Source organism: Drosophila rhopaloa, unplaced genomic scaffold (assembly GCF_018152115.1).
Source record: "Drosophila rhopaloa isolate 14029-0021.01 unplaced genomic scaffold, ASM1815211v1 contig_163, whole genome shotgun sequence".
NCBI lineage: Eukaryota > Metazoa > Arthropoda > Insecta > Diptera > Drosophilidae > Drosophila > Drosophila rhopaloa.
In genome coordinates, this window is record NW_025335043.1 from 10,747,508 (window position 1) to 10,889,105 (window position 141,598).

The window sequence follows — 141,598 nt, forward strand, 5'->3', positions numbered from 1 at the left end:
TAATATTGTCTAAACAGAAAGTAATTTCCAAAGCGCTAAACCTCAGGAGTTGAAACTGCTTCCTGTAGTAAACAGGACACTGCACTCAAAAAAATTAATGATATTTTTTATGAGTTCAAAAATAATGTGTCCTTAATGTTCTGAAAGGGCTACCTTTATTAAAATTTATAATTAAGCAATATGTATGCCCCTTTTCAAATGATTTGTTCTAATATATTTCAAATATTTTAATTGTAAATATATTACATATTTGAGTTATGAAATTGGATTTTATTTTGTTTTTCTAAAATACCATAATTTTTTTTAACCAAAATTCAGGAATAATTTCTTTTAAAAGCATTGACCATGCAAGGATCATAGTTAGTGATATTTTTTCTGAGTGTACATTTTCCTGACCTGACTATCGGGACCAACCGCAGTCGCAGACGAGACATGTCAACTGCTAATGTCACTTAAATGCCAGTGCCGCGTCTATCACAACCGTCGTCCCTCTCGTCCTGCTTTGGTACATGTGTGTCCTTTGGTCTCTTTTGTGTCCTTTTTGAGGAAAATGCCAGGACCACATCCGCTTAGGCGTGCTGGAAATTGGATTTTCACAGCTGCCAGACAGAAACGCATTGAATAGTCGGCGAAGGCCATTGAGGGACCCTGAGATTTAACACGCTTTAGATTTCTTCCCGCTTTGTCTCCATGGGAATTTCGCAGTGCTCGTTGTCCAGTTGATTCGTCACTGCGTCTTAAAACGCTCAATTCCCCATCCATTATTCCTTTTTGGGCAATTTCAAGCCTCATTATTAGCACTGGCTGCCCAAATAATAAACCAAAACAAATTTCACCTAATTACATTGGTGAATACGCATTTAAATTGAGTTTTCAGGGATTTGGTTTTGGACGTTTGAGAGAAATGGTATAGACTTTGTCGCTAGGGAATAATTAATAAAACTATGGAAACAAATTTATCAAAAAGACTGATGGGCAAGATTATTTTTTATATTCCCCTTACTCGGATTTATTGAAGTGAAATAAGCAAACTATTTAATGTTTTTGATTGTAAAAACCATTTCTTTGCCGATTTTGAGTTTTGCTTGAAGCAATTTTTGGTTAATAACCCACTTGTTGCTTAAGGTTAAATATTTTTCTTCCTTGGAAAATTTTCCTTTTCAAGAAATTGTTTATAGATATTAAAATATGAAACACTGCCGTATTTTTTTCTAAAGAATATAATTTATTTACAATATATTATATGGGTACGGTTGTCTATTCTCTTGGGAACAATTCAGTAAATTTCTTTACACTTTACTGAACACCTTCCATTTGCTGTGCCACATTAACCCCATTGATTCATCCAGGCACCTATCCATCCATCTGCTCATCCATCAGTCCACCGGGGTAACGATGGCCAAATCCATTCAGCTCGACCAACTTCCGTCGGCCATTTTGTCGGAGTCGGAGATCCAAAGTAATTTCCTTTGCCACTAAACTGTGCGGTTGATGACAGATAAGCTGAGTCCTGAATCCTGAAGGCCAGGCCGGAGGTCCACTTCCCTTTAACCGCAGAGTCCCATGAATAATTCGCAACTCCTCCGGAACTCGCTTCCTCTCTTTCTCGTCCCATCCATCCGTCTCTTTCTCTTTGCATATGGCCGTCTCCCTCGGCAGCTTCAAAATGGCAAATGCATTGAATGATTTATTTGGTGTGATTGCTTCACACACACGTATGTATATAGGCGATATACACCCACCGATTCCTGTTTGATTTCCCTTTGGCAGCAATCAAACAGTCGTTGCCGTTTGCGGTCAACAGAGGGCGCCAGAACTACAGTGGCGGGTGGGGAGTTGCCGGTCTCTTTGGGCTTTTGTGAATTTTAATTGCCACGTTTGCTAAAGTGTTTTGATTGCTTTGTCATTGCACTAATCAGCACTTGTTCTCACTGCCTCACTTGGGGGCATTTATTAATTATAAATTCCCTTCGATGGCTCAAAGCGTAGAGAGCAAAAAGCGACAGGGGGCGCCACTCAAACGTTCGTTCCATTGATTTCTTTCGAAGCTTCAAGAGTGAATCAAGCCCTCTCTTTCATCCCCAATATACCCCTCTCGTTCACTGGCCGCTGTAAAAAGCATTTTCAATTGAGATTTATTGTGGCGTGTATTGGTTTAGGGGGCGTGGCAGCTTCACTCGCTTTGCATTTTTCAGTTCACTACTTTACAGAGCAGTTCCGTTTCTATGCCCTTTCAGGGGGTATTATACTTACTTAAAGAAATTTATCCAGTAACTTATTTATTATCGATAAGCTATACCGGTATGTCCGTTTGTCTTTCAATTGGATTCTAAAAAGACATTTTTGGGGATCAATCTGTTCTTTATATATCACTTCCTAAAAGTTTCTGAAGATCTGGAAATTTCAATCAATCTGTGATTGCAATTTACTAAATATTTTTATAAAAATATCTGGACAAATAAAAATATGTTGCTGAATTTGAATACCAACTATATTATATATAAAAGATAATTTTTAAAACATAGTTTTTATGTTGTTTTTTATATTTACTTTGCAAGAGTATTACACTAATCGGTTTTATGAAATATCCTTACGTTCTGCTTTTTTCTTACTCAGCTCAAAACAGAAGCTCTGCTCTCGGTGCCTTTAGTTAAGTTTTTAGATTGAAATTTATTGGGGGGGGAGGTCCCCCTTTTTTTCCGCCTCTGCTGGCAAAGTCAATTCCTTTGATTTGTGGCGCTTTTGCGTGCAATTTTTTAAATTGAAAATCACTGCCTGAGCGCAATCCTTTTTACATCCTTGGTTTCAAATGAATTCGTTTCGTTTCTCTTTGCTTCGCCTTTTTTTCTTGCTGGATTTTTGTGTGAAATATGCAGCACTCGTATTTACTTTTATCGAGATTTATGCGCTACAATTGATATTGAGGTTAATAAATTGAAGGCTGTGCTGTGCCAGAAACCGAAAATCCGAATCGGAATCAGAACTCACAACTCACAACTCAAACTCAATCACTTTTCAAATTGAGCTCAAGTGCAGCCAAGGCGAAATGTATTTCGATTTTATTTTTCTAAAGTTCATTTTAGAGTAACGCAAAGGTCACTTGACTAGTTAACCCTTTGGCATGGATTTCGGGTTTCCGTTCTACTTGACCTTGACCAGCCATTGTCTGACTTTAACTGCGTTTCCCAAACGCTTTCGAAATTCCCCGGAACCGCTCGGTTTATTTTCGGGTTTTCTTTTAATGGCTAACTGATGTTTTATGGCTGTCTGTGTGTGTTTTAGGCCAAATGTGCATATTTCGTTTGCCTATTTGACAGTTAGGGGCATTGAGGTGTTAAGTAAGTTTCAATTGGCAGCTGGCCGAAAATGGAGTCGAGCCTTAAACCTGAATGGAAAGGAAATGTTGAAATTTAACTTAACCGGTTGGAGATTTTGTGGATTTAAATAGTCAACGAAGTTTTCAGAAAATTATTAGTTGTAACCCATGAGTTGGAATTTATGAAATTCTCATCATTAAATTTATAAATAACAAATTAAACTTAAAAAACTAAACTTTTTTTCAATTAAAAATCCATTGTTATTGTTTACTTTTATTTATAACTTTTTCAATGATTGCTTTCTTTATTATGATTGAATAAGGTTTTCCTCCCCCTTAAATTTAATAATATAATAATTTGTATTTATATTTATGTCCATATACATATAATAACTTCAGCAAGAGTTTTTCCGGTTTACATAATATCTACGAACTCTCAAAGAACCGTAAAAGAAACTTTCCTGGTCGGAAAACTTTAGCCAGCGCGACGCACTTTCAGAATTCTCCTCCCTGGGCACCTCATAAATATGATTTTAATCGATTTCGCCACACTCACATTTGCACCCGACAACATTCAAAAATCCATTCGAAAACAATGAACAAGCAATCAAATCGTGTTCCCCTTTTTTCCGAAGTATTCTAGCTAAACTTAACCACATACACGAACGCACAGGCAAATTGGAAACTTTGTAGTAAAAGTTTGCCATAAAAAGAAAATACTAGAAGTCGGGGAACAAATGACAAAAATTGTGCGCATATTTTGGCAGTCAAAAGAAAATTGCGAGCGCCAACTACGAAGCGGCAAACAAGTAGAGTTAATGTTGGAAAAGCAAGAGCAAAAGTCAAAGTTTGTTGTTTTGCCGGGGTTCTGTGTAGATTTTGACAGTCATATAACTCGATATGTGTCGATAAACTGTCCCTATATCTGCTCCCTATATTCAGCTCCTTTGGCTTCGAATGCACATCGCTCCAACTTTGGTTCGTTTAGTCTTTGGTTGCTTCTTATTGTTGCTATCTGATTTCAGCAACTGCATTTGGCCCCACGACCTGACCTCGCCCACTACATTCCCCCCCACTAAACTCCTTCTGCCGCCCCGATTTGTCACTAGTTTTGGTTTTGGCCAAAGTTTCTGGCTTTCAACTTTTGTTTAGTGGAGCAACAGCCAAAGCAATGAACCAACCCAAAAAGCAGTTGTCGCTCGATTTGTCTTCCGTTGCTCTCTCCACACTGAGCGGAAATGCTAAGCCTAAAATCAATGTTATAAATTATAAACATTTATTTAAATTATATTGGTTCAGAACAGTTTCATTTCACATAATCGAAAGACTTTCTCGTCTTTATGGTTTTAAAATCAAAAGTTTCTTAGATTTAGGTTTCTTAATTTTGTTTTTTTCTAAGATTGTAAATAGTTTATGTATCGAACTAATTATATTCCTAACTAGCCCTACGAATATTTGTTTAAAGGATAAAGTCTTGCAAAAGTTACCCCTTTTTTTTAGACATTTCAAAGTTTTTCTCTCTGTGTACCAACTCCTGTTCCCTGTCTCCAGCTTCTGTCGCTCTTCGATGCTTTGGCATGCTGCACATTGTTTGCCGCACTGCAATTGTTCCGCTCAGTTGATCCGGGGACCCCTTTAATCTTTCGCCCCTCCCAGCTATTTTGAATTTTTATTTTAGCAAAGTTTTTTCATTTCCCTCAAAGTAAAGAGAAATTCCTTCGTGTTCGATTAAGGTTTTCCCCACTTTGGCTTAATGAATTGGAAGCGATTCTCAGAGTTGGCAACATATGGGCCAAGTAATTTGTAGAGCAAAAGCTAAGTGAATATATTTTCATATGCGAACCATTCCGGTAATTTACAAGCTCAATTATGCGGTAGCTGAAGTCACATATACTTAGTTTTCTGTTTATGGAACCCAAAGGTTCTATATATATAAAGTCACCCTTGGCAGCCCTCCTGTCAATTTAGCTGGGTCATAAATTTCAATATTGTACTCGTTTTTTTTCGGGCGATACGAAGTCGGGGAACTCCAGGGCGATATCTATGCGGGTTATCTTCGGTGTGACGTGCGGTTATCGGAAGAATGGAATACTATCCCAACTATGCCATAATTTGCTTTAGAATGGTGTGAATTATTTGTTCGTTTCTGTCTGTTTCTCCCATTCTCCCTTTCACATTCTCGTGTGTATTTTTTATGGCCAGAATTGTTATATCTTAATTTTCTTTAATGGTTTATTATGATCCGGCTGCAGTTGGCTTTCTGTTTGCCCTGCGTGCCAAACCCGCTGCCACCTTTCCCTCCTCAATATTGATAATTTCGTCTGATTGACAATTGTTTTCATCATTTTCACATCGGTTTTTTCGTTCATTTGCGATAATGATAATACATAATATGTCTGTCCTCTGTCTGTCATAAATCGTGCTTATTTATGGGAAATGAGATTTGTAGTGGCGCATTAATTGTCCGTCCGTCTGTGTTTTTCTTTATCTCTGGCGTTGGCACGATCGGAATTCGTAGTCCAGAGGATTGAACTCATTTCCGAGCGATGACATTGATATTTGCTTTAATCTGCAATACTAACGTGCTATGTACTTACTGCCAGATAGAGCCGCTAATGAGAGATTAACAATGTTAATTAATATGTTTACTTGATTAAAATAATATGTGGGGATTCTTAAAAAAGAAATCCTCTTTAGATTTAATTAGACAACCTGGCCAATGAAAGATAACGATTGGGTTTTGGTTTTCAACCAGGTGATTTCTGGTTTTCTTCTTGTGGAATAAAATAAAATATTTAAAAAAATAATTTAGGAAACCACTCTTAAATCGTCCTTTTCTTTCTTGTAATTTCTTGTAAGTTCCAAACCAACCTTGATGTATTTTTAATTGAACATTGCTATGCCACTTCTCGATCAATTCATCTTACAACTTAGTGAGATTAATGACCTCTCAATTGATCACCAAGATTTATGAGCTTTAAATTGATCCAAGTCATTTGTAACTTGGTGTCTTAACTGTTTAAGTCCTTGGTATCAAATTGATTTGTCAGCTTGTGGACTGCGAAACTTAACTCAGCTCAACCCAAAACCCGAAAACCAACTGGGATGTCGATGCTCTGTGAGTGCTGGGAGCGATTCGATTCCAGGGAAGTGAGCTGTTATGGGATGTCTTTAATGCCCATTGACAGAGCGCCGGGTGCAGTCCGGTCCACAAAAACAACATGGACTTTTACAACAACATCAGCGACAACGCCACTGGTTGTCTAGTTAAAGCTAAAGTTAAAGCGAAATTCCCCCTGAGAAACAAACAAAAGCGCAGACGATCGATCGACAAAGTACAAACAAAAGGCATGCCACAAGGAAAAGAATTGGGGGGAGGGGGCTTAGCCAAAGGGAAAATATAGGGAGATCGGGGAATGGGGGTTGGGGGGAGAGTACCCGGTACCACCCAGGAAAATCACGATGACGAACTGATGCCTGGCCAGATACAGATACATGGCCCGCAAAAGGAAACAACGACAGAGGCAACACCTCTTGTTAGTTTTACTGATCATGATCGTGACAGGGGTAAAGAGATGTGCCGAATACACCGATCAAAATATGGGGTATGTAACTGCAGATAACTCTGCGGATTACGATTTTAAGTTTAAATTGCTTTTTGTAAGCAAACTTCTTTTCGTTCAAATTCATTTAAGCTTGGTGATTTATTTTGGATTACAATTTCAACTGAAACAAAATATTTAAGATGAGAATATAATTTACTCTAAGGTTTAAAAAATAATAAATGAAACTGAATTTATTGTGCCAGTATTGTTGTTATCTCTTAATAACAGGTGGCTTTATAAAATCTGTTATAATTAGAATATGAGCCAATCGACCAAATCAGATATAATTTTGATCAGTGTAACCATTTGGGCCCTGCCCATTGGACAAACTGATTGAGGCACGAACAGGCAAAACTCCTTCGTGGGTCAATCATCGGGTTCCTCCGACTTGAGGCTGCAGTTGGAGTTAGGGTCTGGAGTCGAGTTCATGTTTCACAGTTTGCAAATAACTCTAATCGGGCTTTTCAGCATCGGTGTGTGGGTGCCTCCCGTTTTTCCCCTTTTGCCATTTATAACTTTCCCTCCCCCTCCTGGGGATCCTGCATTTTCCTCTTCTTTTCGAATCTGAACAAGCCATGCATTGTAAGTTCATTAGCGACCCAAGTGCACGATTCTCTTGTTGTTGTTGTACCGTATGCCCGATGTTGGATGGTGGATCGGACTTCGGTGCTCCCTCCTCCATTTCTCCCGAAATGCATATAAACATGAGATTTTTCTGCACCTCCTGGACAGACTTTTATTTTTTGATACTCTTGCAGGGAGTGTTGTGATTTTGCCAAGGAAATTTGTGTTGTATCTTGTAAGATTTATTTTAATAAAATTCAGTTTTATAATCTAGTTTTATAAATATTAATAAAGTGTATTTGTAATTATGTTCAATCTGCTTTAAAAGAACTCCCTCCAACAATCACTACTTTTAAATAAAAACATGGTCTTTTTAACTAACTATAGTAACTAGGGTATTTGTTTTAATAAAAATATTAAACTTAGTAGATTGTATAATAAACATATTTATAGGACATCATGTCTAGCTTGATAAAAGTCAGACCCCATCCTAGGGTATTTAGGTTTCGGTCACAGGAGCTTATCATAACTGCTTGTTGATTTTCTTTTTGCTTTGGCATACCTGGGAGCTCCGCCTAACTAACTAGGCAAAATCACTCATACTTGCAACAACAGTGCACCACATGTGGTCGGAAGAGCAAAGAACCGGCTCGCCAGGAGCAAAATCGGTCTGGGAGAGGGGGGTGGCAAAGAGAGAGGATGGAGAAATCTTCCAGCTCCAGCGGCACCCTGCAGCTAAAAGAACGGGGTGTATTGAACCGCAGCAAAGGCAACAACACAACAATAAGAGCAAAGTCAAAGCCAAAAGTCAAAACGTGAGCCTGGAATTGCAGGCGATCTTGCGTCCCCCTCGACCCATCTCTTTTCTCTCTCGACCCCCCTTCTCTTTTCCTCTTCCTTCCCTCACTGTTTCCCAATACCTTTAAACCTGCCCAGTAAACCTGGAAGTTTTTTTTTGTGTTCTACCTTTTTATCGCTCTTTTAGCAAGCCAACCGATGACGCTAACAAGGCAAGAACAACAACAACAGTGGGGCAGAAGAATGATCGAAAGGGGTTTTCGGAAGAATCGGGAAAGGGTGGAAGAGAGAGGGGGAAGGGGAGAGAGAGCGCCAGAGAGAGAGGGAGCTCGTGGGCTGGCGGCGTTATCTGGTAACAACGTGTTACGAATTACTTTTAACAAGACCCTTAGCAGATAAAAACCAGAAAACCGGTCGAGAGAGGGGTTAAACCGGGAGAGTAAGATAGAGCGGTAGGCCGGAAGAGAGTCTTCAGAAGAGATTGGATTGGAACGTGCGCTCATTAGCGAGGTGAGCATATAAACAGGAAGGAATTGAAATTATCCCGTAAAAAAGGAAGGAGGGGGAAATAGAGCACTCCGGATACCCTAACACCACCACCGAAGAAAGTCAAAGAACTTGCTGAAATTTCAGCAGGGTGCACTGGAAAAATCAGGGAGAGAAAGAAGGAGAAAGAGAGAGTGAATGGAAAACCTGAAAATATGCCAGACAACAACAGATGCGTCTGAAAAAAATGGGTAGAAGGGGGTCGGGAGGCGTGGGGTGGTGGTGGGTTGGCATGCGAAACGCAGCACATGTGCACCGAAAAGAGGAAGAGCAATCAGGAAAAGGGAGAGAAGAGAGCTGAATGAAGGAAAAAGGAGAAAGACAAGGACGAGGAACGAAAAGGAGAGAGGAAACGTAGCTGTCAATCTAGTCAGAGATTTGTCACCCGGAGAGAGTTGACAACTTTTATACGGGGGTTGGGAAATCGCAAGTGGGTTAATAATGGGAAAACAATAGGTGGAATAAACAAAATGTATAGCAATAATAAAAATCATATTAAAAAAATATTTAAAACCAATTTAGAAGATAAATTTAAAATACAATTTACTATTTGTATTCGGCATTCTAAGTTAAAAAGTTAAAAATACTCCAAAAAGAAAACCTAATTAAAAAGCTCCCTCCTGATAATCCTATAAAACACGCAACAGGAAATCGCTGTCATAAAAACCGATTTACTTAGGCATTGTAACCGTAAAACTCACCTTAGAGATGCCAAGAAAAATCAAATGCTGGCATTAAAAGTTGAGTTCCTTCCTATATTTATTTAGCTTATGCAAAAAGTAACGAAATGCAGGGCAAGGCAAACAAAAAGAAAGCAAACCGTAAACAAAACATTTATTTAGCTGCATTTATCGCATGCTATAGGAAAGCGTTCTCTCTCCCTTTCAATCTCTCTTCCATTTCCAATCGTCCTCTCTCACTGCCCTCCCCCACAATTCTCAGCGACGTGCGGGCTCTCAACATTTTGCCTCAGTTCTCTTTCGACGATCGGAGCGTTCGGTTCAGCGGACGGATGGTTATCGCTCGAAAATAAATCCAAAATAAAGTCTCGCGAACTCTAATTGCACCTTTCAAACGGCAATTAATCAATGAAGAAAATACACAACAAATGTATATATAAATATCTTTCTTTTGTGCGCAAGTCGAAAGCAATAACAATAGCCGAAGGCAGTCGTGAATAAAAAGAAGTTTCATAAAAATAGCCACCAAGTGGCGTCCTCGAAAAAAGCGACAGAAAATACAGAAAACGAGTTATGAAAATACAAATTGTGGCCGTGCCATGTGAGAATGTGTGTTGAAAATTGTTATAAAGAAACAAGATTTGTCGCTTGTGGTCGTTGTTATTGTTGCTATTCCGATCTGTGATCGGTGATCGACAAGCGTCAACTTAAATTGGATTTTCGGCGCTCAAAGTAACAAAAACAGAAACACAATAACAAAATTTCTATGAAAAACATCCATCCTACACCTTAAAACCTGAGATAGCGACAACATTTGGCGCTACATGAAATTTTAATTAAAAAATCTGTCCAAAAATAAAGTAAAAATTACTTGCAGCGACGAAAAAAAGTTTCTATGAGAATCGGCGCAAGTATCTGTGTATCCGCCAGATACTCTCTATCCGTGTGCGCCAGCATCTCCAGGTGTCCGTGCGCCTGTGTGAGTGTTTGATGTAAGCAGACGTGAAATTGGATTAACTTTGACAGACGTACGGCAGTTTTTAATTACCACCAAAGAGTTTTTCTTTTTTGGGATTAACAGCGCAAAGTTGGACCAGCTCCCCCAGGTAAATATCATCTGGGAAACTTGGGGAGGCAGCGGATTTCCATTACACTGGAAGTCAAAGATCAGTTGCGGGAGATCCGTTTAATGGGATATGCCAGTCAGTCAAAATCCAGGGGTGAACCGATCTCCAAATGGGGGGGAAAAGTCGGGGGAAAAATACACAAGTCGAGCAAATGGAAATTATTTTTCACAAAGCTGACTGATTGGAACAGAAGCTCATCCGAACTGTGTGTGAACTTCGGTCAATACCTTTAAATATACAAATACTGTTGCTGATAGATTACTAATAATATATTAAAATTTAAAAAGCATTCGCTAATTTAGTTAGGTGCATGTTATTTTATCTTTATTCTTACAATAAACTATAGGTATAAGCAGTATATTCTTTCCTCGAAAGATAAGGTTATAAAAATAATCTTCCAATGTTTGTATCAACTAAAAATAGCTTCAGGAATATTATATCCCCAAATAAGATTGAATAGACTTAAAGCTTTATAAATCTTTGTGGGAACTTGTGCGTTGATCCCATTCAAAATAATACAAATCCCGAGGGTCAAAAACTCAGTGAATATTTAACCCCAACAACAGTTACACATGGTTATTTTTACCGTTTTATTCGTTTAACCAGACACCTTATCTCTATTCGATTTCTGTTCGGCTGGCTTTTTGTTTACTCAACAACAAAAATTGCGGCTGTTAGGTTCTTTTTTTCGACAATTTTCGTTTATTTCATTCGAATCAATATTGCCGTCAAATGAATGGAGAACCACGAACCACGAACGAAATCTTATCTTGCCAAAGGGGGAAAAGTGGGGTCTGGAATGCGTGTGTGTGTCTACATTATTTCATTATTTGTTGTCAAAGTTTTGGCTGCCGAGGCAGCGACTACCAGAAATACTACCATGCAATCGATAGAGCTGGGAAATCAGTAAAAAAAAAAAAAGAAAATAAAGAAGAGGGAGTGAAAAAACCACAGATAGAGAGAGAGCGCAGATTGCAGGTGCTGGTGCTCTACCTGGAAAAAGTTGGAGTTTGTCTCTGGTCTTCGACTTAATCTGTGATCAAGATAAGCCATTGCATGTCGATCGTTTCGTGTTCGAGATCCCAGATCCCCTAGATAGTTTTCCTTTTTCTTTCTTTCTTTGCCAGTTTTTTTTGTGTCTCTGTGTGGAAAATTATGTTCATCTGCGGTCATAAATTATGCGTAACGCGACACCTTCGTCTACAGGTTTCCAATGTGTCGTTAAATATTTTATTTCATTTTTATAGCTCTGCCATTGGGTTTTTTTTTCGCATGAAGTGAAAAGGCGGAGGACTCGGATCGTTGAGACAAGAAATGATTTCATTAAATTTTCAGTTAACAGAAGACGCTGCCAAGGTTAGACCCTCTCGTTAAAGGCAAAAGGTGTTGCCCGGCAGAGCCGGCTAAAAAATATCAATTTACATACAGAGACACAGGGACATCATGTGGTGCTCTCTGTGCCCAATTCCCGATTCTCGGTTTCTCCTCCGGGCCTGGCCCGCACTTTCGCAATTCGAAAAATTGCGCTTTGTCACACAGCAAACGACTTTCGGCCGCCTGCTGGGGCGACACTCAAATGCCAGGCCGTGCTGTTTGCTCTTCTCTGCTGGTTGCAACTGCCGAGTGTTGCCTGTTGCCGGGGCACAGTGGTCACACAGATCTTTCCAGAAAATATCCTAAGCAAATTGGGAATGTTCTGGACTTATTTAGAATAAGTACATCGAGTTGTACTGTCCTTTAAAAGAGACACTGGCAAAGAATTTCATTTAATAACAATTTGTTCGTAACTACTTTAAATGGTCAAACTAATATCCATCAAATAGGTTCAGCTTTCATGAAAAATTGGGAATTCGATGTGAGTTTTGATTATATACGACTGAACTCAGAAGTAATAAAAACAGTATTGAAATTATAAAATATATAAAAAAATATTATAAATACCTTAAAAGACTACAAGATTTATTTGTAGTAGAAATGTATTGTATTTCCATCCCGAATAGTATAGAATAGAATGGGTTGTTTTCAATAAACAATTATTTCCTTGAAATTTTAATAACCCCTTCTTGCTGGACATCCTTGACCACTGTGCCCAATGACCTCCCGCAGCTTTCCGGCATGTCTGGTTCTCGTGTTCCCCGTATCTTCTCGCTGGTTTCCTCTTCTCGCCTCCGCTCTATCTCCCGAACAGGTGATCATTTTACAAACGGTCCTGGGCTACCTGTTCCCGCTGGTCCCGTCGATCCGAGAATCCCAAAAGTCGGCCATAAATTATGTTTTGTTTGGTTTTTGTTGCGCGCTGCTTTTTTGTCTCCTTCATTGGGCTTGGCTATAAATTTCTCGTTGACTCTTTCCACTTGTCAAAGTCTTTTTCATTTTCTTGGTGTTTGACTTGGTATTTTTTTATGAGTTTTTGGGATCTCCTTTAGCTTAATTGTGATTGCGAGAGGATTATCTCGTTTTTTTTTTAGCAATTGGCTGATGCGAAAATTTATTGACACTCAGCCAGTGAGTCAGTCAGTCACTCACTCACTCAATTCAGCGGGGAGATGTCAGTTGACTTGTCACTCGCGACGGGTTTGTCAGTTTTGTATCCTGGTAAGCGTTTTTTGCTGATCAGCCATGATGGAGCTGTCAGCTTAGGCGCTAATGTGCATACTAATGTCGGATGCTTCAGGAGGTTTATGGCAAAAAGAGTGGGAATTGACGGCGAAACTATTTGGGAATGTTCTGCGATTTAAGCAGGTTTTGGCGCAACAAGTGCTTCAGATTTAAAATGAGTTGGATGGGGAGATTTTAGAAATTCCTCACTTTTCCGGTCTTTATATAAATTTTAAAGTTGCTTAGAAGATGTATTTTAAGTTCTGGTTTATTTTTAACTAAGAATATTTAATTTATTATTCTTCTGAGTGAAATGTAAATTTTAAAACATTAAAAAGACACATATTAATATCTTCCATGCTCATGAAATAGTCAAACATGATGTCTAAATGATCAGAAATGAACCTCCTGCAAACATAAATTTGTCACAATATAACACAAGCAAATGCATACAAATTATTATGGTACAAAATCAACAGCAGTGCCACAATGCTGTCATATCATTCTCAATTTATTGAGACCGCAATCATCATCTGCCACATGTGGCTTTCAGTTCCACCTTTTGCCTGTTCCACCTCCGATGGCAATTTGTCCGCGGGGCAGTGGCATTATGTGTTCCCATGATCATTTACCGATCTTGTTATAATTATAAAACCCACAATTGTCTTATTGCGGGTATCCTCTGCCAGAGTCTAATCATGTTGAGGCCCGGGCAACTCCTCCAATGGGCAACCGATAATTTACGAACAACCTGAGCAACGACCCTCGTAATTATAAAGACATATCCATCTCTCTTGCACTGCTGCTCGCTCCCTTTTTTTCTCTCAGTACACACATGGCTTGTTTAAATAACACCAACATATTGATTAATTTTCGAAGCAGGGTTGAAGACGGGACTTGACATGATTCGAAACGGGCCAGAAGCAGGTCTCGAGTCGTCCATCAAACTGGCCAAGTCAACCCAAGCCCCGTGCTGCAATTCATCAAACTGCGGGCCAGAATGTGTTGGCCTTCTTCCTTGCCTTGCTGCACAGAAAGAAAAATCTACTATATTTTTAATATTTTAATTTATAAAATACAAGCACAAACATTTTTAAAACTAATATTATTTACTTTACGTATCAGCTTTGTTTTAAGTGATAATATTAAATCATTCTGTACATCACTATTTTTTCCTTAGTGCTCTCTTTTTTTGTTTTGCCTCGTTTTGTTTGATTTATTTTGCAGCTCCCTCAATTTTCCCCGTTCAGTCATATCATTAGGCTTGAGGCTCTCTCTTTCCCCGGGTTTTTTTTTTTTTTGAAGCCCCTGCCCATTGTGGTTAGCGGAGGAAAACCGAAATCAATTTGACATGATTGCCATGGATCATAATTTTTTTTCTTTCTCTTTTATTTGGTTGGTTTCTTCGGCGCTTTCTTTGGACCCCGGGTTTTTTGGTGTGTGTTTGTTTTGAATATTTTGTTTGCCGGCTATTAGGTTTTGATTATTTACGAGCTGAACCCATGGGGCACACACACTCCACAGAGAACTGCTCATGGCTCGTTGGAATTGGCCCGGCAATTAGCCAACACAAACGCCTCCCAAGCCGAAAAACGATTATTTGTTTTTAAATGAAAAATCACCAAAAATCGCAGAAAAACTCGAAAGACAAAAGCAGATCGGCTTTCGGTTGTCTTAGATCTTGCACTTTTTTTTATTATTATTATTTTAGCATGCCAGAAACTATTTGTCTTTGGCCAATAATCAAGCTGAAATTGCCTTTTAATGGCAGTTTACTTATTTATTTGTTTATCTTTGCATATCTTAAAGGTTTGCCAACTTTGAAGGCAGTTAATACGAAAAAAAATACCTCCAGACTCCAGACCAATTTATCTTTTATAATTTTTCAATAAATTTATTGTCTTTCGTTTTCTTTTTGTTTGCGTTTTTTTGGTCGATTGTTTACGAAAAACATTTATTATGCATAGTTTGGTTAGACAGGCGAGCAAGCTATCAATTTTTCACCTTTCGTATCTGGCAGATACATCAAACAAAAAGTTGAAACTTGTTGCTTGGTTTTCGGTTTCGGTTTTCTGGCGTTGTTTGAATTTCTGGCTGTGCTGCTTGCTAACTGTGTCGCTAAATGTGCTGTGCGGTGTTGTTGGAAGAGATAAATTCCATAAAAATCAACAGCAACACACTCTAAAATCGACGACTACCTAAGCAACAATAACAATGAGAAATGACAAAGGCAAACGACGACGACGACGACGCTATCTGAGGGAGAACTGATGATGATTTATGAGCGTCAGAAATCAAGTAGAAAATTACGGTAATAGAAGAACACAAGGCAGACTGCACACAGATACACACGCACCCCGAAATAAATTCAAACTCATAGATACACCTTCCTACCTAGATTTCCAACTTTACTCGAGAGGTTAGCACCGACAACAGAAAATACAAACAAAATCGACACCGTACATTGGGCAATTTTAACTAGAATTTATTTCGGGTTTGGGCAAACAGAGCCCACATGAAGAACCGATAAAAACATGTTTTCCAACAGCATTTCATGGGGGTACCTAACTATTTTTAATATGCTAATTGCCAATGCAAATATTGAGCATGCGCCTGGTTGAAGCCATTTGCATTTTATACGAACAAAACTAAAAGTGTTGGCAATAAATCCAATTGCCCACTCACACGTGTGGGAGAATTAGAAACAGAAACACATATTTATGGCATTTTTCTTTCGTCGGGCATCAGTTTCGCTTTGAGTCTAATTCATTTAGCAAGACGACACCTTGTTAGAGCCCTGACTTATGACGGAATGTGGGGGGATATTTTCCAGCTGCCTTGTGTGTGGCTTTTAGCTGGAAATGTAGCGACTAGGTGTTAATTTTGTTTGTTATTCGAGCCAGTCGGCAGTCCCCAATCCCAAGGAACTCATAGTTCACAAGCGAACAACGAAAAACACAGTTCTAAAATGAAAATTCCAATTTAAAATGAAAATTAACAAGACATGCGGGCGAGTGTAGGTGTTGGGAAAATAACACAGGCAGGGGAACAGACGCAACAAGTGGAAAATTAAAATGGAAATTATCTTTGTGGATCATTATAAATTGGAGGTTAACAAGGGGTCGACAAAGAAGTTCTGAAATTATTTAAAATTGAAAAAATGAAGGGCTTAAAGATCCGTAAAATGTAATTAAGCCCATTTAAATTTACTTAAATAATTTAAAATGCAGATATTTATCTACAAATATATTTATTTAAAAAACAAGTGTTAAACTTCCATTTAATTGATAAAAATCATACGAAATGCATTCCAATCGAAATGACTCACAAGTTAATTAACACAGACCAAGCGAATTCCTCAGATTGAATACGATTTGCTGGTCTTCTTAGAAAGTTTCCATCAACACATCCTTTTGATCACCCATTCCCCCCAAGAATCAAACGAAAACAAGCCCAGATGAAACTTATTTAATATGCCTTATATAGAAAGCAGTTAATTAAATCGACCCTGTAGGAGGGCGGCCGTTTCTGGAGCTTCCCTTGAAATCAGTTAACAAAAGCCCAAAGATAAACAGAGCCAGTCGAGGAGGATGCAAAGCGAAAGGGGCACTGAAACCACAAAAAAAGAAACGAAGAAAGAAAGGAAAGGAGCGGGCAGACCCAAGTTGAGTTGAGTGTATAAAAATGCCCAAGTTTAAACAGAACTCAGATCGAGATCCCGAGGAAGGAAGGGCGATGGGATGGGCAGGCATCATTAATTCTCACCCAAGTGTTGCACGACGACGAATGGAGCGCTTTCCTACCGCTTCCCCGGCCCGTTGTGCATATTTCCAATTAAAGCGACTTGCAACTCTAATGAACTTGAAGATATCAATCTACGCGCTGTTAACCCTAAAAAACTGCAGACAGACGGCGACGAAGAAGTCCGGCACGAAATAAATGTCAAGCTAATTAAAAGGCAGGGAAAAATCTGAGGCTGCAATCGAGCATGCAATATTACTCATAAATTTACCCCGTCTTCTCTCTAGCAAAAGCAACTTTGTTTAGAGGCAGCAAATTAATTGAAATAGTCCCAAAAATAGAAGCCTGAACTGAAGTTTCTGTTGCATGTATCCAACAGATACGCATCTCTGGGTTGCATCTACATGCACATGTTTTCGCTCTCAGTCCATCCCAAAATGAAAAGGAAGCGCTCGGCTCGCGTTAAAACAAACAAAAACATATTTTTCTTATAAACAGAACTCTGAACAAAATAATTTTATTTTCAGCAGGCAGCATCAGGTTCTCTTGTATCTTTCTTTCACTCCACCTCTCTTGAATTTACACTCAGAGAACTTTAACGTAAGAACTCTCTTTTTAAATGTTCATGATGAAATTAAAAATATATACAAATTTTATTTTTATTCAACTTTTCAATTCATAATTTTGTATTTATTAATGATACCATAAATATTTGCAGTTTAATTTCACATGCATTTGTTATGAATCTGTTATTGAATCCTTAATTTTATGTAATGGCAAAAATAAGTAAGTTGCTTTGGATTTTCTTAGGAAAATCACTTGATACGATAACTTAGATTATATATAAATTCAGGATTCCTTGTGTAATGTATTTTTTCCTCTGTACTTGAGTATCTTTTTGGGCTCTCGCATCGAAACATAATTAATTTCTGTTTGTTTAAGGTCTGCGCCTGCGACTGACTGTTGTTTCCTGCGACGGCGATGACGATGGCGATATTTGCTTTCCTCCAAGCAGAGAGATTCGAGAACTGAGAAGGGGTGCTTCTGCTCCTTGAGATTCATTGGAATTTCAATTTTCAAAAAACGATTCTCCACACAATACATATTCATTGTCGTCGCTCGCCGTCGTGTTGGGCATTTAAATGCTCGCTCATAAATTTGTTTTCTGCTTTTTGCAATGTCATAAATTAAACATTTTCGAAACTGATACGCTTCGCCCCTCCCTGTGACTGCCTCTTTTATTTTTTTATTGATCATCAAGTTGACATTCGACGGGGTGAGGGAATGAGCGAGTCAGTGAGAATATTTTGCCATAAATTATGCGCCTAATTAATTGGCCTACAAATTCCAATTCCTCCACTCAGAATCTTTTCCAGTTAATTAGTCAGAAACAGAAAAGCGAATCAAACGAGTCTTGAGACTCTGAAGATCTTTGAGATTCTCCATGTTGTCTTAGCAGGTTGTTCTTTTATTTGTTTTTGAATTTCCAAGATTTGTTATGGAAATGTATTTGTGTGTCGCAGATTTATAACTTTGGATTCACATTCAAATAGGGCTTTTCTTGGAACTTGATTTGTTCAAGCCTTGAAATTTAACAAGGAATAATTTCTCAGATTTCTTTGGCAAAAGATTTATAAAGGCTTTATAAAGAATTCGCATTAAATGAAGTTTTGGGAAGTGTCAAAAATTGTTTTGTTCATATAAATAAATTATCTACCATAATTCTTTCTGTTCTCTAATTTCCATAAAAACTTGAATAAGTATTATTTGATTAGTAACTTTAGAATTGAAAAACCCAATAGATATAATCTTTAGACAAGTCTATAAATAGAAAACTTTCTTTAAAATTAATAAATGAAAAATGTAAAGGAAATTGTAAGCCCCAATTAATTAAGAAATAACCCAGTTAAGAAGTGTGTAAAACCCCAGCCAACCAAAGAATTCAATTACAGATAAAACACTTCATCTTCTCTCTATATTTCGCAATGATCTCGTGTCCTATCTCAATTAAGCAAGCCAGAAAAACAAAGAACGCAAAAGCCAGAGGCAGACGTTCATAATTAAAAAATTGTCATTTTGTTGTCGTTTGCTTAACTTTATCTGCAATTGGTTACAGCAGAGATTACACCTGGCAAATTGTGAGACGGAGGTGGTAAATCAAAGGCGGCAAAATGTGGGCCCACAAATACTCTGCATTGTTGTTCCTCCGACTTATCTGGGTTTTCTTGGTTCTCGGTTTGGTTAGGCAAATCTTTTCCAGCACTCCCACACGGCAGTTTTCAGCTTCAGCTTCAGATACAGATACAGATACAGAAACAGATATGGATTCAGATACGGGGGCAACCTCTTCTACGGCCTTTTATTTGTCGCTGGCTGATTAAACTTGCATTATATATACACATAAATATATGTACAAAGAGTGCCGTTAAAGCAAACAACAACAAGGCGCGTTCTTTAATAAGAAATAAGAGAAAAAAAAAAAGAAGTCGAGAGGGAGTGAAAAAAGTTAATTAAATTGTAAGCGAGTGAGTGGCTGCTTCTTTCATTGGCACACACGCAACTTCTTCATCATCCGGCGAATGTCTGCCCCCTTAATCCCGTGGCGTGATTAAAGTAGTCCACTTTTGGCTAGGCCCAGGGATAAAACTCCCCGGCCATTTTCCCAAACCCCACCCACTCGCTTTTCCCCCCCAATTTTCCGCTGGCTTTTCCTGTTTGCTTTTTGGGAGCTGCTTCTGCTCCTCTGTTTTTCTTTCATGCTTTCTCTCCTTTTGAAGTGCTGCCGCAGAGACAACTGCAATTGTTCTTTAGCCGCCCACAAATTTATTGTCCAAATATTAACATATTTGCTTGGGCTTACCCAGAACATAACTCAGGACGCAAATTGTGGCAAACTCTTTTCCTCTTCGGACAGACTGTAAATTATGTCGCCAAGTCCCTTTTTTCCACCAGATTTTCGGGCATAAATCCAGTTTTATGCTTATTGCATAATTAAGTTATTTGGCCTTTAATATTTTCTAATTATACAAGATTTATAAACATTTTTTTACGACCCCTTTTACGATTAGCAAGATTTAGCGATGCTCGAAATCTCCGCTCGGGGATTTCGTTTTATGGCAGTTGCTTATTTTAAGTTTTTATAGCTGCACCTAAAATCAGATATCAGATAACTTATCAGCCTTTTCGTACCTCTTTTTGCATCTCATTACAGCTGGGTGGAATTGTATGAAGCAGGAAATCACCCAGAAAGCAGCTAAAACAACGGAATGGAAAAAATGGTAAGTTTAAAGCAAATTTTAAAGTTTAGAAATTTTACAAATATTTTTTTGGCTATTAATATCATAAGAGAAAGTTTTATTCCTGGAGAAAATGAATAGGGATTGGAAGTCTTAATGATTTTTTACCGAGACGCTTTATTTATTTGTAACAATGGTTGCTGCCTATTTTTATATTTTACCAACTAATTTAAATAGTTTTGGATTTCATGTTTACTTGTGACAACTTTTTGTTAAGTCCCTGTTTCGATGCAAAATATTAGCTTGGCTTAGAAATTATGGACTCTCCTTCTCTGTAATTTAGTTTCCTTTACTATTTTGCATACAAGGCACCAGCTAGACGTAAATATAAATAAGAGGCCAGAAAACTTGACCTTTCCCCATCGACACTTTGCCCCTTGGCTACTTCATTGCGCTTAGTTTGCCGCACAATGGAGAGAAAAATGCCAGGGCCCTCTGTGTGACCCGGCCAGTGCAATTGACCAAGGAGCCAAGGAGCAGGAACCTCCTAGTAGTCAGCATCCAGCATCCATCGGCATCATAAACATCGTCTTCGTCTGCGGTTGTCGGTAGTTACTTTTCAACGCCAATTTTGCTCTTCAAAACGAGCCAACTCCAGGTGCACAGAGAAAAATCTGTTTTAGAAATTAACATATTTAGAATATCGTTTAAAAGGGAAATAACTTTTTTTTTACATAAATATCACAAGCTTCCTAAATACAATGTAGTGAAATATTTATTTAGCTCACATACAAGTTTACATTTAGTCTTTCATAGTTTTCCTCTGTGTAGGTCTATACTTTTGGTTTGAGCCTGGTTTTCTGGTTTCGGCTGCCGTGGGCGATGCATCTTCAGACGCGACTTGTTGCCCCATTGTTGGCTTACCCTTTTCAGCGGAGAATATGAGAATATGGTAGGGAGACCGGGAAAGAGAGAACTGAATCTTCTGGCATATCTTTTGCCACTTTAACGTTAACGAGCTGTTGACTTCTTTCTGCTTTTGCCGGCAGTTGAGTTGCCAAGTTCTTCAGCTCGGTTCCTTCGCCTCGTTCTCCGTCTTCCGTCATCATCATCTGGTTCCCTGCTTTGCCTATCCATCATTCTCTCATATTTCCTTTGCCAGCTTTAATGCAAAATATCCTGGCAAGCCTTGCAGTCTAGTTAGCATCTGTTTGTCTCTTTCTGCTGCTCTGCAGCCATCTCTTTCGCCGTCTCAACTTGTCTGGCCAACTGTCGAAGCTTTTTGTTGATATGGTTCCTTTTTTTTTTACTCCAGACACTGTTGTTTTATTTTCGTTTGTTCCGAGGCTCATTTGTTATGCGAGACATTTCGAAATGTTCTCGTAATTAAAACATGAGAATATTTCCATAAATACAAACATTGATTCAGCCAGATGGGCAAACATACTGCAATGACACATCATCATTCTCAATCCGTTCGCTCGATCTTCGTGTGCCTTTTCTGTTTTTTGTTTACACTGCTTTTGCTTAAAATTACAAATAACTAATTTAATATGCCAAACATGCAACGTCTCCCATCTCGGCATGTGGCGCTCGACTGCGCTAGAGAAAGATGGAATTATTCGGTTAATTGAATTATAATTGTAGACGGCAAGCAGGCAGCTATCTTCTCCCCAGATTTTCCCCCATCGACCACTCCCTCGCATTGATCACGTCGATCATGTCGAGCAGTCAATCAATGTTCTAAAGATATTTTCATATTCTCGTTGCCTGTTCGTGGGTAAAATGTGTATATATTCCGTGTAGCCGTAGGCAGAGTTCATTAGAAATGCCAGTGCAGTGAGGGATCTGCTGTGAGATGGGTTTCACTTGGTTAGGAATTGGATATAGAAATGTTTTTGATATTTATTGTTGGGGAATTATGGAAATGCTTATGAGTTGTAAATGCGTTTTGTGATAGTTAAATTATTTGTAATGGAAATACACTAAATTTGGTAATAAGTACATTGGAAGTATTGTAAAAGTCAATAAAAAAACAATATTAGATGTTTTTTAAATAGCATCTACACAGACTAGAGAAAAACATATATACGCTCAAGTACAAATACTCAACTGCCGGCACAAAAAGTATCTAGAAAGCAAGATAATATTCTGTAAGACATGACCAGACAATGAAGCTAACTGAATTTGTTCACGGCAACTTGAACTCTGGTTAAATCGAATCATTTGCCCAAATCAGTTTGCACCTTTCGGTATGCTCGAATTGCCCCTGGTTCGATTCTATTCGATTGAAATCAACTTTTCTGGCACGTCGGCCATGGCGTCAGTGTAAACAACAGTGGATATCCACCTAAGGCGGATCACGCATCGAGAAGAAGCAGACCATGGAGGTACAGTGGAACCACCCGTTGAGTGAAGGGGAGTGGAGGGGCTTGGAGTGGCACACATCATCCGACATCCCTTCGTGCTGTTTCCTGCCCGAAAAACACGCGCTGATTGCTTTGGCTGTTGAAATGCGCTTGAAAAAATAAACCAAGAGCCCAGGGAAAAAGGCATAAATTATTTGATGCAACAAAAAAGAAAAACCCCATCCCAAATCCACCAGCCACCTCCTAAAATTAAGGTGACCATATGTGGCCGGAGGGCACCCGACTGAGAGCAAGTGAAGCAAGAAAAACAGTTCATAAAATCAACAAACAGCAGCAGAAGCTGATGCTGAAGCTGAACAAAGATCCACAACCCGAGAAGTCGATGGCGAATAGGAATCTCGAACAACATTTGAAATGCCATGCAGGGAATTCCTGTGTGTTGCTGTTCGTGTTTCAAATAAACTTCGAAATGCATAAATAGTTTACAACAATAACAGGGAATCAGCAGCAGCAGCGTTTCCCTGAGAAGGAAAGAAAAACAGGAACAAGTGCGTTGATTGCAGCCAGCCGCCTGCACTTTACAGTGGGGGGTGGGCGGAAAATCGTGGAAAGTCAGAGGTGGGGTAGGGGGAGGGGGTAAATTGTGTGGGCCGAGTTATTTTGAAAGCAACTGCCGAGATGCCGAGTGCAGAATGGAGAATGGAGAATTCAGAATGCAGTTGCATCTGCAGCATACCAAGAGTTCATTGGTTTCCACTTCCTCTGTAGCACATCCCCTTAAAAAAATTTCCTTATTCCACTCTGCTCATTTACATTTTTTCTCTTGTTCAGCTCATTTGATTTCCTTTCATTGCGACCAGAGGGAAATCAAAGCTGACCAGAAAGCTAAGTTCGAAAGCAGTAGTAACATTCGAATAGTAATAAACTAGCCAAGAAAAAATAATACAAATATGTACCTAGCACCCTTTAAATAATTGAATTCTATACTAAAATTTTTGACAATACCATTTAGTTAATTTTGAAATACTGTATTTTAAGTAAATACATCCCCTCTTTTTCTTTACCTTTAAAATTAAAGTCCATTCCCAGAACAAAACCCAACTAAATAAGTTTTTATTTCTAGATTTCAAATCAGTTTTTCAGTTTTATATCCTCACAAAATCTTTTTCCATCAGCGTTTAAAATAAAAAATAAAAAGAGAAACAAATTCCCCCAACCAACTTTAACCACTTTGCAACTTCAATTTCTTGTTACAAGTGCAACATTTTATTAACCCTCCGGTTGTTGTCCCTACAACCCCCCACCATCACCCCACCATGGGTTCGAACAATTTCCCTACATATTTGGCGCTTTGGCATCGTAAATATTTTTATTGCATAGCCATAAAAAATAATAACACAAACAGAACGAAGGAAAAAGTGCAATAGACTATCAACAGTTTCACGCCTTCCTCGGCCTTTTGCATACTGGCATATACAAGGGAATATCGGTTGATATTTTCCGTCCGTTTTGTGTCTTTGTTTATGCCACACATGTTACGCCTACGAAAAAGTCGTATAAAACATCGGGGGAAGTAGGAAAACACACATAGGCGCTGTCGCATGTCCCGCAGGCCCATTGTCTGCCTTTGAGTCGGGCTGGAGTTGAGTTTAGTTGAGTTGAGTTGACTGTTGGCTGTTGTTCCTACATTTGCCAGCCATATGTGGCATGAAAATGCTAATGGGGAAACTTTGCTTCTACCTAGAAGCTGCACAGGAAAAAATAAACAAAATAAACCCCTCTCTCTCTCTTGAACAAAAAATACAATCTTAAAGACATTTAAATACAGAAGGTTGATCTGAAATAGTTTGATTCTTAAAGTGGAATTTAATAATAATACTCTTGTGACAAATTGTGCTATCATATATTTTCTTCAGTGCAGCAGTTTGATACCCAGGTTGTTTGTCTGTCAATCAGAAATACAAATTATGCATAGAAAAGTTGCTTGAAATTTATTTTCAATAGCTAGCATGTTCTGTATGCATGGAAATCAACAGAAAGTTGCATGATAATTTCAATATATAATATTAAAATGCGCCTATCGGAGAAAACTTGACCTCACTGGCTCTTGAAATATTCCTACATTTTTGAAACTGTCAGACCATCGCGGTTGATATGTGGAGTACAAAGTTCATCTGTCAGCTAGGAATCGTAGCTCGGATCCGTATCAAGAGTCATGTGCTGTCCACTTTCGAACTTTTTGGGGTAGCGCGGCATTTTCCCTTTGAAATGCCACAAAGTGCCAGCAACAAAAAACCGCTGATAAGCCCGCGATTTATTTATGATTTTGTTCGATTTGGGGCCTGATGCTTTCATAAATTTAAATTCTACAGTGGCCCTGGCGTTTCAATTAAGCAATTGTTGTAAATTGTTTTTCGATTTTTTCCGCTCGCTCTGTGTGTATTTTCCTCAACCGATATTGATGTTGATATTGATATTGAGTGATATATGACTGACCAAGCCTGTGACTCGATAAGATTTCTTTGGTTCTGGCCAAAAGAAATTAGTCAAAGTTGGAAGCGCTTGCATGCAAATTATTGTTATGGGCAATTTGGCCATTAGCCACAGCGCCATAAATTATAAACAAGACGCAGAGAGCAGAGATGCGAGATGCCTCATTGAAATTCCCCTAGCCGAAGGCTGAAATCCAAAAACCAAGAGCCCGGGGAAAAGTCGACTGCCTGGGGACATGTGCCTCGCATTTCAAATTTACATCCACATATACCATACCATATATCCCATGTATACGTAGATTGAATTTGGTAATTTGTGGTCTCGCATTGGTTTACGCATTTCCATTTGAATCTGAATTGGACTGCAACTTTATGAGTTGAAGAGGGTGCTAAATTAGTTGGAAAATATTTGGAAATGCATATTTTGGGCGGAGAAAACCAATATTTGTGGTCGATATTTATAGAATGTCTTTGGCCTGCGCTTAAGGTGGTAAATTAATCACATTTCCAAATGCTATTCGTTGGCCCAACAAATGCGGGGAAGATAAATTAGTGTGGTTAATATTATTTATTTGAATGGTTTATCTGATGCTGGGATTTAAATATGTCATTTATATAAATAATATTGCTGATCGAACACACAAATTTCTCCTGAGATATTTTTAGTTGAGTCAACGGGGAATTGTATATTTTTTATGGCACTCCAACGGAATCTTTTATCTATTGATTGAACTAATTTTGTCTGTTTTGGATCGAAATTTACGCAACAAATTGATTTGGGTATTTATTTAAGATTTTGACAAGAAAGCCAAGAAAAACAAACGCAGCAGCAATGCCATTAAAAGCCATTAACTGAAAACTTAAACGCATGCCAGAGACACATACCGTGATGGAGAAGGGGGTAAAAGATGGGGGGATGTGGGGGGAAAGGCGGGAAAATCGGAGAAATGGGAGGCGGGGCAAACCGGCGACGGTGGCTGCCGCGTGTTTATCGCTTGGCGTCGGGTCGCGCACGCATGCCAACAAAATAAACCAAGCTAGAAATGCCATTAAATGCGAGAGAAAAATACAAAAAAACGGGGAAAAAAAGGCAGCATATACATATAATACAAAGCAAGCCAAAAAGACGCTTAGGAATATTGGGAGAGAAATGGGGAGAAGCAGCAGCAGCGACAAACAAACATAAAAATCAATGCCAGGCGGAGGAAGAGCCACCCACCAGGATAGCGGAGCCCCCGAGGCGTATGCGTAATATTGAAAGAGCAGCGCAGAGAGCCATGAAAATAGAGTGAGAGCGGCGACAAATTTATAGCATTGAAATAGAAACCAGACATCGAGACGTCAAATTGCCCACACACACACACACACACACATACACAAATCGAGGGGCGAAATTTCAAAGTCAAAAACCATACAAACTATGGAAAAGTGCTGGCTAAAACAAATAAATAAAAATCCTTTTTGGCAGGCCGCACTCTAAAAATGGGAATTTATGAGCCATGATGTGATTCCTTGTTTGCATTGCATTAAATTGCATAAATTAATTGCTACCAATCAAGAATGTTGCTAAAATGCGTTGGCGTCGCGTAAATAAATACAATAAATGTCTGTGTATTAATTGCGGAAATTCGGTCAAAGCAAACATATAACATAAATTATGGTGATTTCATTCTTTTTTCAGTAATTTTGTTTGGTCGTAAAGATTATGTTAGCTTATGGTCCACAAAATTAAAAGGTTGGTACTTGAGATGATTCCGCATATAACACTTAAAAATTATATTGGAATTTATAAATCATAAAATGTTCAATTTAAAAGATAATTACAAATATTAAACCTAGGTATATTCAACGTTTAAATTAAAAGGCAAATTTATTGAATATAACAAGCATATATATACAACATAATTTTTTTTAATGGTTATATATGATATACATATCTATCTGGCATTATTTTTAGTGTGGTATTATTAGTAGGAAAATAAGTTTGGAGCTTAATTAAAGGTGTTTCTGTGTTACATCCACTGTACTTAGTCTGACCCTAGCTCAGCAATTAAGCACCTTCTGCAGGTGGAGGTCACCACACACGACCCCTGACCCCGATGTCATCTATGTATCTTCAACTCCCCACCTCGTAGCTCACCATTAATTATCCATGTCAGCGGCATTTTGTCACACAACAAGCGACGCTACCTATGAAACATCCTCGCATTTTCCGGGAGCATGTTGCAGATATATTTCACTTAATTTCCACACTGACATTAATTAATACTCGTGTGTGTGTGTGCGAGTGTGTGTGGATGGCACGAGGTTGTTAGTTGACAACAAAGGGCACTAAAAATGTTTGTACGCCAAATGGGGATGGAGTTTCCATCCCCGGAGAAGGAGTACAACCAGAGACATGCTAAATTGTCAACCTAGAACTTCAGACATAACATGCATCATTCATGCCGGAATGTATATGTTCTTTTGGGGGCCCTTCTTTGCCCTCTTGACGCTTTCAAATGACCATAAAAATCGTTTTTATTGCATGTGTCACAACAGCCGGGAAAACTCTTACCGTAATAGTTTTTCTGCCGCTTTTTTTTGGTTTGTTTTTTTGTGTGTCAATGTCGCCGGCAGTTGGTTATTTTTTACTGCGGTTCCCTTTAATTGCCATAAAAATGAAAGAGCCACCGGAATGTGAGCCACAGACAACCCGGCGGCAGTCGTTAAACCACCTCTCTCCGCCTGTCTTCCTGCTGTTTCAATTAGTTTTCCATCAACAAATATCAGCATATTTTATTTTTTATTAGCCGAACTGCATTTATGATTCAATTACTTTTATGGCCAAATCGGGGTGTAAAAATGCCGTCACCGGCATTAGCCATAAAACGGTCGATTATCAAATATGACCATAAATGTAAATCGTAGATAAATGGCAATAACAGTATTTTCATTTTCGAAAGTTAAAAAACCAACAAATAGCTATAAAATAAATGTCTCGGGAATGAAAGATCGTTAAATGGAAAATGAAAAAATTTGAAATTGAAACTTGAAAGCCCGAAAATGGTAACTGGTTTTTTACGTGCCAATGCAAATGGCAATAAAATAAATTTGACTACGTTTAATAAAATGTGGAAAAAAACTAATTGGACATGGGCAATTTAATTTTATTTTATGTGTAATAACTTTTTAAAATGTATAAAATTTATTAGACAAAATCCTTTGGAATTCCATTAAACTGGACAATGATTTCCGTATTCCCTATTTTCCCCAAAAGTCATTATCGTTACTCAGCACTTAATATATCTTTGTAACACCTCAGTTTGGAGAAAAAAGTCATGAACATTTTTATAGTTCCTTTCACGCCGCCGTTTTATGATGCGTTAAAGTTGCATCATAAAACCTCTTGGCTCTGTTTCCCACCCAGAAAATGGTTATATTCCAAATGTGCCACATCCTGAAGCAACAAAAATTATATTTTTTTGTTTTTGTATTCTTTGGAATATTTAATTTGTTCCCCACAAAATTCACTTTTGATGGGCGGCAGGATGTGTTTCCATTGTCGCTGAGGCAATGGGAACGGGAATGCAAGGCAATTCGTTTTTAATTGTTTTTCTTTCCCCCCGCCCCCGAAAGTCTGCAGAAGGGGAGTGGCAACAACTGTCAAAATAAAAACGCTTGCTCATGCTGCAAAATTTGAAATGGAAAATAAAATCTGCCAACAGGACAACCACCCACACATGCAGGACTTGCATGTTTTTTTTTTTAGGTTTTTGCCTTTTAGCAGGGAAGACACTTGACACTCTTTTGTATTTAGTCAGCCAGCCGACAGTTCACACCCCCTGAAAATCACCCTTCCCCTTTTGCCACTGCAGCTGCACTTTTGTCTCGTTATTAGCAAAATTTACCAGGGCGAAGGAAGCGGGGCAAAAATCGGAAATTTAATTTTATTTCCATGTTTTTGTTTCGCCTTCAACCTCGGTCTCTCTTATTTTGCACAGAAAAAAAATGGTAATGGCAAGATCTAATTTTCTTAGGAATAAAATGATTAAATTATACTATTATTCGTAGGTAATAATTATTATGAAATATTTCCTAAAAGCATTAAAGTATTCATTGTGAATATTTGTGACTTAAATTTATAGCCCCCGGAATACGACTTCTTAAAAACCTTCTTAGTAATTTCATTAGCAAAAGTCCAAAATATTTTTTCTGTGTATAGCCACCCTTCTGGCTTGCCCTTTTGGCTGTTCCACTCGCTTTCTGCGGTGTCATTTAGTCCGCAGTAAGAGTTTTAGCACAAAACACGGACAACGACAAAAAAAAAAACAAGGACAAGAAATATTCAATAATAGAAAACCCTAAACGACGAAATCAACCCCTCAAAAGAACCCTTCCCGTTCCTTTTAGTATTTCTTTAGTGGTGCAGGGTGGTTACCAAAAATATACAGCAACTGTTTGACATTTGCAAATCGTTTTGCGTGAAGTGCCCACCGGATTTCCCCGATCTCTGAGGATCTGTTATTTATGCATTTACCATAATTTATCAAAGGAGCCAAATGAAGCCTCCAGAGAAGTGGAGAAAAGCCAGTGAATAATGAGATAGAGTCACAATCAGCAGGATGGCGTCCACTTAATTAAAACATAATTGTAAAGTCAGAGGACTCACAGTGGTTAAGCACGGTAAAACTATGCAAAAAAAAAAGCATTTAATGATGGGCCACATGCGCAAACAATTTGCATTCTGCTAAAACTTTCACAAAGCAACAAAAGCAACCGAACATCAAAGGGCAAAAACGCAGGGAAGAGTGCTCCAAAACCCTTTTTAAAAAAATTTGTTGCAAAAGTGTGACAGCAAAAGCAAAAAAAAAAAAAAAAAAAAGAAAAGCAAAACACGTTTAAATGTCAATGATTTTAATGGGCGGACGCGCAACAATCTTGAGCCAGTTTTGTGTTTATTACGTTGACAAAGCTCCACGGGGAAAAGCTCATAGGAGAGTCGAGATCCCCTTTTCCCCATTTTCCGCAGTCCTTTTTGCCGTTTCCCCATTTGAACTCGCTGCGTTTGTAAGGTCATGGAACTTGTCTGCATTGACTTTGAGTGGGGTGAGGGGAGGGGAGGGAAAACCCCCTCGGTTGGAAATAAAAACTTTTTCATTTGCCGTCTCTTTCAGTAAATGTCTACCTGTCTCTCTCACTCTGACCCTACCGTGTCGACAAACTGTTTTCATTTTGCGCCGCTACGCGCTTTTTGATGCCGCCGCCAACAAGGCAAACAGTTGCTCCTGCTCCTGCTCCTGTTTTTCCTCCCCCTCCTCCCTCACCGCTTTTCACGGCGAGTTTTTCAATTGATTTTCGCGGTTTGCTTTGGCCAAGGCCACAGCTTTGGCGGTGGGGGTGTGGTGGGTGGGCTTTTGATGGGTGGTTCGAGTTGACTGTTGCACCTGCGAGCCCTTCGAGTTTGTTGCTGCTGCTTCAACGCTTCTTTGTGCCCTGCACCTGCGGCGGGAAAGGGGATTCCCCGAAAAACAGAGCGGGGAAAATACCGCCCATAGAAAGTTTAAGTGCTTTGTGGTTGGCAAGTTTTTCCTTTTTGGCTTTCCCATGTTTCGCTTCTTATTCGCCTCTTATTTTTTCAGCATTTTTCCCAACTCCAAGCAAGCGATTTGGAGCCGTTTTGTATGAAGACCTCTTTGGAGGGGTTTTTTCCCTTTGATTGATTGATTGGCCTCCATCGGGGCGATAAGTTATCGATTAGCATTCTCTTTGGCTGCCCAACAATGCTGGTTTCGGTCTTTGTTTGGATAATTGCTCATCATCATTATCTTGAGTTGAATGCCGGATTTACTTCCTCCTCTTTTGTGACGCGTTGTAAACTGTACTTGTAAGCGATATTGGCAGTTAAAAGTTTATGGCTTTGTTAAGGAAATACTCATTGTAAATTTAACGTTCTCTGGGAACTTCTTTTTGCAGCCCATCAACCAGTTATAAAATACTATGGCACTCGGCATTCTAATTTAAGTACAACACTTTTGTTTATTAATTACAAACACAACACTGCATCTGTATATTCTTTGTTAATCAGCCATTAAATGAAGTACAACACACATCTTCTTAGATTCTCGGAATATTGCAAATGAGATCATTCCTTCGAGAGTTGAGTCGTCTTGAGATTCCCACCTTCTTGGAAACCCACACCTTGTGCGGTTTGTTTGCCATGGGTGTCGACTGTACTTTGAGTAGCCAGCAACACTTGCTACTTATTTGCTCGTTGGTGTCGTCTTCCCGTCGTGTCTTTGGCTTGTTTGTTTAATTAAAACAGTCAGCTTGTCGTTGTCGTAGTCGTTGATTTTTCTGCTGCTTTTGCTGTGTTTTGTCCATGTTGCTGGCGAGCTACCAACTTTGGTAACAGCTTCCGCCCGACGACCTCTTTAGTGCATCGATGCGCAGCCATTCACCGATCACCGGGGGATCTCTCTCCGTTTTCCCCCGTACATCTCTGCATTCTCAAGTCTTTGGCAAACATGGCCAGGAAAGTCAGAGCCAGATCTCTAAGCTGGAGAGCTTGGACAAACATCGTTGAGACTGGTTGGCAGCGTGATTTTGTATTAAATTCTCCCAGCAGCGGCGGAATGATTGGCAAAAAGCCATGCATTCGGGGCGAGTAATAATTTGTTACTCTTAACGAGCTTGTAGCGTCTGAGCCGCACGCTTGTTAACAATTAAATAAACAATATGAGTCTGCACTAAATACGCTGAGAGGGAGAGAAACAACAAATCATTAAGCAAACATGGCCCAGTCGATCGGCCAAATACAAACATTTAGCTACCACTCAGAGAAGCGGAGAAACTGGGAGAATCACAGAGAATCTCAGAGAAGCGATCCATTCGTCACCGCCACTTGAGACATTTTTCTCTATTAAAAATAATATTTATGCATTCCGCTTATTTCTTTTTCTCTTTCTTTTTTTTTTTTCCTTTTTGCCTCGCTCCACTCGAGAGAAGCACGTTTGCTATTATTTCCAGGCCATTTCCCATGAACACATCCACCTATTAGTGGTAGTTCTTGGCCGGCAATCAGAACAGGGTCGGACCTAAAAGGAGCCCAAGATCCCTCGTCCACTTGAAGCTTTAATAACCAGAGCAAGTAGTGTTTTTTTTTTTCGTTTCGGGCCACAACAACACTCACCAACATTACCACCACTGGCCAAATGTGGAAGCCGTTGTGAACGTGGCTTTTCCATATCCAAACACATGTACGCATTTTCTTTTCTTTTTCATTCTCTGCCATTTTGGTCACGTTCGCTGCATTTCAATATGATTTTCCTGCGTCGGACAAACCAATTAGACTTTTCCCTCTTTCCGTTCGGTGATTGTCGCATTGTTTCGGCTTACGGCTAATTTTCACTCTCGGTAACGAAAGAAAAGCTTAGTGTCAACGGAGGAGGGCAAATGTTAATGCATTGGGTTAGGTTTTGAAACTAGGGAACTTTCGGGGGGACTTAAATTTGTTTTGGCAATTTTATTATATTTAAAAGAGATTTAATAACTCCATTTAAGAGGGCTTACTTACTGTTATTTATGTTTGGGTGACATAGCAATCGCAATTCAGTTTTGAGTTTATTTTCTAACAAATAATTTTTTAAAAAATATTTTAAGCAATATACCTCAGCCTCAACCAGCTGAAACCACTCTTCAACCTTGATTATTGACATATTCTCTGCTATTTTCCATTTCCATCAACTGCTGCTTTTGTCATTTGAGTAGGAGAACATTGCGTAAGCATCACCGCAACCGATAGACGCCTCCATATATATGGAGTATGTAGAATATATTCGCTGTAATCGATAGCCGACTAACGCCTGGCATTGTTTCTCACGATCCGATTGCCTGATGCCCACATTTCGATATTGGATTTCAACGTTTATTTTTGGCGCTACCCTCGAGTTGTAATCACAACACTTGGGCTTTTTGCCCCGCCCACGCTGTCCTAGAAACATTTTCCGTAGCGTATTTACTTAATTATTTTGAAGTGCTCGGCAAACATTTTAACACGAAAAATGTTTCAGTGAGAGCCACACTCTACAAACTTATTTTCGGGGTTGTATCGGTGGCAAACAGGGGATTGTTGGGGGGGCGAATTTGTGATGGACGCCGTCGACTAACGCACACAAATGTTATTAATTAAAATGTCATTCATTCGGAAAAACAATGAAAGGACTTTCAGCGCAAAACAAAGTAAAAGGCGGGCGGGGTGGCGGTAAAGTGGGGAATATAACTATGTTTTATTTGCAGCTGTTGTTGACAGTTTTTCCAAGAGCCCGGACTGTAAAGCTTTAAAGCTGATGCTTTTCCTTTTGGACCACACGCAGCTGAGATCCCAAACTGAAACTGAAGCTGGCCGCAAAAGCCACAAATATGTATGTCACTTGACACTTGCTAAAAACTGTATCTGTATCTCGTAGATAAATTTCGTGACTTTGAGCATACAGAAGCTGCTGGCGAGTAAATTGCCCTTCACTTCAGTCTGTCCAGCTGTCAATTTTTAGGTATCTCCAAGTATCGCTTCTGGAGCAGCAGCAGCTGCCGGTTGAGTTGACCACAAACCACTGGCATCGATATCGCCAGCTGCCATGCCATAGTTATTTATCCCCAAATAAGGTGTCACCCATATAATATTTATCATCCAGGCGGCGATGAGTGGAATCTTAACTTGATGGGTGGCTTTGCAGCCTCCATTTTGACTGCGCTTCAAGTGAGCAATTGTCTTGAATTAATTTCTGCCTCATCACATCCAATCCATCAGCGTTTCACACCCTTCTTCGGCTGGGAAAGCAAAGCAAACACTTTCATCAAGCACACACTGAGGGAAAAAGTGGTGACCAAAATAGGGGAAATAACTACTTTGGCAATCCTCTGTAGATTTAATTAAATTCAATAACTGAAGAGCAGACCAAAAACACAGTATTCGGACATATAAAATTGTATGTTTTATGATCTTAAAATTATATTTCTAGCGATATTTGAAAATGCATGAATAACGATTAAATATAATCATAGTTTTCTTAAAGAATACTAGAAGATCTTAAATCCAGAAATTTATAAAAATATTCAATAAATAGAATATAACAAAGTTCTTTTTGCTGTCTTCTGAATTAGTTCCCAATTTAGATGTAATTTTCCTAATTTGAAGTGGTATTTTTTCTATCTGCACTGGATTCATGCGTTTGCAGCCAGCAGACGCCGTCAAATTTAATAAAACTCACTGATTTTGATTGATGCGCCTCTTGGTCAGCAGCAGTTCCAGTTCCCGAATCGGATTCAGAATCAGAATCAGAATCATCAGCAGGGACAGCCCCGAAGCGTCAGCAAATATTGGCGGAAGGGTTGACACTCGATGGAGGAGTGGGAAATCGGGGTGAAGTGCTGGAGTGGCGGAGTGCTTGACATGTGACATGGACATGTCGTCCAAGTGTCGCTGAGCTCAATTGAAACAAATGAAGCGCGAAAGTTCTCCAGGGAGTGGGCCAGAAAGCGAATCAGAAACAGGAAAGAGCAGTTGCGACTTGTCGCCGCCTCATCAGTGATCCACAATAACGACTATGACCATCTCTTTTCCCCGAAGTGACGTGGGTTGGAAAATTTAGACGAGAAAATCAGTTGAATTTCGACAGTCGGCTCGTTAAAAGCTAAAAATAATTTTGAATATCAGTTCAGCATGTGCTTCCTAAAAACATGCTTTATCAGGATCTGAATTCCTTATCAAAAGAGTCACAGACATGGTGATCTAATGATCATAAATTCATGTGGTATGAAGTCGGAAATATAAGAGAAATTTATAAGTATGGCAAATAGGGAAAACCATAAATATATGGACATTACTTCTACCGTAGTTAATATTTTGCAAAGCAAATGTTATAATTTTCTGAGAAAATGGGAAATTCCTTAATAACTTAAAAATTTGCTTTTTTAAATCAATTGAATCTAAAACTAATTATGTATTTTATTTTCCTTTCATTGCAGCTAGACCACGCCGTTTGCCGAGCGTTGACGATTTGACGCTGAGCTGTGTCTGGAAGGAAACGCGACTCGCTTTTCCGGCTCTCGAGGCGCCTCCACGTGGAGTGAGGTGCAAGCGCAGAGAAGGTCAGCAAACAGAGACCCCGAGTTGGGCCAAGTCACACAAAACGAACTAAGCTAAGACGCACAAAATGAGACACAATCGACTGAGGGTCCTTGGACTCGGATTCGGACTCATCCTCATCCTCAGCCTGACGTCCTGTCGAGCGGACGGACCGCAGCACAGTCCGGATCATGGCATGGGCATGGGCGGCATGGGAATGGGCGGACACGGCCTGGACGCGAGTCCTGCGCCAGGATACGGAGTGCCGGCCATACCCAAAGATCCCAATCTGCGCTGCGAGGAGATCACCATACCCATGTGCCGGGGCATTGGCTACAACATGACATCCTTCCCCAACGAAATGAACCACGAGACCCAGGACGAGGCGGGCCTGGAGGTGCATCAGTTCTGGCCGCTGGTGGAGATCAAATGCTCGCCCGATCTGAAGTTCTTCCTGTGCAGCATGTACACGCCGATCTGTCTGGAGGATTACCACAAGCCGCTGCCCGTTTGCCGGAGTGTCTGCGAACGAGCCCGGTCGGGATGTGCACCCATCATGCAGCAGTACAGCTTCGAGTGGCCGGAGCGGATGGCCTGCGAGCACCTGCCGATCCATGGTGACCCCGACAACCTGTGCATGGAGCAACCCTCCTACACGGAGGCGGGCAGTGGCGGCAGTGGATCTGGAGGATCGGGTGGCTCTGGCGGCAGTTCCGGTTCCGGCGGCAAGCGGAAGCAGGGAGGCAGTGGCTCGGGCGGTAGCGGTGGTGCCGGCGGAAGCAGCGGCGGATCAAGCAACTCGAACAAGTGCCGCGGACGCAATTCAAAAAACTGCCAAAATCCCCAAGGAGAAAAGGCAAGCGGAAAAGAGTGCAGCTGCTCGTGCCGCTCCCCACTCATCTTCCTGGGGAAGGAGCAGCTGCTCCAGCAGCAGTCGCAGTCACCAATGATGCATCATCCACACCACTGGTACATGAACCTCACTGTCCAAAGGATCGCCGGCGTACCAAACTGCGGCATTCCGTGCAAGGGTCCGTTCTTCAGCAACGACGAAAAGGACTTCGCCGGCCTGTGGATCGCCCTGTGGTCGGGACTATGCTTCTGCAGCACGCTCATGACCCTAACCACATTCATCATCGACACGGAAAGGTTTAAGTACCCGGAGCGTCCAATTGTCTTCTTGTCCGCCTGCTATTTCATGGTGGCCGTTGGCTATTTGTCCAGGAACTTCCTGCAGAACGAGGAGATCGCCTGCGATGGCCTGCTCTTGCGGGAGAGCTCCACGGGTCCGCATTCCTGCACCCTGGTCTTCCTGCTGACCTACTTCTTTGGCATGGCCTCCTCGATTTGGTGGGTGATCCTCAGCTTCACCTGGTTCCTGGCTGCCGGATTGAAGTGGGGCAATGAGGCCATCACCAAGCACTCGCAGTACTTCCACCTGGCCGCCTGGCTAATACCCACCGTCCAGTCGGTGGCCGTGCTCCTGCTCTCGGCGGTGGATGGCGATCCCATTCTGGGCATCTGCTATGTGGGCAACCTGAATCCCGATCACCTGAAGACCTTCGTGCTGGCCCCGCTCTTCGTTTACCTGGTGATCGGCACCACCTTCCTAATGGCCGGCTTTGTGTCCCTCTTCCGCATTCGATCGGTGATCAAGCAGCAGGGTGGCGTGGGAGCCGGAGTCAAAGCGGATAAGCTGGAGAAGCTGATGATCAGGATTGGCATCTTCTCGGTGCTCTACACAGTGCCGGCCACCATAGTGATCGGCTGTTATCTGTACGAGGCGGCCTACTTCGAGGACTGGATCAAGGCCCTGGCCTGTCCGTGTGCCCAGGTGAAGGGTCCCGGCAAGAAGCCGCTCTACTCCGTGCTGATGCTCAAGTACTTCATGGCCCTGGCCGTGGGCATTACGTCGGGCGTTTGGATCTGGTCTGGAAAAACGCTGGAGAGCTGGCGTCGCTTCTGGCGGCGACTCTTTGGAGCGCCCGATCGCACGGGTGCCAATCAAGCGCTGATCAAACAGCGTCCACCGATACCGCATCCCTATGCCGGATCCGGAATGGGCATGCCGGTAGGCTCGGCGGCGGGCTCCCTGCTGGCCACGCCCTACACCCAGGCGGGTGGTGCCTCGGTGGCCTCCACCAGCCACCACCATCTGCACCACCATGTTCTCAAACAGCCGGCGGCCAGCCACGTATGACATGGAGAGTCGGGGGGAGCATCGACCATGGGCGGCGGCGGTGGCGGGGGCGGCGGTAGCACCATTGGCGGCGGCACCCTGGGCCACGGCACCGCGATGAGCAGCAGCACGGTCGGCATGGGCCCTCTCCCCGGCACCCTGATGCACGGCGCCTCTGGCGGCGGCAATCCTGGCAATGTCTACGGCAATGGGAATGGAAATAATGGTGTGGGCGGTCAGAATACCGCTCCCGGATCCGTCATCGATTCGCGGGCCGTGTCCGTGGTGGTCACGCTGCCCGGCGGACCGGGTGCCCAGCATCCGGGACAGGCGCTCAGCGACTACGGTCCCATATAGTTAATGGTACGCCCGGACACCGCGCACTGGGTTTCGACCAGCAGTTTTAGCCAGCTGTAGCCGCTCAAGCTGGTCGATTCACACGCCCGGCCTCTGTCTCACTCGCACTCCTAGGCTCTCTCCCCCACATCCATTACCCATCTCGCTCGCTCTGGGCGGCGGCTTTAGCAAAGGTTTTCCAGCAATGCCATATTAATTCGAGTAGCCGCAGTTTGTTTATTGAGTGGAAAGCGCAACAAGAGCCCCTGTTTCTGTTTCCAATTCCGATCGCTTTTTGCGGAATAGGGTTTCATGAAACTTTCTTTGAAATTACTAACTTTTTGCTCCAATTTTGAGAATTTAGAAAAACAAAATTGTGTTCTAAAATTGTAATCTAAAAATTTACAATTAAACTTTTCCAAGAAATTATGAAAGCTTGACAAGAATTTTGGATTATCATAAAATTTATATGTATTTGTATTGTGAACATTTAATTTTCTAAATACCAGATTTGTTTTTTTTTCTTTAAATTAAAATTTGTTTCTTAAAAAATATAAAATTTAAATACTTCTAAAAATCTTTAGAATTTAACAATCCTTATTCCGCCAAATTGCTTATGAGTTAGAAATCGAAACAGGGTCGTAAATAACCATTAGAGATGTGGTAAGCAACCAATCTGCATACAAGATTCTAGTCCAAAAAAACCTTTGTCTTCAAAAGCAGATGAGCCAAGAGCTTAGGCGTAGCGAAAGGGGTACTTTCCAAAAATAAATAACGATCGAATCCAGTTGAACCGCGTTTGTTCCACCTGCCATTAACTACTTTCCTATCTAAATATTCATAATGCCACCTTTTCTGTTGTTATTCCCTTCCACAAACACTTTCCTCAATGAAATAGACTGAGAAACGCAAAACCAATTAAGTATCCGCCACGTAGAGCACTCGGGGGTAAAGTAGCGAGCGGAATCTGCCCACACTGCCAAGTCAGAGCCACGAGCCATATTTCGAAATTACAACTAACTTTTAATCAAACTAACTACACTATTAACCTTAACCTAAACATAAACATTAAACATTACGAACGCATAAAAAAAAAGTAAATACAAAAAAAGAAACACTTCGAATGCCCATAGAAAGTTAGTTGCGATTTTAGGGTTGTCGCATTATCAAAGAGGAGGCAGTCAGTGTTGCCAGATACCATTTGTAAATTATTTAACCTAACCTAAGGCATTATCCAACACTAAGTTTTGTAAATATTTTCAAATCGCGCCTAGTTTGTAAACGTATCTTTGGTTCAGAGATGGGAGAAACCCTGAAACTAAAATATAAAAGTAAATATAAATATAGTAACTTGCATTTCAGCATCAAAAGCAACTCTGCATTTAAGCTCAAAAATTGAATTTAATTTTTACAAAAACCCAAAAAAGAAAAATACTACCAAAACCCTTCTCCCCTTCACCTAACAAATAAATGAGTAAATGAAAATTGCCAACTTTTGCAGCCGACGCAGGTCATTTTTTTGCATTTATAAAAGAAGCAAAAATAAAAATTGTATAAAGCTAAAACGTTTATATAAGAGTATTAAATTAAATGTAACCTTAGTTGTAAACAAAAACAAAAGAAGATGGCAAGCAAAAGCAAAACGAAATATCTATCAAGCATAAAAAACTATTGTATTTAAATTTAATATTTATATTACATGGTAAAAGCAACAATTTAACTGTTAGCATTTCAAACCAATTCACATACGAAACAAAACAAGAATGAAGGGATGAACTTTATATTATAAATTATATGATATAGCAACAACTATGTGTGTAATGTTTTTAGCAACTATAACTATTTCTATACACAAATCGAAAAACAGGCAAATGCTGTAATAAAAACAATATACAAAATATTTCATTTTTGAGTTACTTTCTTATAGTTTTAACATGATTTCCTTATGCATGACAAGTAAGTACTTTTTCCTTTACGTTGCTTTGTTTATTCTTTATGTGATTTATTATTGATTTAAAGCATTTACAAGAGAATCCCTCGAACACTTATACGTATCATTAAAACGAAGCTCTCCAAGTTAAGCAAACAGAAGCAGAAAACAAAACCAAAAAAGAGTAATCATTAATTAGCAAATTTCTCTACACGACGTACAATGTTTAATATACATATTATACATATTGAACGCAAAAAAACAAAATCCAATACAACCATTTACGCGTACTATTTGATGTTGTTAATAAGCTTAATGAAATATTGCTATCTAGTAGCGTTTAGTTTAGTTCTCTAAGAGAAAGTTGGATCCCCGAAAGGACTTTTGCATTTCTCCAACTTTAGTTCAAGGCGTACATAGCAAACGCTTTTATCTATAATTAAAAAATATTAAAGGCTAACGAGTGTAACGAATATACGTAAATGGGAAAACCAAATGAATTGAAATGGTAAAATGTAAAAATAATGAATGCAAATATAATTCAGTTTAAGCGACTCGAAACATTTTCAGTTGATTTTTTGTGATTGAAAACTTATTTACTAAATTGATGAACCGAAATTGATTGCAATTTGCGAATGTATACGATTTTTTAATTTAAAAAAAGAAAATATTTCATAATGGAGTGGATTTTAGATTGATAGGTCAGGTTAGATGAGGATTGAAAGCTGGAAGGTGATTGATGGATTAGTTGAAGTTACACGGAAACCAGAAACTTGACGTCAAGTGTAGTTGTGAATTGTATTTTGTGAAATGTAATTTAATAATAATATAAATGAAACCCGAAAGCAAATTATATATACACTACATATTTATATGAAGCGAGACGCGCAGGGCAACTGACAAGAGAATACTTTAACAAAAATTCATGCAGACATTATTTTATTTACAAACGAAATGCATTTTAAAAATATAAATCAAAACAAAAACGAAATAATGTTGTTGATTGTGAAACGATTTTTATGCACACATAAAAAAAAACAACAGCAACACAAGTCAAGAATCAAATGCGTTAACAACAACAAAATATACGAAAAAGCAGCAGCAACAACAATAATATTAAATACATTTGTAATTGAAAGAGAAAAACCATTTAAAATAAAATTTAACAACGTAAGATGTCCACTTTATTTTTATGGGAATGGGCACGAATCAATTGATTGTCCTAATGGTCAATCAAGGACAGGTCAATGGATTCCGGAAAAACAGCCCGCTGAGCTGAGCTTTGTTCACTTCAAAATAAAAGCATTTAACTAGCCCTGCATTTGAGCGTGTGGTTTTGAGCAACTAGAAACAGTCTAAAAGAAATTTACGTTAAGAAGAAAATATGCTATTGGCCTTAGAGTAGCGACTCCCTGTGGCAGAATCTGGAAGCTCTTAGCTTACTTGTGCCGCCAGATGTCGTAAGGCGCATGTAGTAACAGTGTAAAATTTGAAGTGGAATCCGAAAAATACCAAATTTAAAATACTGTCTTCGCAGTGGGGCAAATGAAATTAAAAAAATAAACAAGACTGGAAGCAAACTTATACCCCTAACATTAAATATTTTATAGTTCAATTTCGAAACTTAAAACCAAGCTAAGTCGATATTCCAAAACCATTTTTTGGATATTAGGAAAGGGGTTCTATGATTAAAAAAAATGATATATCGACTCAAAAATTCAAACCATGATGAGTATACAGATATTTAGAGAATTAAACCACAATCATTTAGAAATATGCCACATTAAAATCGGATGTCTATAAGAAAAGTTATGGGCTCAGAAGTGCAGGATTTTGGTCACTTTTCAGCAAAGCCATTTTTCGAAAATTTGGAAAGGGGTTACTCGAAAAAATGACGAAAAATCGACCCAAAAATGGAAACCAAAGTAAGTATACAGATTATTAGAAAATTAAACCACAATCATTTAAAGGCATGCCAAATTGAAATCGGATGTCTGTAAGAAAAGTTATGAGCTTAGTAGTGCAGGTTTTTGGTCACTTTTCAGCAAAGCCATTTTTTGAAAATTTGGAAAGGGGTTAGCTTATAAAAATGACGAAAAATCGACCCAAAAATACAAAGCAAGGTAAGTATACAGATTTTTAGATAATTAAACCACTATCATTTAGAAATATGCCAAATTGAAATCGGATGTCTATAAGAAAAGTTATGAGCTTAGTAGTGCAGGTTTTTGGTCACTTTTCAGCAAAGCCATTTTTTGAAAATTTGGAAAGGGGTTACTCGAAAAAATGACGAAAAATCGACCCAAAAATGGAAACCAAAGTAAGTATACAGATTATTAGAAAATTAAACCACAATCATTTAAAGGCATGCCAAATTGAAATCGGATGTCTGTAAGAAAAGTTATGAGCTTAGTAGTGCAGGTTTTTGGTCACTTTTCAGCAAAGCCATTTTTGAAAATTTGGAAAGGGGTTAGCTTATAAAAATGACGAAAAATCGACCCAAAAATACAAAGCAAGGTAAGTATACAGATTTTTAGATAATTAAACCACTATCATTTAGAAATATGCCAAATTGAAATCGGATGTCTATAAGAAAAGTTATGAGCTTAGTAGTGCAGGTTTTTGGTCACTTTTCAGCAAAGCCATTTTTTGAAAATTTGGAAAGGGGTTAGCTTATAAAAATGACGAAAAATCGACCCAAAAATACAAAGCAAGGTGAGTATACAGATTTTTAGATAATTAAACCACAATCAGTTAGAAATATGCCAAATTGAAATCGGATGTCTATAAGAAAAGTTATGGGCTTAGAAGTGCAGGTTTTTGGTCACTTTTCAGCAAAGCCATTTTTTGAAAATTTGGAAAGGGGTTAGCTCAAAAAAATGACGAAAAATCGACCCAAAAATGGAAACCAAAGTAAGTATACAGATTATTAGAGAATTAAACCACAATCATTTAAAGGCATGCCAAATTGAAATCGGATGTCTGTAAGAAAAGTAATGAGCTTAGTAGTGCAGGTTTTTGGTCACTTTTCAGCAAAGCCATTTTTTGAAAATTTGAAAAGGGGTTAGCTCAAAAAAATGACGAAAAATCGACCCAAAAATGGAAACCAAAGTAAGTATACAGATTATTAGAGAATTAAACCACAATCATTTAGAGGCATGCCAAATTGAAATCGGATGTCTGTAAGAAAAGTTATGAGCTTAGTAGTTCAGGTTTTTGGTCACTTTTCAGCAAAGCCATTTTTTGAAAATTTGGAAAGGGGTTAGCTCATAAAAATGACGAAAAATCGACCCAAAAATACAAAGCAAGGTAAGTATACAGATTTTTAGATAATTAAACCACAATCATTTAGAAATATGCCAAATTGAAATCGGATGTCTATAAGAAAAGTTATGGGCTTAGAAGTGCAGGCTTTTGGTCACTTTTCAGCAAAGCCATTTTTTGAAAATTGGGAAAGGGGTTAGCTCAAAAAAATGACGAAAAATCGACCCAAAAATGGAAACCAAAGTAAGTATACAGATTATTAGAGAATTAAACCACAATCATTTAAAGGCATGCCAAATTGAAATCGGATGTCTGTAAGAAAAGTTATGAGCTTAGTAGTGCAGGTTTTTGGTTAGTTTTCAGCAAAGCCATTTTTTGAAAATTTGGAAAGGGGTTAGCTCATAAAAATGACGAAAAATCGGCCCAAAAATACAAAACAAGGTGAGTATACAGATTTTTAGAGAATTAAACCACAATCATTTAAAGGCATGCCACTTTTAAATCGGTTGTCTGCAAGGAAAGTAATGAGACTAAGTTGCAGTTTTTTTTACATATTTCTGCACAGCTATTTTTAAGATTTAAGAACAGAATTTTGAAGATTTAAATCACAACTTTTTTAACTGTAGAGTTCGGAGTCTACACCGATGTAAACCTTTAAATTTAACCTTTGAATTGGGCTTGTAAAAGCTTTTTGTGGCAACACAGGAAATGTCCTGTACCAACCACCATCTAGGAATTTGTTAAGTTACGCCCGCCTTTTATAACACTGGTTAAAAGATAGTTGAAAAGTTTTATTTAAAAGCTGTTAAAAGCTTGCAATTTATTCAGCAACCGCGTTAAAAGCCTCTAGCAATATCCTCCAATCGTTATTATTTGAATTTAACACATTAAAAAATAGGTATTTATAAAAATGTACAGTTATTTAATTAAACCTATTTTTAACTGATAAAAGGTAAGTGTTTATCTGCACATCGTGGTATAGCCGTTCTTTGTTAAAATAAACAAAATAATTATATCTTTTGTTCCCTAACTCGATGTACACTATATAATTTCCTTTTTGCCATTCATCATCACTTTGGCTGTAAGAAAAACTGTCAAAATATGACCACAATGCAATTATTGCAATTATATTTCAATTATAGACTTTCCATTGTTGTCGGACACTCCACAAAAGACCTTAGCGGCACGTCCTTGCCATAGTATTAAGGCACGAAATTTCCAAAACTTGCGAAATATATAGGCGAGAGAGTGTGCTTACACGAATTATACTTATATCTACTTACGGACTTATTTTTAGTGCCAGCCGAGCGGAGTGCAGCCAAATAGCTGTGATGACCTTACGTGCATAAATAATTCAGCCGACTTCTGCTAGCTGGCTGCCATTTTCAAGAGCATTCACAAGGTCCCTGCTGCTGAGGAAAACTGTGTAAGGACGAAAGTTGTGCCACCCCCTACGAATTCCCACCTTAAGCTGGTCAACAGGTTGAAAATGAAACTTTCCGAAAGTGGCCGAAAAAAAAAGCAGACTGAAAAATTAGTGGCTCTCCGCTGTCGTGGCCATGAAAATTCAATTAGTAGACATTCGCTAATTAATAGCAAATTGAAAGCTTTCCACTTGTTGAGAAAGGTTTTTCGAAAATGCAACACAGCGAGGGTCCAGGCGTAAAACACACACGGCTCACGTGCTAAAAAGCTCCGCACGTGTCCTGCCGCACATGGAAAATGGTGGAAAAGTGCGGGAGTGGGGGTGGCAAACACAGGGAAAGCTTTCACTGCCAATAGCAACAGCGTGCCCCAAACACGAGCTCCTCGAGCTTTGGCCGACTCCAAAAACCAAAAAATCCTTTTGGCCAACAGTTTGTTGCTCAAGCTGTTCCCGAACGGACGTCTCCTCCAGAATTGTTCGCTCCCCACAGATGTGACTTCGATTCGGTTTCGGCCAATAGTACCTCTCTAACCAAAAAAAAAAAAAAAATTAAATACAAAAAAAAAACTGAAACAAGTTTCATGGGGAGTTGCTCCCCAACTTCTGGGAGTGGAAATTTCTTTGCCGTTCAGTTCTAGTGTGTGTGAGTGTCCACATATTTGAATAACACAACGATCAAAATTAAACAAAACCCACAAAACGGTGCTGTTAGAACGGGGAAAAGGGAGTGAACTACTTTTCGAGGAAAACAGGCTAACCGAGGAGGCTAAATCAGCGGCTAGACCGAGTCTTGCCACCGCCAGTAACATGCGAAGCCAACATTAGATTGTGTCAGCCAACTGACTTTAAATGGCAGGCCAAGACGGCCACATGACCAGCAGAATATAAAGTGTTTAAAGGTCTTAGGTCAGTAACTAGCTCCAGCTGCATGCACTTCCCAAAGGAGCCTCTGTGGCTTTTAATTAACACAGGACATTAACTCATCAACCATGCAGAGTCATCCATTTTTTTGGGGTCGGAGGTTTAAAGGTTTACCCAAGTAGGAAACTAAAAAAGTTAAATTAATGGATTCTTTTAGAAGAGTTTAAGTAATGTAATAATGAGAAGAAAATTCAACAGGGATCTGAAATGTCTTGACTTTCTAAATCATTTCAGTTTACTCTACTCGTTATAAAATATTTATTTAAGTGCTTATTTAAATTTACAGTCATTTAATGAGTAGTTACTTGAATTTAAATGAATAATTATTTTATTATTATTAGTTTAATCACTGGTATATATATATTAAATTTAAAAGGTTTTCTTCAAATATTTATAGATTAAATAGTACTCTTAATTAATGTTAAAGTATTTAAGGTATTTAAACCCAAGAATTGTTTCAATTTAATTTAAAACATGCAACTAAAAAGTTTCTTTAGAGTTATTTTGTTCTTATGTTTAAATTCAAAACTTAAGTACAAATGAAATTACAGAATTAGAAAAGTCAGCATATAAAACTATATTTTCACTTATCGGAAAGTATAAAATATTTCGTGCAGTTAAAGACTTCCGCCTCATATTTTATTTCAATAACTAGCGAACGAAAGGAAAACTGCCCAATCAGCATTGATTCGAGGTCATAATCCAAAAAGTTAAGAAGAAACAATGAAGACCGTTTGACTCTGTGCTCCTTTGACTCGGCGCCTCTCCATGGAAATTCTATGGCAAAGTTAGTGAGATTTTCCCCAAGGCTGTGCTGCCATTCACACAACTATTCGCAGTTTTGTTAAGAGTTTAGTTTAGCGAGTCTATTTTCGGGCGGAGCATTCAAAGTGGAGCCAGGGGCTAAGCCGTCCAAGGCCATCTGCATTTCAAATGACCAACGCAACAATGAAGGCTGAAAATCAACAAAAGAGGAGTGGCCCTAAAACAAAAAACCAAAAAAGAAACACAGCAAAAAAGCAGCAACATCGGCAGTGACAATAACAAAAAGGAGGCAACTGAGAATTGTCGCATGCAGGGTGGGGCCAACACACACACACATTCGCAAAGGGGGAGGCTACTTAAAAACAGCGCACACATGACGTCATTAAGCATATTAAATGAGTTTACAGCGCGTTTGTTGCTGCACACTAAAAGAAATAGCTTTCAATTCTAACATTTTCTGGCTAAAGTTTTATTTGGCAATTTATTGCTGAAGACTTATAGATTATTTAAATGTTTTAAGTTCTAAAAGTGCCTGATAGCCTACAGAACTAGCACCATAAATATAAGTTTAAGCTTGTCGCAACAGGATAATAATAATAGTTAATAACCATAAAAAACTAGCTAAGAACTGGATATAAATTCAATTTAGTCTCATGACTTATTCTTCTTTTAAAGCAACGCCCAAAGCCTTAAACATTTTTATGCAAGATTTGGCATAAAATATATTAAGGAAATAATGCTTTTAAAGGTTAGGATTTTTTAAAAAATTTTAGACTTTATTTAATGTATTTTAATGGAAAAATATAGTTTGTTAGTTTGCTAGCGAACTATTAGCTATTATTTTAACCCTTTTTTTGAGTGTCTCGTTGCATAGCGCTTGGAGATGAGCAGCAAAACGGTAAAAGGCCATTAACAAACGCCTAATGGCGCACTTGAGACACTTTGCAACCAAAGGGGCGTGGTTGGCGGGCGGAGGGCGGGGTCGCGTTATAGGGTTAGGCGAAAAGCTGATAATGCGAATGGATCTGCCGCGAAAGTCGCCTTAAATGGCCAAGCGGGGAAAACTGCGACCACTCACTCCCCTTTCGCCGTTCTCATTTGCTCATTTGCTGCGCTCGGAAATTGAAGTATTAAATATTCATCCAGGGCTCGGAAGAAATCACATAATCCGTGGCAATGTGTCGCGGTCATATACAAAAAAGGAGTGCCTAATGCATATGTGAAATGATCAACCGAAGGCCCATTTATCAGCATCCCCGAAGTGTGCTGCAAAAAGTGTAAAAATAAACAAGCGAACCGGCAACTAACAAGCAAACAACAGCAATAACAATTTGTCAAGTACACAACCACTCCATAATACATATACACACCGAAATCCAAAGCAGGTGAAAATCCAAATAAACGTAGCGCAAAAAACGCGCGCGATTTAAAACGCCCCAGAGCCGCGGACAAAGGATAATCGCAATGGCAAGGACCACGGAACTGAAGCTGGCTACGGTGGAGCCCGCGAAATGGTAAGTCGATGGCCCACATTAACAACACTGACACTGGAAGAGATCCTGTGACTCACTATTCGATCCGGAAAACGGATATTGTACGGCAGAGATGCTCATTTGGCTTTTTTTCCAGAAGGAAATGACTTGTGATGATGCAAACAGCCTTTACTCGTATTTCTCAAGCTCAATATTTTCTATGAAAATCATCAGGATTCAATTTTCAATTACTGTAAAAAGTATTACACTTGTCATCGGGCTTATGAACTTAAGGCATTTATTTCTTTTCCTGAGCATTGCTATTTCCATCAAATTGGTTTTAATAAATAAAATGTTCTCAAAAACTTACCAAAAATTTAGAGAAACGACAACTATAAAGCTATTTTTTAATAAGTTATTGACAAATATGTCAGCTAATTTAAATAGTATCGTTTATTTATATTAGCTGACATAACTAACATAGGTTAATTAAAAGGTTTTAATTACAAATCCTTCAAAATTTGATACAAATTTAAAATAATTTAAAAATCTTTAAAATCCACCTTTTAATTAAACTATTGCATACTTTTCAGCATATTAATAACTTATTCGAAAGAAATATTTATTAATGAGTTAATCCCGACCAGTAGAAATTTAATACAAATTTTAAATATTACTAAAAGTTTGTGTTATCAATGTCTTGTTTTTTGTGTATGTTGCCGAGCATCTGTTTATCTTCCGTACCTCTTAACCAATCAATATTATCGAGTTAGGAAACGCGAATTGCGAGTTTGTATCTGCGTGTGGGAGTTTTGTGGGGTGGAGTGTTTGTGAGTAAGTGTTGTCTGAAAATGCACGTGGAGCTTATAAAATATGCAGAGCAATACATATTTAAACAGCCCGGAGGGGCGGAGCCAGCTCATCCAAGCAAAAGATGAACATGTCGAAGCCAACGGCCATTGCTTTTGTTTTTTACAATCGCACACGTGCAAGTATCATATGTATGTGAATTTTGCAAACATGCATATATACCTTTCAGGCACCATATTCTACATGAAATTATGTGCTCACTAAAGACTCCATTTTGAACGTACCAAATGTGCTCAGTGTGAAACGCTATTGATATAACCATGCTGTGCCCCCTCGATAATGAAATAATAATCGGTATCACCGGTAAACAACCATTAACTAAATGGGGGATTAGCCAAGAATGCTCTTTGATGAGCTTAATGGAGTTGTGGGATTGTGCAGAGCTGGAACTTTGCCGCTAAAGCGCTTTGAAGTGATTTGAATGGGCACTTAACTTTGAGCATTTGCTTCTTGATATTTGAAATCTATTTAATATTATGTTGCTTGCATTGCATTGAATTATTGGGTTAAATAACAACTCTTTCACTGCTTATAATTTTAAAGACTTCAAAGTTTTGTTTTTTGCACTCGGATTGAATTTTAACTTTGCAAAATAAATAAATTTTTAAAGTTTTATTTGAACTTTAAAATGTAAACTATCAAAATATTATTATATTATAAACGAAGCCTAACTTGTTATTCTAAAATCCTTTGATAGTTTTCATAAGAGTTATATTTGAAATACATAATCGGAAAATTTATTTGTGAAATACAAAAAATGTTATTCCAACAATATAATCGCTTTTCCATAAATAAAGATTTACATAAATATGCAAGCCACAAGCCGTAACGCCCATTTCGCAACAACATAAAACGTACCTTGATAACAGACAACAAATAAATATTTGCATTCAACAGATTTCATTTGAATTCACATTCAAATTCGGCCACCCATAAATCCGCTGCCATTGTGGCATTTAAATCTATAAGGCAGACGTAAACATGCCGAGAAGATGGGATTCCATTGTTGTCGCTCTGATTGGCAGTAGACACGGGGAAATTTGATACCAAAACATTACTTGGCTCAGACTTTTGGGCCAAAAATAGCTGCAGGCACAAATAGCCAGAGCCGCGGAAAAAGAATGTGGAAGGAAGGCTTTGTGCGGGCCATGGAGTTGTAATTAAAAGGAAATCCATATTCATTTCGTGTAAGCAGCCGCAGCGGGGCAAAAAGAGTGGCATGCACGGCGAAGGACGAAGGACTCGGAAGAATGGCGAAAAATGGGGGAAAAGTGGGCAGAACGGACCCCCAATGTGTGGCATGTCTCTTTGTGTATTTGTCAGTCTGGCTGGAACGACACCGAAGAATGCTGACAGGAGCATTCCTGGTCCCTGCTTTCTGGTCCTTCTGCTTGGCAGGAGATGGCTACGTGATACAGAAAGCCACATAATCTCATGACACTGAGAAAAAACATATTATTTAAAAAGAAACTGCTGTAATTTACTAATAAAAGATCGTTTCAGGAATTATACACAGGAATTATTCACATTCTAACCTGCATTTAGAGGCCTAATTATTTATTTTATGAAAAGTTTCTAGTTCGTTATTTAGAGAAAGTGAAAATAAACTCAACATTTATAACCCAATTTACCTTCTCTAATACATATTAATATTTAAAAACAGATCCTGTTTCCACACGAATTAATAGCAAATTAAGAACTCGACAGCTATTTCTAAGGTTTTATTAGCATATTCGCTATTTTTAATGTCTTTAATTATCTAGAAATATCACTAACATAGTTTTTAGACCTTAACCATTTTATAAAACAGCTATTTCCAACGTTTTATCAGCATTTTAGCTATTTTCTCTGACTTAAATAATCTAGTAATATCACTATAGAATCTAGACCTTAACCATTTTATAATACAGCTATTTCCTAGGTTTTATCAGCATTTTTGATATTTATTCACGGCCTTAAATTACCTAGTAATAAAACTATAGTATATACAATATACCTCAACCATTTCATAATCCGCTAACTTAAAGATATTTTCTAAAATATTCAGGACCTTTTGCTAGTGTAAAAATAAGCGCCTTCTTCAGTGCGACCCGCTTGCATATTTGTTTTCACTTGAAAGCATCGAGGTCTACGGTGGATCTGGGTTTGGCTATGTGGCTTGCTGTCGGCCTATTTTGTGGCCGCCGCTTTGCATGTTGCAAACAATTTTCCAGAGCAGGCGGCACCAAAGCGGCAAAATGTTCGTGCGACTAATTTGTGAAAAAAAGGAAGAAAGCCCGGCCAAGCAAAAAAAACAACAACGTCAACTGGCACGAGACGTTAAAATCAACGGTCCGTGTCCATTAAAACGGGGCCAGAAAGCAGGGAAAAAAGCAAAACAAAAATGTTATAAGCGCAGCTTTCTCTGCGTTCCTGTTAATGAGAAATAATCACAAAAAAAAAGAAACACGGTCAGGTTAAACATCAGCGAAAAAGGCGAACAAGCAGCGGCGCATTTAGTGCCACCGTGCGAACAAGTTGGATATCCGAGTATAAACGCACGAGTGTGCGGGTGTATAGTACACAAACAAGCAGAACAACCTTTTGCGACAATCGGTAAACACACAAAGCTAATAAAAAACTGTAAAATATTCAACAATTGGCAAAGCTTTTAAGAGTCTTACAGACGCCCCTGATATTGAAATGAAAACCTCGCAATTTTCCGACCCACCCACCCATCGTGCGCCAAAAAATATGCTACCCATAAGGCAAAAAAGAAGAAAATTATGGGGAAGTGATAAAGTGGGGTGGAGATAAATAAGTGGCGCACGTTGAGTAAAATGAACTGCAGGAGATGGGGAAAAAAGGTAGGAATTTGTTTTGGCTTCTTACAAATATGTTTTTGCAAACTTTAAGCGCTCAAGGCATTTTTGCAAAAGGATACTTTAAGGTGAATGAAATGTTTGAGAGTTTATGATGGTTTATTTGCGGATTATCCAGGTGTAATGATTCATATATATTATTTTTCTGAAAATGTTATCTAGCTAACTTCATTTACAAAGATTTTGTACATGACAGATATGCATAACTGACTTTGAGGGCAGTGATTTCAAAAAACTGTCTTAATGTCTTAAAGTTTATAAGCTAAGAAAGTATGTAAATTAAAATATAGTATCCATTAAGGACTTATTTGACCTTTATTTCAAGAGATTCTAAGAGCCAATTTGGATTTTCAAACTTTAAATCACTACAATAGATGAGTTTAATATCTTAACTCTTATCTTTTCGAATGCTATGCTTTACTGAATTAAAGAGGGATAAGCTCTATAATTATCTTTAAATCAGGAAATTGCTAGTTTCGCTAACTACGCATTTACCATCAATCACCGCAACACCGCCATCTATTGAAGTCGTATATTATCTATCTTATTTATGAAGGTCGACCCGAAGTAGCTCCATTTATAAATAGCCGACTCAGAAGCGTGCTCTTCGCCCAGATTATGGCCAGGTTGTGGCCATAAATTACGCAGCCAGAACAATACCTTCTCCGCACAGACAACGCCGACTGAGTGGCTTTAGGTAATTCCCTGCTTTTATAATGAGCATAAAGGATGAATTAGAACAAAGCCCAAGGAGATGCGGAAGTGGGGGGCATCTTACGGAATATGCATAGAATTATGATCTAACAAAATTGCAAATTAATTGAAATGAATGTGGAAGCTGAAACTTTTTCGTAGCAAATGCAAAGCAAACAGCGGGGCGGGGGAAAAAAACAAACTGCGAAACAAAACGTAAATGTAAACATTTCAATTATGTCGCTGTGGCCGGGAGAAAGTTTTTTCGTGCTAATTAAGCTCAATGGGTGCTCAGAGTCGAGCTGCAGTAATTAGCCCGGCAGAAGTCTAAACAAAGCCAGTAGAACTCGAAAGCAAATGAGCCGAGTCGAAATGGGGGGGGAGTTGGGGGAGGGGTGTGGTGGGTTGTGGGTTGTGGGAAAAAAGCGACAAGAACAATGGCAGCAGGCCATTTCCGGTTTGCTCATGTGTGTGTGTGCTGTCGCTTTCCAGCGCCAGAGGGCGCTCGAGTGCTCCACTTCCGCTCCCCCTTCTGCATTTGTATTGGTTGTTTGCCTTCGTGTGGGTGTTTGGCAGCAACAGTTTGTTGCTTTGTTTGGCTGCTTGTTTGCCAAGACAACGACACGCTTATAAATTTTTAATTAAATTGTTGTTTTCCATTTTGTCGCCGTTGTTTTTGCTGTTTTTGTTTAGTCCTATCTAGTCGCAGGAAATCGCATTGATTGTCCCTTTTTCCAAACACATGTGCGTGTGGCAGTGGTCGTATCCTTTCGTTGCTATGGCTTGTGCAATTGCCTGTCCATATTCGATAGCTTCTCCGGGGCAAATTGAGTTGTTTAACTTGCAATTGAACCGGACCCAGAGATTAAGTGGTGGAAGTCCGTAAAGTTTAACCTTTGGAAAGAAAATCTGATTGTATTAAGCACTGAATGGGTTCTGCGTTAGTGGCTTTAAGCAACGATTGAAAGAGCTTTAATAGCTTTTATTGGATTTTGAATAAATATAGTATATATATATCATATTCTCATTGCTTTTTCTTAAAGAATTTTAATTCTTAGCATTTTTTAAATTGAAGAAAGAACATAGAACTATAAGAATGATGATAATCTGAATAAGAGTCATACTTTTATAGATTTATATAGTTATACTGTCTTGAATATATAATGTCGCCGAGAAATCTTAAACACTTCTTCAAAAAATAAATGTATGGTTCAAGCATTAATTATTTTAAAAGCTTTAGATTAGTTCGATGATAAAACAAAATAAAGAAAAGAAGGATAGCGTGATCATTTGTCAACTTCAAAAGCAATAAAAACTTAACAATTGACTGACGGTTGTTCCTCCGCATAAGAAACACGCCAAAGTAGTTTATCCTACATACACATGTCTAGACCATTAATATCAAATTTATTATGTATTCCCTATCAGAGCTCAACCAAATGCTTAAACCGAAGCCCCATCGAGACCATTTACATGTCTGAACAAGTTTTTGTTGAGCTTGCCTATGACAAATTAACTTATTTAGTTGCGGCAGCAACGGACTGATATACAAAATAATTTATCAAACTCCTATATAAATTATTGATGTCCTCGCAAAAGGCTGACTTCCAATGTGTGTGTATGTATTTCTGAGTGGGTGGGTGTTGCATGTGTTTGCTCATGCCCACACAACATTTTCTGGGTCCTGCAGTAAGGCAAATGAATAAAAATTGCCATCAGGCGTAGGCGTAGTGGCAAATGCCAATCACGGGCATTAAGTCAGTGGCAAAGTGGCAAAGGAGTGGAGGTGGATTTCGGTGCTCCATTCTGAGTGGGATGTATAATGAGCTCGGCGAGCAGGGTTAGGGAATGGTCCGCTGCCATACCGGGAAATCGGGGCCAAATGATAAATGACAGTGCAGTCGAGGCCCCTCAAAATTAACATAATTTTCTCCTTTTAATTGGCTGACGGACCAGATGTACACTGAAAAAAGATTGCGCCTTAGAATGACTTGTAAAACACGAAAAGCCACATCAAGAATTAAAACTATTTGTTCCAGTAATGTTCCAGTCACTGAATTAATTTATCTTGCATTTAATTAAATTTGCGATGATTTTAATAAGATATGAAATCTTATGCAGATATAAATCTTAAAACTTTAATTGACTATGTATTACATATTTTTTAAACAAATAAAAACAAACTAGGGTAGTTATGCACTGTACGTATGAGTAATAAACTTTAAGCTCACAAAGTTTTTATTACACATACGCAGCGTTACCCATACGTTTACATAAAATACATTTTTGTGAATTTGACCTCAAATATTTTGAATGAACTGTATCTCTTACTCTTCTTTTTTGCGTATGAGTAATAAACTTTAAGCTCACAAAGTATTTATTACACATACGCAGCGTTGCCCATACGTTGTTCTAAAAGTCCTTTTTGTAAATTTGACTTCAAATTTCGATAAAACTTCATGTCTTACTCCTCTTTCTTGCGTTTCTAATTTACTCAATGATTTTACTTAACTGTTTCTCGCGGTGTAGAAAGAGCAAGGAGCAGGTCTCGTTGTTAGTGTCGGTCAGGCTTGTTTGCATTTGCGTTGGTGTTGGTTAGTGTTGGCTGCTCCTGTGGTGCCGCGGCTATTCCTATGGCCGTTGCCACTGCCGGTGCCGGGTAATTTTGCATGCAAATAACTGGAAATTAGTGTAAGTGCTCACTGACATGCCACACACAGAGTGCCTCTGTCTCTGTCTTGGCCGGGGCTCCTGGATCCTTAGCACCTCCACCTCCGGGATCCCTGCCTCCATCGCCGAGCTTCCAGCTAGGTGAGCAGCCCAAGGAAACGCCAGAGTCAATGGCAGCGACGGAGATAAACAGACGATGGCACAATAAAGTGGCAAACGCTTAGGAAAATGGCTGTGCACTGAGAAAAAACTTTGAACACTGCTATTTTATCAAAACTCAACTTTCACAAATATTCGATTTGGTTTCGACGGCTTAGAAAAACTCAAATGAGCTATTAGAAAAACAAAATTGTGTTTTGAAATCATATTATATATAAAAGTATTGACACATTGTGGTCGAAAAGAATATTTGTATTGTACTTTTAAAGTAAACATATTTCTTAAACAATCTCGTTTATTTGTGTCTTGTAAATAAATAAGAAGAAATTCATGTTGTAGCTAGAAGACAAATAGCGAATTGTACCTTACTTGGAAAATAAACTCTCAAGGGTTTTTCTTTTCCCAATTTGTTATTGTATATTTTCGCTGAGTGCCCGAGGATTCCATGAAGCTCCATGTGGGCGTTGTATGGCAGCATATCTGAATCGACTCCTCAGCCACTGCCAATGCAAGATTCTCCCTTCGCTCAGCTGCTCACTGTCCTGGAACATCAGCGCCTTAAAAAGCCATTAAAATGCAATGAGCGCACAAACGTTTTATGCCACGAGCTGAACCGGGCTGAGCTCGGATTTAAAATTGCAGTCGGTTAACTCGCTGGGATGAAATAGAAACGGAAGTGCCGGGGTGTTGCCGTAGAGATGGTGTTAACATAATTATGAGTCTTGGCTGAATTACCCCATTTAATTGGAGAGCAGAAGAGCAGGTTGGTTTAATCTTGATCAAATGTGCACATTTAGTAAAAAATTATTATCATAATTTAATTTATTTATAATTTATCGCAGAGAAAAAGACTTTCATATGCTTGCGTTTTTAGCGATTTTCCAAAGCTATTTAAAGGCAAATATAATTTTATTCCAACCAAATTTCACTAGAGCTATGCACTTGTACATTGGTCTGAAATATTCAATGTATTCTTTTAAAAGTAATATATTTAAATGGGCTAACTAAAAAATAACTGACCCTAATCCGTGTTAATTTGAATTCGTTTCATTACACAGTTATTCAGAGATGGTTTCGTGCATGAACTCATGTGTAACCATATAATACAATGACTTTAATGATATAAATGGGTTTTCCTAAAGTTTAGACATACACTTGATAAACTAAAAAAAAAATTAATTTCTATTTGTTTTTAATATAAGTTAATCCTAATATATTTTAGTGTACAATTTTATAACAAATATATTAATAAGTGGCATTAACCATTCGAAGCCATAACTTTTACATACACATTCTAGAGATGTTAACTTTTTAAGTGTACCTAATGGGATTGAATTTTTTCCGGTCCTCTCAAAGCAATATAAAAAACTCAGTTACAAAATAAGCTCAAAAATGGATAAACCCATTTTAATTTTTATTATCTTGCTGCTTCTGGCCAAACATTTTATTGCGAGTAGATTCGAAGTTAATTTGGTAAGGCAACTGAGTAACAGAAACTTATCGCAGAACTTTGTGGTCTCTCCATTTGCGATTCGCCAGGCTCTGGTTCTTCTATATCTGGGAAAGGATACTCGCAGGGATTACCAATTGGCCAGGGCCCTTAAAATTACTGGCCGCCTCAATGGAAAGATTATATCCTATTTCGGCAAAGCTCGTTTCAAAGCGATCAAACAAGACTTTACAATGGCAAATCGAATTTATTTAGCACCGGATTACAGTACTTTGGAGCAATTAAAGAAATTGAGTGCAAATATCGGTGTAGATGTGGAGAACATGAATTTCGCCGAAAACTCAAAGTCAGAGGATGAAATCAAGCAGTGGCTGAATAATTTAATAGATAAAAGTGGACTCAATCTATTTGCCAACAATGATGTAAGCAACATCACGCAAATGGTGGCAGTGCAGGGAATTTCAGTATCACCTTTGTGGAAGCATCGAGCCATTTCAATGTCGAAAATGCCCTTTAGCATTGCAAGGCCGAATAGAAAGCCATTCGTCTATAAGGTCCAAATGATGTACACTGTAGCGCCTTTTGAGTATTTCAACGACGAAGATGTTCGTGGTGTTATGATCCCATTTTCTAAGACCGATATTGGCATGCTGGTATTGCTACCCAGACGACAACTCAGCACCCAGAAAGTCCTACAAAATCTGGATAAATATTTACAAATAAAATTGCAAAAAGCAGAGGAAACGCATCTGCTTTTACCCATATTTACCGTCCAAGAAACCATAAACTTAAATGATGCCCTACAAGCCTTGGGTATCAAGAAAATCTTCACTGAGGATGATGATGATAGTCAGGCTACTGTGGCAAAATTTAGGCAGTACGCCCAACTGGAATCCAAGCCAAATCGGGTTTTAAGTAAGTTTATTTTGAGCAACACCAATCAAAATAATCTTAGCAAGAGCTAAAAAAATTGGTTTTTAATTTAAGAATGAAAAGAAGGCTTGCATTTATAACTAATCAAATTAGTTTCTATTTGTGAGCTTTGCCATATCGACGGTTAATTCAATTCCAAAAACTTAAAAAATGAAAAATGAATTATACAAAGCCAGATAAGATATATTTTGATATTTAATGATTCTTTCTTACAATTCATTGTGTGTCAACTAATAATTATACTTTCAGTGAGCGCGGATATTGGGGGCGACAATGACCAAAGAGTCGTCAATGTAAACAAGCCATTTGTGTTCGTTATCAAGGATCAGAATACCATTTACATGGTCGGACGAATGGAGTCGATTCGATAGTGCAGTTGCAGTTGCCGTTGCAGGAATTTCCACTGTTATGTCAGCTGAATTGTAAATTAAATTAACTTGAATTAAGCCAAACAAGAACCGCGCACAAGTGTGTTTATTCTGGACATTAGTGAAAAGGGGTTAAAAGGGGTTATCCCGCAATTCCCCAATGGCATTGTTTACAACGTTGCCGCGCATATTAATTGCCTGTTTAAGCAAATTGAGGCCACAAAACATCAGCATCAACGTTGGTTTCCCGCTCCTGTTCCCCATTTTTTTTTCCTTTTTTTTCGCTGTGTGAGTTTGGTGCCCCGTGGCATTCCACAATTACTCGCGATTGCGGTGCCACCGAAGCCAAATGCTGACAATTGCATCATGGCAGCCGAGTGGCGACCCTCCTTGCATACCGCAATTGCATAAATTATAAGACTGGGGCAACGGAAACCGACGCTGATTTCCCACTAACCCAGCGGTGCCACAAAGACATTGACGACAGCCCTCAGTCCTCTAAGTGCCGGTTTCTCTGCAGGATACGAACTATGCAAAATTTAGGATGTGAAAACGGCAGGAGGTCTAGCTCCTCTGAGCTGCAATACATGGCTTTGATTTTGGGTTGGCTGTCACAGGTTTTAAGGTCGAATAAATACAGGTATTCGATGTCGCAATAAATTATTTAAATAATTGGTTAACCAACCGAAGCTATGCAAGACACAGGTTACAAATTGATCAAGAATGTCGAAGGAGGACTCTATATATCTACATTTAAAACAAGTAATTGTTGAAAAAATTGAGCAATAGAAAATGGTGTGATATTAAAGTTAGGGAAATTTTAAAATCATAAGAACAACTCTTAGTCAACAGTATATATTGTATACTAAAAATAGAACTGCAGTAGCTAAGTTTCGAAATTAATGTTTAAATATTCAATTGCAAGACATAGTCTTCCAAATGTCATACGACATTTAGCATGTACAATGTCCTGCTATCTGTTGAATTAGAAAACAAGAATTTTCCACTACCAAATTCATTAATAAATCATTGAAATGGAGTGGCTAACATTCCAGAACTCTGTGGAGAGCAATTAACCTAGAAAATAATGCACCAATTTACGGGTCTTGTTAGCTCTTATACCACATGACATATGAGCAATGGCCGCACAATCACAACAAACTTGCATGCACCAAGTACTTTTATGGGTTAAAATAAAAACCGATGGCGCCCACGTTTCACATGGGCAACAGGACTTCCCAGGGGCAAGAGTAAGTGGTGTTTTCCTCGGGGTGATTGCTGCCACGTAGAGCTTATAAAATGCAACAGAGTGCAGCGACATCGACATCGGCATCACCAGAATGCACAAATGAAATTTGCAGAGCCAAGGTCCACAGAAAGGTGGATCAATTCAACTGGGGAGAAGGTCAGAAAGCAGTAACGAAGTTTGGCAACTACACAGAAAAAATAATTGGGATACTCTTTAGTTATTTTAGGAAAAAGGTCAGAAATAAACTGATCAGTTGATTTTATTGGTAAATTTTTACCAATTAAAAAAACAAAGCACACTTTGGCATAAAGTTCACACCACAATCGATTAGATAGTTTAAGGCAGGGTGCGTTTACAAAGAAAAAGTCGTGGGAAAAGTCAAATAAACTACGAATCGGAAAAGTTTGATGAGAACAAATGGAAACAATTATAAGGCAGACAACGGATACTCGTACCAAAATCATTCCCTTTGTTCTCGTACTTCAACTTTATCCTTGGCTTTCTTTATCCACTTTTTTTTTGCACAAAAGTTAAACTCACTTAATTGAATTGAATGCCAAACATCTACGTCGATGAGTATGATCATGATGAAGGCAAAGTGCACTCGAGTGCAAGTTATTCAGCCAGCTCTTCTTCCAGTTGGCAATATGGCAAATGGATTTTGGCTAACAATGCCTTAGATTATAACTGCCTGCTCTTGGCATGAATGGCGAAATCGGGCAAAGGAGGAAGTGTATTAGCGTGTCAAAATGACATAAACTGAAATCACATTTCAGCCCACCGTTTGTAGCAAAGACATGGCAGGAAAGGGCATTAAAACCATAACCGACAAGCGCATAAGAAATGGCAACCGTTCACGGAGGTTAAAGCCCAGGCAAAAACCTTTATCTACGTATTAGCATTTAATTAATTTTCTTATGGGTTTTGTTAGGAAATAAACACTTTTCGATATAAGATCTTATGGTATAAACAATTTATATTAAAATAAAATAGCTATTCAAAACTTCAACACCATGGGTAAAATCTTTCTATATTTGTAAAGAACAAAGTTCAATATTCCTTTACCCAATCATCCCCTATAATTTTTACTCTCAAATCCACCATAGTTCAACTGTTGACTGCCACCTGGACGGCAAAAGTCATCCTTTGTTTTTCACCCATTTCTTTTATTGAATGTTCACACGACGTCTAGTTCACAGACCCTTCCAGTTGCCCCTCGATGGCAGATCGACCCCACAGCTCATTTAACACATTGACTTTTGGCTTATTAACACCGGCACACAAAGGAAGGGTCAGGTTCGTGGCGGGACCAAGGACGATTAACTAATGGACTGGGCATTTAATCGAATATGCTCGTTATACACATGACTTCGGTAATAATCGATAATGATTTGTGTGCGTAAATCAGGGTAGAGTTTCCCCATGTGCCATGGAGTCGTGGATTATGGTATATTCTGATGTTAAGCGGCGGCAGTCTGTTTTCGAGGTCGTTGATTCAAAATTAACAATTTGTTAACTGTTTTTCGATATATTTATTAAAAAGTTAAACAAATGGATCAAAATAACAGAAGGCTTTTGTTAGTAAACTTAACTAACTTCGAATATCAAATTGTATGTACCATAAAAAAATCTAAGCAGCATTTTTTTGTACTATATGTTCTTTGTTGTATTCTGAGCTATCACCTCTAAGTCTAGCTGACTTGCGATTTTTGTATATACCTAAAAGTATTTATATATAAGGGCATATTAAGCTTGATTGATAAGATGATAACTGTGTTTTATATTGCTTTTTAAGATATTAAAGAATTCACAAGCAGTGAACTCTCGATACAGATCAGTATTAATATTTAAGCTCAATGTAATTTTTGTCCAGATAATCAAATGATTATGCGTACCACTGTGCGTATACTTAGTGTGTGCTCCCGTTTTTTACGGCTATTGACTTTGACTGCAAGTTCTCTTCAATTAAAAACTTATTTGGCACATTTGAAATGCAAAACTAGAAGCGGTCTGGTAACTTTTTCTTCCCCGACAATTTGTGGCTGCTCTTTGGCAAAGTTTCGCCCTGCGAAAAGTCGCGTTGTGCTACGCATAGAAATTGAGTTGCCCTCATTGTTGGCCCTATTGTTATTGTTGTGGCCACAAAATGGTTGGCGCACAACAACACTTCAGCTTAAGTGACTGCTCGAGACTTGGTTTTCCTTTTTTTTTGGGTTTTTCAGGGGGGAGGAGAGGAGAAGGGCAAACCTTGTGACTGCGTGACCGGAAAGTGTTTGGCGTTTCCGGTTGCCGCAGCCACCGAAGCGAGCAAAAGCCACCGCAGCAGCCAAAACCACAGCGGAAGTTTTGCCACGTAGACAATAACACCCATACAACCGCAACTACAAGTGCACGAGCACAAATACAATGGCAGTCAGGAGCGAGCACTTCTACCTGCCTCGAAACCCAAATTATGAAGCGCCAGCTCACCACAAGGAGAACTTTTGATGCTCTTATCCTGCCTCTCGGTCTTCCTGCGAACTAAATTATCAGGATTAAGTTGAGTTCTAGGAAATTGTGGCAGTTAAGATATGCTATTTAAATGATTTTTAAGGGTGGTGTAAATATATTTTTAAATTACTTTATGCAACTAATGTTATTATTAATCTTTTAGACTTAAATTATATTTCCAAATAATTCATACATTTTTGGTTTATATTTTTAAGTTTTATTTTTGGTATACTATCACAATTAAAGTTTTATGAAAGAGGAAAACATTTTTTAAAAATTTGCTTATAAAATTAAAAGCATTTAGGACAGGTTAATTGAAAAGAATATAAAAAGAAAATCAGGTTGTACTAATCTATCCTACTGGTTGTAATAGTATTTGTAGAAAATATACAAAAATTTTCACCTGCGAAACTTTAAATCCAAAGTGCCAGACCGTGCATAAAATCTCTAAAGTTATGATAAGTGAAAACTCGAAGCCAAAAAGCAAAGACAATTCCAATTAATGACCCAATAATTTATTGACCTACAACCACATTATTATCGACGTCAAGTCAAGTGGAATCAAAATCAATTTCAAGGAGCTCAGCAGTGCAAACAATGACAGCATCTTAACCTCGTGGCTGTGAAAACTAGTTGCCTTTTTAAGTGCCTTAGACAAGAGCATTTCGATGCCAGTCATTTCAGAATTTTCTTCGCCACTTGACCAACTCCCCAGGAGAATAGGAATGCCCCTGCAAAGGATATAAAAAACAAAAGCTGTTATCCTGCAGCAAAGGCCCTAAAAACGTAGTGTATTTTGAAACGTGGAAAGCGACAAATACGGATAACAAAGAACGGGAAACCCTCGACGGACACCAAATGCTAGGAGCGCTTTTCAAATGCAGATACAATGCTCCTAAAACAGACGGTTCATAGGCAGCAAAATGTCACGTTTTGACCGTAAAATGTGCTAAACTGTTAATACGACAAACATACCATAAGCGAAATCAAATAATAAGATAGCCGGAAAGAGTGGTCCAGCTTTTGGACGTCCTTTTTTTTCATTTCGCTGCCTTCGCGTTTTTATGCAAATTCCGTATTGAGAGGGAATACCTGAAAAGGTGGAAAATAAAAGTTAAGTTAATTGCTTTTGCATAAAGCAGTCGCCAAGAGGCAGAAAGTCAAAAGAGGAAGCTGCCAAGGAAGCTGAATGGCTGGGAAGAAATGAAACTCAGTCGAGCTGCCAGCTGAGTTGCTGCTCAATTGAGTGGAAAAATTTTTCATCCATTGGCTTCCATTTTGCGGAAAGCGCTTCGGGAAGGGTCCGGAAAATTCAAGGCAGTCTGAGAATAAGTTTGAACAAATGGTTGAAATATTCAAGCGAAGCTAAGAAATATAAGGCTAAAAAAATCAATGAACAGTTCAATTTCACTACTGAAGATTTAATAAACAGAGAATGAGTAAATTTACTTAAGCAAAATAAATATGGAAATCTTCGGAAGTATACAGAATTTCTTAGCACAATATGTTATGATGTCATGTCTCACATGCAAAGTCAAGGAATATCCTTTGACTAAAATACATTTTATTTGATTTTATGAAATGAAAAAATATGAAATATTTATTTATTTATTTGTGGTTTAGGTCTCAATAAGATTTTAAAAGTATTTATTTTATTGTCAGACTTTCAAAATAATATTTTCTGTTACAAAAGTTATTATTGTCTGCTTATCTACTTCATTAATTTAGCATAATTTTTTTTAAATTAAATCAAAGTTAATTTTAAATGCCTAGGCTAAGAATTAATAGCTTAACCTGCTGAAAATCAAAATACTCAAATAAAAATTAATCAAATTAAATTGTAACCCTCTTGAGTAGCAATTAAAAGAGGCCGAAATAAACGTAATTAGTCCAATCTGTCTGCGTCTGTTAACAATCTCTAGAAAATCATGATCGAGTTAGGAAAAGTCCTATACCTTCAACCCATTTCATTTGTCAAAGGCGAAGTGAAAATCTGTGCGTAAGCCAAATGAATTCGGGTTCGGGTTAACTGGCCCCATAAAGAAGCTTAACAAATGAGGGTAAGGGCGGTTCTTAGCAGCTAATAAGTACCTCAAACAAGTTTCTTAATCCCATACCCAGCATATTCTCGGCTAGGTCAATGTACAGGTTGACAAACACAGGACCCCCAAACTAAAAAACACAACTCGGAATCCATTAAAGGGTCCAGTTGGCTTTAAGTCAAATACTGGTGGGGCAAAAACAATGACTTGACTTCAATGAGAGTTGAACGACTCCCACAAAAAAACACCAGAAAACGTTTTATTCGAGAGGTAAACGGCTCTGGTTGCCCGGCAAAGTATGCAGCAATATTTTACACATGAAAGTTTAGTGCCGCAGCCGAAAAAACGAAGAAAAGTACCGGACCCCAAGCAAAAAAACACATTGTTGGCCGCACGGGCTACATAAATAATTTCCACCACACACTTACTCACTCACCAAGTTCTGGCACTTTGACTAAATGGTGTGTAATAAAATTTAAATTGCTTTTGTCTGGATTTTCTTTTAGTATTGCCGTTAAAGTTGCCTTTATGAAAGAGGAATTTCCTCATCTAGGCCAAACAGACACCAGAGTGGTTGGAAATTTTAGAAAGGATTATTTGAATTGTTTAAAAAAGTTTACTTGAGATAATTTTTTCCCTGTGATTAAGAATATTTAAGAGTTGGTCCCTTATGGCAATTCTTTAATAAATAATACTTGGACTTTATATAAAAAATATTTAAAAAGGTAAGAAAATGTTTTGTTTATTTAAAAACATTACAAAAATGTAAAAGCTTATGAGAGTAGCTAAGTATAAAACAGAAATTTTAATCAAAAATAATTATAGCAAGAATTAAATTTCAAATTCACATTAAGACTTTAAAAGTTGTAAAGCTTAGATATTGTATTTATCAACTTAAAATGTGATTCCTAAAAATTGACCCACCGTGCTGGCCGGACATTTCGACATTTATAACAATTGCCCAAATTGCCGCTAATTAAATATGATTTAGCTGGCCAGTGCAAACGTCTGTCTTTGGCTGAGCTGTCAATATTTGTCAGGAAGCGGGCGATAAAGCGGCCGTGTCCTTACACTCTCACACAGACGTGTCTAGGACTGGCCCTGACCCCTGACATTAGACCGTGCATGGAACTGGCCTCGGGCAACAAAATTTGTTTATAATTCAAATACAGAAGAATGAAACAAAAAAAAAGGCAAGCTATGCAACAGCAACGAAAATTGTGGAATTGTACAAAAACGAGGCAAGGAAAACACGTTAAGCAAACACGATAACGATACTATATAGATATGAGAAGGGAGCCAGCAAAGGACAACAAGGACACTGCCGAAACACAAGCAGGCAAATTTATTTCAATTTAAAAATTTTGGTCACGCTCAACACAAGAAGCGAGTTAAGCGAGTGAAAAGGGGGCGAACTTGGGACCAACTACAACTGCTATTTGTATAATTGCTGTCGTGATGGAGGAGTAAGCTCAAAGTCTTGTCTTTCCCAGCCCCTCGAAGATCTCCAGTTTATGCCATGACACGCTCCAAGGACGCTTGACAGCAAATGGATAAGGACATTATCATCTGTGGACAGGGGGGCTTAAAAAACGGCAATGCAAAAACTAGCCAGAGCGAACCCAACTGGAGGCTAGATGTTATTGAAATGTGAGATGAGCAATGGCCAGGCTATGAATTTATTTCCAAAAGGAATAATGAATATTTCGTACATAAAAGCAATGGAACAATTTCCGACATGCCTTAAATTAAGTTACATTCAAATTCTATGAATAAAGGTTACAATTAACCATAGTTTTGAGATAAATATTTAAAACAGAAAATAAATTGTACTTACTTTTCCTAAAAGCTTTTTAAATAAAGCCATTACCATTATGTAAAACCAAATTTTCTATTTTAAATATAAAAGCTTGCTGAAATTTAGATGCTTTTCTATTATTTTACCTTTTTATGGGTAGAGGAAATTCATAGAATCTTAAAGTTTGGAAAAGAGATATAATAAAAAAGGGGAAAATTATAGAAAAACAAAATAATGAAATACAAAAACGACAAACTAATTTTATTCTGTAATCAAAATTGGTTAAATACTTTTTATATTTGCAATAGAGATTGAGATATATGTCCCAAGCCAATAGGTTCAATTTTGTAAGACTTAATAATAAGTAATTTCGCAGTGATTTCTTCGCCTTTGGATATCAATTCACGATGTCATCTCCAATGAAATATTTATGCAGGAAAGTGAGCCAGCCAGCCAACCGTCGACGATTTATGTCTGGGAATTACTTGATATGCAATGGCGATTCCAAATCGCAGACGGGCAGTGGCAGTTCAGTGCCGACCGAGCTGCAAGTGTGCGGGCATATGATATACTAGTAGAGTCGGACTATCCGGGGCCTTGACAATGGCAATGAGACCGTCGGACTCGTGTGTTGACATCGATTGACAAGGTGTTCGGAGGGTGGTGGCACCTTCAGGTCGAAGGCCACAATCACCACCACCACCACCTCTAGCATTACAACTACGGCAAACTTTTTTCCCAACGAGTTCGAGTTCAAGTCGGCAGGACAAAAAATAAAACGTGAATGTCGTTAAGTTGAGGTAACAGTAACCCACGTCCTTGCCACGGCAAGTTTCGTATGTGCAACAAGCAATCAGGCAGGTGTGGGGCTGGGAATCGGACCAGGTGTCCCTGTCTATATAGGTTTAAGAGTGGTCAGACTGTTGTGGCTGTGGGAACTAAAAAAGCAGTTGGGAACGGTCATTGGATGGGCACACAGAACTTGTGGCATCCTTGAGGCAATCAACGGAATTATAGAGAAAATGGGAAAAGTTTACGATCACTTTCACACATGGAAGTTAAATGTTTAAGCTGGACAAAGGAACCTCTGGCCAAAAGAGTAAATAAAAATATGATTTGTACATTCATAATTACATTTTTAGAAAGCACTAGTAAAATTGTAGAGACCATAAAACTACTTCAGAACTTTACCTTTCTTAAAAGTGGGTTCTTTTGAAAAAGTATATTGCAAGTGCGCAAGAAATATCAAATTCCAACCTAGTATTAAAAGAAAGCGTAAATTAGATTTTAATAAGCTTAAATACAGTAGTGTCGTATTATTAAAAGCAAAATGTGGTGGAAAATATAATATTTAATATCAAACATATAACCAAACTGAAATGGCTTCGTGTGCAAATACAATAAACTAATTAAAGCACGCTTTTAAAATAAATTCAAAAAGCGCACAAACAGGAAAAATCCATGTTCAGACAAGCAGCGTAAAATAAATCAAGGTTGCCCGCAATTTAGCAGCTATAAATTAATCAGGGGCATTATAAATTATTATAGTGCCATTTAAATGAAGCCGTAAACACTAAATTATCGCACTCTGGGGACAGTTGCCAGCACTTAAGATTGTCAACAACACCCATTAGCCAGTGATGCGATCCGCAAGGCAAACTCAATTCAAAGTAACGAATTGAATTGCTCAAACTAATTATTGGACTGACCCACGCAGCTGTGGCAACATTGGGGCTAGGGAGGGGGGTTTTGAGGGTTTTTGGGGGTTCCGGAGTGGATCCGGAATCGGGTCCGTGTCCGAGCGTCTGATTTATGCTTGCAGGCGTCGCAAAAGCATTCATCCATCCTGGCACCAACAGTATATCCTTCAACTTGACCACCATGAATGTTGGCATGGGAAGGCGTACTGTTCTTCATATTGCGGTTGCCATTCAGCTATATGTGTGTGTGTGTGTGTGTGTGTGAAATGTCCTTGTCAAACACTAATGGCGTCGTCGCCATTGCCTTTGTCCTTGCCAGCGTGTTAATGTGCGACAGTTTCCTGCTATGACGTTTCCTTCCAGCAAGCTGAAATCGAATTGAAAAGAAAGCATTTTAAAATTCCCTGCTTGTTTGCACGAGGTAAAGCAATTGAAATATGTTTCCGGCATGCCGTGAATTCGATCCGTCTCCTTTGGGCTAAAATGAATTGAAAGCCAGGACATCTTTCGGACTCGCATGAGGCCTCTGGGGTCAACAGAAATGCTGCATTCGAACTCCTGCACGACTGCTTGATTTATCAATTTCTCCGGCTCGATTTCTTTTTTTGCAGAATTTATGCCTGTGCAGTTTTCCATCGATTTTCGTCTTGCGCCACAACGGACTGGGGATGAAACACCAAACACATAAAACGGATTTGATATTAAAAAAATATGCAGGTAAAATTACGTACCGATATAAGAACGCTAGGGTGGTCTTATATAAGTTTAAGATATATAAGTTTTGATATTTTGGTTATACAAAAAACATATGTTAAAAAGTAATTTATATTTCTTTAAATTAATATATTTAAGTTATTTTTAGTTGTTAGAAAATTTTCTAAAAAGGGCAACTATTTCAGGTCCTTTAGGGGAAATTTCAAAATTAAAGTTGATATTATATTTTAAAAAATGCCTAGAGCTCCTGAGAATGAAATAAATAAATAACCAAAAAGAATTCTATAATTTTCCTCGCATGCATAAAAACTAAAAATAAATGAAACTTTTTATTTACTATTTGCAACACTGCGTATGCGTGATTGTTAAAAACCATTTGGTATTATTATTATTTTTAAATTTTGATTACAATGCGAGTGAGTCATAAACCACAGAACCGCTTTGTGGTTACCGAACCAGTTTGTTTCATTTTTAATTTGTACACCGTAGCTTCAAGAACAACACTGCGTATGAGTGATGTACTCTGCAGAAAGATAAGGATATTACAACGTGTGCTAGGGAAGCTTGACTATCTAGACCTCAAGAAGCTGCAGTATTTATATTGGCTTTCATTTTTTTTGTTGGCTAAAAGTCAACTGTTTCAGCCGAATTTGACAAAAAATCACAGGGCCACTCTAGGCACACATGTTGGCAATATGCTGGAAAAGGGTCGCGGGCACTGAACACCAAACACAGTACACCGTACACCAAATGGCACACAACGACAAACAATGGCAAACAATGGCTTCCAGCGACTGCGGCTTATCGGCAAATGCAACATGGCGGTGGCCAAGTCACGTCTCAGCCGCCCGTGAGTTGTTGTTATTGCACGGTAGTTGCCATTTGCTACCGGAAAACAACACACAAGCCTTTTTTTTAATACAGACACACTCACACCGCTGACATGCATACAAATTGCGAAATGAGGAACTCAAACAAGCGGCAAATGCCACAGTTTAAATTGAAAAAATAATGCGCGAATTTCTGCCAACAGCATCCAAGGTCGGATGGTCGAAATTGAGGCGCATAAAGAGATGTTGCATAGCCAACGCAAATATTTGGTGGCACCGCACGAAAATGTCAAAGGCAATTGCTCATGCCCGAAACAAAGCCACACGCGAGTGCGTAAATTAAATTACTCCGTCAAACGGGTATCTGTTGCGGTCAATTAATTTTCAATTACCAGCAAAGTGCCCAAATGCTTACGACTTTAAATCGGAAAAGCGTTCTACATTCAACGAAAGCTGCAAATGATTGAGTTATTGAATTATTCAGTTTTTTCGGCCTTAAAATAATCGCTGATTTAGGAATAAATCATGAGAAAGCAAAAACCATTGAGTAATAATTTAGACATTAGAAAATGTGGAATAAATTTATATGCAATTTAATTTATTTATATTAAATTTGAAATTAAAAAATACAATGCATACTAAATAAACCATTTTTTTATATCAAAATTATTAAACGTGAAACAAAAAACTCAATTAACAATTATAGCTTACAACATGTTTTTTGTTACGTTAAACGTTTCATGTTATGCCTTTTACCTCCATTTAAATAACATTAATAAACACCCACATACGCAAGTGCACTTCATGATACAAGCCAATTAACGCCTTTCATTTATTTAAGTAATTGTTATTTGGAAACCATTTATTTATTCAATTAAATGGAAAAAAGGTGAACCTCTCAAAATGGAACAGGAAAGTGCCGAGACTGAGTAATGAAACGGTAAAAAAATTTAAAAATGTACCACAAAGAAAATAAATATAGTCTACAATATATGTGACAAAAGGAATTTACGCATTAAATTTATATTTTAAATTTATTTAATAAATTCTTATTTCATTGAATTTAGTGTATTTTTTTTTGAATGAAGCGTTGTTTATTTAACATTTTAAACAGTATGCTGTTTTCAGGCTTTTTAAATTCATACTTTTAAGAGAAGAACCCATTATGTACACATATACACAATTTTTTGTGCAACCCATTGCAATGGGTTGATATTCCAATTATTAACCATACAAACACGGCTAATGAACACGCACATATACGAAAAATGAAGGTAGGAAGAAAGGCAATTAATCAATCCGCGTTTGCACATTGCAGAAACAAGAAAAAAGGCGCGAGCTGCGCCTGAAGCGATTCTGGCGCTCCCCAAAGACCACGTCCTCGGAGGACTCCACCGGCTATGAGAGTCCAACCAGGACGAAGGCGTCCAGCGCCGGCGGCAGCAGCGATGCCCAGAGATTTAACCACCTGCACTACACCAGCCTGTCGCAGGGATCGGGCACCTCGTCCTCGACGGGCGGAGCCACTGCGTCCGGAGCGGGGTCCACGGCGATTGGGCCGTCCGGCAACAACAAGCCCTCCTGCTCGCTGCCACTTCTGCAGGTGTGGCCCAGCCAGGTAGGCACTTGTCTCCCCATTTTTTGCTTTTCCTAACACACAGTTGGGGAAATAACAATTTGTTCTCCCTGTGTATACCAGTAAAAAAAAAGTTGAAAAGAAAATGTAGACCAATATATGTGTTTTGGGGAAAAAGCAACCGCAACAGTTTTCAAAATTGGGGCTTTTTAGTTTTACGTTCTCTTTTATTTTTTTTTTGAACCACTCGTAAGCGAGTTGTTTTTATGCTGTGGCCAGTTGTGCGTTTTTGCGTTAACTTGTTTCTCCGACTCTCTATTTCTTCCCACTACACCAACACCACCAAACTCCTCCAAACACCACCAAACACCACCAAACATCACCAAACACCACCACCCGCCTCAAATACATACATATCCTTCTGTGTGTGCGTTGCGTGTTTGGTTCGGTTATGGTTATGGTTTTTGGTTATGGTTTTTGGATTTGGATTTGGTTTTGGCTTTGGTTGTGATTCTGGTTCGGTTTTGATTGCTGGTCTGTTGTGGTAGCCGCTCCTGCGCCAGGAGGGCTTCGTTCAGTTGCGACGTAACAGCGGCCCCGAGGGCCAGCGGGTATGGTTCCATCCAGTTCCTCCTCTTTTTCCAGCCTCTCTAGTCTGCTCCACTTCTTTTCTCTACTCTCTATCTCATGTATATGCTACTCGTAACTCCTAACTAGAATTTTTGCATGCCTCGATTAACAATTTGAATAAAAAATAAAAAACAACCGCCTCCAACGAGCGCTAAACTTTTTTGACTACTAACTGTATAAATCTGACCACAGTACCCAATCTTGTTGAGGTTATTTTTGTGTATTCTACACGTGTTTTTACCTAGAACTCGTTTTTCATGTAATTTATTGGGAATTTTGTTCGATTAAAATATTTATTATTTTTTCATGCACAATTTTTGGCAAACGTTGGTCGACAATTGAGAAGGAAAATTTATTGAATTTGGCTGAAACGCTGGCAATTTGTTTACTTTTTGCGCTTGTACATGTTATGAAACAAATATGCAATCATTGATGGAAATTTCACTAACGAAACTTGGCGAGCAACCTGTTTAATTAACACATTTAATGTTTTAGTTCTCATGTTGGTATTCTAACAATTTTGCATTAAATTACAAATCTAAAACTATTTAATTGGAAACTCAAGAAGCTTTAAGTACTACAAAATTAGTTTTAAACTCTAAACTCTTTAAATTTAAAGCAACATCTTAAGTTTAAGCACAAATAATAGTTTGTTTAAAATCCTTAAGTAAACTTGTTGGATAAATTCTTATTAAATTACTTAGCAAAAGTTTTCTAATCTAAAATTGCATAAAGTTTTATATAAATATGAATAAATGGTAAATTATCACTATTTTATTACCTTGATTGCTTTTGAACTTTTCTTGTCGATCAGCACTTGCTCAAGCTAATCCAAAATCACCTTGTGTAAGTAAACCCCACGACACACCACCCCTGTACAAAATAATGCCAACCACTGTACCGAAATAAGTTTTTGAACCACCTAACTAACCAAGTCACCACTGAGAAATACCCACTCCCCCCGAAAAGCAGCGATTCCCACACTGCACTTGAGAAACCAGCTTAAAAACCCCCGAATCCCATTGATCCCCCGAAAATGATGTCCTTAGAAATGTAGCCTATCTTATATGTGATCTGGACTCTTGCAGGATTCGCCGCGTGGGGAGGCGGATGGGCAGTCCTTTGTGTTCCCCGCCATCGTGGAGACGAGTGTCAGCAGTCCGATAGCTTTGGAGGTGGCCAGTGGCAGTGGGAGTATTGGGAGCACCAACCTGAGTCTGAATGCCAGGCGGAGCACGAACCACCTCAGCCTGTCCACGGATCGGCGCAGCTCCCTGTACTGTGATACCCTGCACGCCGGTGACTCTGGCATCGATTCGGTGCAGGCCTCGCCCTCGCCGAACGCCTTCATCGCTCCGCCGGGGGTTCACACCCTGCCGCTGGGCCAGACTGGAGGTGGATCCTGCCATGTGTCGCCCACCAGCACGCCCACCCAGGGATCGCCGAATCTGTCCCTCGGGCGGAGGGGCATGCGGAATAGCATTTGTGTGGTGCCGAGTGGCAATGGGCGGAGGAAATCGAGTGCCCTCCTCCATCCGGATCATGCCAGACTCTTTGCCCTGCGGATGAAGCATGCGGCTGCGTTGGAACGGGCACAAACCTCCCCCGATCAGACCTCCATCGAGGATGCCAACGAGTTTCATGACAATGGATTGCCCACCAATCTGCGGCTGTGCTCGGCCTCCTCATCGACGACGTCGTCGCTGACATCCGTGGCCGCGGTCAGCCTGGGCGGTGCCGGTGGGGGGGGCGGCGGCGGAGGTGGTGGGGGCAGCTCGGGGGCAGGCGGTGCCACCAATACCACCTGCGGCTCATCCTCCGGCTCCGCCTACGCTGTGGGCGCGGCGGGCGTCCAGCAGCGCGTCTCCGATCCCTGGCTGCAGCCGCAATCCGACCGGGAGCGGGACTCCAGGCACGACGGCAGGCGCAGATCCTCCACCATGACGGCGCGGTACTCCCTGTTCGATGCCTTGGACCTGGAGTACGTGCTCTTGAGGGCCGCTGCCCGGGGTTCCGTGGGTCCGTACAGCCTCAGCGAGTCGATACACAAGCTCACCTTCACCCAATCCCTGGCATTTCCGGCTCTGGCCCGGGGTTTGGCCACCAAGCGGAGGAGATCTGCGACGCACACCAGCTCCCGGCCACTGAATCCCCATGAGTCGGGATTGAACACCTGCGCCAAGGTGGTCACCGCCGTCGTCCTGGTGGCCCTGTCCTTTATGGTATTCCTCATCGTCTACAAGTTCGTGAGGACGTGAGGTTTGCTCCTGGCCCCGTCGCCAGAGCTCCCAGTCACATATCAGGCCAACTACGGAGCGGAGGAGGGGTCCTCACTGTCCCCATCGTCCTCCATCATCTCATCGGCGGGCCGCAGTCTGGGCAAGCACATGGCGGGGTTCAGGAGCAAGTTGGGTCGGCGCCAGGAAGGCGACTTCGAGTGATCGTTAAGCAAACGCTAGAACAGGCATTGAGAAAACTGGTCGGCAACATTTGTACTATTCGAGATGGTAGCCATATATGTTTTTCCATTAAAGCAGAACCCTTTATAACAATATTAACATTTTAAAACCGATTTTGAACTAGTTTTAAAAAATTTTTTGATAAACAATTAAATTTTAAAGATATTTCATATAATTCATTTAAATGAATTTCTGTTTAGATTTCTCTTAGTTTCTTATTTAGGCAAAAATAAATAAACAATAAAAAGTTATCCAAATAATTAAATAAGCAAAATAATAAAAAAAAATTAATACAATTTAAGTACATAGATTTGTTTTTAATTCTAATTACAACTTAGTTTCAAAATATAATACTGTTCATTTCAATATTTAATTAATTAACCAGAAGAATACATATAAATCCTTTTTTTTTATTATCGGTAACATAATACAAATATAATTTAAAGAAATTGAATAGAATAGCATTGGGGTTTTCAGTTCTCACTTTTCCCCCTAAACATATAAAATAGAATTTAAAACGTCTTAGTTTCAAAATTTAAAATCTTTTGAAAAAATATCCCTTTTCAATACCATGAATGTTTTGCAAATAGTTGCTGACCAGTGAAATTTTGTGATAAACTATCAATGAAAGCAAATTTTCCACAAAAGAAAACCAACACAGTTACACAAAAATGTGAAACAAAAATGTAAGTTAATGGATTAACAAATTAAAGGCTTAAACATTTAGTAAAAACAGCTTCAAGAGCCTTGCCAGAGTTTCATCAAATTTATAATATACTTATGAATAATAATATTTTTTATAAATATAAAAAATCGCTGCTCGCATTTCCTAGGCTCCTATTAAGCAAAGATTTTTGGATTAAAACTCAGAATCCAGTTTCATTGTTTGCGGTTGAAGTGCCTAACTAATTTTAAAATAATTACAAATTATATTAATATTCAGCTTACTTATGTTCTATTCTTAAAAACGAATTTAGAAATTGGGAGCTGCTTTGAAAACGAAACTGTTTATGCGCTGCAGTAGTCCAGATAAATTATCCTGTAGATAAACATTTTTTAGGGGGATATATATTGGTAATCGGAATTTTGAGGACTTGTGATGATGGACATTAAGTTTAGCATTTTATTTTTGATAACAATACATTTTTATTTTTATATTAAACTTTTTACTGTTTAAACGCAAATTAAATAATGAAAAGTTATGTTTATGTTTTTTTCAATTATGTTTTTCTTGTTTTATATTATTGGTGCATGGAAGCTTCTAAGTCAATTAAATATATAAAACCAATTTGATATTTAATTACTCTTATTAACCAATGCTTAAACCATCTGCTCTTGCATTAAAATTCCTCACAAGCCCCAGAACACCATTTTAGTGTTGAATAATTGGCATTAGTTGTAAGGATCAGGAATATTGGCAGACGATTATAGAGCCGACAAACAAGAAATATTTGTACTGAGTTGCTAGCTGACTAGATCTTGGCGGAATGATATGGTATATATGGAAATCCAGGCATATTAAATTATCATATTTATGGTAGATATATATAGTTATACAAGCAAATAGATATGTATATGTATACATGCATTATATATATATGTGTATGGGTGTTTATAAATGTATACCTAAGCGGCTTAAATGTGACAAAGCACTTGCTGAAATACCAATACAAACTCTCTACTCTTAACTTGCTGCCTTACTTTCCTCTAGTGAAAATAGTTGAAACAAAACAACAAGATCGATGAACAAAGTCCCGACTTACAAATTCTTCATAAATTGCTGCCTTACTTTCCTATACGAACAAAAATGAAAATCGAACAAAAACCTTTTGAAAGTATCCTCTTTATCTCTCAGAGCTTTTTTCCTATTTCCTCTATGAGCTTGGCCTACCAATGAACCTAAAAATATGCAAATACAAAAAAAGGAAACATTTTATATAGAGTAAAAAAATATATACTAAATGTAATGTTAAATAATTGATATTAATATTAAAGCTGGCTAAAGTATAAACATTTTGTTGCATAAATATAAGTTATTCCTTCCTCTCCTTTTTGCATAAATAATTTCTACATTTGTCGATGGCATTCATCAATATTTATGCATAGTTTTACGACCTTCTCTTTTTACGTTACGATTGGTGTGCAGCCAACTATGGTTAAATAAAAAAATGCATATTAAATGTGACACAAACAGAAATGAGAAGAAAATGAAAAACCAACTGTAACTGAAGTAAGTTGAAACGTGCAACAATAAAAACGAAGAAATTTTCAAATAAACCATTCCATTTGTCTTTCTTTTTTCTTTTACGATTTTTCCATGGTACGAGGGAAAATTAAATTGGAAATGTAACATTTTCACTATCGCATTTAAGTCTCCTTTTTCCTCGGGCTTCCGGGACTTGCCAAAAACTAATTGAGAGTGACGTGGCAAAGGAGAATCGAAGCTAATGAAAATAATGATTATTTATGGACAGCTTCGATTTTCAGCAGAAAAAGGTGGAATATGCTTGGGAGCATAAATGCTGATAATGGAAACGAATTAAGGATTTAAAATTAAAGCTACAGGAACATACCTCGAAATATTAAAGAACTTAAAGAACTTAAATAGTATTCAAAAGTGTTAAAGAAAAATAAATGAGGAGTTCTTGAAATCAATGGTCAATAAATACGCACATTAGGCAAAACTATTTTCTTTGCATTCGGTAAAAAAATCGGTAAGGCAATTAAATGCATGAGCTAAATGAAAAATTTATTATTATGACTAATTGATGCATGAATATTAATTATTTTCAGACATAAATAAATGGACATTTAATTCTTTTCGTAAAAATAATTTCACCATTTTAATTTTCGAATAATTTTAATTGAGGTAATCGAAGCTTTTAATTGCACTCATTAAAATATGTATAATAAGAAATAATTGATTACTTTGATATACGAATATTCCTTCATTTGATACCAACAGTGTAAATCATTTATTTGCTTTTTAAAATAATTTCACCATTTTAATTGAAGCAAGCGAAGTTTTTAGTTGCACTCATTAAAATATGAATATTAAGAAATAATTGATTACATTTATAAAACGACTAAACTAAAGCTTTAAATGCCAGAAAAATAAGCAAAAGTCTTTAATAATTTATGACTATTTCGTGTTTTGGTTTATACACCCTAATGAAAAGCAATTGCTGCCATTATCATTGCAACAGCCCGTAAAAAAGATATTTTGGTTAAATATTAACCGAGCATATTAGTTTATGTGCATTCATTAAATAATCATGTTTGTGAACCACTAATAATTGAATTGTCAGTAAACTGGCATCCGTGCACATTTGCGTAATCGATTTAACGCAGATTGATGAGGCAGAAGAACCTTACAAATTGCAGGAAACAAGTTGTCTGGGAACTTTGCCCAGTTGAAAATTGCTACCCCCAAATCTCCATTTTCCCGTTTAGCAAAGCAATCACAGTTGGTATTCGGAAAATTCGTAAAGTTCTCTGGGCTTTGTGATAAATCGTTCTTTCGTTGGTTGTCTTTCGGGCAAGTTGCTAATCTAAATAATTAAGCAAACTCAATTTGATTTGCCAGCGCATGTATGTTTGCACACACATGTTGGGTAAGTAACACCCACATTTCTGTCTGTGTGTGTGTAGCCAACTAAATTATCCATAAAGGGCAAAGCAAACTCGGCTGCCAGATGAAATGGAATGAAAACACTGAGTGAAAGCAAGCCAAAGGACATTTGGCACAGATTGCCTGAACTAGGCCAGAACATTTGACGAAAGCCCGGCCGGATTAAAGGCGCTGGGGAAGAATCCATTGCCATACATATATACTATACACATGCGGTGTTATTGGAGGTCTGGTGTATAATTAAGCACGCAAACCGCAGAGAAACAAAAATAAAAGACCCATAAACGGAATCAGTGGCTGTGGACGGGACCATAACAGGGGTAAATACAATTGTCAGGACCTTCGATTCCTGCTGGTCCGGATATTCATACATATGTATAGCATATTGCGTATACGCAGTGTGTGACCAGTGGGGAACGAATGCGTAACAATTGCCCAAATAATTGAAATGAAATTTTAAACGACTCACTGCATTCGAAACGGTCCCACATGATGACTTCCAATTTCAAGCCTCCACTTTTGGTTGCATTAAAAACATTTCAGCAGCTTTTACTCAAGATCACAGAGAAAAAATCATTTTACAAATTGCACAAATATTTTCAAGTGAAAATCTTTTTTATTATTAAACAAATGTTAAACGAGAAATTCTTAAATGTACAATTTTATTTAAACAAATTCCCCCAAGGTTGTAATGGGTAAAACTGCAAAGAAAGAAGATTGAAAATTTCATTTAACTTTTAAAGAGAAATATTGTGATTTCTGGAAGATGCTTCAACAATAAATATGTGAGTGTAAAATACATATATTTACTATAATGAAAACCATTTTTATTTGTGTATTGCTGCTGCCGTCTGTGTTGTATTTGTACCTTTTGATACGCCTGGGCCGTATATTTTTAGCCCTCAAGGTTGCCAGAACATCGGATGCTCATGCGGATGTGGATGATTTGAAAAGTGGTAGGCAACAGTTAGCAGGTGGGTGGTGGGTGGTGGGGTCGTATATGGCGCTGGTGCAGGGAGAGGGTTAAGCACACACGAGCCGCCGCCTTGAGAGCCACCGCAAATGCACCTGTTTTATTTTACTTTTTTTCTCTGCCTTTGTGTTTAAACTTGTTGCAAATGCGAGTTGTAGCTGCAGCGAGCATCTGTCGAGGCCTTGCCTCTGACTGGGGGTGTCCTTGGGTGGGGTTTTAGGCGACCTCGGGCAGAAATTGAAAATTTTGTCGGCCTGCTAAGCGCTGCACATGAGCAATATTTTTGGCCTTTTTTTTCGGGGGAACGGCATGGTCGAAAGGAGTTTCGGGTCGGAAGTTGAAAGCTGGAGGCTGGACTAAGAACTAGGCATAAATGCATGCAATCAAAAAAGGAAATTATATGTGCATACATTTTCCTCGTATCCTGGCTGTAATTCATGATTTCTTAAAAACTCTAGACAGTTCACAAAATACTTTTGCTGCATTTCTAGAAGTTAATTAGTTGGGTTAATTTGGTTGACAAATCAATTCCGAAATGAAACTATGCAAATTGGTATTTTTTTCAGAAAGACTAACATAAAATATGGTTCAAGACATAAAAATGTTGTATTTATTTATATGTTTAATGAATATATTGATTGTAAGTTGAGATAAAATTATCAAAACAAACAAATAATCAAACATAAAAGGTATATTATGAATATAAATTGTTTTAACAATAATATCTGTATATCTAACTTAATTTATTGGAGCTTTTAGTTTAGAAACTAAGGTGCGGCAGAAATTTTACTACGTATTGCTTAGAATTTATTCAGCCTTAAATTATTGAAAACAAGCCTAAGCGAATTTTCTTAGCCTTCGCAAAAAGGTCAAACTAAATTAGATTTAAATTTTAAATTACGCACACGATGAAAGTAATTTGCCTACAAATTTTGCAAATGATGATCCGCCAAATTGGATGAGGGAGGCATTTTGTGTGGATTTGAAAGCCGGCAAATGAAGGTGGGGGAAATGGGGCTTTTATAGCAAGATAAGACCTTCTGTGCCAAAGCCTTGCGCAGACCTTTTGCATTTCAATTAAAAATGATTAAAGATACACAAGAAAAGGTTAAAAGGCGCGCATGCAGCACAATAACTTCCAAGGGAAAAGAAAAACAAGCAACTGGAAAAAGTAGTAGAAGCCGAGCTGGGAAACTGTCACACACACGCGAACAAACAAATAAACAGTAAAGATTTTTCCCGCTATATATGTATGAATATATATCTTATTTTTGTGGTAACATATTTTATGCAAACGTAGGCCGATTTGCTAAAGGCAAAAATGAGGGCCCGCAACCATGGAAATTAGTTTTGCTGACTGCAAAGGGAAAGAAAACAAATGCGGATACATTTTTTTTACGATCCGAGCCGGAAACTTGAAACTTCAGTGCAGCAGCAAGCAAAAGGACAAGGAAGGAACCCAAAGAAAAGCGCGTGCAGTGAGTTTTCCATTCCCTCGACACAATTGGAAAAGGCATCAAAGAGTGAAGAGGGGCGAGGGAAAAGAAAAGCGACACAGTGTCTGGATGTCGACGCATGTTGCTGGCTCGTTACATCCTTTTCCTTCGTTTTTGTTGCCTTTTAACAATTCTTTTATGATTTCCTTAATAAAGCTAACACTGTAGCTTGACAAAATAATATAAGACCTTTAATGCGTCTGAAAATGAAAAATAATTTTTATTTTAAATGTTATGAAATCGGCAATGCTTTAATAATATTGTATTTTAAAAAATATGGCCACCATTTTTATCTCTGGGCAAGAAAAACAAATTAAAAACATCATTTTATTTTATATGTATTATAAAAACAGTTGTTTTATTAATTTTTATAAAAGTATATTTTATATTTTTCTCTCTGTACCAGTAAAAACACAAACAGCAGCCGAAAAGTCTGCAATTTCAATTCGACAGCATATGTACATATGTCTCCCTGTCATTTTTCCAATTTCCCTCCCCTTGCGCCCTTGGCTAATGTGTTTTTTTGCTTTGCGCTTTCTTTTAATGAATTTTAAATTTAATATTTGCTCCTAAACTGGCAGCTAAATAAGCACTTTGCCGGGCATAACTATTTGCAAATAAATGGAGATTTCCCCGACACCGAGTTCGTCCTGCGACTGACAGCTAATTGAGCCCAACCTGCTCCTTGCGGGCTATTTTACGGCCCCAAGGAACTCGCACAAAAGCCGCACGAACACACCTGAGCCTGAAACTGAAGCTTAACCTGAAATCGGGGCTGAGTCCCAGTCGCAGGACCCCACTGTCCGCCCACTCTCGTAAGACAATTATGAAATGCGTTTTTTATAGTCCTATTATTGCCCGGGTCCTGGGATGTTTCGGAGGACAACGGCACACAATCGGGCTTTGTTATATGGCCAAGATCGCTTTGTCTTGGCTCGCCGTTGATTAAATTTTATACGTGCAAACAGCTTGTATTACAAAGTCCCTTTTTTCCTTTATAGTAAAACAACAAATTTTCCGCTTGTTGAAGTGATTAAATTTTAACAGTTCGACAAAGGGAAATTACCACCAAACAGCCTGGGCACCGAGATTCATAACAATACAAATTAAAAAATGAAAGCCAACAAAAAATTAATTTTTTTGACTCCTTTTTCAACTTTTTTTTGTTCTAACTAAGCCAAAGTACGACACCCAGCTAAAAGAATGACAGTTTTGAATAGCTGAGGACCTAAACTATCAATTCCAGGTTGCTTTGGAAAAAATTTTTTTTTCCGATTTTTGCATTTTTTATAAGGGGTAACACTATCAATTTTTGCAAAAATTGGTCAGAAATAAAAAATTTTAGGCAAAAAGGCCAAACGATTGGAAATTTTATAACGAATTCAACGAGGTATGGCATTCTAACATTTGACCATTTTTTCCGACAGTTTTCATCAAAAAACTATTTTAAAGTAAATATTTTCGGTCTTTTGGCCATAAAAAACATTTTTTAATGGTTTTTTATACCCTTGCAGAGGGTATTATAATTTTGGTCAAAAGTGTGCAACGCAGTGAAGGAGACATCTCCGACCCTATAAAGTATATATATTCTTGATCAGGATCACCTCCTGAGTTGATATAGCCATGTCCGTCTGTCCGTCTGTCCGTCTGTCTGTCCGTCTGTCCGTCTGTCCGTCTGTCTGTTTCTACGCAAACTAGTCTCTCAGTTTTGAAGCTATCGAGTTGAAACTTTGCACACAGCCTTCTTTCCTTTGCACGCAGTACATGTGTCGGAACGGCCGGGATCGGCCGACTATATCTTATAGCTGCCATATAACTGATTGATCGGAAATGCCATAACTTTGGTGTTTGTAAAGTTAGGAAGTTGGAATTTTCTATGAGTTTTATATTTGGCCAATCAATCCGACCTACCAAATTTCATAAGGATCGGCCGACTATATCTTATAGCTGCCATATAACTGATTGATCGGAAATGCCATAACTTGGGTGTTTGTAAAGTTAGGAAGTTGAGATTTTCTATCGGTTTTATATTTGGCCAATCAATCCGACCTACCAAATTTCATAAGGATCGGCCGACTATATCCTATAGCTACCATATAACTGAACGATTGAAAATGCCATAACTTTGGTGTTTTTAAAGTTAGGAAGTTGGGATTTTTTATGAGTATTAAGAATGGATCATATGAATAATTTTGGAGAATATAATTTACAGAGTATTCTGCAAGGGTATATCAACTTCGGCTCCGCCCGAAGTTAGCTTTCCTTTCTTGTTTGTATTAACTTAGCTAAAATATGGCGCACAACCAACCTTATTATCTGGAAAATGTTCTAAGCTTTAAAATTAGGAGGCCCTAGTTAACCCTAATTAAAAACAAAAAGACAACATACAAATTTGGGGTTATCATGGCATTCTAAGAGGTTATCTCAATTAAAATATCTTTCGACTTAATAAAATAAAAAACAATCTTATTTAGTATCTGTATTCAAATAATTTCAAATTTGAAATTAACGTTATCCAAATACGACAGCCACGACATTGACAACCCTAAAGCTCCTGACTATTGCCCTTGCGATAGTTGTTATTTTAAGCCAACCCCATAAACGGTCACACTCCTTGGCGGCTTCATTTTTACCAAAAATAATTTAACACAAATTAAGATAAATATGCAAAACGAACCGGAAGAACAGACTTTCCAACTCCAGGCACTTGAGATACGCGAACCGGATGTCAATTTCGATCCCAAGAAACCACCAGAATCCGGAGAAGAGTATTTAATGCACATGTTGTACGAAAGAAAACGGTGTCCTGCGGTGGTGACCAAAAGATCGTCTAAAATCAGGGATAATGCAGGAAATAACACTTTTGAGATGATGGATAATGTAAGTATAGGATGCATTTTATATGACAGTTAGAAATAAAATGCGTTCTATATATTATAGCCCGCTCTGCCGCCTTTTAAGTGCCTGCTGCCCACGCCCGAATGGCGGGATGAACAGGTGAAATCCTTCCAAGCAGCTCGCTCCCAGGTATTGATCCTTCGCCGGGAGCTAGTTAACCACAACTACGATCAGTCTGCGGAGCCACCGTTAACCTCGGATCAGGAGAAGTGGCAGGAGTTCTGCCGAAATCAACAGCCGCTCCTGAGCACACTACTCCATTTAACCCAAAGCGATTTGGAGCACCTGCTCGAAATGCTGAGCAAATGGCTGCAGGTCAAGGATCACGATACCGACCTCCTCCAGGATGTCTGGCTTGCCCGCTGGCTTTATGCCACCTTGGTTTGTCTGCATCTCCCGCTAGAACCTCATGTGTTCAGCACCCTTCGATATATCGCCCGATCCTCCATCCATTTGAGGAATCAATTAAAAGCGGAGGAAGTGCAGCGAGCAGCGCCCTATAATCTACTGCTAACCCTAATTGTTCATGTCTTTGCCCAGAGTGATTTTAAGGAGTATATTTAAGGTATTGATTTCGTGATTTAGTAAACCCTAATGTAAGGACAAACTGACTGTACAAATTGATAGATTAAGCCAACAAGCTATTCTGGTAATTATGCTTAAATCTTTCGAGCCCAGCAATGTTAAAAACAATTTTTGTATTCTCAATTTTTCAAAATTAAATATAAAGTGAAAAATGCTGACATACTTTATTTAAGAATAATTGAAACAATCATCTTTAATTTAGTCCACTTGTAAAATAATATAATCTCTAAAAATGTTCCATTATAATATTATACGAATTCATTAAACTATTTTTTATGTCATCAAAAATACTAATCAAATTCAAACTTCCAGATTCTTGGTTTTCTAAAGTAAGTAATTGACCAACCAATTCTTGTCTTTGAACTTTATAATTATTTTTAAATTTATTTAATAAGCAGGAAACATGCGTCTGTATGCTTGGCAAATGTCACAACTGTTGTGATGATCGTCCAACGAATTACTACAGCTGGACAAATGGCTGCACTGCGTCAGCGAGGAACTCTGACTGATACTACTTAACTGCGTTGTGCTCGAACAGGTGGACAGACGTCGCTCCTGTTGTTTCTGGTGCTCCGGCGAGGCTCCTCTCCATCCCGCGTAACTCGTACTTGGACAACAATTGGATTTCCTGCCATGACACACAGTTTGCTGCTTTCGAGGCTGGTCCAAATGACTTAGACAACGGCTCTCAAAATGACGGTTGGTCGGAGGAGCCGGTTCCTCTCTGAACCCGGAACAACTGCAGACCTTCTTTCGATCCTGCGTGGTCAATTGCGCGGAGAGCTCCACTTTGGGTGCCAGGATTCCGGGAAAAGCAGGAGTAGCCTTCATCAAAAGCTGGACATTGGAGCTGTGTGCACAGCTCAATCGAGGAATCGTGGGCTGCATCACATCCGAGAGATTTCCAACGAAGTAGGCCAATCTCCGACCATTCTGCCAGACGGTTATCTCCAATTGTTCAGCTTTCAGTAGCTCGTGCATGTCCTCCAGGCATCCCACACTCTTGAAATAGCCCTCCATCGTGAATTGATCGTGGCACAGCATCGGAAATCGCGGCTCCATCGCTCCCGTTCGAAAGTAGTAGCCTAAGGTCTTGACGGTTGCCTCCAAAAATCCGTGGGAACAGAGCCAAACGCCTGGACAGGTGAGCTGAAAGTGAAAATGGCCTTTGAGCTTAGGTAATACCACCGATTCCACCACCAACCGCATGGAGTTGCAAGTCTAACTTCACATAGAATCTTTTGTGTGACATTTTTTTGGCTGATTTCAAGTGAAAGTCTATGTGACTGCCGGAAAGGAGCCAACTTGACTGGCGGGGATTGAGGATTGGGGGTGAAAGCGCGTGGTTCTTTGTTATGGAGCCACTGGTTGCCGGGGCAGCGGTTAAAAGTGAATTTCAAAGTCGATTACTTGTCGATAACCGAAGGAAGTAGTATTATGAAGGTAGTATTATTAAGGGAACGTTTTAAGCATTTTTCAATTGCTTACCATTTTACGCTAGTATTTCAGCCAAACAAACAATATAAAAAAAATATTTATAAATCATACTAAACCAATATTATGCAAAAACAAAAGTTTGTTTTAAATTTAAAACTGTTACAGTAAAGCATGTTTAACTCAAATACCGGTTTTGTTTGCAGCTCAATTTTGGCTTATCTTTTTTAGCTCAGGTTCAAGAAAACTCCAAAATCAGATCAAAAATTATCGTACAATATAAAAAACAATAGTCGATTTAAAATGTAAAGATAATGCTAGTCCGTGAGAATCATTTATTTTCCCTTCACAGCGAAATAATGATAAAGCAACAGATGTTTTCATGAGGTCGATAGTATATTTGCTCTTCACTAGTCTCAAGAACAAAACAAATCAAACTAGGACGATGTCATCAGCAATTACTGAAATACCGGTACATTTGCCAAAGCTTTTGGCATTGTTTAAAACAGTAGTGCCAAAACTGTCTAACAACAAATATAAGGGACAGTATGGACGAATTGGCGTAATCGGTGGTTCTTTGGAATACACCGGGGCACCGTACTTCGCAGCCATAACTTCCATTAGAGTTGGGGCTGACTTGGCTCATGTGTTTTGCCATTCAAAAGCATCCTCAATTATCAAGTCATATAGTCCCGATCTAATCGTTCATCCAGTACTGGATTCCGAAGACGCAGTAGAAAAGATAACGCCGTGGTTGGATCGGCTTCATGTAATTGTAAGTACATATTTACAATTGAAATAGAAACATACCTCTATTATTCTAAAAAAAATTTGAATTATTAAAAAAAAATATATCTTTAAAGGTTATTGGTCCTGGATTGGGTCGCGAACCGAGCATTTTAAAAACTGCCTCAAACATATTAAAGCTTTGCTTGAGTGTTCAAAAACCAGTTGTTATAGACGCCGATGGACTTTTTCTACTTAACGATAACTTTGAATTGATTTGTGGACAGCGGAATGTTATACTGACGCCAAATGTCATGGAATTCCGAAGACTATTTGGAGATGATAGCAATGCTGCTCGTCAAAAGATGGCCCTTCTCGGAGATGGAGTTGTGGTCCTTGAAAAAGGAGCTAATGACAAGATTCATATTCCCCACTGCAACGAAGTTCACACAATGCCATTAGGGGGTTCCGGTCGTAGATGCGGAGGTCAAGGCGACTTGCTAAGCGGTTCTTTAGCCACCTTTTTTTATTGGTCCTTACAGTCAAATGAACCCAATCCTGCTTATATTGCCGCAGGTGCCTCAAGCTATTTTGTGAAGAGACTAAACTCAGCTGCGTTTCAAAAGTTTGGGCGTAGCTTGCTGGCAAGTGATATGGTAAATGAAATAGCGTCCATATTTAATAAGGAATTCGAAAATAGCGACTCTTAAGTCTGAACTAAAATATATCTTAAAAATAGTATATTAATCGGGTTGAGCATCAAAAATATAAAATATAACCATTTACAGGAAAAATCCCATTTCAATAGATTTTCTTTTGTATCACTTAAAAACATCTGTTAATGGCATTACTGAATTAATTGAGAAAAGCATTTCGTAACTTTTAAACGAGTTTTTACAGATGTTTGGTTTTGATTATTTCGGTAAGGAACTTTTTAAGGGAACAAAACTATTGCTGTTACTGTCTTGTAACTATTCATAATAACTTTGTTAGAAGAAATAAATATATAAAATAAAAAAGGGCCAAAGTAAAAATAAACATTTGATTTTGTTTTATTTAAATGTTTGGTGATACTTTAAAAATATGATTTTAACTAAAAAAAAAACTAAAATTAGCAAACATATTGGCGAATAAAATGCCATTGCCGCAGATCTGTTAACTGGTGGGTGTTTCACAGCACTGCTTTCTTATCGCAAGCGGCATTTCCACGTCAGGTTTATTATTGTTTTGCAAATTATCAGACAGTGGAAATGCGATTCAAGGGATATACTATTATTCTGCTACTTCTGGGCCTCCTCCAATTAGCACGAGGGGATTCACCCGAAGAGGAGCAGGGAGTTCGCTATGCAAATCGCTGTGAGGCCTGCAAAATCCTGGCCGCCGAATTGGAGGCGCGTCTTGGAGAAACCGGGAAGTCGCACGACGTGATCGAGATTGGCTATTCCGTGGATGATGTGAAGCCCAAGAAGCGCACCGAATACCGTAGGAGTGAGCTGCGACTGCTGGAATCTCTGGAGAACGTTTGTGAGCGAGTTCTGGAGTACAATCTGCACAAGGAGCGCTCGGATAGCACTAGGTTCGCCAAGGGAATGTCGCAGACCTTCCAAACCCTCCATGGTCTGGTGGACAAGGGTGTCAAGGTTGATCTTGGAATACCCTACGAACTGTGGGACAAGCCACCAGTGGAAGTCACCCAAATGAAGACACAGTGCGAAAATTTACTGGAGGAGTACGAGGAAACCATTAGCGATTGGTACTTCAAGCACCAGGATAAGAAGTCCCTAAGAAAACACCTCTGCGAAGACAATGTCCTCAAGATAAAAGCCGAAAGGGAATGTCTCAAGGAGCAACTTGCTCTGCCCGATGCGAAAAAATCCAAAAAACAACAAAAAGCCAAAGGCGATAAGGAGGAGCTTTGAGTACTCGTTCCCTGATCAAATTCCATATCGTAAAAAGTAGGTTATATTAAAATAATTTAGTTTTCTAGCTCTGATCAAAGCATATTTGAAAACTAAATTAATTTAATTTAACTTCTTGAACTTTGCTTGAAATGGAAAACACGATATACTTGTATTACCTATAGAATCAAAGCAAAAAGTGTATAATTAGTTTAGGTAAACTCACTGTTTCTCAATTTTATCTGTAAAACTTCCACAAGGACTGAGCCACAAAATGTTACTGAAAGTTTTGCCTGGGGACATTGGCTTATTGATTTCGGCCAAGAATTGGGGTCGACAATTAAAAGTTGACTGCCCTCAATGAGGTGGCCTGCCAGACCTCCAACCCCCACGGTCAGAAAAACCAGGTGTTACCACCTAACTATATTTGTAAATGAGATTTCAAGCATTTCCCAGGAACATCTGGCATCGCATCAAAGAGTTTTTTTTTTATGCCTGTAAAAAATTAGTATTTACTTTAAAATATAATAAACGTTTGTATTATCATATTTTTCTATGGTTTTTTCTTGGTCGATTTTTACATTTCTCAAAATGTTTGATGAACTAGTTTTGAAATAAATTTCATTTAAACGATCAATTTTTAAACGTAAATTAAAATAAAGATTCAATATTTTGTAAACAATTATTTTCTTTTATATGCTTTAAATAAAAAACGTGTCCTCAATTGTCTGTAATAAATACGTTGCGTATATTTAAAAGTAAAAAATATTGTTATATTCGTAATTGGATTTTCCATCTTTGAGTTACTACTGTGATCTCCTATCGCATGATTTCAATTCATTGTAAAATCATATACCAATTGGAGATGGCGGGTGCAAAAACCCCTAGATATACATAAATAAGCTTAGAGCTTCATCACATCCCATGGATCGTCCATATAGTGCAGGATGGCTTTCTCATGCAGTCTGTCTCCAAAAACTTCCCGTAGCAGCCGTAAAACGCGTTCCTCGATAAATGCCACCTGATCCTGAGGGCAATAATCGTCCTGAGCGGAATGGGCCATTGTTATTGCCACTGGTGGAACTGGTAGTCGCTCTAAAAATCTCTTAAAGTTCGCAAAGTACGTCTCCAACTCTTCGGCGGTGCTGATGTGGTGGGCCAAGCCGTTATTGTCGGTGGTGCTGCCCGAATCGAAGATCAAATGCCAGTCGATTTCGTCATCCGGATACTTTTCCTGCAGCTGCTCAGCAAGTCGTACAATTTTGGCATACACTTCGGGAGTAACCACACTCTCATCTGGTTTCTCCAGACCCTCAAAATTGCGCTCCTCCTCCAAATGCCAGAAAATCGTCCTCAGTGCATCCAACTGCATCTTTCTCCTGTCCGCTGTGGCCAAATAATCGGCTATTGAAGCAGTACCCGACTTTTTAACGTTCTCCACACTTTCGAAGTGAAAGATCTCCTTCAGCTGATTGTAGCAATCAGCATCCTTGTAGATCTCTAAAAAGGGATTGGAGGTGCTGAAGAAATCCAGGTCTATATCCAGTACAAATCCCTTGGCATCTTTCTCTGTTAAAAATTCATTTGGATTGAGGCTATCGTTGTCTGCATCGTGAACTTGAAGCTCCACGCTCTTAACTTCCTGAAGATCTTCGGTTGTGCAGTAGTTGCCATCGGCAATGAAGTAGTCCAGCGGACAGTCTACGCCAATTCGGTCGTCCTTTTGGCCAACTTTGAAGTCATGCCTGCCATTGGGCAGCTGCTGGCACCACGAATTCTTAAGCCATACCACCCGGTTGAAATGACCTAGGCGAAAGAAAAATAACCATTATTAGTTGAGCTTTTGGACTAGATAAAAATAAACTATATTAAATGCTTGGGATTGGGTACTCTTTTACATCTTATTAATTTGAGTTTAATCTTTGAGATTTCATTTTAATTTAAAGATTTTTTGTTTTAAAACTAACTTAACATTTCAAATATTTTCAATAAAATCCAATTATAAGAAGTTATAATATGTATGGATCCCTGAGTTTTCTAGAGGATTACTGACCTGCATATAGAGTGGGCATAATCCAGTTTTCGATGCTCAATTCGTTGAGCATGGTGTCCTTTTCGTAGGCCGAACTGGCGGCAATGTGTCGCGGTATAACCAGATCCGGATGGGAATCGAAGTGCACGAGGGTGTTGTTCGCCAGGGGAAGATGACGGGTTGCGAAGCAGCGATAGACGAACTCCAGGACATCATTATGATAGTCAACGATGAAAACGGGGATGCGTTGGAAGTTCCTTGGACTATTTTTGGTGGGATTTTGGGGGGTTTCTCGGGCTGGGATTAGTAGAGGAATCTCCTCCTCGTCGTCGTCATCCAAATCTTCGCTGTCCTCGCTCTCCTCGTCGTCCTCCGGATTCTCCTCGAGGTTGGTCTCCGAATTCTCCTCTTTTTCGTCTGCAGTCTTTTGTCTCTTTGTTGGCGGCGCCCCCTCGCCATCCGCCCCATCCACCACCCCCTCGCCCACTTTCGGCACCCATTTCTTCGCACTTTCGGGACTTTCACTTTGCGATAGCTTTTTCAGGACCGCCGCAGCGCTCTCCTTATCCAGCATATCCGATTCCATTTTCCCTGGGGTATCTGGTTTTATACGCCCTAATTTTTAGCACACCTTTCGATTACTTTCGCAATAAGCAGACTTTATTTCTTTTGTATTTAATTTTTATTGGGGTCTTTGACCACTAACAGCTGTTTGACAGTGTGACCAAATTGCGCGAGGCATATCAAGGTTTGAAACCAATTTTAAGTATGGTTACCTTTAAGCTATCGATACCTTTATAATACTATCGATAATTGTGACCGCCTAATTTAAATGTTGTGTTGTCAATACTCGGTACTTTTGGTAGTTACAAAAGATTAAACCAACTTATACCATATGAAATTCTTCTTGACTACATTATTGTTGAAATATTTTCTGGAATTTAAAGAAAATATATAAACCAAAAATTTAAAATGTTTAAAAATCGTTACTTATATTTGTCAATTATAGCACTTTTTCTTAGAAAATGAAGTTGGGGCTTAAAAATAAAATTTTATTGGCAAATATTTGGAAAAGGATTGATAACTTATCAAAATAAATGGCACATTTAAAATTTTTAATTTAAAAAAAAAAACAACGATAACGTTTTTTCAAAAATTGTGAGATAAGTAGATGCCGTAGAGTCTCATTTTTAAATAAGGCCCATGAAATAAAAATTTTAATTTTAACTTTCAAGTTCTTAAGCGCAATTTTTCGAAGAGCAGTTCATTAATTAAACAGCACTTTATAAACTCAGCCCACACACAAGCTCTTTACAATCCGCAATCCACACATCTCACACTCCCCGCCCACCGGCCACCCACATTTCAAGGTTACTTCACATTTGGAGACTTCACGTCCAATCAATATTCCGTGTGTATCCGAAGCTCGGACGCTTGGCATAATGCGATTGCCATTGAGATGGGGACCGAGAAGAGGTGGCTCTCAAAGATACAGCTTTTAGCCCGCAAAAAGCTGGCCCAGCGTTTCGCCCACGCTTCGCAGAAGCTTTTCATTCATAAGTTTTTATTATATATACAATTTTTTTTTTCATTGGACTTTTTGCAGCGGGGAATTGGACGCCCACATGGCTGATTGGAATGCGTAAAATGCTGGCACAGTGTGTATCTGTGAGTTGGCCGCTGTAACTTTGTATCTGTGGGTTTGTATCTTGTATCTCTGGCTGCCTTTTTCTTGCCTTTTTGCAGCTGGTGGAAATGAATGGCGGCTTGGCGGTCTGGAAAAACGTCGACTGCGCTGCTCGGGCGTTGGCGTGCAATATTTCCGCCGTCGACCGTTATCAAAAATATAACAGTATATATACATTTGCGGGTGTCCCTCGCACAAAGTACATACAGCAGCACTCTTCTTTTATTACCATTTTTTGTTTGGCCAAGTTATTGCGTGGGCCGCGACACCCTCAATGGCAGTCCCAATGCCCTCTGCTCGCCGTAATTCCCAGTTCCTCATTGTCATGATTAAATCCGTACTAGCTTGATTACCAGCTTAATCAATCGGCCTATTCTTAAAATCTTTTTTTAACAGCTTATTAATAGGCCAATTTTATAAATAGGCCATGTTAAATTCGATTCAAACTTTACATTCATAAACATAATTATAGACATTAATAATTAACACCATTAATTTACTTTTTAAATATAATGTATATATTTGTTAAGGCCAAACTTATTTGGGTTGGTTGTTTAGTACGACCATGTATTACTATGTATTTTTTAAGCTTAACCAAAAAAATTAAGATTTCTTCTTATTGAAAATCATTATTAATCATTAGTAAATTACAAAATGTATATCATACTTAATAAAAATATAGCAATATCAATTATTTCTAAAATCGTTTCTTTCATTGGGCTTTTCTCTAAAACTATTACCTTTTTTGTGTATCTCAAAAACATAAATTTATAATTTTATTACTTTTATTAATAATCCATAATAAGGACTAAACAATAATAACATTTGACTTAAAAATAAAAACAAAATATTATTCATTCTAAGGGAATACAGAAGCAAAAAAATGGAAACAAATCGAAGTCAAATTATTGAACCAATTTGGCTAATGTATTTCTTCCGGTGAATAATCAAGTGGAGGTGGGAGGCGGAAAAAGACCCATGCCTCTTGGAAGGCTCTATATTTGATTTACAAATTACTTGGGTCAACATAATTAACGACCCTGCCAGCTCATTGCACACCCAGAAGAATTCCGAAATAATGTCAATGGGATGGGGCAAGCAATTGTTTCTGGTCGGGGAATATCCCCATTCATATAATACAACGGAAGTGCCATTTTTGAGAGCATCGTCCCCTTAACTTTTGATTGAATCAATTGGCTGCAATTTGGCTTTTAATTTTTTTTGTTTGTATCAATTACAGCAGCTCCGCGCTTTCTCTAGCTGTCTCACCCAATTCTCGCAATTAATTTGCCTTCAGCTTGACCCTGTAAGTCAAACACTGCGTCGCATTAACCTTCGTTAGCCCTCCGCCTTTTCAATTGAAGAAGGATGAACTGGCGATGACAACGGCGACGGCGGTGATGACGGCGAAAAAGAAATGAAGAGCTGGCACAAATTTCTTCGCTCGAATGCTCTAGTTTAAAAATACCATCTCGTAAAGTCAACACCCGAAAAAGGACAAAACGAGGGTTGCTTAAGAAGACGGCAAGGATATTAAACAGAAGGCTTAACGAGATTTCAATTAAAAGTTAAATATATAAGAATAGTTTTAATAAAACTTTATAAACCTTCATTACACTTCAGACCTTAATTCCTTTGAAGTCAAACAAATTTATCCATCATTTTATTCAATTTAAATGTAACAAAAAATATGTTTCGGTTCTGACCTCTGTTTTTTTACAAAACTCGAAAATATTTTTTAAAGAAATACTCTAAATATTGGTGTAAAAAGAAAACCATATTTTATTATAAAAAAAATGATTACAAAAACCAGACCATTTAAATTTAGTTATCTAATAAATCTACTCTTCAAGTGGTTTATATAGAAATTAAAACAAATGCTTGTTTCTTAGAATTCTAATTTCACAGTGAAGCAAAAGTAAAATAAAAGAAAATTCATTGAGCAGCCGTCGAATGACGTCAAAAGGATTTTGATTCTGGCGTAAGTGCTCCTCCCTTTTCCTTTCATCCTGTATTTTGTTTTACTTTATTTTCCCTTTGGAAGGAACACGTGGCCCAGGCTGCTGTTTAAGCCACCGTGAGCTGAGTGAAATGGCCAAAAGTGAAGTGAGTCAGAGGATCCAACAGACGTCATTCGAATTTCAATTCGCTGAATAGTCAGTCATTTGGTCAGGTCGCAGTTTGTTTCGTATCAATCGCAAATTTTTCTTGCGTGGGTGCCCAAAGCCAAATGATTGTTTCACATCTGTTGCCCCTTCGCGTCTCCATGTCTTATTTTCTGGGACTGGTTTTTTAGCGATTTTATGGCACTTTTATCAGCAGAAACAATAATCTTTTAATGGGGGAACTTCACTCATTAGAGAGGCAATGCCTCTAAGTCATTACAAACTCATTTTTTTGTGGGTCACCTTTTTACAAGTCATTGAAACTTATAAATAACTGACATGAAATTGGGTCACAAATTTGATGAACGTTAAAATGAAAATTTTGAATGCAGATTTTTAGGGAATCGAATCACAAGTCTTTAGAGGTATGCCACTTTGGAATCGGAATAAATTTGGTAAAGTTATGGACTCTAGAAGTCAAATTTTCAGTCACTGTATTACAAAACATCGGAAAATTAGAAATAACTAACATGAAAATGGGTCAAAATTTTGATCAACGTTAATTTGAAAATTTTGAATGCAGATTTTTAGAGAATCGAAACACAACTCTTTAGAGGTATGTCATTTTGAAATCGGTTAAAATTTGGTAAAGTTATAGACTATGAAGATCCCATTATGGGTCACCTATTCACAAGTCGGCCAAATATGATAAATTTATAAACATAAATTGATTTCATTTTATTATTTTGGCTTCTAATTTTTGAGCAACACTTGTCTGGAACAACGTCATCGGAGTGCCTCGAATTTAAAAGATTGAAAAGGGAAGGCGCACGAGAATATATATATAGAGAATCGATGAGATATATCAGCCTCTTTGGGCTGATCAATCGTCGAACGCACGTCGATTGTCGATTGCGGATTCCCGAGACCCGTGGCGCCCACCGACATCCGCTGTTCACTTGTTCATATGGGCGAGTGATTCACAGAAATCTCTCGGAACGGAACTCTGGGGGCTGGACAACGATGTGGGCTGGTTTAATGCCCAAAGACGAGTGTGCATGTGTGTGTGAGTGCACGAGAAGTATGTCTGATCAGGCGGAACGGAAATATGAATGGGTGATAAGCGGACGCGCCAATTCTTAATCCCATTTCAGTTGTTTTAGGTCAGTAAAGCAGAATGCAAAAGTAGTGTGGGAGAATATTGCTGGCTTGTTACTAGTGAGTTAAAGAATAAGTATTTTACTGGGAATCAATAATTTGATCAATTATTATTCAAACAACTAAATTGTGTCTAAAATACATTAACTCACTATGAATTCTATGAACTAGATATCTCGGTTAAGCATTTCACGGCAATCATTGATTTATTGTAATTTTCGATAAAGCTTAATTTAGAATAATGAATAACTTGATTGAGCAAATGTGAATTAAAGTTAAATAGTTACACGCAATGAATGGGGAAAAATCCATTGCTAATAAAAATAAAGATACAAATTATAATTCCATCATGGGAGAATACTTTATTTTATATAACTTTTATATGACTTAAACTGGCCTACGTAACATGAAATGCAATATTGAAAATAAATACAACAATATCCTAAATATAACTTTGATAAGTTTTTAAAAAGAATTAATACACTCATACTCATTGCAAATCACGATGATCCATTTTTTTCCATTTTCCCAGAACATTCTTTGTTGGTAGAAATCATCCAAATCGGAAATGGCCATGACTGAGGGAATATACTATATCGTAACACTTGTATGAGCGTCATCATCTTTAAATTGATTAAACGATTGGTGGTCTGATACTCAAGCAAAATGCCGTCACCTGAGCTATATGAAATGCCAATCGTGAAGTGCAAGAAATTAAATTTCATTCTTTAGTTTCGATTTGCTGCGATAATAGAGATAATGCGTCAAGTGATTCATTGAGCTATAAAAATGGGTTGGGTATTCCCTTTTGGGCTAGAATTGGACTTTGTGCAATCGAAAAATCAAGCCTCAAGGACTGACCTTGACTCTACACTGGCAGAAATGTATGTATTGCCAAGGCCAGCCCCCGAGACACGCGGAACGTGCAATTGAGCAGCCTTTTGAAGCAAGCTATCCAGGTGCTTTCTTGAAATTCCTACATACTTGAATGCTGCACTGGAAAATATTAGCAATGTTTTCACAAAATATAGGAGTACGTTAATAATTTATGTATGAGTTCTTCAGAAATTTGTCTGTGTATTTTCGTGAATCGCAATATAATCAGTTAACCGAAAATGTAATTCGAAGAGATGACGGTCAAATACGTTTTTCTTACTTATCAGAACTATATGTGTTGTCTAAAATATTCAACTTTTCAATATCTCTTAAATATTTCAAATTTAAAAATAAATAAATTAATTAATTATTTTATATAAAATGCTTCCCTTAGTTATATTAATATTATAATTATTTTATAATAACACCAAGTTAAAAGTGATCTTAATAATTTCTGTCGTTTTTCAAATTAATCAATTTATTTAATTTTGTTAAGGTTTGAAAGCATCTTATAATGATGTGTAGGTTTATAGTTTTAGAAAGGCAAGGATTTTGGCGTTTCCATTAGAAACTATCTACGTTTTCTATTTTTCTCCAGTGCACTGCCCCTTCCTCCTCTTCGTCATCCCGGTTGCAGACGAGCTGTTGGCCTCCCACGCGGCAGGGCCAAAGTAAACTCCTGGGGAATTACGTCCCGTGCGCCTTGCCCCGCCCCCCGAATCTTTTTGCCAAGTTCAAAAAGTGCGTGGGTTAAGCATATATTGTGTATTGGCGTTACTCTCTGTTACTGCCTATCGCCTTCTCTGTCTGACTTTCTTTCTTTATTTCTCTACGTGGGACTTTCATTCATGAAAATTGTGCTTCAAAGTCGTCGGTTCGCACGTTGTGCTGGGCTCAACCTAACGGTATACATATATAATATATATGTTTGTATATAAGGCTGCTGCAACGCAGGCGCAGTTCGCAACTTTTTTGTTTGTGGAGAAATTTTTGCACGCGCCGCATATCCTTGAAATTGTCCTTCCATGCGATTGCTGTATGTGTAAATATGTACACATATATATTCTTTTTGGGTGTAAATATCAGGGTCATGGTTATAAAATTAAACATTTCGTGGAGTCTCCAAAATAACGGCAGCTTTGGGGAGAATTTCCAAAGGAGCTTTCGTTGAAGAGAAGACAAAAACTTCATTGATGATTCCGATTCTTCTGGCTTCCATAATTTCTTATCGCCATATTAACTTTTGCATATATAGAGAGAAATTTCGTATAACTGCGGTATCTCAAAAACGAGAGTAATCATAAAGTAGGTGGAAGTAGGAGGAATGGAGAGGGGGGATGGTGCTAGTAAGAGAGCGAGAGAGAGAGCTAGTAAGGCTTGCGAATTCAATGAATCAACACAATCAAACGCATTTTACTTCCCATACGCACACCACTGCACGAAAATATCAATGAACTTTACTCAAAAACTTTGTGAGCGTATGCAGCGTGGAGAAATAGTCAAAGTGGCGAAAGGCAGGTGAGAAATTCGCTATGCGAATTCACAGTTGGGATTGACTTATTTGGAGATTAAAGTGCAACATCAATCATATAATATTGGGGTGCATATGTAACAAAAAATATTAATCATCCGCCATGTTGATTACATGCGTGGTGTTATGTTAATGTTACGCATCCGCCATGTTGGTTTTATGCGTGCACATTTCTGTGGGCTTGGTCTAATCAGGCACGCATATTTTTGGCAATGCTAACAAGCATACCTATGTAAGGGTTCAGAGAAATACCTTTTATTAGTGGAAATGGAAAATTGACCTGCAATGTCCTAAAAGTATGCAACAAATTTATTAAAATGGAAATATATTTCACGATAGATATTGCAGCAAATTCAGACATATTTAATTAAAAATATGAATATTTTGAACATGATTTTTTAAAGAACAAATTCTTTTTGTAGTGTTTTTTAAAACATTTGCAACATATCGAATATATATTATTAATTTTTAATAATTGACCGGCTGCCTTTTGAAAGCCCCTCTTTAAACAAATCCAATTTCCCACTGGGTTATCTGTGCACTGGTACTTGTTCACCTTTTTGGAGAGTTTGAGAGAACTGACTTCTCTCCTCTCTCGTGTACCTGTATGTGCGGGTGCGTTCTACCTTTAAGTGTGTGTTTAAGATAGAGAGTACTTGTATCTAAATAATTTATATTATAATTATATATAAATATACGCGTCACTATATTCTTTTAAATATATTTACAAATAAGGTTTTATTTTTTAAATTCAATTTAATAATTTTGACGAGGAAATGGAGAGAGATACGTTTTCTCTCTCTCTCTCTCTCTCTCTCTCTTTTTCTTTTTCCGCTCTTACTCTCCATTTTTCTCTCGTTCGGAACCTATTTAAGGGACCCGCGAATCGCGCTCATTGTTATTGCCCGATAAATATTCACCCGCGCTGCTTGTGTGTTCGCTTTCCTTTAAAAAAAACATCAACACAAAATATGGACATTTGATAGGCACAACGTAATAACCCAATAAAAACCATTATTTGTTCGGGAAGATATTTAACGATTTTCGGATGTTTCAATAACTCGGCGACAGGTTTTTCTCTCCGTTTACCGCACGTTTTTTTCATTCGATTGTTGTTGTTTTAGTGAAGCACACCTACAAAAAATACAAAAACCACTCACACACAAACGATACACATACACACGGTTGTGATTTGGCGCGCTCTTGTGTGCGTGTGTACATACAACAAAAAGCAAGAAATGAGAAAAAAATAGGAAAAACAAGAAATTTGGAGTGCAAGAAACAGAAAACGGCAAGCGAGAAAATCGTAAGGCCAAAAAACCAAAACAGTGCAAGTTACAGTTTTCACAAATCGAGAAAAAGCAAGAAAATTCCGTTTTGATTTCCAAGATTTTTTCATGACTGTGAATGTGTGTGTGTGCAACAGCAACAAATACCAATACTAACACACGGTGAAGAAAGAAGAAGAGAGCGAGCTCCAAGCAGAAGAAGAAGAAAGATGATGTAAACTTTGTTGTAACATAAAAAACAAAAAACAAATAAGAGTAAAGCAGAGAAAAAAGACGAAAACAGAAAAAGTTATAGTTTGAATTTTTCAATCTTCGAGTGATTTTAAGATTTTGAGAATCTTCTTCAAAATCAAAATGCCAGAAACGGAGCAGGAGAGTTGCAACAAAGAGTGGCTGCAATCGCAGCTACGATCCCTCGACTCCAAGGAGCTGATTTTATTGGATTGTCGGGGATCCCACGAGTACAGTGAATCCCACATCCGCGGAGCAGTCAACCTCTGCATACCCAGTATCGTCCTGCGGCGTTTGGCAAACGGAAAGATTGACCTGGCCTCCACGATCAAGTCGCCTGAGTTAAAGGAACGCATCCAAACGGGCTACAAGCTCTGCTGGTTCATCCTCTACAACGGCGAGGGCGTGGTCGGCCCAAATCAGGAAATCGCTGGTGCCATCGCCATGGACTCCATCATCAGCATCCTGCACCGTCGCCTCAAACAGGACGGCTGCCGAGTGGTTGCCCTACAAGGTGAGTCAACTACAAATACCTAAATGCATTCCAAAAGACAGACCCAGACTTTACAATATTCTAGGGGAAATGGGCGTTCATTAGGCGACACTTAGATAATCATACAGATTTTCAAATTTAAATAAATATATAGTTTAATAGTTGAAGTTATAGTTTATATATATATATATATAATTAAACCTAAGATCTTTAATCATATTTTACTAAGTTTGTAGAATTTAGAACAGTTTTAGAATTTCACAGTTAAGAACATCCACATAATATTTAGTTAAAACGATTAAATTTCAGATTTACTAACTGGTTTTGTGACTAATTTCTCTGAAATGCGCTTCAGTAAGCTCTCATTGCTCTTTATTAGAAGTTATATCGTAATTAATAGCCGAATTCTTCTAATAACGCTAAAAACGCGTGCTGAGTATTAAACTTAGTACTAAAACTCTTTTAAATATTGGTACATACAGGATTTTGATTAAATGTACTGCTTACTTTTTTAAGTAGGAAACTGATAAAGAAATACCCAAAGGGTTCCATAAGATCTATACACTGCAGATTATTTTGGAACTTATCACCTGTTTAAACGGTACCTGTAACGTAAAAAGAATTCTATATATGTGGTATCAGATTCTTAAAATACCTGATACTTCCCAACACCGTCCATAAATTGGTACGGCACATTCCATTCCTAGGCCTAACAAAATCATAATTTATTTATACTTCCCCAATGTTGTTTGCGGCATTTTTAGCCCGAACCAACGAAGAAACCAAAACAAAACAAAGAAAGAATATTATTAATATAAGCTTGCTCTGGCTGGCCATAAATAAACATTTGCGTGGATTTATTTATTATTATTTTTTCTTTTTTTTGCGGAACAAAGTGTCTGGGGGAAAGGCCAAATTAAATTATTAAAGTGCAAAAAAAAGCTATATAATCTGTACTGCTGATAAGGTAGCGCCAGATTAGATTTATATTTAGTCTGCCTGATCTCGATTTGACATTCTATAATAGACTTTTTACTAGAAATACTGGAGACTGAGGCTTTGAATAGATTTCGCCATCTTGAACTTGTTTGTTAGTTGAAACGATTTTGCTGATTTTGATTGATGGAAAATTTAATTCGTAAAACCCTTGTTGGCTTCTTGTTAAAGCTTTAGGAAAAATTAAAATAAATTAGCGGTAGTGCTGTAAACTCTTTTTAAATGCGCATCATTTTAAACGATAGGGTTTTATATTCTCTCCTTAACATCTGTTTACATAATTTTATTGATATGCCTTTGTCAATCAATATTAAAACATGAACAAAATGAGAATTTTGTAATTCCGGCGGATATATTATCCAGTATTACCGGCATTCCTTTTCCCACTTGTACATTTTATTTATAAACACAATGCCTCTCCTTGATTGCCCCATATCAATTAAAAGGCGATTTAAATATAAATGTGTTTTAAAAAACATTTGGTATTTTACAAACACGTTCGGAGATTAAGGAAGTCATAAATAAACATCAATTCTGTCGAAGCTTTTGAGGTCTTCCCACTATTGTTGACTACACATTTTTGTTGTGTTCCCATAGATTTGTGTCATTCAGAAAAATGTCACAATTGCTTTTCAGAGACTCGAGGCCCGACTCCCATGACTTAAAGCCACATAAATTGCCATATATGTTTATATACATATGCTTATTTATGTGCATATATGCTAGTCTTACTGCTGTGTATATAGTCCAAATATATACATAATTATCTGTCTTGCGTATGGCTTCGATTTATTTTTATCACTTCAATTTCCGCTCGCTTACAAGCCAACCAGAATTGTGATTCTATAGATATATCATTTTTGCTTCTATTAAAGCTTTACGCACGTTCTTCTTCCATTCAAATTCCTATTTTGTGTGTCTGCTAATATTGCAAATTGACAATAGAACATCAACAAATGGACCGGCTTTCCAACCTCCTCCTCCCCCTATTCTTTTTTGAAACTTTTCTTTGTTTACCGATTTAATTTCGAAAGAAAAACAGAACTTGAAAGGCCAAAAAATTAGCATAACATAAGGTGCCTTCCCAACGATGACGTCAAGCAATGGAAAGAGATGGCACTATAGAGAGAGATAGCTGCTCGAGAGCATCCTGAGATATCTACCTGTGCTCAGGTAATTAAGGGAATTGGTCCCGGAAAAATTTTACAACCGGCAATACCAGGGAAACACCCAAAAAAAATAAAAGAACCTCTTGACATTTGGCAGAAGAACAAAACGGAATGGGAATGAAAATGGGAATAAGAGGCGAAGGTGGAGAGGCAACAGCGTGAAAATCCAGTGTCACCTTTTAAAGGATTTCATTGTTTTTCCGGCCTGCTGAAGTACACGCTTTGTTCAATCGTTTTCCTTAATGATCCCGAAATGGTAAATGAATTCTTCGACCTGATGGAAATATTTTGAATGGAAGCATTTATGAGCAACCGACTTTTATTGCATTTCCCAAAACAAAACTCAATAAAACCGATTTCTCAATTTAAACAAGATGCGAGAACGATTTTCATAATTGTTTTAACGATTTTCCTAAATGTTCTGGAAATAGTAAGTGAATCATGGGCATAGTTTAAGCATATCTAAATTCAAAATCTATTTCACAATTTCGCCACAATCCATAATTGATTTTTGTATTTCGAGAGAAATTGTTGGGCTGGCTTATCTTATCAAGTGAACTGGCGTTGGGTCTTTATGCCATGCAAATGCATTAAAAGCAAATATGTGTAGAGGAAACTGTGCCATATATGTACACACATTCAGTATCGGCATTCCAGTATTTGTTTGTATTTGAGGGGGATATCTATGGCTATTGGATACGATTAAAAATGGGGCAGGAAGTTTGGGTTGCGGAGCAAACGGAACTGGGAAAGGCTTGCAAAAAAAGGGAAGGAAGTAATATGCGGAAGACAGAAAGAGGATGTAAATAATGATACATTGAAGAAAAAAGAACTTAGAAAGGCAACATATTACTTAAATCTATTAAATGCCAAAACACAGCAATTAATGAATAAATGTGTGTCAAATAAAGGGAGGTTCTATATTGAAATCAAACATAATTTTGTATTCTTGTTATAGAAATATACTCATTAAATATTTTCCCCGTTTAAAAAATATATATTTCTGGTTTGTAATTAATTCCTTCGTAAAATCCTTCTTATATAACAACATCTTCCATGTCCATTAGAGCTCTTTATGTGCCATCGCTTAATGGCCACTCTTTCTAATCCCTTTTTGTGTTCTGGCCAACAGAAAATCTCTGGCTAACAGCCGCCAACCAACCGTCAGTAATCAGCTTAAGCTGCCCAAGCAAAGTTGACCGAGAAGTTCTTACCAATGCTTGGGTACAATAAAGTTTTTCCCCCTCTTTGCCACTAATTAACCTTGAAATTCAATCAAGTCCGGGCAATTATGAGGTCTTTGTGATCCTTTGATGCTGTCTCTTTTGCCAAGGAAGAAGCTGTCTTTTTCAGATTCAGTTCAGGACGATGATGAAAACTTTATTAAGTCCCTGGGCAGCATGGAAAAATGCATAATGCATCGCGGGCAGATACAGCTTCCAGCTTCAACCGCCGATGTAAAATTAATTTTAATTAAATGCCACTTTGTATGCATTTCTCGGAATTAAAACAATTAAGATGGGGCCAACTGGGGCACCAACTATATAGGATAGAATGCGAAATGTTCACTCTTTACAGTTGGGGTCAAAAGAATAGGGGTAAAACAAAACAACAACTGAAAACAATCTAAGTATTCAAATAATTTAGTTAAAAGATACTTTGAATTTTCATTACCATGACTTGAAAAATATAATAATTAGTTTTGTTTAATATTAAATGTTTACTATTATCTTGACCGCATCTGCACATGAACATATGAGTGTGTACTCAATGCTTTAAAGTGCAGCTTATGTATCGTAAACTAAGCATTTCCGTTGACGGAATTTAATTCAATTAGAACTAGCCGAGTTCCGAACCGCAGTAGTGATCGTGGGCTCTCTTTGAGGGAGTTGAATGAACGATGCGATGCATCTCTCTGTGGAGACTGGGAAATCGGGAGATGAGATCCGCGCGATGAGAGGGAGCTCGACGCGTCTGCTTTATTTTATTTTCTGTCTTCTGCCTTATTTCGTATGTTTTTATGGCCAGGCGGATACAAAGCTCCGCTCTGTTGGCAGCCGACCCTTTTATAGAGATTGAACTCGAGCTGCTGCGCATGCGCCATAAAAAACCACTTCGCGTCGAGCCGCCTGCATTTCCACTGGCTTTTCCCAACTGGCTTTTCTCCGACTCTCCGTTTCGGAGAGTTGTTTGCCTCATTTGCTGTTTTTAACGAATTCGTTGTTGCCGCTTTTTTGTTTGGCTTATTAGTTTTTGGACTGGGACGGGTCGGCTTTAATATTGTTTTTGGGCCCAGGCGATTTTCTCAAATGTTTTCCCCTACATTTTCTCTTCAACATTTCAAATATTTACAAAATACAGGGGAGCATCAATAAACTGAACACTGGAAAACAAAAAAAACCTTATAAAATCTAATTCGAAATCCATGTAAACGAGACTGTGATTCCACAATATATGATCTGAAATAGTATGAAAATGTTTTCATATCGATTTTGTCTAAGATGTTAACTTACGAAACATTAAATGATTATGTTGTTATAGACTTTAAAGTTTTTACAAAAGACTGTAATCTAGTGGTCCAGTATTGAGGTTTGACTGTAAAAAGTAAAGTAACACGTGGCACAATCCCAAGGCTAACCAAATGGACCGTCTCTCATTACGATTTCATGATAATTCATCACAAAGGCGGTGGCTCCCATCAAACCCCCTTCCCCAGAAGTTTTCCCACCCCCTCTTCTTCATATCCATTGAGGCAACTCTGCCAACTGGTCTGCCTTCACCAAAAAAAAACTGAGCCACACCAACCAGCTACAAAAACACAGTAAAATAACTGGGAGGCTGAGACAGTTGGCTCGGTTGCCCACCTACGTGCCAAAAAGCCGTTGGGCCAAATTTGTCTGTCGTTACAGTGGGCTAGATTGGGTCATGGAGATCACATTCAAAAAAGTCGACATTGGAATAAAAATTCTAGATTTCACATCAGAATCTTCTTAGTTTTACTACTAAACTACATAACATTAAAGTGGCTTAATGAAACATTTTGGAAACTCAAAATCACGGAACATATTTTCCACTGTGCTCATCGATCGCACTGTGCTGGCTTGTTGTTTTTTGTGGTTTTTGTTGTTTTTGTCGCATGCCCACATGCAAATTGAGCCGAAAGACAGTCGGACATCTTTCCAATTGGAGTTGGCGTCAGCATCTTATAGAGTAATCACAGTTTGCGGGAGCGAGATGGTCCGAATGGGGGGCCCGAAGAGAAAGAAGCACAGCAACAGCATTTGACAAACAGGGCGTTGGACACTTAGTGAGTGGGAAAAGGGAGAGGGGTAATGGTAGTCGGTTGATCTCTTTTGACTTCCAGCCTACGACAAAAAGTATTTTTAAGCGTTGTTTTTGTAGCTAGTAGTAGATTTGGGTCAAAGTTTGTGTGGGCTTTAATTGTAATTAAGCAGGCGTTGAAAATGGATAACTTAACCAGCGGCTAACGGCGAGACCCACATCGAAGAACGCCTCTTTGGAGGCTGTGCAAATACTTGTAACGTAACTACAGTGGAGCCCAAGTAACTCAATTTGATTATAAATATCTGGTCGGCATTTAAAATCTTACAACTCCTAAGCCATTACCAATTTCAAAAAGTTAAGACAAATTTTTAAAAAGTTCAGAACTCACTTTTGAATTTCGTTAGACATTACTTTTAAGCTCAGTAAAAATCTTAAAAATCTTAAATCACACAAAATACAGTTAAGATATTTTAATATGTTTAGCTAAAGAATTACAACTGTACTTGCAACATTCCAACGTTGACCGTCGGGGGGAACACAACAGTAATAACAAAGTACAGGCAATAACAAGACTTCCGGTCAAATTTGTGCGGGCGTGTTGTCTCTTTCACCCCACTTCCCCCTTTTCTTTCTCCACCCACTCTCTCTCTCTCTTTTTGCAGCTTGCATACCTCAACGTTCAACGGAAGTTTCCAGGGCGCATATAACATAAACACTCATACGAGCACACATATTCCATATGGAATGGGAAACAGAAAATCAACGGCGCATTGCAAATGGAAGAATGTGAACACAGTGGGCGGGGTCGGGGGAAGAAGGGGCAGGAGACGCGCTTCCCTTCATTCAATTCTTTTTCTTTTTTTCTTAGCGGGGGACGACGCGTAAATTGTTATATTCTCGGAATTAGCAAGCGGCAACAAAAAAATAACAACAACTTAAGTCTGTCGCGCAAAAAGGAAAAGCTAAAAAAAGGGAACTGGGGGGAACATCAAAATGAAATGGAGCTAAAAGTTGTAGTCGATGCGCTTGCATGCATAAATATACAGTAATAGCAAAAAGAGGAAAAAAGCGAAGAATCTGAAGAAAAAGCAACAGCATGAACGCATTTCATCAAAGTGCAAATTAGCAACAGAATCCAAAACGAGAAAGAACGAGCCACAAACGGCAGCCGAAGAATCGAAAAAGGGTGGAGAAAAATCAACAAGAAGAATGGAAAGAATCTTCAGAAGACTGCCAGCGAAAAAGAGAGGGAGGATATACGCTCCACTTGACTTTTTTATGTGGGGAGACTTTATTTTTTTACAAGGAATCATTTTATGTTCATACTTTGATATAGGGAATGAAAAAACAATGTCAAATTAAGACAACGTATAGCCCATTTTTTCTAACAATTCTTTAACTTTATTTTACTATCTTTAAAAGTATGCTTTCATTAATTGTGTGATAGAGCAACACCCATTCATTACAACTTTAAACATTCCTCTCCCTCTGTTTTTTTTTAACCTGTTTCCCTTTCTTAAGTGGAGCAGAATCCTTTTCCCCTCGAAATTGGCTTCTGGGCGATATTCTTATTGGACTTCTTGTTGGGAAAGACAACAAAATCTTTCAACTTTGAGAGGGATGCTACGTTTGGAGGTCATTTCCTTTTGCAAGATTGAACTACAAAACAAAAGAGAATGTCCTTTGAAACTCGAGAAATGTAAAAGTTCATTCTTTTATTAGCTTAATGAAAGTTTTATGCAAAGGCTTTCTATTTTATTTGTTACCAACCGCATTCAATTGTATTACAGAATCTATCAAATTACAAAGAAAAATGATAAAAATCCAAATGCTCAGAATTATATAGCCATATTTGTATGAATCAGTGTCTTCCTTAACCGAACTTCACTGTGTTTTTATTCTTCTGGTGCATATGCAATATTTATAAAATCCCTGGGACCTCCCTCGACATTCTGTTTTCATTTCTTATATGCCTTTTTGCGTTTTGGCGCATTTAGCATTTCAATTCCAAATGAAATTCAACGCACGTTGTTTGTAGTTGGATAAAATGCTACCGTGCAATTCTGCTGTTGTCGTTGCTGTCTTTTGTTATTTGTCCGCCCAGCGGGTGGCTGGTGCTTTGGACATCCCAGCGGGTGGTGGGGGTAAGGGGGCTTGGGGACCCAGTCTTGGACCAAAGTGCGTTTTACTTTTCTGTTATTATGCAAACTTGACGCTGTCTTTCGAAGAGAAAATCAATACCGGAAAACACAGTCAAACTCTTGTATGTGGTCTGTTTAATAAATTTGAGTGCAATTGACTTAAATAATACATAAGGCCCAAAAACGCTTGGTAACCACTGAAAGGATATACTGTATGATTTTCACTAAACAAATTGTGGAGTATGCCAAAATTTAAATTGCACATAAAGAAGAAAAATGTAGTTACTAAATTCCTGGAACCATTTTTATAATTTAATTTTATAAAATTAAATTTAAATAATCCTTGAACGAGGAAATAATTAGAAGATTTAAAATCCTCTACAAGTCCTTGCGCAAGCTAAAGAACGTCGACTGTGTATATCTATGCCACAACTTGTTGCGTTTTCCTGACAGAGCAGAATAACACAGTTAATCCCCCTGCAATTACGGAGAGCATCGGAAGAAGCAACAGGAAACTGCACATTAAACTTGACACCGTTTGCCAACCTTCGCCCGAAACCAAAACCACCGCACTCACAGGACATACTCACATTTGCAGAGCTTTCGTTCACTTCAATTATACCGGATTGGTTCAGTTTTCCAATGCGAAATTACATGTTTCACCCACGCAACGTTGCCAAATTTCGCCACCACTGCCAACATTGTCAGTTGCCATTTTCAAGCAAATACAGGGCAATATAATTAATTAATAATGCGGCATCCACGGAAGACGGAAGCCAGAAAAAGGATCTGTGCGTGCACCTAAAAAAAATATTATGTCTCTCCTTTATTTATAACTATGTATAATTATTAAAGAATTTTAAATAATTAAAAATTCATTTAATATTCAATATGAATAGAAAAAGCGATGCAAAAGCGAAATCTAGATCCCAATGAACTACTTATTTATTAAGTCAAATTTTAGTTACCGAAAATGTACAGTAATTTTTGGTGAATTAAAGTAAATGGTTTAATTTGAAGACAAGTTTAAAAATTTAATGTTCCAATTTGATTTTTTGAGTGTCGATTCGGGACCCGAAATGGGTCCTGGGGCCATGTAATGCTGCCAAAGCTGCGGCTTCCTGCTATTTATAGCTCACAGCTCCCCAAGGGATGAAGCTAGCTGGGGGATGTGGGGTTCGGAAATTTTCGGGGCGTGCCTAGACCAAAATTAGGTTTTTGCTTATTTACATTTTGATTGATTGGCTTACGCAATTTGACATTTTGCCAGCGACCCGAGAACTGATGCCAAAGGTAATACCCATGGCACCCACAGCAACCCCTTCCTCACCCCGCACCCATTAGAGGGTCATTAGATGGGTGTCCCCCCCAAAAATTTATGGAACACAAGGTGAGGCTTACAGAGTCTGTTCAATTGTTGACTAAGAGTTAAATTTGTGTGTCTGGTCTGGGAAATTATGTAAGTGGAGGAAATAAATGTGTACCTGGGGAGTACTTGAAGACGAGTCGAGTTGCTGGGCAAACAGTTTAGCAGCAAGGCAAGTTTAATTGCTGAATAACTCATCAAATAAGTAGAGAAGCTAAAATAATTGAGCAAAAGAAGGGCAAAGATGAGATAAAAGGGTGGGGATATAATAAAGGAGCTTGAAAATTGATTTCCATCAGTTTTATGCCTTTATGGGCATGTAAATCTTCTTTTATTTTATTAGTGACTATCCCCAGGCGAACTTCCTCTGATGTTTCGTCACTTATCATCCTCACTACCCTCGACTCTTCTTTTCCCACATGTCTAATTTGCAACTATTAGCTTGTACAGCGATGTAGAACGGACGCCTAACTGGCTTATTTAACTATCCACTCAGTCAGTGAGTCCGTATTGAACGAGTGACTAACTGATTAAGTGAGCAACTGATGCGGTGACTAAGCTCAGTCTCTCATGTCGGCAACATTCTATTCTCCTGTTGCTTGCAATGCGGAAGTGGCAACAATGACTGCGAAAAGCTAAAAGAAAATATTGTGTCGCACGTTCGTCGGAGGCACTGAAAAAATGTATATTTTTAGGAATATCTATATTAAAATAATTCATTATTTAAACAGGAAAAATCCTATTCTATTTTAATTGATCATGATCAAGATCATGGAATTTGTATAATGTTTTCAATACAATATAATCGAATATTATTTCTTTCGGTGTTGAAACCTATCTCACTCTTTTGCCGGCACTTTGTAGTATCCCCTCTTCAATTGCAGCAAATTGAGTCGAGAGAAAAAAAAAACGTAAAACTTAATTGAATGCATGAATGAATGAATGAAATGGTATGAAAATGGACCTTAACTACTTATGGGGGTCTGGCTCATTTTCCATGCAAATATGTTGTCGTGGGTTGTTGAGCAAATAGTTGCGTGCAAAGTTGCCACTTAGTTTACCTCCGTAGCTCCCTCCGTTTTTCGCCTTCTCTTTTGGCTTTCTTTATTACGGCTGGGTTCATTCATAAAAGCAATTTTGGCTCGAATGTCGGTTTATATAAAGGAAAACTCTTTCACTTTTCCACCCACACAAGCCCAAACTCGAATATATATGTATATATATATATATCAGGTGCAGTAGCATAAAAAGCTGTTTGTGGCGAGGTTTGGGTCCCGGCTACGCATACATATTTATTTTTGTTGATTTTTTAAGAGGTCTACCTTCGAGTTTTTTTTTTATATATTTCTCCATACAATAATATTTTCTTGTGGGCGAGGCATTTATTTAGAATTTTGTGTTGTTGGTTGCAGTTGTTACGTTCATTTTTGGTTTTACGGCCGTGGGCGGGGGATTTTCAGAGGCAGGTTGCCGGTGTGGGCGACTCCCACAGCGAAAACCAACAACAACTGAAACACAAAATCAACCTCCTCGGTAGCAAAAAAAAACAGCAGCAGCAACTGTGCTGTATTTTTTTTAAGGCCCGTTCGGCAGTTACGTCAAGTTCCCGGGGCAGTTGAATGGCCAGGTACAGTAAAACAAGCTTGAAGGTAATATCAAGTTAGTGAGCAATCAATTGAGAACGGCACAACTCTACAACCTCCTTTATTTTAACTAACTAGAAGTACACATCACCCAACTAGCAAGATTTTTAATTAATATTCAAAGCTTAACCAAAGTGAATATGGTAATCTAATCTATCAATCCAGTGTCAAACTCTTTGATTGATTATCTTGAAACTTTCACCGAATCAATAATTCAAGAGTGCTCTTAAATTTTCACCGCTCTGGCTGCACATGTGATATTTGCTAAATGCCAGGTAACTTTGAGGTGTTCTCATATGCAAACACCGCCTTAATTTCCGCTTTTTACCACCGGTGAGATGGCCCAAGGGCAATCCAAGTGCAGCCAAGGTAAACGTGGACGTCTGACATTTTGCAAGTCGCTTTCCGTGTCTGTCTCGTTCTTCGCATCAATCAATCATGTTGTAATCAATCAACTTCCGTTCTTTAACACGAACACGAGTAGTTAAAATGTCAACGCTTTCAGACAAAAACAAGAAAGGAAAGCTAACTTCGGGCGGAGCCGAAGTTGATATACCCTTGCAGAATACTCTGTAAATTATATTCTCCAAAATTATTCATATGATGCATTCTTAATACTCATAAAAAATCCGAACTTCCTAACTTTAACAACAACAAAGTTATGGCATTTCCAATCGTTCAGTTATATGGCAGCTATAGGATATAGTCGGCCGATCCTTATGAAATTTGATAGGTCGGATTGATTGGCCAAAAATAAAATCCATAGAAAATCCCAACTTCCTAACTTTACAAACACCAAAGTTATGGCATTTCCGATCAATCAGTTATATGGCAGCTATAGGATATAGTCGGCCGATCCTTATGAAATTTGGTAGGTCGGATTGATTGGCCAAAAATAAAATCCATAGAAAATCCCAACTTCCTAACTTAACAAACACCAAAGTTATGGCATTTCCGATCATTCAGTTATATGGCAGCTATAGGATATAGTCGGCCGATCCTTATGAAATTTGGTGGGTCGGATTGATTGGCCAAATATAAAACCCATAGAAAATCCCAACTTTCTAACTTTACAAACACCAAAGTTATGGCATTTCCGATCAATCAGTTATATGGCAGCTATAGGATATAGTCGGCCGATCCTTATGAAATTTGGTAGGTTGGATTGATTGGCCAAATATAAAACCCATAGAAAATCCCAACTTCCTAACTTTACAAACACGAAAGTTATGGCATTTCCGATCAATCAGTTATATGGCAGCTATAGGATATAGTCGGCCGATCCCGGCCGTTCCGACTTATATACTGCGTGCAAAGGAAAGAAGGGTGTGTGCAAAGTTTCAATCCGATAGCTTTAAAACTGAGAGACTAGTTTGCGTAGAAACAGACAGACGGACAGACGGACAGACGGACAGACGGACAGACGGACAGACGGACAGACGGACAGACGGACAGACGGACATGGCTATATCAACTCAGGAGGTGATCCTGATCAAGAATATATATACTTTATAGGGTCGGAGATGTCTCCTTCACTGCGTTGCACACTTTTGACCAAAATTATAATACCCTCTGCAAGGGTATAAAAAGGAACACAAGCGCAGTTGATTAAGAAATTATTCCCATCAGCGAGAAAATGCAATGATTGAAAAATCAACAATTCCTTCTTCGAAATAAACGCGGACGGAAGTGGCAGGCATTAATATTTTCCTCAAGTTTTCCTATTCCTCGGATGTTTTCCCCCGCCCCATTTTCCTGTGCACTTTGTTTATGCCAAGCTGGAAAAAATGTGCCTCCATTAATAAAAGCAAGGTACACGAAAAATAATTTTTGAACTAGATTTGAATTTCCCAAATATGTAATTACAGTTCTTTAGAACCTAATAAAATGTTTAAAATTACAATTAAAACAACAAAGTAATTATATTAAAAGTAATAATCATAAAAGATAAACAAGAATTGAAAAACCAATATAAACTTTTTATGAATTTTTGGATTCTAATTTCAAATTGCGCTCTCAAATTCTGAAACAAAGTTTTATATTTAATAAATCTCAATTTATTTAATGCAAGTAAAACATTAGAAAACGTTTTTATGAATTTTTTAACTTTTCTTTCAGTGAAAGACATAAAAAATTCAATTTTTTGGGGGTAAGGAGAAAAATGTAAACAAAATTGGGGCCACGTTGAGTGGGGGAAAAACATACGCACCCGCCCACATCGATGGGAGATACTAAATGCTCTATATGCATATGGCTAATGGATATGGGGGCCCCAAATGGGGCTCGCATTATGGTTGCCGTTGTGTTTTACGGCTCTTCTCCGTTTCCTCTTTCCTCATTCCAGTTGAAATCGAAAAGCGACGACTGCGGACGGACTACTGACTCATTGACAAATAGCATTGAACTGCAGGCGTTGTCTCGTGGTCTGGTTTTTTCATTCATGCCAGCACTCCCCATTCTGCCGCCCATCGCCTCACAAATGCACACATGCGTGCGGGTGCCTACATTTGTATATAGCGATATATAGGTGCCATATATTTATAGTACCCGGGTATCTCAGTATCTGGCATTGTGCAACGGCCGGCTGAATGCATTTGCCAGATCAAAAGGCACCAGGGTGCGGGTAAACAACATTTACTCACCGCCGCACACGTTGCGTATGCGTAATATCGATTGCCACAACTCGAAAAACTCCCCTTTAACGGCAAATAGCTTGAAATCCCTACGACAAACAATTCGAAAACTCTGAAAAAAGAGCTACGGTGCATGGAATGCGGCTGAGGAATTTATGTGCCGAGAGTGATTAAAAAAGGCATTGTGGGAGCCTTGGGAATGGAGCGGAATAATGTGGAAAAATGTAAACCCAAATAGCTTTAAAATTCCAGTGAACACAGTACAGGCTCGAAAAACACATGGTCATTTAGTGTTTGAAATATTTTTTAAAAATTTCTATTGCTGAGAAATAAAGCGGGTTCGTTGGTTTCATTACAACTCTATTTTGGGACGTAGATTAAAAAATTATCAATAATAAAAATAAATATAAAACTAATTAATAAATAACTTAAAGCACATCTCTATATATCTGATAGAATTTTTGATGTGTGTGTTCTGTAAAAAAAAATGGTATAAGATTTTAATAAAACAAAACAATAATAAATTCATGATCGTAATGTCAACAACCAAGTATTTCTATGGAATTTCTCCGACATATAAAGACCGAAATTCTATTTTTCCACGGAAAACTTTCAAAATCAAAGTAAACAAACCCAAATGGGAATAGAAATGTGGCGTGTTCCGCTGCATGCATGTGTTCAACTTCCGGCTTGGGGGCTCCATGGAATCCATCAATGGGCCAAACCAAACCGATGTACGTGTCTCAATTCGCTGGGGATTCGGACATGGATTCGGTTTTGGGGTCTGGTTGCGTATCGGGTTCTGCATCCACTGTTCCACTTAAGGGATCTGCGTCATCTGAAACCGCAAATGAATTAAACAAGGCACACACTCGAAAAACGCCCACAGAATGGCAAACCATATAAGGGCCCTCCCCCCCTCGAAAAAAACACTTCTCTAACAGTTTTTATGCGGCAAAATAGAAAAAAAAAAGCGTAGAAAAACTCGCCTACGTCATATCCGTTGGGAGCAAAAAACAAATGTGCAAAAGGGGTGAACGGGGGGTGATTGGGGGTTCTGAAGTGGTACCTGTGAATGAATAGCGCTGCGGTTGTGGGTGTGTGCCCATATCTGTGTGCTCACTGTATCTGCGGCACTGTTGAAACCCAGCGAAGTGAGCTAAAAGTTATTTAACTCACGTTTTGTCTTTTTTGCGGCTGTTTTGTTATTTTTTATATTTACACTCCGAGATAAACAAACCCACCGAGAGAACCTCAGATAAGCAGAAAAAATATAAATAGTAGAAAACGGTTGTACATACTATAATTAAAAACAAACACATAAAAAATAACAATGAATGAGTGGAACAAATCATACCACAAAACTCTCGAACTTTGATGCCCTTTTCATACATATTTATACTACAAATAACACCAATTATAGTAATTTGTTATGCTGGTTATTTTTAAAACTTTGTAATATAAAAGAAAAATAAATTGCTAATTACAGAAAAAAACAATGAATGGGTGAAACAAACTGTTAAAAAACTTGTTCAATGTTTACGCTTTTTTATGATTTAATATGAGAGAGAGGGGAGAAATGAATGAGTTGATTTAATAGGGGAAAAATGTAATAAAAATATTAATACACAAGAAAAAAAACAATGAATGAGCGGAACAAATCGTTTAAACCCCCAAACAATGTCTCCCTTTTTATATAGCTACATAATTATAAATAATCGCCACAAATTTGGAGCACTGTGGGGGCGAGGTTGATGAGCTGATTTAAGTGGGTTGATGGCTCAGTGGTTTAGTGGGTGGGTGCTTTCATTTCAGGTGTGCTGATGCTGCCAAAATCCGGTTTTCTAACAAATATGAATTATACAAAAAAGCATTTTTTTTTGTTAGCTCGTATTTAGTTTACGCTTTGTTCAGTTCAGCAATTTGTTGACTCGCTTTTTTTCAAGTTTACATTTTCAACGTTTTTGAAGGTCGTTTCCACTGTTATTCACGATTGTTTTTGTGGTTTTGTTTTTTCTTTGTTTTGTGTGAACTCATCAATGAAACAATCTAAACACAAAAGCACTCACAAGTGTGACACAGAACGTGACAAAAAAAAAAAAAAAAACTATAAAGATATAGATACTGACACACACTCACGGAAATGTGTGTGATTATAAGCCATATTAGGGTGGAACAAGTGGAAAACGATTGCCATATGGGCAGATACAAATTGTGGATATGTATATTAAGGTTAGTTTATTATAGGGAAAGTTACCCGTAGCCTTAGCGGTACAGTGATCGTGAAATGAATGGCGGAGATTCTGAATGGAATCCCAAAGACGTATGAACAGAGCATTCATTATAAATGGAAATTAAAAATCTTTTTTAGCTGGGTTAATGGTGGGGGACACTAAAAAGATTTCTAAAAATAGTACTTATTTATTTTGTTAATATTAAAAGCAAAATTATGAAAAAGGAAGACAACAGAAAGAAATGAATCAAAACTTTATAATATACAAGTATATAAAAACAACGGAAATAACATTTGATTAGATTATCAAAACTCAAAATCCCTCTGAAAACTCTTTGCAAAAGAGCGTGTGGTTGGGCAGTTGAAAATATGTTTTATCATTGATTAAATATTGCCTAAAATATACCTATGTACCTATAAAATTTAAAATAGCCAAGACGAGCGTCATTTTCCAGGAAAAGCGTATCCAGCATTTCCGTTTTATTCAGTAACTCCTGGCAATGTTTATTTCCATCTTTTCTTTCGATCCATTCGATGGAGCTCAACGTTTGAGGAGGAAATTGCTATCAAATGCAGTTTGCCATGTCATACTGGGGATTGATATCCATGGCCATGGCTGCCTTGTAATCGGTGCAAAAAGGCTTCCCCCCTTTGGCTTTTCCTGCTTTTCAATACGTTCATATCTTGGGCTATTTTTAAAGTTCAGCAGCGAGTGCAGATGGAGTCGGCAAAATGCGTATACCACCCGTTGCCCGGCCAATAAGTTGATGATAACTGAACTCTTGCGCTGCGCCTTCCGCTTTATTCAATTTGCTGTTTTTCGCATTTAATATGCGGTAAGTAGAAAATTGTAAGCTTCCGTTTTGCGTTATGCTGATGAGCAGTTGGCGTTTGCCTTTTTTGATGACAATTTCCATACCAATCTCAAGCTTATAAATATAGAAACAGCATTTCCGTTGATACGGCAGTCGCACTTCCGTTTCCAATTGAAGGGAAAGCCGATCTTCCTTATTTCCTCCAGCCCTTTTCACTTAGCTTTTCTTCTTTTCCCCTTTTTTTTTTGTTATGAATGATTCACTAGCAAGAATTTCACGCATACTTGGGTTGGGTTGGGTTAATAGCAGCAACATGTCGTGTAGGTGTTGCCTTACCAAAGACTAAAGACCAAAAGGCTACACTTGGCCAAGCATAACGAACGTCAAATTCCAGAGGCCTCAAATGACATGCTGGCCAAAAGAGGCTAGAAAGGTTTTAAACACTTGGTTCAAAAAGCATACTAAAGTTTCTCCCCTCTCCATTAAACTTGCAGATGGATTCACCAGTTTTCGCCAAGCATTTCCGGAATGGTGCGAGGATGATAATCAGGCGCATAACAATAAAATGGAATCTAGTCGTAATGTACAGACCGATCAGTTAATGGGTCTTAGGTAAGTGTTATCTCTTTATTAAAAATATAAGGGACTTTATATTCTCTTAAAAAAAGCAAAGTTTTATAACGATACTCGGGGGTGTCCCAGAAAGCTGGTTGATATTCGGTTGTAAGAAATTTCTGGGAAACCCACAGATTATCTGTATTAAATTTTTAATTTAATGGATAAAATCGGGGAGTTACAGAAATCAAGAAAAGACCTTCGTTGAAAGAGATATCTGAGACACCCTTGTGTTATATTTTTTTTGTTCACCAGATTTTTTAAATGCCAACAAAATAATGTGATGACCAAATAAATAACAACTTATTTTGAAGCTAAATATCAAAATAAACCAAAATTTATGAAATTTTCATGTATTGCTTAGGTCTTACCTATTAAAGTGATTCGGTGAAATATATTAAAGCCACCTTTGTGTGTTTTCCAGGTCCCTACGCATTTCCACACCGCATTCCGATTCCGCGTGCAGCAGTTCGGCAGAATCGTCGGATTGCGAGAGCACCGGCCACCATCACCACCACCATCATCATAATTTCAACGAGGCGCCCGTGGAGATAATTCCGGGATTATTGTTCCTGGGAAATGCTTCGCACAGCTGCGACTCGAATGCATTGCAAAAGTACAATATTAAGGTGAGTCTTGCTTGCTTTAATCATGTACCATAATTGCTAAGATTATTATTTTTTCCTTTCCAGTATGTGCTAAATGTGACACCAGATTTGCCAAATGAGTTTGAGAAGTCGGGCGTCATTAAGTATCTGCAAATTCCGATCACCGATCATTATTCACAAGATTTGGCCATGCATTTCCCAGATGCCATACAGTTTATAGGTAAGGTTTTTGAACTCCATACGAAATAGTTATTAAAGACATAGAATTGTGGTTTATTAATGATTGAAAGTGTAACCAATAAGTAATGTTAAAATGAAATGAAATAATGCAAGAAATAATGAAACAAAAAAATTTAAAAAATTTGTAATTCAAAATATAAACGGCAACGAGAGTGTCTAAAACTAATACATTTTTTGTTTCAAATGTCTGTTCTGAACAAGTGATTTATTAATAATTAGTTTAAGAGTTTTCATTCTGATGTTGAAAAGTCGAAAACCGTTTCTTTTAATTTTTATTGCATTATAAATAGTATTTGCAAACCTATACAAAGTGAAGCCGGGGGTATAAAAGAAATGCTAAAAGCCTATGATATCATCCTATTTTATCCATTGAAAGCTAATGCTCTGTTTTTCAAATTCACAGAGGAAGCGCGGTCCGCAAACTCGGCGGTGCTGGTCCACTGCCTGGCCGGGGTTTCGCGCTCGGTGACCGTGACGCTCGCCTACTTGATGCACACCCGTGGCCTAAGTCTCAACGACGCATTTACGATGGTGCGGGACCGGAAACCGGATGTGTCGCCCAACTTCCACTTCATGCAGCAGCTGCAGTCCTTCGAGAGCCAACTGCACCTCAGTCCGGGTGATGGACAGGCGATGGACGAGTCCGGAATGATGGGCACCGGAATGATGGTGTCAATGGGACTGGGACATCCTGCATCCTCCGGTCCCGTGTCCAATGTTCTAGTGGCGAATCCCAATGTGGTCGCTTCGCGTTGCGGACGCGGCTCCAAGTTCTCTTGCAATTGCATTGCGCCCGACTGCAAGTGCATGCAAACCGGTGGATTTATGGCCGCCCATTTGGCCAAGGCCACCGGCGTTTCCCCCGATTCCGGCATCGAGTTCGACCGCTGGACCCCGTCGGATACGGGTCTTAAATGAGAGCAGCTGAGCGGTAAGAGTTTTGTGCTGCCGCCGAGTCAGGAGGTCCTGGCAGCAGCCCTCGCCACATCGCCGCCGCCCATTTGCTTGGCGGTGAATCCGGATAACATGTCCCCGGCCAGCACCACCAGTTCGTCCACATCGACCACGACCACGGCGGAGGCGGTTTCCGTGGTGGAGGTGGTGCAGCATCGCGAGCAGCAGGATATGCCCGAGGAGGACATCGAATCCGGCGGGGAGGACGATGATGAGGAGGCGGGCTAAATGGCAAAGCCTTTCCTAACTTGGTTGTCACACAAAACACCCGTATAAAAACACATACAGACATATGAGCCGCTTATTAAATAGGGGTACGAATTCAAACTTTAAGAAATGTACAAAAAGTCTTGAGGAAATACCCAACGTACACATATTAATTAATACCACATAAATAAATTAATGTTTAGTACATTTTTAAGGTCAAATGCAAACAAAATCCAATGTTATCCACACACGCAAACCAACTACAACTATACAAAAAGAATGAAAAGCTAAAAAATATATAAAATATATTTATATATACGCAGTGTACATGTTTGTATTTAAATCCTAAGCCAAGTCAAGAGAATAAAAATATATGAAAGCCGAAACAAAAATAAACAATTAAACTTTAAACAGTTTTTCTAGGCATATAGTTTTATTTTTAGTTATACATTTTACTAAAACTCGAAATCGTTTATAATTGTAAAGTTTGTTAGATGCGGAGCGATTGGCCGCGATTGGAAGCCCCTAATATAAATATATACCTACCACATAATTACCGAATGCCAAGTCATATAAGTGTAAAAGTGAACTAAAATCCTGAATATCGAAGAATTTTTAAAATTGAAACGAAAACAAGAAACACTAAAACAAAGAAAATAAAATACAACCATTTGCACAACACAAATAACCACACAAAATAACGTTTGCCAAAAGCGAAACATTTTTTATGGTTTTTAACGGGTGGTTTGAAAAGAAATCGGCATAGACCATACAAGTTAAAACATTTTTAAGAAGGTTTGAGAATTTGTCCAGATTGTAGGACATGCCGATAAATAATATAAAAATATTTTCTACAAATGAAATGTTAAAGTTGGAGAACAGCAAAATGGAAATAAATGAAAAGATTAATGTGTTATGTAATGGATATGAATAAAGTTGTGTATGTCAGCTGTTTTCCAGTCGGGCAATGTTGGTACAAAATTTTATCAGGTGACGTTTCAAGAAACAAATAAAAACCAAAATAAATCTGTAGAATGGTTTATATGTAATACAAAAACAAACGAAAAAAAAAAACTAATAATAAACCAAGAAACTTTTTTGGAAAAATAAGGCTGTGCGCAATATAAAAACAATATATATAACTGTAGAGAAAAGCAGAGATTTAATACAGAATTTGATATAAAAAAGGTTGATATGCCAGAATGGATTGGTTAGTTGGATTTATACGATGTGGTGAACAACCTTCTTTGGCCCAAGGCAAGAATTTGTTTCTAGCCAAAGCTCGACTGATTCGATTTGATAAAGATAGGACAGATGGAGATGTGGTAAGTGAAATGGTCAGAATATTCTAAATTTTAAAGCTCAGGAACTAGGTCCAACCCCGACGGTGGGTTGTAAGAGTGCGATATAGGTATGCTTTGGGAAATATAGAACCCAACTCACGTTGGTCTCACAAAATATGCGACTGCTAAGTCCATACCACTCCTCATCCAAACATATTCCACAGAAATCATGTCCACTTTGAAGGGTTTTTATTATAAAACAAACTGAGTTCCGAAGCGGAACTGTTTTTGATTAGAAAAATGGCTTTATTAAAGCGAGCGAATGAGTTTTGATTAGGCAGCTAAATACGGATAGAAGTTCCTGTTAAAAGGGAAGCTTGCTGAGCTAGAAAACGTCTAGTTGCTCTAGGCTATAAGATTTTTGCAGAGGGAAACCCTACGATTTTGAACGAGCTTTTCCAGTTAAGCGCCAAAAAACTGGGAAAAATAACATAAGCAACAAGTTTAAAATGCCAATCTAATGTTGAAAGCCTCAGTCAGTATAACATAAATAAGAATACAATTATTCACTTTTGAACGGCATAAAATACGTTTTTTAAACTATATGCGAAGTAAAAATGTCCCCAAAACCCGTAAATAATTGTGTGTCGAACGTTTTGCCACTTAATAATTAAGATAATGGAAAATGTATTAAAAAAATGTTTGCTGATCCATGTGACAAATTACAATTTTTTTAGCAGCACAAAGCGATCCACTTTTTACAAGCGAAAGCAAAATGGAATCGAAATTTTGCTGCCAGGCAGCGCATTTGTTGTTCATGCCCGCCAAAATGGGCGTGGCATGGGCCTGTTTGCCGAGATTTTTTTAGTCCTTTGGTTTTTGTTAGCATAAGATAAACAATTTTACATATTGTACATCTGAGTGTTGAATTTTTCCATCAATGTTTAGCACCAAGATAAAGAGAAATTTAAGCGACAGTGCCAACAAAAAAAGAAAAACACCTAAATCTAAATAATAAATTTTACGAAAATCGAATATGTACCTTGAAAAAGTCCAAGAAAAATGATTTGTGGCGGTAGCACTGAACACGCAGCTTCAACCAAACCGATCGATAAATAGTCGAACAATAAAGAAGAGTCCCCTTCTGTCAACGTTTAAGGACGAATATTCTATAGCTACCTAGTTGTGTTTTGCACATTTTGTAAACTTTACAACACGATGAAAGAAAACCGAATATCTAAATAAACAACAGCCCCGCAGCGTTATATATAATGATCTATATACTTATACAGGATACAAGAACATAACTAATAAAACCGTTTTTAAAACCCGTAAACAATTGCATTTTCACTATGTTTTCAGTTTGTAAACATTTATTTAAAACATATGAGTAAATTAGTCCTAAATCGAAACACAACGAGTTAGTTGTCTACAAGTGGCTCTAAAAAGCATATTCCAAGGTGTTTTTGTTGCATGTTTACTGGAAATAGATGTTCAACGTTTCTGTTATGGTTTAAGTTGCAAATCTTATAATTTCTTTTAGAATTTAAAAGTATTTCAGTTTTAAGGAGTTTATCAAAATTTATCTAGAGTATGTAAAACCAATATGAGCATATTCACAGTATTAATAACTTCCACGAAAATATTTATAAATACCAAATTACCAGAACACATTTTGGGACATGCTTGAACATAATGCCCTTTAAGTACATGCCATGCTACGGTTTTCCATTCGACATAATTTTTTAAGTGTTGAGACTGGAACGTATAAAAAAAAAGTTTAAAACATGTTCACAATTCTTAACAGATGAACAATTTACAACTTAAAATTAAACAACTTATGAAACAAAAGAATATCTATAAAAAATGTAGTTACGAAAACCGAAACAGGCATGAATATTCATTTCACATAGAGTTGAGATTCTTTCAGCTTAGTGACTACGACAATTGACACGAGACAAGGAACAATCTGAAACAATAAATGCTACAAAAAACACGACCAGAACAGAAACGACTAACACATTATTGTCTTCCTTAAAATCCAGAGTTAATATCGAGCTGATCCTACAGGCCCTTGTTGAAGTAGACTCGTTTGGGGACATTGCCGCCAGTTTTCTTCTCGATTTCCTCATAGAGTTCCGGTTCAAAGGTGCGCATGGTTGATGTGTCCAAAGAACACTGTTGTGGGAACAGAGCACAGGCAGTGGGAACCATGAAACAAAGGCTGAAATGAGGAACATAAACCGTTTAATTTTAAGAAATAAATTTAAACTAAAAAGCCACTTACAAACATCCAACCATGAGGGTCTGGAAGGGTGCGTTTATCCACTTGATGCGCCTGTAAGCAGGCACTTTCTCCAGCCTTTCCATTATTAAAGGCAGGATCAGCATTCCAGGCGCCGCCATCGCAATCCTAGATATAACCACCTCGCCTATTCCCTTGATGGCAGCCAATCTACTCTGGCCCACAATCACTCCGTCCTCGTTCTTCACCTCAATGCCATTAAGTATCTCATTCTGTCGCATAAACGGAATGTTGACAAAATTTGCCGCCGCCACAGCCGTAAAGGGCACAAATCTTTGGAACAGCGGACTCGCTTTCTTGGACCAATAGTTCTTGCATCCAATAGCTGCTATCAGTGCCGATGTGGTGGCCGATACATATGCCACGCCCAGCTGCGTAACGCTGGTGGGCGAATTGGCATTGCGGTTCGTGTAGTTGACCACCGCATTGAAGGACTGGTTGATGAACTGCCAAAGCACCACGGCCGGAACGGTGCGATAGAAGGCCAACATGCCCCCGGTGATCAACATGCCACCGGGCACCTAAATGGGCGAAAAAAACACAAAACAATTAGTTAAACCGATCAACAAAAGCTATTATCTGCAAAACAATTAGAATCCCCTAGAGGCAAGAGGAAATTTTAAGAAAAGGCCTTGGAAATTTCATACCCATATCAGCCAAGATTCATAAAATCTCTAGAGATTAGAAAAAATTTGAAAGATAAATCACACTCAGAATATAAAACTCCCTTGTTTTTTTCTAATAAAAATAATTTTGAAATTTGAAATAGTTTTAAGCCATTCAAAGATATTTTTCAATTTTCCAGATATTAGGTCGGTTTTTTGGAGTGCTGAAAAATCAAATCATTATTAGCTTTTATATACCTCAAATTAACAATTCCTAGCTGACTAGTGTTGATTTCGTGCCACTCTGTATTTTTGGCAAGCCATTCACAAAAGTATTCGCCAGACGATTCTATTTTCAGCACCCACGTGCCAAACCCATCACGAGACTTGCCTGAAAACTCATGCGGCCGCAAAAGTTCTGCAGTTCCCCAGAATCCGGATGAAATGCGGAGTTGTATAGCTTCATGTTGTAATGCACCTCCTCCGGTTTCACCTGCGGCGATTGATCACCTTTCCGGTATCGTTCAATCATGGTTTTGGCTTCGAGCAGACGATCGCTGGAGAGGATTACGGTCCGGGGATCCGTCATCCAGGCGAAGTACTGGAAGCGCCCAGCGAAGGTGCTGAGATCGAAGAGGGGCTTGTCGACATCGATAAGGGCTAAAGCAGAGTTTTTGGTTAACGTGATTTGGTAAGCAAAATAATTATCTTTGGAAATCTGACAGAAATCTTAGATGTTAAAACCAAGTTTTAGTACTGGTAACCGATTAGATATCCATTTCTTCGATAAATGCGTATTAAAATTGATTAACATAAGTAAAAATAACTTTTAGTTAAAAAATCATCAAAAATAGTTTTCCTATATATTCATTTTTTATGTTTACTAAAAAAAAAATTTTATGAAAGTTAATTTTCTTCTTCAAAATACAATAATATATTCATTGCACTGTAGTTTTTCTAATATGAACAATTATTTAATTTTTATGGTCTGGACACCTAGTTAATATTTCGCTGTGCACCTTAAAACATTGAACTAGAAATAACAATCCCTAACAACAGCGATTCTTTTTTTTTAAATTGTATAAGCTTGATTACTTTAATAATAACTGAGATTGATTACTGATATTGATTAACTTGAATTGTTTGGCGCTAATTTGAATCTATTAGTTATCATTTAAGATACTTATACTATGAGTACTTTTTTGAAGTGCACTTTTGGTCTTAAATAATCTGGATTTCTGTGACATCTCAAATAAAGTTAAGGGTTTATTTGATGCTTACTTGATACCTGCGACATTTTGGCAGTTGATCAAATTGCTTAACTGGTTGTAATTACGAGTGGCTTACGTAAGCAATAGCTGTCAGCTGTTGCCGGTTTATTGCGGCCTGTTGTTGTTGGTTGCTCTTTTGGCCGGATTTTCACCGTATGTGTTTACTTAGGGCCGAATTAATGGCAAATGATTCAGTTTCAGCCACGCACCTGATCCACCAGCTGTTCTTTTCACCTTTTCTGCTTTGTAATGCGGTTCAAATGTCCACTTTTTATTTTTCTTGCTGTTTTTTGGCACTCTTCCAAATTGCAAAAAAAAACTGTTTGTTTGTCTGCTCTTTATTCGCTCTATTTCGTTAGTTTGTTCATCCGCTCGCACCCACCGCAATTACTCAATTTAGCACTTCTTTTGTCGTGCAATTTAGCGGATAATTGGCAACTAAATCGAATGGGCGAAAAAATGCAAATTTTCAAATTGTTTACGGCGTTGGTGAAGAAGAAGAGTGGAGGGGGTGGTTTGCCACGCAAGTGTGACCATTTGATCGTGTCGTGTGAAATACCACTAACAAGCAGTTAAAAAATGCCATCAGTGCTGGTCCCAAGCAAGCAGTGTAAAATGGTCGAAAAAAGCTAGAAAAACTAAAAGCACAATATAAATCTATTATTGTTAACAGACTCTTTTTCAAGATAAAAAAGTGTCACCTCTTTAAGCTGTTAATGCTTAGTTTAGTTTTCCTAACTCTTATTTGATGAGTTTTTTATCTTTAATCGCCGAAAGATGTTCTGAGGAATACCTTTATTTAATTTCTAAGAAAATTAAAAGGTAGACACATTTAATGTTACACATTTATTGTACATTATAAGAAGAATTATGTTCCTGGAAAACAAGCTTATATTGAACTGATTGTTTCAATGCATTGCTTCTATGGCTTCAAGCGATTATAAAAGTTTTCCAACTATTTACATTTAATTAAAACCATTAAACCTGATATAGACTGATCCTGAATGATCAAAAAGACTTTCGGAAAAGTAAAACCAGTCATCTTAAATACGCTAATCCAATAGCGGTGATCATTAATGCACAGCAGTTATAAAATCAATAAACTCTACCGTCCGCAGAAAATTGTAATGGTTTCTTGTAATATTTATTATTTTAATAACAATTTTGAGGGGATGAGTGACTAGACTTAATTTTATTATTTATTATCTGGTTTTGCTTTTTCTATTTAAAAAATCTGAAACGACATCACTGATGTTATCCCCAACGACGCGCAGTTGCCGTTCCCACAAAACGCCGACACAGCCGCACAATTGCAAATACAAGTTCTTTTCACTTTCGTTGCGCTTCGCTCTACATTTTATTTGGAAATTTCTGTGTATTTTCAACACCAGCGATATTGTGCCATCTACTCGTGGCAGCAAGATGATGAAAATCGACGGAGAAACCCGAAGCAAAAGCAGCAGATAATAATAAAGGTCCAGCTGTGCGTGTGTGTTGTACGCCTGTTGTGATTGTGTGTGTTTTTGCACAAAAAACCGGAAAGCAAAAACTCACAGACACGAATGCGGATACAGATGCGGATGCAAATGCAGATATTATCCACATAAGGCGGATATTATCTACAAACACACAAAATGCAAATCCTGCAAGTGTTTTTGGCAACGCTGCTTTGTGGCTTCGTTTTGGGCGCCAATATCCTGGCAGTTTTTCCCAGTGTCTGGAAATCGCATTATCTTTTTGGACGGAGATTACTGCAGGAACTGGTGGAAAGTCGGCGGAATCATTCCGTGACTTTGATCAGTCCGCATGCCGCTGCACAGGAAAATGCGGATGTGGAAATTCCCAGGATCAGGGAGCTGCGAATCGAGGGTCTGCGGGAAAATTGGCTCGATATGGGCATGAGTTTCGAGGCCGAAGAAATGCGATCGCAAAGTGTGATGGAAAGGTTCACCAGATTGACCTATGCGGGCACCACCAATGTGGATATTCTATTGTCCGATCCACAGGTGCGAAAGCTTCTAACAAGTGGCGAAAAATTCGATTTACTCATAGTGGATTTGTTTCTAAGCGATGCTCTACTAGGGTAAGCTCAAAAATGGGTTTTAAGACGTGTCTTTTTATCCAAAATTAATGATTAAATATCTCTCCTTAAAGCTTGGCCTTCTACTATGGCATACCCACCGTTGCTATTAGTCCCACCGGCGCCAATTCCTGGCTGAATAATATGTTTGGTAATCCCCAATCCTCCTCACTGGATCCCAGCAATTTCCTACCCTTCACGGAGAGGATGAACACGAGGCAGAGGATCCTAAACTCACTGATGAGCACCTTCGAACGGTTGACCTACAAGTAGGACCCAATCTCAGTATATCTGTTAAATTTATCATTCATTTTATATTATTCTCCCAGCTTTTTCCACCTGATCTCCCAGCAGTCGGTGTACACCAATCACTTTGAGCTGCTCGTTAAGGAACTGCCACTTTATAGAGATCTAACCAAGAATCTAAGCTTGGCCCTGATCAACTCCCATCCTGGTTTGCATTATCCACGTGCCTATTTGCCAAATATGGTGGAAGTGGGCGGACTGCATTTAAGCGACTCAAACGAACTTCAACTGGGAACGGTAAATTAAAATTTACTGAGAATTATTTATTTCTAATTTGGTTTATTTTTAGCATCTTTTGTCGTTTATGGAATCAGCTCCAAGTGGGGTCATCTATTTTAGTCTGGGAGCAGATGTACAAACAGCTCAGCTGCCACAGGAAAAGTTGTCCATCATTCTCGATGTCTTTGGTCATCTCAAGGAGTTCCACTTTCTGCTGAAATGGGAAAAGGAGGAGTTTGCAGTGGACCAAGAGCTGCCGGAGAACGTAATGATTGCTGATTGGTGGCCACAGCAGGCGATTCTATACCATCCGCAGGTCAAGATGTTCATTAGTAGCTGTGGGCAGTTGAGCGTCTGGGAATCGATAAATGGGCAAAAGCCCATTCTTGCCATACCCATATTGGCCGATCAGGAGGTAATGGCCAAGCGCTTGCAACACCACGGAGTCTCCCTGACAGTTGGCTACGATTCCATAGCTTATGATGCCCTGCTTCATGGAATAAGACAACTCACCCTTAATACCAGCTATGTGGAGAAGTTGGGTCAACTCAAAAATCGACTGATTAGCAAAGACTCCTCGCCGGCTGAAAAAGCTGTACGGAAAATTCAGCTTGTATTGGATTCCGGAGGAGCCGATTTCCTAAAATCCCACGCCAATACTTTGAACTTTTGGAGAGCCGAGGGCGTGGATGTTCTGCTTATAATAACCTTGGGTTTTTGTGGAATTTTGATCATTCCCTTTTTGGCTATTTGCATTATTCTGAGAAAATCCTACCATAGTCAAGCGGGACAGGATCAACCTACATGCAGAACAAACCTAAAAGTGGTTGGAAGAGTTCATAGCTATGGAGATCCGGGCAGTAGTAAATCTGCAAAAGGAACTGAGACTCTCAGAAGAACGCGATCAGCTCAATCCTTATCGGCTCGGTCCAGCTCTTCGAGCATGAGTTCCACGTCGCAAAGCCCATCCACAGCGTCCACCACGCCGCTGGACCTGACTCCACCGCCTCTGATTCAAATCGCCGGACAGGTATCGCCATTGCAGTTATATACAAAGACGATGGAAAGAAACTACAGAAGGACAACACAGAACGAAGGTTCTCATAACGATATATCTCCCGACGAAACCTAAAACTAAAACTTACGGTGGGTCAAATAGAATGGAAGTAAGAAACTAAAAAGTACACTTTTAATTGTCTAAAGAGTACAGTCTGATCCCGCGTCACAAAAAAACGATCCACCCTTAACTAATCCTTAAAATATCTACTAGTGTTAAGTGTGAGTTTTTGTTAATAGTTGTGGATATGTGAAAGAAATTTGTGGTTTTATATTTGGATAAGTTTTAATGTTCTTAAATTGTACATAATTTTGAATGTTTTTGGTTTCTATAAATTGCGTGTGAACGAAAGTTCCGACTTTTAACAGGAGATATTTATACCGAAACAAGTATAACAATAAATTTAGTATTTTAAATTGAATTTATGTTTCTGATATTACTGTCAGAGCTCTTTACCAATCCTTTTCAATTAATATTTCAATTCAAAGACTGAGACAACTACTTTCTTATACCCTTTAAATGAAAAAGTTAACCTTAAAATAAACAATAAATGCGGTTAAACTGCAAAAGGTTCAGCTCAAGAATGCATCTAAATATTGACAAAATGTGAACGTCATAGTTGTTAATTTCAAAACGAAGTTATCAACATAAATGTTACGATAAATTTATTATTGGATTACATTTTTTACAATTCGGAAACTATTTGCAGTTTTCAATTCGGTTTAAGTTTATTTGATTACTTTATATAAGACATATTTTATAAAGCCATGTATAAATTGTTGAATAAAATATAAAATAATCATTATATCTAGGAATATTTTTTAATGGTATTATGAGGAAATACTGGAAAACGATTTCCAATTATGTTTGTGGCGAAGAATTGGAGAATTCGTCCTTATGAAGTGTGAATATTTTTTAATATTTAAAAGAAACCTGGAATTATCTTAACGAAATTGTTTATTAAAGAATTATAAATTTTCCGACATGAATTTCTGCTTTAATTCAGCCACGCAATTTTTAATTACAAATTTTATGTTGCCCTCAGTGGCTAATCACTTATTTGTGCCACATCTTTGTTTGAACTCTCCTCGTGTTATGACAAATTCAAAATTCTTTTAGTTGGCAAAGAACAGTTAGCATTAATTATGGTTTCATGTGGCATTTCGGGGGCAAGGGGCGTGTCTAATTAGTTGCTAATGGCGGCATGCTTTGATGTGCATGGCGGCGTGTGCACTTCATTTAAGCCGAGTGCGGCTCAAGTGTCTCTGAGGATGTGCCACGGATGTGGATGCGACTGCGGATGCTCCGCAAGGGATGGCAGGATGCCAGTTGTTGCAGCAAAGTCACCTGTTTGCATTCATCAGTCCACACATGTAGACAAAGGGAAAACGAAAGCAGGTGAGTGGAAATTTTTGGGGGAAGGGATGTGAATGTGTGCCCGATGGGTGGCACTTTTTCACTTGGTTTCCCCACCTGACGCTGCCTGTTAATAAAACTGTATTTATGCACATTTGCCGAAGGTAAGCTACTGAAGAACCCTGGGAGGAAAATATGCACAGGGTTGGGTTTCCTCCTTCCATGCGCATATTTTTGGTTAGACATTGGAAATTCGATATGTTAACCACAAGTGACATGACGCGATGGTATTCCCATGGCATAACTCCTCATCTCAAAGCCCCAAAGAAGCTAATTCTGGGTGGGCATGATCTGAATGGGGAATTAAAAGGGCCACCCAAGTTATTCTCTTATAGTAAATGAGGTTCAAAGTCAGAATTCGTACACAAAAATTTCTTCAGAAATTGTTTTCTAAATAGATGTGGAGAAGATGTTTGGGATTAAACTTTAGTTGAAATTTTTATTTAGTGGTTTACAAAGAGCTCTTAAAAAATGATAAAATAAAAATATTATTATTTAATTTATTATTATCTAATCTAAAAAGTCTACATCGAGTTAACAAAGACATATTTACACATAATTAAATTAAGGTTCTTTATTATTATATTTGAATTTTTTTTTTAATTTATCAAATAAAGTAAGAAAATTTAAAGGTCTAATACGTTTTTCTTTGTCCTAAAGATTATATTTTGCAGATACAATTCGTCCTTTTAATCACGATTAATAGGTATAGTTTTTAATGCTTCACTATATTAGGCTTGAACTTTACAATTATCAGGGCCATCAAAGGCCTCAATTGAACCCATCTAACCCGCTCTTCACATCCCAAGCTCAAGCCCCATCATTGGCGGTCGACTTTTGCTCTGGGTCGTTGTCAGATTATCAAACCGACAGTCCGTTGGTGTCCCATCAAAGCTCCACTTGTCACGGGGGCCAGGAGACCGGGAAGAGCTTGGGAATGGGGGCCAACTAGAGAGGAGGCCACGGGCACGACCGCCAGTCGCGAATGTCAACCGCAAGAAGAGCGGTGGAGTCAAGTGAAGACTTCTCACATTGACAGGCGGCCAGTGCAGTCGTCCACAACATGAGCTTATGAAACGGGGGAGAGAAGGATATACACAGGAAAAAAACAGGGTAAACATTTCAAAAATAATCAGAAATATCTCTGAAAATTAGCTATGAAACGATTCCTTGAACCTGATACATTCTTTTGCACAATTACCCTGTTAAAAGTATGAAGATTCGTTTAATAATAATGAAATCCACACATTTAAACTATAAATGATTAACAAAACACAATCAAATTATTATCTATAATTTCATATTTGTAAAACAATAAAGTCAAGAAGAACTCTGCGACTTTGAAAAGTATATATCTTCTTGATCAACATCAGACAAATTATAATCACTATCATTAAAATAATTGGGTTATACATTTATATAATAAAATATAGTACTTAACGACTAACATTCCATTGATATTTTTATACCCGTTACTCGTCGAGTAAAAGGGTATATTGTATTCGTGCAAAAGTATGTAACAGCTAGAAGGAAGCGTTTCCGACCCTATAAAGTATATATATTCTTGATCAGGGTCACTAGCCGAGTCGATATAGCCATGTCCGTCTGTCCGTCTGTCTGTCCGTCTGTCTGTCCGTCTGTCTGTCCGTCCGTATGAACGCTGAGATCTCTTAAACTATAAAAGCGAGAAGATTGGCATTTTGCATGCAGATTCTAGGAGTTCCTACGCAGCGCAAGTTTGTTTCAAAAAGGTGCCACGCCCCCTTTAACGCCCATAATCGCTTATATACGATTTTAAAAATGTAAATATTTCGGAAAAGTAAAAATGCAGTTTTATTGTGTTTATCAATACCTATCGAAATGTAAAAGAAATTTTTCAAATCGGACCATTCGTTAAAAAGTTATGCGTGATCAAAGTTTCTATCTCCATCTCCCTCGCACTCCCTTTACCTGAGTAACGGGTATCTGATAGTCGGGGCACCCGACTATAGCGTTCTCTCTTGTTTCTTCTGGGATCTTCTGTATTTAATTAATTAATACTTATTGACTTCAAACAGTTTTTTCTAAGTGCACGGCAAGAATTTGACATTCCGAGGTCTCGGGTTACGGCCATGGGAACAGAAAGAGTTCGAATTGGTTTTGGCTGGCACAGGGGCTTCCCTACCCGTATCCCCCATCTCCCATTAGCACTGCTGTCACAGGGGTCCCATGGGGACCGGGATCCAGTGGGGAGGCATGGATGGCATTGGCATCAAAGGCCCCCATTGACGGAGCTGCCGAGCTGTTGTCATCATCTGTCCACGGGCGGCGGCTCCTTTCAGCTCCTTTGATGTCGGGGCTACAAAATTAATTGCATGCTACACAAATCCCTCCTTGGCCCATCTGGCAAACTAAAAACTAAAACCTAAAAACTCTAAATCAACAATCATCATAACTATAACTTTGTACTGGCCCAAAGGGAAAGGGGCAGGCGGTATGTGCTGTCAACATGCTGCCAGTTGCCTTGCTCGCTTCATTTCCCTCCCCTCGCTATTTTCAACACTTTTGTTGGGCACACACTTGACTCTTGCCACGCCAAATCCCACGCAATACACACAGAAAAATATAAATTATTTGTAAGAATGCGTTGTGAAATTTGATCTTTGAAAATATTAGGGCAAGGTAGGGTTTTGTGGGAATTGAGCTGAATGTCTCAAACTTTATATCTGTACATTTTATCCTTTTCGATTTTTTCAAGAGAGTTTTAATTTATATACTAAAACAAATTAACTTAAATGTTAAAATTAAAAGCTGATTAAAGTTTACTAATTTTTTAAAGTTAACACCATGTGTGCAAATCGAACTTAATTTGTTTATGGATGTGGTAAACCATCATAGTTTTAGTTTTAGTGAAGCACACAATTTTAATACTATTAATGTAAAAATAAAGATAATTTTTTACAGTGCCCCAAGAACACGAACATATGCCACTCCCTCATTTGCCCCTCACATGGAGTTTCCGGCTTTTGTGTGCATTTTGCACTCTGTTTCAATTTAATTACTTTCGAGTTACGCAACGAGGACAGGACAAAGTTTGCCGGGATGTAAATGGAGCAGTAGACGAATGATTTAGATGTCCTCACAGTCCGCCGCTGCAGTCTTCAATTTAAAATTCATAAATCACAAATTAAATTAAATGTGAGGGAAATCCTCAGTTGAAATCCTCGGCAAAGGATAACACAGTTGTTAAGGCGATAGTAGTCCTCCACGATTCGTTTGCACAAATTTGCATTTATCGATTGGAGGAGTCGACGGGTCCAAGCAGAGGCTTTTTCAGATTTCTGTTTTTTTTTGTTGCTGCTGTTGTTTTTTGGGTGACATACAAAAAATAACAACACAATTTGCATAAACGTCAACAGCAGCAGAAGAAAAAAAAAAAAACAAAATGTGGCAGCTGTTGCTGCAGCAAGGAAAAACAACATCAGAATAAGTAAGTAGGGGGTATATGGACAAAATAATTCGGAAGGAAAATGGGATGGGAGACCTGACTTCGAAGCTAAGACAGGAAAGCCTGCCGTCAGTTTTATGAGCTGAATCAAAGTCAAAAATATCAAATAAATTCAAATAGATATGGAACCGAATTATCTAAAAGAGATTTCGTTAAAAGTTTGACTTTTTATAAATTCTGAGGTAAATATAAATATAGGAGAAATTGTATAGCACATCTTCAATCAATTATTTGGGAAAGTAAAGAGACCTATAAATATAAAAATAAATTTATACAAATTTACATATCTGATCAAAAAATAGTAAAGTTTTTAATTTATATATAATATAAATTATATATAATTTATACATAATTTCTGATCAACTATCGAAATTTTTTTTCTTAAAAAATATTTTTTTATGCATTTTAGGAAATATTAAATACTAGTTATTTACATAACCCACAAGTATTTTTGTTTGATTAAAATATGTAAGAATCCCATTGCCATACAAATCATACTAAATGAATAATTAAAGCACAAAGATACACTCAGTTGCGTACTCACGTTTATTACTCCCACACGGACTCGAAACAAGTATGTTTGCCAAATTCCCAAAACTTTTCCAACAAGTCTCCTTATGTCCCTTATTTGAGTACCAAAGTCCAGTTTTGTTGACCCTTTCCCAGGCTTCACATGACTATTTTTTGGCATAACTTTATTGTGGCTGTGACGGTTATGACTGTTGTTTTTGCCTTTGTTGGCAACTTTAAAATGCATTCGAACACGGTTAAAAGTTGTCTGTGGGTGTGTGCGGGCGTTAAGGGGGCGTGGCACTGGGGAGGGGTTGGCGAGGACAGCAGGAAATGTATCCCATAAGGAGTAGACCAGAAACAGAACAGAGCGGAAGGCACTTCCTGTGAATGTTTGAGTGTGTGCTCCTTTTGCATCGCTCCTCCGAACTGTCCTGCCTCTATCCCCGTCCTGCTCCTACTGCCCTCTCACTCGCTCGCACCGCCGGGCCCGATGCAGATAAGAAGCATATACGCTTGTCAAGATTTTCTTTGATGTCTTTTTCAGGGGGCTTGGGTGCGGCCCGACCCGCTCCATGTCCAATTGTTCATTCTCTGCACAGTAGAAAAAATCGAGCTAGAAAAAAATGTATATTAACTATAGAGTTTTCAAACAAATTAACACAATTTTTTAATCTAGAACGCTTTAATAAAATAAAAAATTTGTTTTTTATCAACGTTTTTGTTATAAAAAGGTTATTAGAAAAAATAATTTTTAAATTACTTTTTAATAAAACATAAGCTAGTATAAAATAATTTAAAATGAATACGTCTTTTTTTACTGGAAAAAATTCAAAAATAATGCTGCTAAAAAGCTTCAAAAAATTTAAAATAAATTTTTGATTGTATAATGAGATAACTTACAAGTCTCTAACACTTCCCTTTTTTCCCACAGTGTACGCCTCTGTTTCTGTTTAGCTCAACAGATCTTGTTCTCTGTGTGTGGGTTGACAACAATTAAAAAGTGACGGGCAAAACAAATCGGCAAGAAGGGGTGGCAGGTCTACCAAGTTAAGTAGCAGCAAATATACAAAAAGCAAAATCTCTTTTAGAAGCATTTCAATTGGCTTTTGTTTATGCGAGAGATTTCCCCCCGTCCAGCGCCCTCAAATTCGCTTTGAAGTCAAGCATTTCCATGGTCCGACACGGTGTGAGTAAGTTTTATTTTTGGTAGCAAAGAAATTTTATTAGCAAAAGGGTTGGGAAAGCGCTTTGAAGTTCAAGTGTAGGCGCAGCAGCGGCCCCATTGATATATTTATTTCCCCACACAATAATTTGCTTTGTGGCCGTCGCAAATTGAAATATCGCATCAATTTGCCATGCCGCCGTCGCGCTTTGTAATAAAAGTAAATAATAATTTAATAAAAAGGCAGAAAAAACCACCGCAAACTACAAAACGAAACACCGAAATGCGGCGCAACAAAAAAAATCGAAAATCGAGTGAGCAAAATCAACCATTAAACGCTGCCGGCAAAGAACAAAGCCGAAGCAACAGACCGGCAAAAAGCCGACAACAGCTGGCCAAAACGCAAAAAAAGCCGAAAGAGTTGCTCGTTGGAGGGGCGGCAATAGCACCCTCTATATGTCAGTTGGTCGACAGCAGCCCACCAGCGAATCGAATCTGCCGCGCATGCGCAGATTCCCCATGTGTGTGGTTTTCAGTGCTGCCAATTTAAAAAAAGACTAGCTAAAACGGAAAAGCGAAAAACTACTATTTAAAATATAAGAAATAAAGAAAAAGTTTGTTTTTAAAAAGCTTTTTGCTCTTAATTGTATTAGTTTAATCAGAATGAAAAACAAATATAGTTTTTAAATACGTTAAATAGCGTTGTAAAGTTATTGCTTTCCAATTATGGTAGTCAAGCTAATGTTTATAAATTTTTGTAAACTAGTTTTAGAGGTATACTATTTTTTAAAGTATTCCGTATTATGACTATATTTTCCCAGGCCAACAAAAAGTAATTGCACTTACAAGAAAAGGACAAATTGGCAGCACCAGAGAGCCCGGTTTGAAGTCGCCGAGATGCCGATGCCAACCGCTTCAAATTGATTTGAACGAGCGCAAGAGCTTTTGGACAAGTTGATAAGAGCGGCGATCCGACAGCACCGTTTTGCTGTTATAGTCGTTGGTTTTATCTTTGTATACACTTCAAAACATTAATAGCAATGTTAATCCTAAAAATCCTTTTTGGCTACAAAAAAACTTTTGATACAAATTTTGATTATAGAGGATCGCTAATCGTAACAATTAAGTAATTGAAATATTACAAACAACTTATACAAACAACTTATACAAACTCATTTAATTCACAATAAAAGTTCAATTAAATAATTGTTATTATAACCGCTATCACGACTTAACCAAAATTAATATTAATATGTTTTGAATTATAAATTTATTTTTAGCTATTATTACGAACAACAGGAATATTTTTTTAAATTAATTTGTATACAAAAGATTTTTTCTACGGTATTTCTTTATTGAGTTTAGCAATAATGTAATAAATAAATGTAATCATAAAATTGTTCCCTTTTTTTATAACATTGTAATGACAAATCATCCTTCTTTTTGCAGCTAAAAAATCTTTGATATCTATTAATATATATATAGTAAGAAAAAGAAAGGGTATATTTTAAATTCGACTTGTACAGTTTTTTAACGATCTTTTATCTCACTTTTTTCGCACGGGTGGCTTTCGACGTGGCTGAAACTGTCCGAAGAGATCCGACGTTCGGCTGAGATGGCGGCGAAACATCAAAAGGTGTGTGATGGGCGAATGTGTGAGGTGGCCGCCTGCGGGCCAGGCTAAAATGAACATGCACACACGCCGGCGGAGGGTCGGAAAAAATGGGGAGGAGATCGGGTCTGGAGAAGGAGGTTTGGGTCTGTCCAGCTAATCAAGCATCAACTTCATCATCATCATCAACGTCTTTACGGCTGCGTTTTTGGATGCAGCATGAACAGTTAGTCATATGGAAAATGCATTGGTAATCGCAGGGAAAAAGAGCGGCAGAGCTTTGATAAATTAAAATTTAGTTTTACAATCATTAGGGGATGTATAAGAATATGAAACTTTGAGCGATTTGTAAACATAATCATAATTAACACCCTTTATTAAAAGTTCATTGGTGCATAAAAACGGAAACGATTTTTTATCTACAGATTTTGAATTTATTTGTTTTGGTAAATTAAACCCAAATTATTTTAGCAGTGATTAGATACATACTGTTATGTTCAACAATGTTATTTACATTCTTTCATTTGTCAAATAACGTTTGGAATTCAGCTTAAAAGAAATACAATGAAGAGAATATTTTGACTGTTCTGGTTCACAGTGATATTTTTTATAATAATAAATTTTATAAATTTTATAATTTTATAATATAATGAAGAGAACATTTTGACTGTTCTGGTTCACAGTGATATTTTTTATAATAATAAATTTTATAAGCAACTTGAATTCTCTTTTCAAAGCAACCAACATAAAATGCCAATGTTACGATAAGACTTTTCGTGATTTTCCGCAATGTGAATTAAAGGTATTGGGCCGTGGAAAAGTCGATATATTTATTTACACCAAGATTCATCAGCTACCAGTAAAAAAAGTACCTGTATATTAACTATAAAAGAAAACAAGAAAGGAAAGCTAACTTCGGGCGGAGCCGAAGTTGATATACCCTTGCAGAATACTCTGTAAATTATATTCTCCAAAATTATTCATATGATGCATTCTTAATACTCATAAAAAATCCGAACTTCCTAGCTTTAACAACAACAAAGTTATGGCATTTCCAATCGTTCAGTTATATGGTAGCTATAGGATATAGTCCGCCGATTCTTATGAAATTTGGTAGGTCGGATTGATTGGCCAAATATAACACCCACAGAAAATCCCAAATTCCTAACTTTACAAACACCAAAGTTATGGCATTTCCGATCAATCAGTTATATGGCAGCTATAGGATATAGTCGGCCGATCCTTATGAAATTTGGTAGGTCGGATTGATTGGCCAAAAATAAAATCCATAGAAAATCCCAACTTCCTAACTTAACAAACACCAAAGTTATGGCATTTCCGATCAATCAGTTATATGGCAGCTATAGGATATAGTCGGCCGATCCTTATGAAATTTGGTGGGTCGGATTGATTGGCCAAATATAAAACCCATAGAAAATCACAACTTCCTAACTTTACAAACACGAAAGTTATGGCATTTCCGATCAATCAGTTATATGGCAGCTATAGGATATAGTCGGCCGATCCCGGCCGTTCCGACTTATATACTGCGTGCAAAGGAAAGAAGGGTGTGTGCAAAGTTTCAATCCGATAGCTTTAAAACTGAGAGACTAGTTTGCGTAGAAACAGACAGACGGACAGACGGACAGACGGACAGACGGACATGGCTATATCAACTCAGGAGGTGATCCTGATCAAGAATATATATACTTTATAGGGTCGGAGATGTCTCCTTCACTGCGTTGCACACTTTTGACCAAAATTATAATACCCTCTGCAAGGGTATAAATATAAAATAAAATATTCTAAAAGCACTCTAATTCCAGGTTAATTTGAGCTTATTTAGAAAATTTAGTGGCTATAGACCTTTTATGTACAACTTGACCGTGGATTTCTGCAATTTCATCAAAAATAAAGATCGATTTCCCTGGTTTAATATAGTCCACGACTCAATATCAAATTACTCAAATCTAAATCATACTTGTATCCTTTATTTCGTTTTGTTACATTTAACAATATGCATTTACCATTATCAGCATGACATTATTGTTTCGAAGATGGTCCTGAGTGATCTAATGCTGAAGAAGACGCCTTTTCCAACTGGATCGTACATGTTCCAGTTAATTGCTGGCAATCCCAAGTGGCAGGGCATCACACAAGTTATGACGGAAATTGTTGAGGCTTAGGACTCATTAAAATTTTTTTTTTTTTTTATATAACATATATATTTTATTGATACGTTAATCAGCCAATTAAATGGCTATAAAACGTAAGGACTAGAAGAAGTAACAATCATAACATGGAAAAACATAACAGCAGCGATAAATATCAATATGTTTTTGACTATGGCACTCTATGAAATAAAAAAAAAAAAAGTTTTAATTATAAATAAAAAGAAATTATCAGCTTATTTAACTACAAACTATCTATTAAAGTTACTCATAGGCATATAATATTCCCACTACGCATGCGTGAGTCCTTTTCCTCATCAGGAGCGACCAACGTGTCGTATGAGTTATGGCAATCTAATGGGCACACGTGTGGCCGCTAGTCCAATGGGCAGTAAATCAAACTTTTTGGCAGGGCGTGTAAACAGTGTTATAAATCAGAAAACCGCAAGGCACCCACCAGGCAGCGACCATATTGTCCATGGAGGCACTCATAGTCAGACAACTGGCAGTCTGAAGTCGGAGGAAAAGACGCCCACGCAGACGGGAAAACATGGAGGCGGATTGGAATGCACCAGGATGCAAGTGACGCATAAAGCTATTAACATATGAGTTTAGTGCAAGGTGGGTGGAAGTGCGTGTCTAGGATTTAGAACTCCCACTGCACCCTGCCCCAACATGAGAATTTAATTAAAACCAAACACTGACTCAGCAAGATATTTTCATTTGGTTATAATTTTGCAAAGCTGAAAATTGCCAAAATATATTGTGGTTATATTTGATTTTCTAGAGGCAATAAAACAGCCGAGTATTGACACAAACAGATTGTATCTTTATAATATTGTTCGAAATTCTTATTTAATAACACTTTATTTAAGAGATCTGCTCGTTCATACAAAATATGTTTATCATAAAAACCGAGAAAACCTACTGACTTCAAAAGGTAAAAAAGCCCTATTTTTACCAGCTATTTGTTTTGCTAGAGTACAACGTACTCTTTTTTAAATATAGCAATTAGATAATTGTGACTATGATTCGTGTTAATTCAAATTCGTTCGAGTTATGTGTTGCAAATGAAATGCGTTCCAATATAATGGTCCAATTATTTAAATATCAAACCTTTAGAAGATTTATTTAGTTTGTTGAAAATGGTCAAGCTTCAATTAGCTTTCTCAGCATTGTGTGCTTTGCTTCTTTTTGGTAAAGCTCTGTCGGAAAATCGTACTTCTCAACTGTTCGAGGAAATCGGTAGCCACACAAAAGAGAATTTTGTATTATCACTGTTTGATATTGAATTGATTCTTTTTGAGATCTATGCCGGCAACGCGATATTGAATGATTCAAATTTACGGCAAGATTTGATAATTGGAATCGGAGACTCTGAAGTAAAGAAAGAAATGCAAGCGTTGGCCACAAAATATAGGAAAGCCTCGAGGGCCCAAATCAAAATGGCCAGTAGAGTGTTCGTGCCGCAGGAAGATCCTCTGTCAAAGGAAATATCCTTGATATACTCGTTGCTAACGGAAAGAGCCAAGAAGCATGATTACAACAAAGATGTCAAGAACTCAAGAACTATGGAAAAGTGGGTGTCTGAAAACGTGGATAGGGCTCTAACCAAATACGCACTAGACAAAAAAGCTACGCAATTGGTAGCACTCAGTGGAATGTCAGTTACTCCCCAATGGAGTATTCGATTTAAGTCCCAGCACAACAGATATTTTGATAGAAAATATGGTACGGGGCATTCGAAAGGTCCACTATGTGTTCCCATGATGCACACTCTACTCAAAATTGAAACAATGGCCACTGACGAGGCCAAAGGAATATTCATAAAATTCGTAACCACAGACATTGGCATTCTGTTTCTACTCCCGAGAAAGGGTGTCAGCTGCCAGGATGTTTTGGATAATCTGAGCACCCAGATTAATGCTGAAATGGATGATCCCAGAGATATTAACTTAATATTACCCATATTTAAGGCAAATTACGAACCAGACATCAGTTCAGTTATAAAAAAAATTAATATGGCTAGTGTGTTTAACGGCACGAAGTTTTACTCGGAGTTCAACATAAAAATCGATGAATTCGTGCAAAATACTGTGATCGACATTCAACCCAATCACAATTTAAGTAAGTCAAATATTTATTGATCAACCTTTGATGATATTTTAAATTCCTTTTATTTCTTTCTTTAGCTGAAGTGAATGATATTGATATGAAAAATATTGAAAAATTTGAAGTAAATCGTCCATTTGTCTTTGTCATTAAGGATAAAGATTCAATATATGCAGTTGGTCGAATTGAAAATTTGGATGGACTTACTTCTCAGGTTAACTGTTCAAGGAAGTATTACGATTTTGACTAATGGAGAAATTGGTTTGAAATAAAAGAATTAATACTTTTATTTTTTAACTGTTGATCTAATAAAAATTTTAAATTAATTAATACATTTTTTTTTTATTAATTTTTTTTCTGTTTGGACCTTTGACCTTTGGACAAATTCCAAAATCAATAAAAAATGGAAACCAAAAATGTTAAGAAATGCAAACGCTGGTTGAGTTAAGATGGCTTACATACTGTTTTTTGATTTATTGAATATTATTTATAGCTACCCTTATATTTTTCAGCAGCCTAACATTTCCCAGCAAATCAGTTTTTATTAAAGAATAGACTTGTTCTCAATTGTTTCACATAGAATTCCCTGTTTGAATACAATAAAGTATCGAAAGATGTGCGACAAAGAAAAACTTTGAGAGCTCAAAAAGCAAGGCAGTAATTCGAATTGAGTTTGGCCGGAGACAGACGAATGGATCGGCTGATGAATATGGATATGACTTGGAAGGGCCTCCGTCTGAAAATGGAACCGGGTTCTTCACATTCGCTGGGATGGGATGGGATGGGAATGAGTGCATACGGAGTGTTCGCTGAGTGATGTGCGCATGGATAATGAAGCAATGACGGCATGAATGACTGAATGAGGCGGCAACCTCTGTAAGATCGGAGGAGGGTTGCCTCAAAGGGGCAGCCGCCGATGCACGACTCCGCCAGCGACTTGAGCTCCGCTTGCGGCTTGAGCGTTTAATTAAAAGGCAACAAAGAAGACAACACAAAAAAAAAAAACACCACGAAATAAAGGAAAAAATATATATAAAGAAAAAAGGCGGCAACTGAGGCGTCGGCCAGCAGTTGATCATTATCAGATACGGCAGCGTAGATAATGCGAGATACGATCTGGCAGTCGGGGGAGTTGGTGGGGGGTGGGGGGTGCTAGATGCTGTTTCTGGCCCAGCACTTTAAATAATGATTTTTATTTTTCGCTTGGACCCAAAAGTAATACCCCAACCTCCGCTTCATGCCTGCTGTCTATAATTTACGAGTTTACGAGTGGTGCACAGAATAAATGGAAAACTTTATTTTGGTCAAAAGCGTGTGGAAAAATAAATGAAAATGCATAAATTATTATTTCTTCGCCTGCGGTGCGACCAAGATTTCCACTTCAGTATGGCGGCAATTTAAGATTTCTGTGTATTGCAAGATTTGATTATTTATTTTGGTAAATATTTCTTAAAAGTATTAGGGGCGTGATCTAATCAATAGTTTATGCAGACGGTGTTTAATTTATAGTAATTAGCTTTATTGAAATCTTGTAATAGTTCAGGATTTATCAATAATACTGATTGCAATAAACTAAATTTTTTGTATTTATTCATGACCTAATTTCTGGAATTCGATGAATGCTGTATTTAACTAATTTACAAAAATAAGTAGGTATATAAATAAACGATAAATTAACTTCTTGGAAATGACATAAGGAAAATGATCTTCTCAAGATATTTAGGTATTTCTTCTTCCTTCAGCAGAAGTCTACAAGACTCCGCCCAGTGCCCACACTTAAATCGCTTTTATGGCTCCCATTTAATCTATCGCTTCCCATCATGTTTTTGGCATCATTAATCTGGTCATTAAGTCCCACAGAAACCATAGACGCGATGCAACAGACACACTCTCTTTATATATATGTATATATTTATGTATATGTCGGGCCTAATCGTTTGATGGACATCGATGGACGGCGGACTCTTGTAAATGTAAAATCGTAAAAATCCAGTTGAAACGGGCGGGCAAAAAAGCGCCCAAGAAACGCTCATAAAACGCCTGATTGAAATGGCTTCATTTGGTAGACAAAAATTTGTTGCTTCGTCTGTGTTGTTGTTTGGATAGATTTTTAATGATTTCGGCCTAATAAGCAACAATTGGTTGCACTGCCTATCCCCTTTTCCCTTTCCCCGATTCCAATCAATGCACAGTTACAATTTCCGCTTTGGGGCAGCAAACAAATTTTCCTTCGACGCCAACCAATATGCATCTTTTATTTTTTTCGTTGTGGGCCCGCGTTTATCAAAATTAATTGGAAATTTTCGTCGTTTTTTTTGTTTTTGGTTTTTTAACGACTTCTGGGTAAAAGTCATTTGAGTGGCGAGAGGTGGGGACTTCAAAAGGCCTGTTGCACATGTTACCAAGGGACTGGAGATCTCTTCGGGGGCTCATTTGGTTCTCTGGGCCTGCCAGTTTTATGGCCTTACAATATAATTTCCTGTCAGTCAGACGACGAATGCCAAAAACTACAATTCATAATTGCTTTCGAAATTTGTTTATAAACGCGTCCCACACATCGACCATCATCATGGGGACAACTTCATTTGAATTTTACGACAAACATACTATAAAATATAAATATTTATGACCAGCACTTACAACAAAGTTAATTTATTTAATAGTTTCACGATGTACACGACCCTACCAATAAGCATGTGATATTTATTTGATTTTGCTTGAGTTTACGACTTCCAAAAAATTTATTTTGAAACTCTTCGCCGAGCCGATCACTGAAAATATATATTTTTTAATGAGTTTTACCAACGATCCAGCGATGCTTTCAGTCTGACGCAAATTGAAAAATATATCTTCTTATCTAATTTATGATACCCCATAATTTACTGAAAATATGTGGAAAATTGGGAGCGCCTCATCGCCTTGTTGTTGTTGAACGTTTAATGGAATCTGAAAAAGAAAAATAATCTATTGCTGCGTTTTGTTCTTAAATTTTTGGTTTTTTCTAAGAATTTAAATAATTAAGATTGAAGGATATTGTGCTTTGAAGAAAAATAAATACATTTCAAATAACAGACTCTTCTGAAAACTTT

At 38.1% G+C, this 141,598-nt stretch overlaps 14 protein-coding genes across 14 annotated transcripts; 11 read left to right on the forward strand and 3 right to left on the reverse strand.

The window, feature by feature from the left end:
• The first annotated feature begins 9,789 nt into the window (after positions 1-9,789).
• Positions 9,790-37,377, forward strand: LOC108048543 (frizzled-2). Its single transcript, XM_044457951.1, has 3 exons — positions 9,790-10,615; positions 20,187-20,253; positions 35,078-37,377. Exon 3 carries the CDS (start codon positions 35,266-35,268, stop codon positions 37,375-37,377), a length of 2,112 nt encoding a protein of 703 aa, XP_044313886.1. The 5' UTR covers positions 9,790-10,615; positions 20,187-20,253; positions 35,078-35,265.
• Positions 37,378-37,404: 27 nt separating this feature from the next.
• Positions 37,405-39,592, forward strand: LOC108048544 (glycine-rich cell wall structural protein 2-like). The gene has a single exon (XM_044457952.1). The coding sequence runs from the start codon at positions 37,405-37,407 to the stop codon at positions 37,711-37,713; it is 309 nt and encodes a 102-aa protein (XP_044313887.1). The 3' UTR covers positions 37,714-39,592.
• A 5,175-nt stretch (positions 39,593-44,767) lies between these two features.
• LOC108043391 (protein lingerer) lies at positions 44,768-73,223 on the forward strand. The gene is given in 5 exon segments (XM_044458063.1): positions 44,768-44,955; positions 47,145-47,512; positions 67,365-67,470; positions 69,616-69,915; positions 71,592-73,223. Coding segments are annotated over 3 exon segments (1,659 nt in total). The 5' UTR covers positions 44,768-44,955; positions 47,145-47,512; positions 67,365-67,464; the 3' UTR covers positions 72,945-73,223.
• Positions 56,116-57,552, forward strand: LOC108043392 (accessory gland protein Acp76A). The gene is made up of 2 exons (XM_017122089.2): positions 56,116-57,088; positions 57,356-57,552. The coding sequence occupies exons 1-2, from the start codon at positions 56,116-56,118 to the stop codon at positions 57,475-57,477; spliced, it is 1,095 nt and encodes a 364-aa protein (XP_016977578.1). The 3' UTR covers positions 57,478-57,552.
• Positions 73,224-81,650: 8,427 nt separating the features above from the next.
• LOC108048386 (protein Gemin2) lies at positions 81,651-82,723 on the forward strand. Its single transcript, XM_017128987.2, has 2 exons — positions 81,651-81,942; positions 82,003-82,723. The coding sequence occupies exons 1-2, from the start codon at positions 81,727-81,729 to the stop codon at positions 82,522-82,524; spliced, it is 738 nt and encodes a 245-aa protein (XP_016984476.2). The 5' UTR covers positions 81,651-81,726; the 3' UTR covers positions 82,525-82,723.
• A 192-nt stretch (positions 82,724-82,915) lies between these two features.
• On the reverse strand, positions 82,916-83,864 carry LOC108048385. Its single transcript, XM_017128986.2, has 2 exons — positions 83,750-83,864; positions 82,916-83,694 (listed from the first exon to the last, which is right to left on the reverse strand). Exons 1-2 carry the CDS (start codon positions 83,795-83,797, stop codon positions 82,933-82,935), a joined length of 810 nt encoding a protein of 269 aa, XP_016984475.2. The 5' UTR covers positions 83,798-83,864; the 3' UTR covers positions 82,916-82,932.
• Positions 83,865-84,367: 503 nt separating this feature from the next.
• Positions 84,368-85,499, forward strand: LOC108048384 (ATP-dependent (S)-NAD(P)H-hydrate dehydratase). Its single transcript, XM_017128984.2, has 2 exons — positions 84,368-84,754; positions 84,843-85,499. The coding sequence occupies exons 1-2, from the start codon at positions 84,425-84,427 to the stop codon at positions 85,413-85,415; spliced, it is 903 nt and encodes a 300-aa protein (XP_016984473.2). The 5' UTR covers positions 84,368-84,424; the 3' UTR covers positions 85,416-85,499.
• A 380-nt stretch (positions 85,500-85,879) lies between these two features.
• LOC108048383 (protein canopy 4) lies at positions 85,880-87,151 on the forward strand. The gene has a single exon (XM_017128983.2). The coding sequence runs from the start codon at positions 85,956-85,958 to the stop codon at positions 86,622-86,624; it is 669 nt and encodes a 222-aa protein (XP_016984472.1). The 5' UTR covers positions 85,880-85,955; the 3' UTR covers positions 86,625-87,151.
• Positions 87,152-87,332: 181 nt separating this feature from the next.
• LOC108040607 (UPF0489 protein C5orf22 homolog) lies at positions 87,333-89,342 on the reverse strand. The gene is made up of 2 exons (XM_017118133.2): positions 88,657-89,342; positions 87,333-88,409 (listed from the first exon to the last, which is right to left on the reverse strand). The coding sequence occupies exons 1-2, from the start codon at positions 89,219-89,221 to the stop codon at positions 87,508-87,510; spliced, it is 1,467 nt and encodes a 488-aa protein (XP_016973622.2). The 5' UTR covers positions 89,222-89,342; the 3' UTR covers positions 87,333-87,507.
• A 7,564-nt stretch (positions 89,343-96,906) lies between these two features.
• LOC108048848 (dual specificity protein phosphatase Mpk3) lies at positions 96,907-117,835 on the forward strand. The gene is made up of 5 exons (XM_044457522.1): positions 96,907-98,026; positions 114,781-114,898; positions 115,326-115,530; positions 115,594-115,729; positions 116,153-117,835. Exons 1-5 carry the CDS (start codon positions 97,636-97,638, stop codon positions 116,665-116,667), a joined length of 1,365 nt encoding a protein of 454 aa, XP_044313457.1. The 5' UTR covers positions 96,907-97,635; the 3' UTR covers positions 116,668-117,835.
• Positions 117,836-119,553: 1,718 nt separating this feature from the next.
• LOC108043523 (sideroflexin-2) lies at positions 119,554-122,890 on the reverse strand. Its single transcript, XM_044457523.1, has 4 exons — positions 122,385-122,890; positions 121,495-121,763; positions 120,481-121,019; positions 119,554-120,417 (listed from the first exon to the last, which is right to left on the reverse strand). The coding sequence occupies exons 1-4, from the start codon at positions 122,398-122,400 to the stop codon at positions 120,258-120,260; spliced, it is 984 nt and encodes a 327-aa protein (XP_044313458.1). The 5' UTR covers positions 122,401-122,890; the 3' UTR covers positions 119,554-120,257.
• A 774-nt stretch (positions 122,891-123,664) lies between these two features.
• LOC108044775 (UDP-glucosyltransferase 2) lies at positions 123,665-126,457 on the forward strand. Its single transcript, XM_017123915.2, has 4 exons — positions 123,665-124,457; positions 124,529-124,723; positions 124,784-124,997; positions 125,050-126,457. Exons 1-4 carry the CDS (start codon positions 124,009-124,011, stop codon positions 126,109-126,111), a joined length of 1,920 nt encoding a protein of 639 aa, XP_016979404.2. The 5' UTR covers positions 123,665-124,008; the 3' UTR covers positions 126,112-126,457.
• Positions 126,458-134,166: 7,709 nt separating this feature from the next.
• Positions 134,167-134,386, forward strand: LOC108052099 (the record flags this gene model as incomplete). Its single annotated transcript, XM_017134426.2, is given in 2 exon segments — positions 134,167-134,196; positions 134,198-134,386. Coding segments are annotated over 2 exon segments (219 nt in total), but the record flags the coding sequence as incomplete, so codon positions are not given.
• A 3,156-nt stretch (positions 134,387-137,542) lies between these two features.
• Positions 137,543-138,835, forward strand: LOC108052100 (accessory gland protein Acp76A). Its single transcript, XM_017134427.2, has 2 exons — positions 137,543-138,524; positions 138,590-138,835. The coding sequence occupies exons 1-2, from the start codon at positions 137,543-137,545 to the stop codon at positions 138,757-138,759; spliced, it is 1,152 nt and encodes a 383-aa protein (XP_016989916.2). The 3' UTR covers positions 138,760-138,835.
• The last annotated feature ends 2,763 nt before the right edge of the window (positions 138,836-141,598 follow it).

Coding starts and splice junctions, on each gene's coding strand:
- LOC108048543 (XM_044457951.1), top strand. CDS start 35,266: ATGAGACACAATCGACTGAGGGTCCTTGGACTCGGATTCGGACTCATC.
- LOC108048544 (XM_044457952.1), top strand. CDS start 37,405: ATGGGCGGCGGCGGTGGCGGGGGCGGCGGTAGCACCATTGGCGGCGGC.
- LOC108043392 (XM_017122089.2), top strand. CDS start 56,116: ATGGATAAACCCATTTTAATTTTTATTATCTTGCTGCTTCTGGCCAAA. Junction 57,089..57,355: donor CAAGCCAAATCGGGTTTTAA/GTAAGTTTATTT, acceptor TTATACTTTCAG/TGAGCGCGGATATTGGGGGC.
- LOC108048386 (XM_017128987.2), top strand. CDS start 81,727: ATGCAAAACGAACCGGAAGAACAGACTTTCCAACTCCAGGCACTTGAG. Junction 81,943..82,002: donor CTTTTGAGATGATGGATAAT/GTAAGTATAGGA, acceptor TATATATTATAG/CCCGCTCTGCCGCCTTTTAA.
- LOC108048385 (XM_017128986.2), bottom strand. CDS start 83,797: ATGTCACACAAAAGATTCTATGTGAAGTTAGACTTGCAACTCCATGCG. Junction 83,695..83,749: donor TAGACTTGCAACTCCATGCG/GTTGGTGGTGGA, acceptor TTTCACTTTCAG/CTCACCTGTCCAGGCGTTTG.
- LOC108048384 (XM_017128984.2), top strand. CDS start 84,425: ATGTCATCAGCAATTACTGAAATACCGGTACATTTGCCAAAGCTTTTG. Junction 84,755..84,842: donor TGGATCGGCTTCATGTAATT/GTAAGTACATAT, acceptor ATATCTTTAAAG/GTTATTGGTCCTGGATTGGG.
- LOC108048383 (XM_017128983.2), top strand. CDS start 85,956: ATGCGATTCAAGGGATATACTATTATTCTGCTACTTCTGGGCCTCCTC.
- LOC108040607 (XM_017118133.2), bottom strand. CDS start 89,221: ATGGAATCGGATATGCTGGATAAGGAGAGCGCTGCGGCGGTCCTGAAA. Junction 88,410..88,656: donor TATGCCCACTCTATATGCAG/GTCAGTAATCCT, acceptor TCTTTCGCCTAG/GTCATTTCAACCGGGTGGTA.
- LOC108048848 (XM_044457522.1), top strand. CDS start 97,636: ATGCCAGAAACGGAGCAGGAGAGTTGCAACAAAGAGTGGCTGCAATCG. Junction 114,899..115,325: donor GATCAGTTAATGGGTCTTAG/GTAAGTGTTATC, acceptor TGTGTTTTCCAG/GTCCCTACGCATTTCCACAC. Junction 115,531..115,593: donor TGCAAAAGTACAATATTAAG/GTGAGTCTTGCT, acceptor TTTCCTTTCCAG/TATGTGCTAAATGTGACACC.
- LOC108043523 (XM_044457523.1), bottom strand. Junction 121,020..121,494: donor GCGGCCGCATGAGTTTTCAG/GCAAGTCTCGTG, acceptor TCGCCCATTTAG/GTGCCCGGTGGCATGTTGAT. Junction 120,418..120,480: donor ACCCTCATGGTTGGATGTTT/GTAAGTGGCTTT, acceptor TCCTCATTTCAG/CCTTTGTTTCATGGTTCCCA.
- LOC108044775 (XM_017123915.2), top strand. CDS start 124,009: ATGCAAATCCTGCAAGTGTTTTTGGCAACGCTGCTTTGTGGCTTCGTT. Junction 124,458..124,528: donor CTAAGCGATGCTCTACTAGG/GTAAGCTCAAAA, acceptor CTCTCCTTAAAG/CTTGGCCTTCTACTATGGCA. Junction 124,998..125,049: donor ACGAACTTCAACTGGGAACG/GTAAATTAAAAT, acceptor GTTTATTTTTAG/CATCTTTTGTCGTTTATGGA.
- LOC108052100 (XM_017134427.2), top strand. CDS start 137,543: ATGGTCAAGCTTCAATTAGCTTTCTCAGCATTGTGTGCTTTGCTTCTT. Junction 138,525..138,589: donor TCAACCCAATCACAATTTAA/GTAAGTCAAATA, acceptor TTCTTTCTTTAG/CTGAAGTGAATGATATTGAT.